Source organism: Salvelinus fontinalis, chromosome 15 (genome assembly GCF_029448725.1).
Source record: "Salvelinus fontinalis isolate EN_2023a chromosome 15, ASM2944872v1, whole genome shotgun sequence".
Classification (NCBI taxonomy): domain Eukaryota; kingdom Metazoa; phylum Chordata; class Actinopteri; order Salmoniformes; family Salmonidae; genus Salvelinus; species Salvelinus fontinalis.
In genome coordinates this window covers 39,355,096-39,498,265 of record NC_074679.1, presented here as the reverse complement: position 1 = coordinate 39,498,265, position 143,170 = coordinate 39,355,096, and the positions used below count along the sequence as shown (strand labels likewise).

General features: G+C 42.9%; 8 protein-coding genes and 1 pseudogene across 18 annotated transcripts in view; 2 read left to right on the top strand and 7 right to left on the bottom strand.

Annotated features, from left to right (window-relative positions):
• Positions 1-1,426, bottom strand: part of LOC129811973 (afadin-like) — a 34,417-nt gene extending 32,991 nt beyond the window's left edge. Inside the window, exon 1 of the mRNA XM_055863795.1 lies at positions 1,331-1,426. Within this exon, the coding sequence (XP_055719770.1) occupies positions 1,331-1,426 (96 nt within the window). The remainder of the gene's footprint in view (positions 1-1,330) is intronic.
• Positions 1,427-24,893: 23,467 nt separating this feature from the next.
• On the bottom strand, positions 24,894-27,773 carry LOC129811972 (uncharacterized). Its single transcript, XM_055863794.1, has 9 exons — positions 27,673-27,773; positions 27,407-27,488; positions 27,131-27,184; positions 26,903-26,948; positions 26,632-26,759; positions 26,387-26,501; positions 26,051-26,173; positions 25,725-25,862; positions 24,894-25,623 (listed from the first exon to the last, which is right to left on the bottom strand). The coding sequence occupies exons 3-9, from the start codon at positions 27,181-27,183 to the stop codon at positions 25,516-25,518; spliced, it is 711 nt and encodes a 236-aa protein (XP_055719769.1). The 5' UTR covers position 27,184; positions 27,407-27,488; positions 27,673-27,773; the 3' UTR covers positions 24,894-25,515.
• Positions 27,774-27,938: 165 nt separating this feature from the next.
• Positions 27,939-34,948, bottom strand: LOC129811971 (beta-taxilin-like). The gene is made up of 10 exons (XM_055863793.1): positions 33,943-34,948; positions 32,642-32,885; positions 32,416-32,507; positions 31,979-32,149; positions 30,769-30,963; positions 29,880-29,999; positions 29,575-29,649; positions 29,266-29,358; positions 29,009-29,104; positions 27,939-28,698 (listed from the first exon to the last, which is right to left on the bottom strand). The coding sequence occupies exons 2-10, from the start codon at positions 32,868-32,870 to the stop codon at positions 28,039-28,041; spliced, it is 1,731 nt and encodes a 576-aa protein (XP_055719768.1). The 5' UTR covers positions 32,871-32,885; positions 33,943-34,948; the 3' UTR covers positions 27,939-28,038.
• Positions 34,949-40,657: 5,709 nt separating this feature from the next.
• Positions 40,658-53,684, bottom strand: LOC129811970 (human immunodeficiency virus type I enhancer-binding protein 2 homolog). 4 transcript variants are annotated; one of them, XM_055863788.1, is made up of 7 exons: positions 53,416-53,684; positions 46,528-50,549; positions 45,764-45,939; positions 45,324-45,499; positions 45,020-45,118; positions 44,032-44,879; positions 40,658-43,832 (listed from the first exon to the last, which is right to left on the bottom strand). In XM_055863788.1, the coding sequence occupies exons 2-7, from the start codon at positions 50,464-50,466 to the stop codon at positions 43,365-43,367; spliced, it is 5,706 nt and encodes a 1,901-aa protein (XP_055719763.1). In that variant the 5' UTR covers positions 50,467-50,549; positions 53,416-53,684; the 3' UTR covers positions 40,658-43,364. The 4 variants fall into 4 exon arrangements, with proteins under 4 accessions (XP_055719763.1, XP_055719764.1, XP_055719765.1 ...); XM_055863789.1 differs by having other exon boundaries at positions 53,470-53,684; XM_055863790.1 differs by having other exon boundaries at positions 53,569-53,680.
• Positions 53,685-66,063: 12,379 nt separating this feature from the next.
• On the bottom strand, positions 66,064-78,519 carry fuca2 (alpha-L-fucosidase 2). Its single transcript, XM_055863785.1, has 7 exons — positions 78,204-78,519; positions 77,794-77,981; positions 77,242-77,581; positions 72,173-72,383; positions 71,426-71,616; positions 67,394-67,502; positions 66,064-67,116 (listed from the first exon to the last, which is right to left on the bottom strand). The coding sequence occupies exons 1-7, from the start codon at positions 78,395-78,397 to the stop codon at positions 66,979-66,981; spliced, it is 1,371 nt and encodes a 456-aa protein (XP_055719760.1). The 5' UTR covers positions 78,398-78,519; the 3' UTR covers positions 66,064-66,978.
• A 45-nt stretch (positions 78,520-78,564) lies between these two features.
• LOC129811969 (putative deoxyribonuclease TATDN3) lies at positions 78,565-88,650 on the top strand. 2 transcript variants are annotated; one of them, XM_055863787.1, is made up of 9 exons: positions 78,565-78,762; positions 78,883-78,915; positions 79,390-79,548; positions 79,657-79,719; positions 81,583-81,692; positions 81,837-81,892; positions 84,775-84,887; positions 85,161-85,238; positions 87,869-88,650. In XM_055863787.1, the coding sequence occupies exons 1-9, from the start codon at positions 78,709-78,711 to the stop codon at positions 88,010-88,012; spliced, it is 810 nt and encodes a 269-aa protein (XP_055719762.1). In that variant the 5' UTR covers positions 78,565-78,708; the 3' UTR covers positions 88,013-88,650. The 2 variants fall into 2 exon arrangements, with proteins under 2 accessions (XP_055719762.1, XP_055719761.1); XM_055863786.1 differs by having other exon boundaries at positions 85,158-85,238.
• Positions 88,651-92,853: 4,203 nt separating this feature from the next.
• On the bottom strand, positions 92,854-102,583 carry LOC129811967 (dnaJ homolog subfamily C member 5B-like). The gene is made up of 5 exons (XM_055863784.1): positions 102,400-102,583; positions 98,477-98,601; positions 97,306-97,519; positions 96,850-97,000; positions 92,854-94,984 (listed from the first exon to the last, which is right to left on the bottom strand). Exons 2-5 carry the CDS (start codon positions 98,590-98,592, stop codon positions 94,893-94,895), a joined length of 573 nt encoding a protein of 190 aa, XP_055719759.1. The 5' UTR covers positions 98,593-98,601; positions 102,400-102,583; the 3' UTR covers positions 92,854-94,892.
• A 10,126-nt stretch (positions 102,584-112,709) lies between these two features.
• Positions 112,710-125,429, bottom strand: LOC129812119 (centromere protein O-like; annotated as a pseudogene).
• On the top strand, positions 123,362-139,845 carry LOC129811965 (sodium-dependent multivitamin transporter-like). Of its 7 annotated transcripts, none has more exons than XM_055863780.1 (17): positions 123,362-123,603; positions 129,142-129,225; positions 129,410-129,915; positions 130,138-130,203; positions 130,321-130,372; positions 130,768-130,835; positions 131,095-131,249; positions 131,410-131,550; positions 131,676-131,805; positions 132,063-132,151; positions 132,295-132,407; positions 132,709-132,779; positions 132,881-132,967; positions 133,147-133,340; positions 134,997-135,103; positions 135,341-135,462; positions 136,363-139,845. In XM_055863780.1, the coding sequence occupies exons 3-17, from the start codon at positions 129,568-129,570 to the stop codon at positions 136,498-136,500; spliced, it is 1,881 nt and encodes a 626-aa protein (XP_055719755.1). In that variant the 5' UTR covers positions 123,362-123,603; positions 129,142-129,225; positions 129,410-129,567; the 3' UTR covers positions 136,501-139,845. The 7 variants fall into 7 exon arrangements, 5 of the variants coding, with proteins under 5 accessions (XP_055719755.1, XP_055719756.1, XP_055719754.1 ...); XM_055863781.1 differs by lacking the exon at positions 123,362-123,603 and adding an exon at positions 123,666-124,220; XR_008752961.1 differs by lacking the exon at positions 123,362-123,603 and having other exon boundaries at positions 127,549-129,225; positions 137,578-137,688; positions 139,440-139,845.
• Positions 139,846-143,170: the final 3,325 nt, after the last annotated feature.

The following is a 143,170-nucleotide window of genomic DNA, read 5'->3' as shown; positions in this document are numbered from 1 at the left end:
TAACCCTTTTTTGGTTACTACATGATTCCATATGTGTTATTTCATAGTTTTGATGTCTTCACTATTATTCTACAATGTAGAAAATTGCTAAAATAACAAAAACTCCTTGAATGAGTAGGTGTGTCCAAACTTTTGACTGGTACTGTACATTATCACCATTTTAATGTGTGTCACAGTTCTCAAAATAAATATTAATTATTGAAGTAATTGGTACTCACATGCAACACATAAGCAATAGGCTGGCAGTAGGAAGTATATGAAATGTAAATGGTTTAAGTTGTGTGATTTTATTAAAACCAGTTGACTTTTATTGCTTATACACCACACTCAGTTTATCTTCTCAAAAAGCTAAGGTGGCATGCCAGAGACAGGTTAGTTTATACATGTGAACCAATCCATACAGTTTTAAATGCAGTACTGTTTTGAAAAGTTGAGACTTACAATAAACAGAGGGGGGCTGTTACAATGGTGAGGTGTGAGTCTCAGGCTAGACATATTGTCAGTCAGGCTCTTTAGACCCTTTGCACTTGGATTGAAACCAGGTGCTATGATCGTATGAGATGGAAATAGAGATATTTGCCCACGCACACCAGAAGTGGGGTTTGCGTCGAAATAAGGATGCATGTGAGGAAAGAACCTCATACCTACTGAAAAATATGGTTCTGGATATTTGATGTTTGCTTCCACTGGTCCTGGTGCCCTTGTTAAAATCAACAGCATCATGAACTCTACCAAGTACTTGATTTGAGCTAAAAACCTGGTTGCCTCTGCCTGAAATGTGGCATCTTGTGGATCTTCCAGAAACACACTGACACCAAGCACATCACAAAGGAATGGTTAATTGAACACAAAATCAACATTTTGCAATGGCCATCTCAGTCTCCGGACGCCATTAAAAACCTGTGGTTTGAATTGAAGAGGGCAGTCCATAAGGGCAGATGAAGGATATAAAGGATCTGTAAAGATTCTATATGGAGGACTGGTCTAAAATGCCTCCCAATGTGTTCTCCAATCTCACAAAACATTCTAGAAAAAGGCTCAGTGCCGTTAACCTCTCAGGGTGAGGTTTTTGAAACGTATTGAAAACATCAGTGTCAATAATTTTGATCGCTACCTTTTTGAGAGAAAAAAATATTACTTATTAAGCTAAATCTCTTTACCTGATCAATGGTATTAGTATAAAATAATATAATTTCCCAATTTTTTTGAGCGTGTAATATAGCTCCATATTTGAATTATTTTGTCATTTTTTTCTCATCTTTATCAAGGGAGTCAATCATTTCCCACTCCACTGTAGATTTGATTGATTACATTTCTGAAGTCCACTCACCTTGCATGGCAGACTGATCTCAAACAGGTCCAGTCGGGTGTTGTTCCAATGTTGGATGATGTCAGCTAATCTCTGCCACTCTTTCTTCCCCGCCATGTCCAGTCAACCGAGTAAATACTAAAGTAACAGTCTTATATCTTCACAGTGATCCTTGTTTTTGGCCACAATCTTCAGCCAGTGCACTATTCTGCATAACCTATAGCGACGACAGGAGTGCTCTGAGTGCCTATACATAGTCATGTTAATGTCTTCAGCGGTCCCTGGGATCCCACCCCTGTTAGTGACAGGTCATCACACCCTTATGTGTGGCAGTGACCGCAATAGACTGGCCTCTTAATCAAATGATCCTACTGTATCTGCAACCCAGATGACTTGATTCCATAATAATACATATTGCATTTCCTGTGTAAAGTCTTATACCATAACAACATCAACAATAACAGCAACATCATCAAGTCTATGGGCCCATAACTGTTGTTTTTACTGTAAAGGTTGGGCGGTGTCCTAGTTCATTTCCTAGTCAACTAGTTTGGGTAATCTGGTATGGGGTGTAGGCCTATAAAAAGTGGGAACACCCCTACACCCCTGTGGTTTTTGGTATGCCCCTGTACAAGGCTGATCATCAAGGTGTGTGTGGTGCAGATACTGTACTCAAACGGCTGACATCTGGTGGAGTGTACAGAGTTAAGTCATTGAGATTGATCATGAAGATAGTTGCATGATTTATAGGCTATGGGTGTTCCCTGAACCCGAGAACTCTACCCCAGCTTGCTACAATATGTACGAGTGCATTCCACCCTCCTTTAGTGGGGTCCAGGAAGTGATCACGCTTGAGTGGATTCCACTTCTCATGCATATCTGTGATTTCCACTAGAATGTGTGTTTACAGGTCATCAATCCAGCCCATTCAACCAGATCATTAATGTAGGGCAGCTTTTGTTACTGCTCTTAACGCTTACAGGACAACTCACAATGGAACAAAGACCCTAATATACATGAACAACCAATTAAATGTTCTTTAAAAAAAAAATGCTATTGTCGTCTGGATGTTGAAAATGCTATTGTATTCCATGATTCCATCAGTAGTATTTTTCAGAAAGTTTTACAGTACAAAATTACTTTCAATATGTTTATTGTCATCATAAAATAGTGTGCATTAAACAAACAATTCTTATGGTTTGAAACATATTTCACGATGTTATAAACAGTGTTTGAAAGACAAAGTGTTTATTTTTTGCTCTTCTCTTCCTCCTACTGTTACATGTTGCTTCTCTTCCTCCCAAGCCTCACTGAGTAACAGATAGCAATATGTAAGTCTATAAATAAGTGTAATACTGTGTGAAATGTACACAAATATATTAAATAGATTACATGATGTAGTCTTTTCTGTTGGAGTCTTTTTCCTTTCAAGTCTTTTCCTTTTGTGTTATGTTTGTATCTCCTCCTGGTAACACAAAATGGGCATATTAAGCGACTAAGGCATAAACATAAACTAACACAACCATTTAAGTTCTCCACGTTTTCTATGGTCTCAGGCAAATTGATGTCTCTCATCTCTGGTAATATCATGACCAGTCCATTGTACAGCACAGACATGACACCTACAGATACACATGGTGCAGTATTATCAAGCAGTGTAGCCGACAGTTCTGAGATGCAGAAATATGAGCTGAATATACACTGAGTATACAAAACATTAAAAAATGTAAAATGATACACTAATGGATTTTGAATTAATTGTTTTCTCTTTTATTCCCCTGCTCTCTCTCTAAGGTTCAAGAGCACTGTTGATTTTCAAGGGCTGGTTCTACGCCTGGGGATCACAGGATACAATATCTTCCTGAATGTATTTATCTCTGCAGCAGTGGATCTGCCCACTGGTCTCATCTTCAACTGCTGGTGGACAGGGTGGGACGGAGACCCCTCATGGCTGTCTCTAACTTCATATGAGGAGTCGCCTGCCTCATAGTCTTTGTTTCAGTAGGTGAGTAGGTGTAAGTCTTTTTATTTGTTTAATTGGAGAATTATTTTTCCGTATTTTTCAATTTTATTTAGAGAACGTCGTGGAAATGACCACCAGGGAAACGATCCGGTTGAATCGTGGAAATGACCACCAGGGACGTGTCACGCCCTGGCCTTATTATTCTTTGTTTTCTTTATTATTTTAGTTAGGTCAGGGTGTGACATGGGGAATGTTTATGTTTTGTTAGTTTTGGGTGTTTATTTGGTAAAGGGGTTATGGTGTATAGTATATGGGTTTGTGTGGAGTACATGTTTCTAGTATTGTCTATGTATGTTTAGTTGTCTAGGAGAGTCTATGGTTACCTGAATGAGTTCCCAATTAGAGACAGCTGATTTCGGTTGTCTCTGATTGGGAGCCTTATTTAGGGTAGCCATAGGCTCTCATTGGTTGTGGGTAATTGTCTATGTAAGAACGTTAGTAGCCTGTAAGTTTGTGCACAACGTTTGTAGCTTCACGGTCGTTTTGTTGTTTTGTTAAAGTGTTTTTGTGTCGTGTTCATCTTCGTGTTGTTTAATAAAAGAAGATGGCTTATTTTCCAAGAGCTGCATTTTGGTCCGTTAATCCGCCACACGATCGTGACAGAATTACCCACCGTAGGACCAAGCGGCATGGAAGGCGGCAACAGGACCTACCTACACAGGATCTCTGGAGTTGGGAGGACGAATTGGAAAGAGATGGACCTTGGGATCAACCTGGAGAATATCGCCTCCCTCGTGAAGAGCTGGAGGCAGCGAAAGCCGAGAGGAGGCGATATGAGGAGGCAGCACGGAGACAAGGCTGGAAACCCGTGAGTACACCCCAAAAATTTCTTGGGGGGGGCCTTAAAGGGAGGGTGGCGAAGTCAGGTAGGAAACCTGCGCCTACTCCCTGTACTTACCGTGGAGAGCGGGAGTACGGGCAGACACCGTGTTACGCAGTAGAGCGCACGGTGTCTCCTGTACGCGTGCATAGCCCGGTTCGGTACATTTCAGCTCCACGTATCGGCCGGGCTAGACTGAGCGTTGAGCCGTATGTCATGAAGCCGGCCCAACGCATCTGGTCACCAGTGCGTCTCCTCGGGCCGGCGTACATGGCACCAGCCTTACGCATGGTGTCCCCGGTTCGCCTACATAGGCCGGTGCGGGTTATTCCACCTCCCCGCACTGGTCAGGCGACGGGGAGCATAGAACCAGGTAAGGTTGGGCAGGCTCGGCGTTCAAGGGAGCCAGTACGCCTGCACGGTCCGGTATTTCCGGCGCCACCTCCCCGCCCCAACCCAGTACCACCAGTGCCTCCTCCACGCACTAGCTATATGGTGCGTGTCTCCAGCCCTTTACCACCAGTGTCTAAACCACGCACCAAGCCTCCTGTGTGTCCCCAGAGTCCTGTGCGTCCTGTTGCTGCTCCCCGCACTAGCCCTGAGATGCGTGTCCCCAGCCCGGTGCCACCAGTCCCGGCACCACGCACCAGGCCTACAGTGCGCCTCAGCCGGCAGGAGTCTGCCGTCTGCCCAGCGCCATCTGAGCCATCCGTCTCCCCAGCGCCATCTGAGCCATCCGTCTGCAATGAGCCTGCAAAGCCGCCCGTCTGCCATGAGCCTGCAAAGCCGCCCGTCTGCCATGAGCCCACTGAGCCGTCCGCCAGACAGGAGCCGCTAGAGCCGCCAGCCAGACAGGAGCCGCTAGAGCCGTACGTCAGACAGGATCTGCCAGAGCCGCCAACCAGACAGGATCTGCCAGAGCCGCCAACCAGACAGGAGCAGCCAGATCCGTCAGCTAGCCATGAGCAGCCAGATCCGTCAGCTAGCCATGAGCAGCCAGATCCGTCAGCTAGCCATGAGCAGCCAGATCCGTCAGCTAGCCATGAGCAGCCAGATCCGTCAGCTAGCCATGAGCAGCCAGATCCGTCAGCTAGCCATGAGCAGCCAGATCCGTCAGCTAGCCATGAGCAGCCAGATCCGTCAGCTAGCCATGAGCAGCCAGATACGTCAGCCAGCCATGAGCAGCCAGATCCGTCAGCCAGCCATGAGCAGCCAGATCCGTCAGCCAGCCATGAGCAGCCAGATCAGTTAGCCAGCCATGAGCAGCCAGATCCGTTAGCCAGCCATGAGCAGCCAGATCTGTCAGCCAGCCATGGGCCGTCCCTCAGTCCGGAACTCCCCCTTAATGCAATGGGGTTAATGTGGAGGGGGGTCGTTTGGAGGAAGCCTAGGACGTGGTTAGGTACTGTGGTGACGTGGGGACTACGACCAGAGCCGGAGCCGCCACCGTGGAGGGGAGCCCACCCAGACCCTCCCCTAGACTGTGTATGGTGCGCCCGGAGTTCGCGCCTCAAGGGGGGGGTTATGTCACGCCCTGGCCTTATTATTCTTTGTTTTCTTTATTATTTTAGTTAGGTCAGGGTGTGACATGGGGAATGTTTATGTTTTGTTAGTTTTGGGTGTTTATTTGGTAAAGGGGTTATGGTGTATAGTATATGGGTTTGTGTGGAGTACATGTTTCTAGTATTGTCTATGTATGTTTAGTTGTCTAGGAGAGTCTATGGTTACCTGAATGAGTTCCCAATTAGAGACAGCTGATTTCGGTTGTCTCTGATTGGGAGCCTTATTTAGGGTAGCCATAGGCTCTCATTGGTTGTGGGTAATTGTCTATGTAAGAACGTTAGTAGCCTGTAAGTTTGTGCACAACGTTTGTAGCTTCACGGTCGTTTTGTTGTTTTGTTGTTTTGTTAAAGTGTTTTTGTGTCGTGTTCATCTTCGTGTTGTTTAATAAAAGAAGATGGCTTATTTTCCAAGAGCTGCATTTTGGTCCGTTAATCCGCCACACGATCGTGACAGGACGCCTGAAGTCAATATTAAATGAATAAGCTGGAGAGGTTCCAACAAACTTAAATATTTACACTAGTGTTCTATTCATACAGCACATTCATTAATAGGACTCTCTCCTTTCATATCTGCACATACACAGATTCCCTATGTAACATTATAAATCAAAGTCCACATCTCTCGTGAGATGTGTTATCCTCTGTTGAGACATGTTATCCTCTAGTGAGATATGTTATCCTCTGTTGAGACATGTTATCCTCTAGTGAGACATGTTATCCTCTAGTGAGACATGTTATCTTCTAGTGAGACATGTTATCCTCTGTTGAGACATGTTATCCTCTAGTGAGACATGTTATCCTCTAGTGAGACATGTTATCTTCTAGTGAGACATGTTATCTTCTAGTGAGACATGTTATCTATCCTCTGAGACATGTTATCTTCTAGTGAGACATGTTATCTTCTAGTGAGACATGTTATCTTCTAGTGAGACATGTTATCCGATAGTGAGACATGTTATCCGATAGTGAGACATGTTATCCTCTCTTGAGATGTGTAATCCTCTCGTGAGATGTGTTATCCTCTGTTGAGACATGTTATCCTCTAGTGAGATATGTTATCCTCTGTTGAGACATGTTATCCTCTAGTGAGACATGTTATCCTCTGTTGAGACATGTTATCCTCTAGTGAGACATGTTATCTTCTAGTGAGACATGTTATCTTCTAGTGAGACATGTTATCTTCTAGTGAGACATGTTATCTTCTAGTGAGACATGTTATCCTCTAGTGAGACGTGTTATCCTCTAGTGATACATGTTATCCTCTCTTGAGATGTGTAATCCTCTAGTGAGATGTGTTATCCTCTCGTGAGATGTGTTATCCTCTGTTGAGACATGTTATCCTCTAGTGAGACATGTTATCCTCTAGTGAGATATGTTATCCTCTGTTGAGACATGTTATCCTCTAGTGAGATGTGTTATCCTCTGTTGAGACATGTTATCCTCTAGTGAGATATGTTATTCTCTGTTGAGACATGTTATCCTCTAGTGAGACAAGTTATCCTCTAGTGAGACATGTTATCCTCTAGTGAGACATGTTATCCTCTAGTGAGACATGTTATCCTCTAGTGAGACATGTTATCCTCTAGTGAGACAAGTTATCCTCTCTTGAGATGCGTTATCCTCTAGTGAGACATGTTATCCTCTAGTGAGATATGTTATCCTCTGTTGAGACATGTTATCCTCTAGTGAGACAAGTTATCCTCTAGTGAGACATGTTATCCTCTAGTGAGACAAGTTATCCTCTCTTGAGATGTGTTATCCTCTAGTGAGATGTGTTATCCTCTGTTGAGACATGTTATCCTCTGTTGAGATATGTTATCCTCTGTTGAGATATGTTGTCCTCTAGTGAGACATGTTATCCTCTAGTGAGACATGTTATCCTCTAGTGAGACATGTTATCCTCTAGTGAGACATAAAGCTGCTACATTTATCAAATTAAATCAAATCCAATTTTATTTGTCACATGAGCCGAATACAACAGGTGTAGACCTTACAGTGAAATGCTTACCTAAAAGCCCTTAACCAACAATGCAGTTTTAAGAAAACTACTTACAAAAAATAAGAAATAAAGTAACAAATAATTAAAGAGCAACAGTAAAATAACAATAGCGAGGCTATATACAGGGGGTACCGGTACAGAGTCAATGTGCGGGGGCACCGGTGTTGAGGTATTTGAGGTAATCAGTAACATTAAAGCTGATAGTATTTCAACCACATCAAATATCCATCCAAGTCAACTAAAATCTTATCAAAAGCATGTTGGGTCGTTTTAACAGCTGTTAATTTCAGTTTTTTTTAAAAATGTTATTGCATTTTCTCCTCAGTCCCTAAATGTCTTTGCTGCATGAGAGAAGCAGAGATGAAAGAGGAAAGAGAAAACGAACATGACCAATGTCAACTAGGTTGAAGCGTTCATACTATCGATTATTCTGGTAAGCAAGTTTTTTTGTTTGTCTTCTAGGACAACAAGTAATGACAGAAGAGAAGCTGCATCTAATTATAGACAAGTTGACTAACAAATAGCCTACCAAAATGTCAGAAATGATCATCAGAAACATAGGCCTATCTAAAAAGGCCTGTCAGGAAATTGTTCCTCCATCTCTGACTGTACAGCACATTTTCTATATTAGAGGGTTAGGGTCAGGTGCGGGCATCAGATTTTCACTTTATCACATATAGTCTGGCAGTTGTGTATAGGTTATTAGCAATGGCGGGCAGGTGAACAAACAGCTGACCCATGCACCAGTAACGTCCACATCACTAAGGACTTAACATAGTCCACACACACCCCCGCACAGTCGTGAAGAGGGCATGACAGCGTCTCTTCCCCCTCAGGAGGCTGAGAAGATTTGGTGTAACGGATGTGAAATGGCTAGCTAGTTAGCGGGTACGCGCTACTAGCGTTTCAATCAGTTACGTCACTTGCTCTGAGACCTGAAGTAGGGTTGCACCTTGCTCTGCAAGGGCCGTGGCCTTTGTGGAGCGATGGGTAACGATGCTTCGTGGGTGTCAGTTGTTGATGTGTGCAGAGGGTCCCTGGTTCGCGCCCGGGTCGGGGCGAGGGGACGTACTAAAGTTATACTGTTACATTGGCACGGGCCCTGGAATCCTCAAAAAGTTCTACAGCTGCACCATCAAGAGCACCTTGACTGGCTGCGTCACCGTTTAGTATGGCAAATGCAACGCCCTCGACCGCAAAGCACCAAAGACTCCAGCCACTCAAGCCATAGACTGTTCACTCTGCTACCGTCCAGCAACCGCTGCCGGAGCATTGGCTCTCGGACCAACAGGCTCCGAGACAGCTTCTACCCCAAGTCAAAATACTGCTAAATAGCCATAAGACTACTAAATAGTTAATTAAATGGTTACCCGGATTATCTGCATGGACCCTATCTTGCACTGACTATATGTAAACTCACAGGACTAAATGCAGTACTTTAAGAAAGTATTCACATACTTCCACATTTTGTTGTTACAACCTGAATTTAAAATGGGTTAAATTTAGATTTTGTGTCACTGGCCGACACATAAACACCCCATAATGTCAAAGTGGAATTATGTTTAGAAATTCTTACAAATTAAATAAAAAATGAAAATATGAAATGTCATGAGTCAATAAGTATTCAACCCCTTTTTCATGGCAAGCCTGAATAAGTTCAGGAGTAAGAATTTGCTTAACAAGTCACATAATACACTACATGACCAAAAGTATGTGGACATGTGCTTGTCGAACGTCTCATTCCAAAATCGTGGTCATTAATATGGAGTTGGTCCCCTCATTGCTGCTATAACAGCCTCCACTCTTCTGGGAAGACTTTCCACTAGATCTTGGAACATTGCTGCGGGGACAAGAGTATTAGTGAGGTCGGGCACTGATTTTTAGCAATTAGGCCTGGCTCGCAGTCGGCGTTCCAATTCATCCCAAAGGTGCAGGCAAGTCAAGTTCTTCCACATAATCTCGACAAACCATTTCTTTATGGACCTCACTTTGTGCACGGGGGCATTGTCATGCTGAAACAGTAAAGGGCCTTCCCCAAACTGTTGCCACAAAGTTGGAAGCACAGAACCATATAGAATGTCATTGTATGCTGTAGCATTAAGATTTCCCTTCATTGCAACTAAGGTGCCTAGCCCGAACCATGAAAAACAGCCCCAGATCCTTATTCCTCCTCTACCAAACTTTACAGTTGACATTATGCATTGGGGCAGGTAGCGTTCTCCTTGCATCCACCAAACCCAGAATAGTCCATCAGACTGCCAGATGGTGAAGCGTGATTCATCACTCCAGAGAACGCATTTCCACTGCTCCAGAGTCCAATTGCGTTGAGCTTTACACCACTCCAGCCGGCGCTTGGCATTGCGCATGTTGATCTTAAGCTTGTGTGCGGCTGCTCGGCCATAGAAACCCATTTCATGAAGCTCCCGACGAACACTTATTGTACTGACGTTGCTTCCGGAGGCAGTTCGGAACTCAGTAGTGAGTGTTGCCACCGAGGACAGGCGATTTTTACTCACTATGCACTTCTGTGGTCAGTCACATTCTGTGAGCTTGTGTGGCCTACCACTTCGCGGCTGAGCCGTTGTTGCTCCTAGACATTTCCACTGCACAATAATAGCACTTACAGTTGACCGCGGAAGCTCTAGCAGGGCAGACATTTGACAAACGGAGTTGTTGGAAAGGTGGCATCCTGTGACGGTGCCACGTTGAAAGTCACTGAGCTCTTCAGTAAGGCCATTATACTGCCAATGTTTGTCTATGGAGATTGCATTTATGTGTGTTCAATTTTATACACCTGTCAGCAACGAGTGTGGCTGAAATAGCCGAATCCACTAATTTGAAGGGGTGTCCACATACTTTTGTATTGCTTTCCAGTATATTGTGGCTCTAACAGAGAAGGCCGATTGACCGAATTCACTGTGTTGAAAAGGGACAATGCAATCCCCTCTAGTTACTGCCCTTGTTGTCCTGGAGGTGCTTTCCTTGAGCATGATATGGGGTGGAGGGGCAAGACCATGCAGGATCTTAAAGACAAGGCTTTCATCTACATACTGCTTAAAACAATCCAGACTGAACAAAGTATGTTTGTGAATGAAGTGACAATGGTGGTAATTGTTTGGTTTGTTAACAAAAATCGTAAGTGTTTGTTCGTAGAGTGATTCAATTGGTTTCAGAATAGTAGCTCCTGCTTGTGACCAGCAAGTGAGGCAATATCTCAGATGTGAGCAGATTATAGCATGCATAGTAATTGTCTCTGGCCCCCTCCCAGTTAGGGGGAGTGATGAGCTCTACAACGGAGTCTGACAACTCAATCGCTGGTTGAAAACTGTTTTCTGCCCCTCCCAAAAGATAGAGTTTGTAGATAATTGGCCCTCTTTATGGGACTCACCCACAAACAGGACCAAGCCTGGCCTGTTGAGGAGTGACGGACTCCATCCTAGCTGGAGGGGTGCTCCCATCTTATCTACGAACATAGACAGGGCTCTAACTCCCCTAGCTCCACAATGATATAAGGTGCAGGCCAGACAGCAGGCTGTTAGCCAGCCTGCCACTAGCACAATCAGTGTAGTCAGCTCAGCTATCCCCATTGAGACCGTGTCTGTGCCTCGATCTAGGTTGGGCAAAACTAAACATGGCGGTGTTCGCCTTAGCAATCTCACTGGAATAAAGACCTCCTCCATTCCAGTCATTATTGAAAGAGATTGTGATATCTTACATCTCAAAATAGGGCTACTTAATGTCAGATCCCTCACTTCCAAAGCAGTTATAGTCAATGAACTAATCACTGATCATAATCTTGATGTGATTGGCCTGACTGAAACATGGCTTAAGCTTGATGAATTTATTGTGTTAAATGAGGCCTGGTTACACTAGTGACCATATCCCCCGCGCATCCCGCAAAGGCGGAGGTGTTGCTAACATTCACGATAGCAAATTTCAATTTGCGTTTTCGTCTTTTGAGCTTCGTCATGAAATCTATGCAGCCTACTCAATAATTTTTTATAGCTACTGTTTACAGGCCTCCCGGGCCATATACAGTGTTCCTCACTGAGTTCCCTGAATTCCTATCAGACATTGTAGTCATAGCAGATAATATTCAAATTTTTGGTGACTTTAATATTCACATGGAAGAGTTCACAGACCCACTCCAAAGGCTTTCGGAGCCATCATCGACTCAGTGGGTTTTGTCCAACATGTCTCCGGACCTACTCACTGCCACAGTCATACTCTGGACCTAGTTTTGTACCATGGAATACATGTTGTGGATCTTAATGTTTTTCCTCATAATCCTGGACTATCGGACCACCATTTTATTACATTTGCAATCGCAACAAATAATCTGCTCAGACCCCAACCAAGGATCATCAAAAGCCGTCCTATAAATTCTCGGACAACCCAAAGATTCCTAGATATCCTTCCAGACTCCCTCCACCTACCCAAGGACGTCAGAGTACAAAAATCAGTTGACCACCAAACTGAGGAACTCAGTTTAACCTTGCGCAATACCCTAGATGCAGTCGCACCCCTAAAAACAAAAAACCTTTGTCATAAGAAAATAGTTCCCTGGTATACAGAAAATACCCGAGCTCTGAAGCGAGCTTCCAGAAAATTGGAACAGAAATGGCGCTACACCAAACTGGAAGTCTTCCGACTAGCTTGGAAAGACAGTACCGTGCAGTATCGAAGAGCCCTCACTGCTGCTCGATCATCCTATTTTTCCAACTTAATTGAGGAAAATAAGAAAAATCCAACATTGTCGCAAAGTTAACTGAAAAACAGCATTCCCCAAGAGAGGATGGCTTTCACTTCAGCAGTGATAAATTCATGAACTTCTTTGACGAAAAGATCATGATCATTAGAAAGCAAATTACGGACTCCTCTTTAAATCTGCGTATTCCTCCAAAGCTGCACAACACCTGCAGAACACTGCCAGGACATATGATCAAGGGAGACACTCAAGTTTTTTAATATTATATCTCTTGACACATTGATGAAAATAATCATGGCCTCTAAACCTTCAAGCTGCATACTGGACCCTATTCCAACTAATCTACTTAAAGAGCTGCTTCCTGTGCTTGGCCCTCCTATGTTGAACATAATAAACGGCTCTCTATTCATCGGATGTGTACCAAACTCACTGAAAGTGGCATTAATAAAGCCTCTTGAAAAAGCCAAAACTTGACCCAGAAAACATAAAAAACTATTGGCCGATATCAAATCTCCCATTCTTCTCAAACATTTCTGAAAAAGCTGTTGCGCAGCAACTCACTGCCTTCCTGAAGACAAACAATGTATATGAAACGCTTCAGTCTGGTTTTATACCCCATCATAGCACACAGATTGCACTTGTGAAGGTGGTAGATGACCTTTTAATAGCATCAGACCGAGGCTCTGCATCTGTCCTCGTGCTCCTAGACCTTAGAGCTGCTTTTGATACCATCAATCACCACATTCTTTTGGAGAGATTGGAAACCCAAATTGGCCTACACGGACAAGTTCTTGCCTGGTTTAGATCTTATCTGTCAGAAATATATCAGTTTGTCTCTGTAGATGGTTTGTCCTCTGACAAATCAACTGTACATTTCGGTGTTCCTCAAGGCTCCGTTTTAGGACCACTATTGTTTTCACTATATATTTTACCTCTTGGTGATGTCATTCGGAAACATATGTTAAGTTTCACTGCTATGCGGATGACACACAGCTGTACATTTCTATGAAACATAGTGAAGCCCCAAAATTGCCCTCCCTGGAAGCCTGTGTTTCAGACATAAGGAAGCAAATGTTCTACTTTTAAACTCGGACAAAACAGAGATGCTAGTTCTAGCTCCCAAGAAACAAAGAGATCTTCTGTTGAATCTAACACTTAATCTTGATGGTTGTACAGTCGTCTCAAATAAAACTGTGAAGGACCTCGGCGTTACTCTGGACCCTGATCTCTCTTTTGACGAACATATCAAGACTGTTTCAAGGACAGCTTTTTTCTATCTATGTAACATTGTAAAAATCTGAAACTTTCTGTCCAAAAATGATGCAGAAAAATGTATCCACGCTTTTGTCACTTCTAGGTTAGACTACTGCAATGCTCTAATTTCCGGCTACCCGGATAAAGCACTAAATAAACTTCAGTTAGTGCTAAACACGGCTGCTAGAATCTTGAAGAGAACCAACAAATTTGATCATATTACTCCAGTGCTAGCCTCTGGCTTCCTGTTAAGGCAAGGGCTGATTTCAAGGTTTTACTGCTAACCTACAAAGCCTTACATGTTCTTGCTCCTACCTATCTTTCCGATTTGGTCCTGCCGTACATACCTACACGTACGCTACGGTCACAAGACGCAGGCCTCCTTACTGTCCCTAGAATTTCTAAGCAAACAGCTGGAGGCAGGGCTTTCTTCTATAGAGATCCATTTTTTATGGAATGGTCTGCCTATCCATGTGAGAGACGCAGACTCGGTCTCGACCTTTAAGTCTTTATTGAAGACTCATCTCTTCAGTAGGTCCTATGATTGAGTGTAGTCTGGCCCAGGAGTGTGAAGGTGAACGGAAAGTCCCTGGAGCAACGAACCGCCCTTGCTGTCTCTGCCTGGCCGGTTCCCCTCTCTCCACTGGGATTCTCTGCCTCAAACCCTATTACAGGGGCTGAGTCAGTGGCTTACTGGTGCTCTTACATGCCGTCCCTAGGAGGGGTGCGCCGCTTGAATTGGTTGAGTCACTGACGTGATCTTCCTGTCTGGGTTGGCGCCCCCCCTTGGGTTCGTGCCGTGGGGGAGATCTTCATGGGCAATACTTGGCCTTGTCTCGGGATAGTAAGTTGGTGGTTGAAGATATCCCTCTAGTGGTGTGGGGGCTGTGCTTTGGCAAAGTGGGTGGGGTTAAATCCTGCCTGTTTGGCCCTGTCCGGGGGTATCGTCGGATGGGGCCACAGTGTCTCCCGACCCCCCCTGTCTCTGCCTCCAGTATTTATGCGTCGGGGGGCTAGGGTCAGTCTGTTATATCTGGAGTATTTATCCTGTCTTATCCGGTGTCCTGTGTGAATTTAAGTACACTCTCTCTCTCTCTCTTTCTCTCTCTCGCAGGGCATGCTGGGTGTTTTTGGAGGTTGAGTGTTTGGTGTGGAAAGCTCTATCCTAACTAACTTTCTTGATTCTTTTCTTTACATGTTATTTTCTATGGTGGAGGTTTAATGCAATATTTGTTTTTAGCGGTATCCAATTTTTTTTTCAAAGTTAGGGTGGAAGAGGACAGAGTACCTTTCCTGGGGTTTGGAAGGTGTGGTGTGCGCAATGGCTTCTCAGCCTAGCGCGGAGGAGACGCTGTCGATACAGCATGGATTCAGGTGTGTTCCTGAGAACGGAGTTAAGGTGGAGGAGGTTCTGCTCGCGGTCGGTGAACAGGTAGGAGCTGAATTCATACATTCTGCTTCTAGAATGAACAAAGCTGTGGTTGTGTTCATGAAAGGGCTAATTTGGTTGGTAGGCTAATTGCTAGCGGAATATTTGTAAGGGATGTGTTGGTGTCAATTTCACCTCTCTCTACCCCTTCAACGAGTTGTAGTGGCAAATTTGCCTCCGTTTATTACAGATGATCAAATCAGGAAAGAGCTGAGTCGTTTTGGTAAGTTTGCTAGCGGTTTTCGTGTACTGTCAGCAGGCTTTCAGGCAGATGCCGTTAAGCACGTTGTTTCGTTCCGGAGGCAAGAGTTTATGTTTCTGAACAACAATGAGCAACAGCTAAATGTGCATTTTAAAGTGAGGCATGGGGAGGGGCTCTATGCAGGTTTTGCCAGCACAGATAGTCTACGGTGTTTTGAATGTGGGGATTTGGGGCACAAGAGCTTTGCGTGCCCACATAAAGGCCGTAGACAAGGTGAGGGTACAAGCGCCCTCACCTTGTCGGAAATCGAGGTCAAAGTGCAGGGGGTAAGGAGATGCAGACAGCATAGGCTGGGCCTAGTCAGTCTAGAGATGGTGGTGTAGATGAGGCTGGGCCTAGTCAGGCTAGAGATGGTGGGGTAGTGGAGGCTGGGTCTAGTCAGGCTAGAGATGGTGGGGAAGCAGAGGCTGGTTCTAGTCAGGCTAGAGATGGTGGGGTAGCTGAGGCTGGGCCTAGTCATGCTATGGAGGGCGGTGTAGATGATACTGGGTCTAGTCAGGTTATTCTAGTGGATGAGGAGAGTATAGTGGGGAAGTGTAAGAGATTAGGGGGGGAGGAGGAGGGTGTCAAGCGGAAAAGGAAAAAGGGTGTGGACAAAGGCACCATGGAAATGTTGCCTGTTGCTGTGGGTGAGGCCCTAACCAGAGAGAAAGGGCAGGTGGTCAGGGTGGGAGATAGAGATGAGGAGGAAAGTGAGTCTGAGGAAGAGGATGAGGAGTTATTCTTTTCAGACTCCTCTTCAATTGGCCCGGAGCTGACAGCCAGTCAACCAGAGGGGTCTAAGTACACGTTGAGAGAACTGACAAGGTTCCTGAATGAGACTAAGGGGGAAAAAGTTAATCTTGAGGCTTTTTTTCCTGATCCTAGACAGTTTGTAAGATCAGTACAACATGCTATGAGAAATGAGGGGCATGGTGTCCTCTCACCCAAGAAACGGTTTAGGTTGAGGAAGTGGGTCACAACAGTGCGTAAAGGTTTACCTTCAGACACTGTTTAAATGTTTAATTTCTTTTTGACACTGGGGCTTTTTGAGCTTTGCTATTGGTCTATTTCTCTGCTGGCTTTTCTCCCACTTCTTATGGAGACTCTTCGGGTAGGCTCGCTCAATATAAATGGCGCCAGAGATGCGGGAAAGATGAGTGTGTTGGGTGAATATGTAAAACAAAAAAAGTACATGTGTTGTTTCTGCAGGAGACACATAGTGATGTGGTGAATGAAGTTGATTGGGGGCTCTGGTGGAAAGAGGCAAGTGTGTTGAGCCATGGGACAAATCTTAGTGCAGGGGTGGCAGTCCTTTTTGCACCGGGTATGTCTGTAAAAATTTGCTCCTCAAAGGAGATGTGTAGGGGTAGGTTGCTTGTTGTTAAAGCAGAAATTAACAACATGGGTTTTGTCTTTATAAATGTGTATGCGCCTAACACAGGGAGAGAAAGAGGGGTTCTATTTTGGAGTCTTAGACAGGAACTCTCACAAGTAGCGTCTGAGGAGACGCTGGTGATCGGAGGTGACTGGAACTGTACAATGGATTTTACAAAAGACAGAAATGGGGAAGAGCCTCATTCAGTGTCAGTGGGAGTGTTAAGGGACATCATTAATCAGTTTGACCTAGTGGATGTTTGGAGAACTAAACATCCAAACACAAGACAGTATACATGGGTGAAGGTTTTTGGGGCTAGGGTGACTGCAGCTCGACTTGATCGGTTTTACATGTCCAGGAATCAGAGCAATAGGCTGCTGGCCGCTACCATTCTCCCAGTGGGGTTTTCGGATCACCACATAACCATGGCTCGGCTGTCTATTTCACCAGGGCCCCGGCAGGCATCTTATTGGAAGTTCAATGTAAAGCTCTTACAAGATGCCACTTTTTGCTCACGTTTCCAGACTTTTTGGGAAAGGTGGGGGCAGCGAAGAGAGGAGTATGAGTCTCTGAGTCAATGGTGGGATGTGGGGAAAGTGCAAATTCGGCTTTTCTGTCAACAGTACACAGCTCTCTCATCCTCAGAGGCTAGGGGAGTATTGGGGGAACTAGAGCGGTGTATTAGTGAGATGGAGGTAGAGATGGTGGGGCAAGGCAATGTAGGCCTCCAGGCTAATTTAGCCGAATTACGTAGGGACCTGGGCAGTTTTTTCTAGGTTAAAGCAAAGGGGGCACTTGTAAGAGCTAGGTTCTCCATGCTCAATGAGATGGATGCTCCCAGCTCCTTCTTATTTGGTTTGGAAAGACAGAGCAGTGAAGCCAAGGGTATGCATTGTCTACGGCTGTCTGATGGGCGGGTGACCTCTGTGGTGGGGGAGATGCGGGAGCGAACTGTGGAGTTTTATACTGAATTGTATAGGGCAGAAATGTGTGATCCTATGTGTGCTCAGGTCTTGTTCGCAGGACTCCCTAAGCTCTCTCGGGCACAGAGGGATGAAATGGACATTCCTCTGTTGTCACATGAACTGGCAGAGGCCGTAACCCAGATGTCCCCCGGTCGTGCACCGGGGGTCGATGGACTTCCAGTGGAGTTTTACAAAAAATTCTGGGGAACAATTGGACAGGATTTCTGTTGCGTGAAAGCGTCGGGGTAGGAGAGTTGCCGATGAGCTGCCGTCGGGCGGCTCTGACTCTCCTGCCCAAAAAAGGGGACTTGTGTGAACTTAAGAACTGGAGGCCTGTGGCATTACTCTGTGCGGACTACAAGATTTTTGCCAAGGTCCTCTCTAACAGACTGAAGTCCCATCTGGACTCTATAATACACAAGGACCAGACATATTGTGTACCGGGACGCTCAATCACGGACAACTTGTTCTTGATTAGGGACATGTTGGACTTGTCGAGAGGTTCTAATGTGAACTTTGGACTAGTCTCTTTAGATCAAGAGAAGGCTTTTGATAGAGTGGATCATGAGTATCTGTTTAATGTGATGTCTGTGTTTGGGTTTGGGAAGAGTTTTGTGACCTGTGTGAAGCTGTTGTATGCTGGGGCGTCATGTATGGTTAAGGTGGGAGGGGGGCTCAGTAGGCCAGTCTGGGTGAGACGGGGCATTAGACAAGGATGCCCTCTATCTGGGCAGCTATACACACTAGCCATTTAGCCTTTTTTAGGACTGCTACGTAGGAGACTGCAGGGAGTGTGCTGGACAGGCATGGATGTGGTGACAGGAATAGCAGTGTCAGCATATGCAGATGATGTTTCTGTGATGGTCAGGGATGGGCAAGATATGCAGGAACTAGAGAGCAGTCTGAAGGTGTATGAGGGAGCTTCATCAGCTAAGGTAAACTGGGGAAAGAGCAAAGCTCTGTTATGTGGGGCATGGGGGGATAGGGCTCCTCCTCTGCTTCCAGGGGGTTTGCAGTGGGGTTGTGAAGGGCTTAAAGTGTTGGGGGTGTACCTGGGCTCGGAGAGGTGGGTCAGGAAGAACTGGGAGGGGCTGTCACAGGCAGTGGTGTCAAGACTGGCCAGGTGGAGGTGGCTCCTGTCCCAAGTGTCATATAGAGGGAGGGTGCTGATAATTAACAACCTGGTGGCATCTTCTTTGTGGCATAAACTGGCTGTCCTCAACCCCCCCGCCGGTCTGCTTGCAGACCTGCAACGCAAGCTGGTGGACTTCTTCTGGTCGGGCCATCACTGGCTGAGGGCGGCAGTGTTGTACATGACCGTCCACGAAGGAGGACAGGGCCTGGTGGAACTGGAGAGCAGGATGGCTGCTTTCCGGCTAAAGGCGGTGCAGAGACTGCTGTACCATACTGATGTTGGCTGGAGGGAACCAGCATGCGCGCTGCTGAGGAGGGCTGGAGGATTAGGGTTGGACCGGCAGCTGTTCCTCATGAAGCTGGAGAGGCTGAGTACAGCAGGTCTCTCAGAGTTTTACTCTGCGGTGCTGAGGACCTGGCAGCTATTAAGGCCCACACGAGAAGGGGGTGTGGAGCCTGGGCAGTGGGTGTGGGAGGAGCCTATTTTCCACAACCCAGCCATCCCTTTGAGATCGGTTCAGTCGGCCACCCTGCAGAGGCAACTGATGGCAGGAGGTTTACAAAGGCTAGGTGACCTGAGACTGCTGGGAGAGGAGGGGTGGAAAACCCTGGAGGTCTTGGCGCAACAAACAGGAATAACGTCTCTTAGGCTGCTGGAGAGATTCCTGGAGGAGGTCCAGGAGGCACTGTTGGAGCCGGTAAGGGGTGTGTTTGAGAGGCCAAAGGGAGAGGGGCCACCAATGTTTCCGCCACTGCAGGTGACGGCAGAGACTGGAGACTGGCAAGGGGGTCTGGAGGACTTGTTAGATTTGAACACTCCGAGCCTGGGGGAGTTTGAGGGGGTGGGAGGTAAAGCCCTCTACAACCTCTGCGTTAAGGTTAGGAACATTAGAAGCCTAACAGGAGTGAAGGCACATCAGTGGCAGGGGGTATGTGGGGTGGAGAGTATGGTGGGTTTTAGATGGAGGGCGCTCTACAAACCCCCAGTACCAAAGAGGTCAGGGGACCTCCAGTGGAGGGTTCTTCATGGAGCCCTGGCCACTAATAGCTGGTTGGCACGGGTTGATCCGGGAATTGGGCAGCGGTGTCCTTTCTGTCAAATGAAAGAAACTGTGATTCATGTGTTTTCTGTGTGCACCAGGTTAATGCCATTAATGTCTCTTTCGGAATGTCTGTGTGAGAGGTTGGGGGTGGTTTTTGCTGTTGGGATGTTTATAATGGGATACAGGTATTCGAGTAAGGAGAAAGCAAAATGTGTTTTGTTGAATTTTCTGTTTGCTCAGGCAAAGTTAGCTATTTGGCTAACAAGGAGAAACAGGGTCAAAGGTGGGGGGATAACAGACCCTTTACTATTGTTTAATGGGATGGTCTCTGCGCGCCTTAGGGTTGAGTTTGAGTTCTATAAAATGATAAAATGTGTGGAGATGTTTGAGGAGATATGGTGTGTTGGGGGGGCTGTCTGTATTGCTGGGGAAGATGTTTTGGATATACGGTTGTAGGAGAGGGTATTGTTTTTGTGTATTGTGATGGTGGTTTGTATCATGTGGTAGATGGAAAGGTGAGTATGGTACATGTATGCAGTACAGGATATATTTTGTTTTTTTTAAGGGGGGGTGAGTTTTAAATGAAATGAGAATGTTTCAGTAAAGAAAGACCAAAAGTCTCTTGCTCTCTCGCTCTCGCTCTCTCTGGTGCATTCTGTTTCCATTGATCATCCTTGAGATGTTTGTACAACTTGATTGGAGTCCACCTGTGGTAAATTCAATTGATTGGACATGATTTGACCCTGCTGGCCACTTCATTTTTCCTCTTCTTCTCTTTCTTGGAATGAGAGGTCATTGTTGTAGATTCTGGCTCACCAGGTACCAACTCCAATGATTCATTCACTCTGCCTTTTGCTCTTCAACCTCTGTCTCACTTTCTGTCATTTCAGCTGGGATATGTGATACGTCTGCCCTACTCATGGGGACAGGATTGTTGTCCTGCACATACTGTAGTGTGAAAAAGTTTCCTCTATGCACCTTATGTTGTCCAGTGTAGTAGGACTGTACTCTACCATCTCCTGACACCCTCTAGAGTGGGATTGTGTCTGCCAGTCCTGACTACGCGCAAGGCCTTGTCCATCCTAAAATACTTTGATCCAGTGAGGGCCCGTCTTTACAGACTGTGTTATGGGAGTGATGGGTGCTGTTTCAACATGTACAAAATGATCTTCATTGGAGCTGTTTGTGAATTGACGCTTGTATCTTATCATGCGCCTCAACAATCTCCCCACCACCTTACATCTAGCTTTTGCCAGAAACTCAGTCACAACACTATCATCTGCTGATTCAGGTCATTCTTTATTTGTAACTTGAATTGAGTTCTGGTCAGCCATACGTGACTTCAAACTGAAAGGATTATTCTCTTTGAACACAACATGTTTTCCTCTGATCAGAAGCTTTGCCCTTGCTTCCTTACTGAGAAGATATATACGCCAGAGTGCACTTACTCTCTGTACTGACCACAAGGGGTTTGGAGGAATTTCATGTATGAGACTGTGGTAGTGCTCCTCCTCCTTAATGGGGTTGGCTATGGCCTCCTCCTTTGGACTGGAAAACCCACCACCGGCCCAGGTGACAGGCCCGATAGTGGTCAAGTTCCTGAGGTTCAAGGACAAGGTAGCTGTTCTGGAAAGAGCCAAGAACTTGAGAGGAACGTATATCTTCCTCAATGAGGACTATCCTGAAGCTGTGCGCCAGAAGAGGAACTAACTTATCCCAGCCATGAAAGCTGCCAGAGCGAGTGGGGTCATTGCTTACATCCGCTACGACAGGCTCATGTAGTGTTAATGTTTAAAGTAATTTGTTTAACATTGAAATGTATCACCAAGACTATTCACCATTATACAGTGAAGATACTTCTTACTCAAGTATTGATGGACGGTTAATCCTCAAATAGACATTTGCTGGATTCAGTGTTATCCAGCGATTGAAGCTTCTGAGTTGGGCTGAATACTTAGACAAAAGGAGATTTCAAAACATAACAAAACAAAATATGGATATATCTTTCCGGACCTTACAGAGGTCGATAAATCCCCCCCACCCTAAAAAAAATGTCCTTGCTCCAGCATAAATTAAAGAAGAATGACAAATGTCAACGAGGTTGTTGATGATGCATTGATCATTCTATCAATTTAAGGCATTTCTGGTGAATAAGGCTTTATTTAGTATTCTAGACGAGCATCAAGTAATGACAGAAGAGAAGCTGCATGTATCTAATTAAAGACAAGTTTACTAACAAGTAGCCTACCAAATGTTTGAAATTATAAGCAGAAAATATCTAAATGAGGCTTTTTCTGCACCCCCTGTCGTTCAGCAGTCCCTGAGTAACGTGTGCCGGTAGCCTACATAAGCCTTTTGAAGTAATTGTTTGACAATTTGGTTTTAGCAGTGTATTCTTTTTATCCAGTCGGATAAACACTATAAACAGCCTACCCAACTGCTCGGAGGCGTCTGCGTGGTCCTAAAGCACACTGTTGCCTCGTTTTGTATCACATTCATATGATAAAACTGGGGGGGAGGCAAGAATGCAATTTCAGAATGTGGGGGGGATGTCCCCCTGTCCCCAGTGAAAGTTGCACCCCTGGAAAACATGACTGGTTGTGTTTATGCCACATTAAAAGGTAGGCTAATACGTTTTAAAAGTTAAAGAACACATCTTTACTATTAGGGCCATAGAGATCCTATATGTAATTCTATGATTAGGCCCATAAAAAAAGTGTGTGCAGACATAAGAGGTCCCATACCGGCAAGAAATGAAATCTACTTTCACCCCTGATTAGAAGTGTGATGGCTATATGGTGTGATAAAAGTGTCTGCTAAGTGACCAAAATGTTATGTGAAAATGAATACTTGCAAAGCAAACTCTAATGATCACCGTCCCCAAACAAGGCCAAGTTTAATTACATTGCGAATTATTTGGGACACAGCTCATTATAGAAATACCCAGTGTGCTTTGCAAATGTTTAGTTTTACCCTCACATTTTGGCCATTTAGCATACGCTCTTATTCAGGGCGACTTAAGGCGTCCCCATGCTTCCGGAAGAGTTCATGCATATGTTATGATGACATTTTGTGAAGTTATTTCGGCTGTTCAGGCACACACATTTTTTTCTTGAGGCAATCCGAAGTCCGCAGTCGAAGTCTACGCCCCTTCATTGGTGATTGGTCAAGAGTAGGGATTCTTCAATAAAGTCTTTGTCATTCAATTTTCATGCACATGTTTTCATTGAGAAACACTGCACCAAACATCTTAGTTAGATGTCAAATTGTGTGACTAAGATCTCCTCAGCAAAAACTTTACAATGAATGAAAGATTTCTTGAGCTATCTTGGATTAATTCGGACTATTTTGGCTATGGCGTCTCAAAATGGACAAACATTACTATTGGTGCTTCTCTCTCGTTTTTCAAGCAAAGGTTTTTTTAAGTGAGTATGCACACTTCAGGTATCACCGGCACCAAATGAGGGGTGACAACATTCAGAGGAGGTGCTAGCGAAAGAACTGCAGAGCAAGAGTGACTACATGTTCGATGCTGAAATCCAAATACTTGAGTACTCGAGTTTCATGACCATGTGCAACCACCAGAGGCGGGAATGGTGAGCAGAAAGCGATTTTGACAAAGTGTTACAGCAGCGATGAGGCAGAAACCGACTGTACCAATAAAATAGGTTTACAATGCGTAATGTTTACAATGCGGCCGGCAGGCGCAGGGAGGAGGCGACCCACCACCAAAGCCTCAGTTTAAGGTCAATCATGCAAAGAGCCATAGGGTCGAGGGAACATAGGTTGACGGAACATAGGGCCCTGAGAACAGATGCATAATGGGAAGTAAAATGACATAGCGTTCTGAGGTAAATAATGTTAAGGTTATGAAAATAAATAGGAAAGGATATTCAGCGTCTCGTTACAACATTATTTTGTAATGGGATGTAATTGTGAATCGAAATGACTCATTTGGACAATGTCCCAGTATGCCAATTGCCTACTGTTATACTGGGACTCATATAGATCATTTTAATGGAGAAATTGTTTTTTGGGGGGGGAGGGGTGTTATGAAATAAATATTTTCTTAACAGAAATACATTTTCTAAATATGATCAAATGTTAAATTTAATTTTACTCAAATCTGATATCAGCTAGCTTGCTAGTGAAAGCTAGCATTACTGCATTTTCAAATCAAAGTTTATTGGTCGCATATATAGATTTGCATATGTTTTTGCAGGTGCACAACAATATTCACATAATCCCAAAAATAAAAAAATTAAGGCAGTGTATTAATAGAAAAATGTGTGTACAGCAGTAGTTATACAGGATGGGCCATGACTAGAACACAGCATATACATATAAAGTGGGAAAGACAGTATGTACAATTATTTTACTTAGAAAGATATTACCTCACCAAAATTAAAAACGTTTATTTTGCTGTATTTGACTCTGTTGACAATAAAACAGTCATTGAAATTGAGGGTTGAGGGGTCTTTCTGGTTGCATTTGACAAAATGTCCATTCGACTGTAGTGTTGAGAATGTTGAGCTGATGGACCTAGGTCATTTTATTGTATGTATATACAATTACATATACATATAATCATAATTAAGCCACCCCCTTAAGTAGACAAAGGTAAATGGCCTGAGTGAACATTTATCCACCATCTTTGCTGCAGTCTGCCCTTCTAAAAGTAAAGTTATGGTCCTTAATAGTACACTATTTCTCTTAGTGTCTACTGCAATGACATGGGGTGCTTTCCAAGAATGTCCATAAGGTGAACTCCTCTTCTGCAGTGCCTTTTAATAATATATTAGTAACTGGTGCTGTAGGTTATGTGTAATCATGAATTTCAACACCAAAACTGTGCTGCACGCTCGCACCTTATGTACCACATTTTGTAACCACAGTTCGTAGAAGAACTAAGCTCAAAGTTAGAGCATATGGTTACATCACCGACATCTACGCCGACCAACACACTTTCAAAAAGGTCTACAACAGCGAGCAAATAATAAGAAATCTCATTGGAAACCAATACAAATCATAATTGACAAGAAATTAGGTAATGTCATATAAGGTTTCTCTCGGTTGATCAGCTACTACCTGTTAGTGTTTAGCTAGTGTCTTGTAATAGACTGTTAGAGCATGTAAGATTTGCTTCAAATTCAAATCTGGAACTTGAAGCCAGTTTTTTATTCTTCCCATTCTAATCAGGGACATATTCTGACCTTGGACAGCAGGTGGGTGCAATTAGTAGAACAGAAAACCAGCAGTAACCTCATGGGGTAAGATTGAATACCCCTGGACTATAGTCTCCAGTGCTAGAGTTGTACAGCAGCTATTGAAAGAGACTGGCTAATATAATCTCAGTCCAGGGGTATTCAAATCTTACCCTATGGTTAACTGGAGTACTGCTGGTTTTCTGTTCTACAACCTGATAATTAATTTCACCCACCTGGTGTCCCAGGTCTAAATCAGTCTCTGATTAGGGGGGGGGGGGGGATTTGAGGGCAATAGTCTATAGCTGATATCTCCCTGTGATAAAGCCATTTCTGTATCAGATGAGATGGGGTCTGCTTGTTTTTTTTTTAACATAATGTTTAACCTGACAGGTTTGGGTATCTCTTCTGAATGGCACCCAGCATGTCCTCTACTGCAGGTCATTCTATAGGGCGTTCAGTATGTCCTCTACAGCAGGTCTGTCTATAGGGCTGTCACAGCAGTGAGAGAACAGCACCCTCCCCTGGTCATCCAGGACAAAGTCTCCTCCAAGCTGAGAATACATGGAAAACAGAATGAACGAAAAATAGAACCCTAAAAGTACACTCCTTAATGAATGCATTCTTTATGTATCTGATCATCTCACAACCACACCTGAAACATATCATCTTCAATAGACGGCAGACCTCTTGGGAACTCCAGGTTTGCCACAACGTATTCTGCGTAGAGTAGCATGTTGTTGAAGTTCAACACTTTCTTTAGAGAGGCTCTCAACCCAAAAGTGCTGTACACCTGCAATCCCCCAACATAACACGACTGTTTATAGTGCATTGTAAATTAATAGTAGTAGTAAATACACTATATAGTATGTATAACATACATCATTTCAGTCAGATAAGTATCAGGAAGTGAGGGAATCAAATACAGTTGACACTGCGATGCCTCGTTCTAAATCAATCAATTTGCCTGGTAACTCTAACCTTCCTGTGTGGGTCTAACACCATGTCATACTGGCAACCTGTCTCCGCTAGCCAATGCAACGCCCCCTCTCTGCAGCCAAATGACACCACCACCACTTGCACTGAACATGCATCCAGGGCAATCTGCAACACAAGGCACAGTGCTCTGTGTAATGGCCTCAACTTGAATATGTTTTTTTCTGTCCAGCACCTGAATATGGACGTGCATATTCTTTCTTTATCACAGTTCTGTGTATCCATAAAGGTTATAGGCTATGCACAGGGAACTAATGTTGATGAGAAGAGTCAGCTAGCTGTATCATAAACCTTAGGTACAACTGTCAACACATGGCTCACCTTATGGGCCTCCAGATCTTTCAGATGGATTCGACAGAGGAGGCAGGAGAACTGACGGATCAACACAAGTAGAACTTTCTCACCTCTCCCAAGGTACTTCCCTAACGTCAGAGTTCTGAACAAATACAGAAAGGCAGAGAGACAGACGAAATACGTCACTTCTGACAGACAGAAGCTGATACCCTGGTTTGAGCTATTATCTATCACAAAGAAGAGGCCGTGTAAGACAAAGTCATCAAACTCACGCTCCAGTCTGGGCATCAATGAGGGGTATGTCAGGCGACAGGCATTTTACTTGTGCCTCTTGACCAAAGATTCTATCGCCCAGATGTAGCTCCTTGTCCAAGTACTCCAGAAAACTATCCCACTGCACCTATTACCAAGCACATCCAGTGGATGTCGGAGGAAGGAAGTGATAAGTTAATACAAGGTAGCTGCCTCCAGAACAAGATAAAACACTAACCTGCTAAGCAAGTAATATCAAACACAGGCCTAGCAACAGCCATATCAGCGTACTCCCAGCTGCAAGAAGTCCTCAACAGCGTCCTGCATTTCAGCACATCTAGAGAGAGAAAGAACAATAACTCTGTAACTTCTGTATGAGCTCTTCAAAGGTTAATCTAATGAGGTAAACAGTTAATTATTACTAAAGGCATTGGCTCTAATAAAGTTGATATCACAAAGGTGTTGACATTCAAAGTCAATGGTTTTGATTAGGAAACATGGCTTTGCTAAATGTCTTACTGGTAGCTTCTCTTCCATAGTTCCTCAGCTTCCTTTTTCTTCTTCACTGACATGCTGGGGGTGTATAATAATCAATGTCTTTCATTATTTGCAAACATATTTGGTAGTCATTTCCAATAATAATCATTGAATCTATATAGGGTAGATTTTGCATTATTTCCAGAGTATATTTTCAGTGCCTTAGAGACTGAGTCAGTTGGACAGCAAATACGTGCTTATAAACAGATTGTAAAGGGTTAATAACTTGTTAATGTAAAACAGAACCTTGTGAATAACCTTGCCCCTGCTGGAATAAGTCCCAGTAGCGATTGGTCCAGTTCAATACGGATCTTCTTCCTGATGTAGTCTTGCAGAAGTCCTATAAATGATATACGTTTATTTAATTAACTGTCATAGCCTCTTTTGAGGACATTGCTGACTTTAACTTACTGTTGCCATTTGCCAACAGCTCATTAGCCTTCTACATATTGTCCATGTTGAGCAGGATTGAATCATGAATCTTTAATAGATAGCGCTAGCTGTAGGCCTAGTACACAACCTACCCTCTTTGCTCTCCTGTTTAGCGAGTTCCAACAGTGCTTTTCCATTTTCAACAAAACTTGTCAAAGCTTTCGCATAAGTCTGCGCATCTGTCTCCTTCTCAGCCATGTTGTATGGTTAATGATTAATGATTAACTACCAGCAAAGATGTGTAATAAATACAAGATATGCAACTCCTAATCAATCCAGTGTTAGGCTTCCCATTTATACAACTCCCCCTTCTCAGCTTCTCTTCTAACATGGAGTTATAGAAAGAAGACAACAAGAGCACGTTTTTATTGTTTATTCTTAAAAAATCCAGTCAAATAAGTTATGATCACTTCATGTTCTTCATCTCTGATTGTAACTTACTGTAACTACACCATAGTCTAGTCAACTGTCTCCAGTTCCCTATCTCTCTGCTCCTGGGCCTCGTCTCCTTCAACTGCTGCAGGAGAAGAAGAAGAATAAGAGGAAAAAGGGCCAGTGGTCTCCTCTGTCATCTTGTCTCCATTACACCCCTCTATGTGATGTTCCTCTGGGGTCTTGCTGGCCTCGCTACTGGCCTCTGGGGCCTCAGTGTGTCCATGTGGCTCTGTGGTGGTCTCCTCCTCTTCCTCGTTGTCAAAGAACTCAGGTGGCACAACGTTGGAAAGGGTGAACGACATTTGAATCTCCTGCAGACGGGACTTCTGGGCCTTCAGGTTCTCCAGCTCGCTGGTCAGGTGTGTTGGAGGAGCAGGTTTTTCCGGAGCAGGAGTTATAACTGCGAGGGTTTCTGTAGCAACAGGTACTTTGAGAGTAGGGCTTTCATTAGATGGGTTTTCAGAGGGTGTCTCAATGGGCTTCTCAGCAGCAGGTACCTCTGAGTTCTCGTTCTCCTTTGTCTCATTTTCTTTCATCTCCGCTACACTGGTGGCAGCCGCTGGATTTGCTTCCTGGAGCTTATGAGAGAGACTGTTCCTCTCCTCCTGCAGCGCCCGGCACAGTTTTTCCAGCTTCTGGGTCTTCAGGGTGAACAGCTCAAACTCCTTTTCCTTCAAGGTTTTCTGAATGGAGTAGAAATATACAGGTTGAAAATCAGTACAGATATTCATAAAGATCACTCATAGGTATCATTCCAAATGGTATCCTATTCACTATATAGTGCATAAAGTCAATAGGGCTATGGTCAAGCGTAGGGCACTAGGGAATAGGGTGCATTTGGTATGCAGCCACTATCTCCACCATGAGTCAAAGAGTCATATTTAACTCTTTGTTGCTTGTTTGTCTTTCATCATGTCTTTGACAGAGGGTGACCGTAAAAGTAACATTCAAAAAAATGGGTGAAAAGTGTACGCCATGTTTATGGTATCTTACGTCTGTGAGCATATCAATAAGAGCCTTGTTGCAGCCCTCAAAACGGCTTTTCCATTGAATAGACTCCTTCTCCAGCTTCCTCATTCTCTTGGTCATCTACAAGACAAAACCCATCACATTTTAAAGTGTGTCAGTTCAATCGAAGAGTAAACAAAGGGAATGTATTTGTGCCATGGCAACAAAATTGACCTATAAGATTATAGATAAGGTCATCATAATAGGAGACAGTAATATACGGAGAACAAGACTTAGGCTACCTTATCCATGTCCTGTTTAAAGCTGGCGTACACTCCATTGCTCTTCGACACAGTCCCCTGGAACTGATCGAACTTCTCAGAGTACATGGACAACTGGAGGGAGATATGGGAAAGTTAAGTTTGTAAAATATAGAGACAGACACAGAGAAAGAGAGACAGAGATTTTGATTGCATTTTATTAGGATCCCTATTAGCCGACGGCAATGGTGACAGCTAGTCTTACACGGTCCGACACATAACGAAAAATACATTACAGACAAAAATACGGGGGGACAGAGACAGAGACAGACGGAGCCAGTCTCCATTTACCTGGGCTTGCATCCCTTCCTCTTGCTCCTTCAGAATCTGCACCTTCACCTGTGACTGTGCCGCCTTATTTATCAACTTTGGAGAAATACAATTTATAAAAAAGAAATCAGTTAATAATGATTTGCTTTGTCACTGAATGGAATTTCTCAAAAATATTTTGTCAGTGTCTAACTTATTCCATGCACTGATCTATATTTCATACAGTATAAAAAATGAACTGAACATGTGATTAAACTCACATAACAAATACATATGAATAAAATATCTTAAATTGTGTCAAGACTTGCTGAAAGATGCTAACTTACATGATCCCTCTCTCGCTTGTGCTTCTCCTCTCCCTCTTTAATGAACATGTTTGCCTGTTCAAGTTTGGTTTCCAACAACTGCTGCTGCAGGTCTCGATGTTTGAATACCTTTTCCAGGTTCTGCAAGGTAAGACGAGGGAGACTGGGTCACTTTTCACCGAGACGAACATCACACGTTTGGACGCAACATAGCCACAGGAGGCAAGGGCTAGTATTTATCATTGGTATATTGCTAGTGGTAACATTTTTGACTTGAAAGGAGAACTATGACATTTATGCAGAGGAGATGAACAGAGCCAAGCTTATCAGACACTAACAACACTGTGGGGAAAAAAACAACTAAAAAAACAACTTCTTTGCACAAACACTCACACTTGTCTTTTCTTACTAGCACCGACTCTGCTGATAGCTATTTGATTGAGGAACATTTACCTTACTATGACTGTGATGTGTGGTTGTCTCTCCTAGCTAGCTTAAGATTCATGCACTGCTAAATGACTAAAAAGGAAACGTAAAATGAGACAAATGAACCACTGAGCATGCTCCTGAGTCTTGACTCATGGAGGAGCACGTTTTTTTTGTCACACCGTGACTCCTGGTGTTGCATGGGCCTGTTGTGGTCAATAATGAGGGGGTCTCTATCTCAGTTGAGTACTGAATGCCGTCGCTAAGGAATTTGCAATGTGTTTGTGACATACCGTATGTTAGAGAGACGCACATAGTAACATTTGTTTTATTGTTTTAAAGCATCTTTGAGATTCTCATTGTATTGAAAAAAAACGCTACATAAAATAAATATATTATTATAGCATGTTGATAGAAGTAAACACATTCAGTTTAAACTGCACTACAAACTCCAGTCCAGAGCATGTGTAACAAGGCCCCATACCGCTTCTCTTGCGTCGTACTGGGAGATGAGGCTCTTGAGTTTCTCTGCCAGGTCGCTGTTCTCCTGACACAGCTTGGTGTTGCGGTTACTGTGCTCCTCGATCTGGACTTGGATGTCCGTTAGCGTGCTCTGGAAGTGAGTGGTGATGTCCTTCCTCTTCAGGTCGTCCTCCCTGCACCTCTGGAGGGTCTCCTCCTGCATGATCACATTATACAGGATGATGCACAGTTAGTTGGGTGGCAGGTAGCCTAGCAATGGGTTGCCAGTTAGAATCCCGGGAAGTGAGCTAGCAACCGGAGCGTTCCTGGTATCAAATCCTAGATACCATTGCCTGTCGTTGTGCCCTTGAGCAAGGCACTTAACCCCCACAACAACAGCTCCCCGAGCGCCCAGTGTGGCAGCCCCCGCACCTCTCCAAAACCTCTATATGTATGTGTGTCTTTCGGAGGGGGTTGGGTTAAAAGCGGAAGTCAAATTTAGGTTGGACCGTGTGTGCAATTGACCAATATCTTTAATCTTTATATATCTTAATCATTATCTTATCATTATCTTATCTTCATTATCTTAATCTTCATCTCACACTCCCAGACACCTGATGCACAGTAAGTTACACTCACAGATATACTCATAATGCAAGGAAATATGTACTGTAATGTCGCTGCACATACAAGCAGACACACAGACCGTGTACGCACATACTAAGGGCTCTATTCAACCCGCATCCCGGAAGTTCCGCTTTACAGCATCATTTAAATTTAAAGGCAATGTTCCCGCTTGAGTGGAGACTGCATTCAGAGGAAATGTTGCATATGTCAGCTCAATCGGAAATGACCTTTACATTTCTAACAGCGGAATCTGTAACGCTTCAGATTTACAAATTGAATAGAGCCCTAACTGTAGCCTAACCATACACATGCCACACAATTTTAACTTAGTGAGCGCCGCTGGTTGTTGCATCAGACCTGGGTCAGTATTTGAGCTTGGAGTTTGCGCTTGATTTAGCTTGGGAGTTTGAACTTTCGGGACTATTCCATTGGTTCCACTGTATAGGGAATATGAAATCAAGCACAGTTTAGGTATTGAAAAGTACTATTTGATGTATGCATTTGATTAGGTCTGGCTGGCTGTAAACAGTGAGACGAGAGCCTCACCTAGGACGTTAGACAGAGCAGTCTGTGTACTACAGTATATGCTACAACGAGAGGCTCACCTTCAGTGTCTTGTTGTGTCTCTGCAGCTCCCTACACAGAGACTCCAGTTTGCTGCGGGCCAGGACCGCTCTGCTGTGTTCACTCTGAAGCTGGTCCTTCTCCTTCATCACCTGAAGAAGCTTCTTCTGCAGAACCTTCAGCTGCTTCTGGTCACCCCGGTGCTCCTCCAGCTACCAACACACACAATCATTTTTGTTCTTCACAAATCAAATATATGTAGAATAAGCAAATACTGTGGCATAGGTGTAGACTAATTATATGGTACTGGTTAGCAGCCAGTTAGATAAATATAACTATATGCTTCACTATGAATAATATAAAACATATTTAGCATGAACAGAAAATACAAATGTACATGGGCAAAGACCACATCTAGTTCCCTACTAGACACCACGGCATACTACCTCCGGTGTATAATTCGGCATGGTCCACTCACCAGCTCAGCATGCTTCTTGATGATGGCCTCCAGTTTTTGCTCTGGAGTGCCGAGCTTGTTCAAGCTCTGCATCAATAGCATGGCCTCTTTGCCTGAATTCAGATCATGTCGCAGGACAGTTAATACCACTAAAACTATTGATACACTGTAACACGAACAACTATTGATGCTGAATAGATGCTAAATAGAACAGAAGAGGAAAGATGAGGAAGAACACATAACCCACCGAGGCTTTTCAGCATCTTCTTCTCTAGTTTCTGGTCCTTGGCGGAGCTTTTGGTGACCTGCTCCGTCAGAACCTCCTCCTCCACCTCTTCCTGCTCAGCAGGCTCCTCACTGGCCTCCTGGTAGGTACTGATGATGTCCTCTAGCTGCTTGCTCAGGTCCTCTGTCAGGTCCACCTGACCCTGATACTGGGCTGGGTCCCCCTGGTCACTCACCTGACATGTCTCCATTCTGATAGGCGTGCACTAAGATACAATGATATAGAATTAGAATTACTTGAACTTATATGTACATTTTCTTGTTCCAAGTTCAATGTTTCTGTGAAGGATGACAGTTAATGAGACAAATCTTATAACCCTATTTCACACACTCACAAAGAAAACGCCCTGATTAGTTTCTCAAGCTTGGAAATTAAAAGCAGTGCTATATACTAATAGTATTTGATAAACTACTGTATAAGAAAAGCCAAGGTCAAACCAATCTTTATCAGAATAGCTGAAATAATATTTTCCAATTTTATTTCAACTGTTTTCTCTTGTTTATGTATTTTATTACCCTTAATGACATAGTCGATCAGATTAGCAATTTATAATCTGTCAACCTCCACTGTCTGTTTGACTATTGAAGTCTGGTAATGCTTGACTGTGGCCTGTTTACGTGCATATAATTAGCCTGCTGCCTGGGTGCATACCCTCTACTCAGTCTCAACTCACAGGCAGAGCAGAGTAGTCAGAGCACATGGCACCTGTGCTGGGCCCATATGCTATTTTAGGAACTTCTTAATATGGGCATGTTATTTTTTTTTTTTACAATCTTACGCTTGTTGTTGTAAATTGTAGATAGATTAATGACACTTAAAAAGATCACTTTAAATATCCAGTAAAGTACTTAAGTGACTACCCAACTGAGTTTTAATTTCTTCTGTGTAAATGTAAATTCTGACATACTGTATCTATTTCTATTGCCTAATACATTCCAAGAAAAACTTTGAACAGAATATTAATTTGATACAACGGGACATGTAAAAATGCATTTGGCCTATACTGTAGCTGACAACTTCTCATAAAACACCAAAGAACAAGAGGTTCCATCACGATAGAAACATTACACTGCTTCAACGAGTGTGACAAGTCACCCACTCCCCCCCAAAAGTAAGCTTATCCTAAATACATTCAAACGTAAAATGCAAACTTACAATGCACAAGACAGAAAACACATACCCATGAAAATATTTCATTCTACACCATCCAAAACTCAAATATCTGCAAACAAACGCATAGAAGATATTGAACTGCTTCTTACCAAAAGGTCCAGGATCTAGGAGAGGGGAAAGAGAGAGAGGGGGAGCTCTAACTCTGGCCCCACAAATGTAACAGCTGTGAAGAAGACCTCAAAATAAACCACCGGGACATAACAGAGAGACAAGGGGAACAAATTGACAGCAACACAGAAAGAGAGAGGCCATAGAGAAATAATAACATATAAATCGCATCCCCTGTTCAGAACGTCCCACAATGAAACCACACAAACCTTATGCCTCTAAGCTTGTAATGACCTACCGACAAGAGTTATGTTGATGTTTACCAAGAAACGTTAAGGACTTTGTAACAGTATTATCAGGGGTCGCGTTGACGCAGGATTCGCATTTGTCACGCAGAAAAGGAAAGACAGAACGCAGAAAATAGGCTACATCTTGTTGCGTTTTATAAAATGCTTCTTATTGTAAATTCTGCTCGGTTTTCAGTCAGGGTTCGCTCCAAATCGTTCATGTAAAAGGACTACTTTTTTGCTTTTTTTTTAGTTGCACTTCTACACTCCGATGAAATGTTCTTGCTCTGACTGATGTGCAGACTATTGTAGACTACGTTTGTCCGGTACTTTCCTCCTGTTTAGTATTTCTCTGGTAGCTAGTAAAAATGCTAGATTCTTCAAGCAAAACATTAGGAAATGTATCTGGCTACATTCTTTCTACGATAAACATTGAGAAATATGATGGCCATGCATCGTTTAGTTCTTGCACGCCCCTTCATTGATGCAAAACACCACTGTTGACTTTCGATATAAAACGCAGGTGAAATGGTTTAAAACGCATGTGTTTTATGGTCTGCGTTTTAAAAATGCTGATTTCTGAAAGCTAATGCGACCCATGGTACTATGTAGATTCATAAACTATACAACCAGCAATCATATTTTGCTCACCCTCCAGCATATTAGAACTGAATTAATAGACAGCGAATACATTTTATGACTAAACGACACACGAAATCCATTGTATAATTGATCATGGTATTCTTAGTAACAGTGCCTGGAATGTGAAGGATTGTGTTTATGTGTAATTGACGTTCTCCCCTTTCTCAAAGTAACAGTTGCCTGTACTGATCATTCATCACCAGAAGGTGTCAGTAGAATATAAATCTCTATTCACTTCATTCTGGAGAGTTCTCCCGCCCAGGACAAATATGATATAATCTGAAACATCACTGTGTTTTCTCTATCCTGACTGTCCTGTAACGATGTCAATAACTAATCAAGGGAATTAGCGACTTCTTTAATAAGAGGTGAATAGTCTGTAACTTGGTGAGTTAACACTAACACTGCCTTTTAGTTAAATAGTTCTTCAAAGTTCTTGAAATGTTCCGGATTGACTGACCTTCATGTCTTAAAGTATTGATGGACTATTGTTTTTCTTTGCTTATGTGAGGTGTTCTTGCCATAATATGGACTTGGTCTTTTACCAAATAGGGCTATCTTCTGTATACCACCCGTACCTTGTCACAACACAACTGATTGGCTCAAACACATTAAGAAGAAAATAAATTCCATAAATTAACTTTTAACAAGGCACACCTGTTAATTGAAATGCATTCCAGGTAACTACCTCATGAAGCTGGTTGAGAGAATGCCAAGAGTGTGTAAAGTTGTCATCAAGATAGAGGGTGGCTGCTTTAAACAATCTAAAATCTATTTTGATTTGTTTAACACTTCCTTAGTTACTACATGATTCAATGTGTTATTTCATAGTTTTGATGTCTTCACTATTATCCTACAATGTAGAAAATAGTAAAAATAAAGAAAAACCCTTGAATGAGTAGGTGTGTCCAAACTTTTGACTGGTACTGTATGTATATATATATATATATATATATCATTTGTAAGTCCAAAGATGGATGTAGCATCTACAGATTGCCCCTTTAAATCTATCAAAAGTGTGTGAGTTTGAGCATGTGTCTATTAGGTCTATGGATATTTTTTTATCAGCATGAATTAGATTGAGCAATAAAAGACCCACTTTTATTCCATAGGCTGGGATCCATGCTATGCAGCTGTTGCAAAAGCACAATTTCACTGGCTGTTCACTGGTTTCAAAAACAATGATTGATCGGCAGTTTAAACTTCTTCAATTCAACAATTATTGGGTTCAAATACACATTTAGATTTGTGAACAGCCATCCACTTCAATCCGTAAGGCGCAAATAGTTAAATGAGAGAGCAGCAGTGATTCACATCAATACGCTATCTAGTTATCAATTATAAATTATATCCGTATCGCCGTAGGCTACACCACTGCAGTCATCCTTACCTCCAGGCGTTTATTCGAGTTGGATAATCTTTGGATGCCGACAGCAGTCGTACCATTGGAAGACATAGCTTGGACTGTAGCCTGCAAAAGCCTATTCCTGCTCTTTTCCAGCAATCCATCAAACACATTTGATGTGTCATCATAGTGGTCTCTGACTTGTGGTCAGACTCGCTCAGGTGGACCAAATTTATAATTGTGCCTTTTTTCAATGCTGATTAGAATGTCATTGAGTAAACAGAGAAGTTTTTTTCCCAAGCATCCTTTCTGAATTTGAAAGTAATCCTCAAAGTAATTATCTATTTTTTCAAAAGTATCTGTCATCTGATTAGAATATTTTTGCTGGTAACGTCATGGATTACAGTTCGTTTTTTTGTAATCCCTTACATGTAACGGATTACATGTAATCCGATACTCCCCAACCCTGCTCATGGGGACACTACGTCACTGCAAAATCTACTGGTAGAGCTCGAAACTTCAAGCCCCTTGGGTGCTGCCATAGAGTTACATTAGAACTGCCCATCCAAGAAGGCTCAAGATCATTGGCCATAGATAAAATGACATCAAATCATATTATATCTACCGTAGCTTTGATTGGAGTGATCATGTCAACATCATACTTTCAAAATCTTAGCTAGCAAGCTAGCAGTCATCATCATGAATCAAGTTAGCACGGTGGCAGGTAGCCTAGTGGTTAGAGTGTTGGACTTGTAACCGAAAGTTTGCAAGATCGAATCCATGAGCTGACGAGGTAAAAATCTGTCGTTTTGCCCCTGAACAAGGCACTTAACCCACTGTTCCTAGGCCATCATTGAAATAAGAATTTGTTCTTAACTGACCTGCCTAGTTAAATAAAGGTAAAATAAAATAAAAAAGTCAACAATCTACTGGCAAATCCTTTTCAGATGAAGAGAAATTCTAGATAAAACATATCGGTGCTCATCAGCCATTGGACATAAACATTACACAACAAGTTGGAAATCGCAAATTCAACAATGAGTGGTTTGGAAGGAATCAGTGGCTAACTGCAAGCGTTGCAAAGCAGTCACTAGCCTGCTATTCAGTGGAGTGGGTGTGTGGTCCAAGTCTGGGTTTAATGGTCTCTTTTCCAAGCTTAAAAGGATAAACATTCAACACGATGGGCCAGAAAAGGTTGAATACATTGGCCATGCAGTCAATCCAGTATGACTTCTGCTGTGTTCAAAACAACTGGGAAGTGGGAAATCTCAGACTTCAGTGAGTTCAAGACAACTGGCAACTCTGAAAAAAACTTGCACCGACTGGAAAAATACGTTTTGAATGGTCATCCAATTCAGAATTTAAAGTCGGGGACTTGGGTCTTGTATGCTGCTACATAAATTATGTAATATGTCAGGGAGATATGTATACTGTAGCTAGGAACGTAATACTAAGTGTATGTTGTGTAGAAAGCTGTTAGTAGCCCATGTGCCTCACCCTAATAATTTGGTGCCTTTCCCCCTCCTAACTTAGCCTACTGTTCTGGCTTGGTGGTGCACATGTAGCCAATAGCCTGTTTTAGAGAAATTGTACCATTGAATATTATAAGAACTTTGTCTGCTTATATGCACCCCTTTATTTATTCTACGGTTCTGACTTGGTATACAGGGAGAATACTGTAAGAATGGCCCATGTCCTAAATTCTGTCGCTGTACATTTAAAAAGTGCTGACCAAATAGTTATGTCCATCATAGCTCGCTCATTAATGTCTTAATCGAAATGACAGATTACCTCTTATCCGCTCGCCGTCACCTTATGCCATAGTTTGTTCATCTCAATTGTCAGTAGAAACAACATTTGTTTAAGCAAGTCAGCCATATCAGCTGTTTTTTTTTAAAGACAGTAAATCATTTCATGTTGTTTTGCTACCATGCTGTGTTGTCATGTGTTGCTGCCTTGCTATGTTGTCTTAGGTCTCTGATAATTGTAGTGTTGTGTTGTCTCTCTTGTCGTGATGTGTTTTGTCCTATATTTATTTATTTTAATCCCAGCCCCTATCCCCGCAGGAGACCTTTTGCCTTTTGGTAGGCCGCCATTGTAAATAAGAATTTGTTCTTAACTGACTTGCCTAGTTAATTAAAGGTTAATTAAATTTAAAAAAAGAAATGAGGCTGTTTCGCTGCCAGGCAAGGCTCTGCTGATAGCCAGGTGTAGCAGTGGTAAGGCTTCACTCTATGATGCTGAAAAGAAAGCTCAGCTTTACGTAGGCCCTAACAGTTTGTGGGCACCGCAAGTCACCATTATAGTGCAATTCATGTATTGTTTAGTGTTGTGTTGTGCAGTGGCTTTGCTGGCATGCATCTAAAAAAAAAATTGGGGGGAGTTTGCCCAACCAAGATTTACATGCTAAAATCGCCCCTGCCATACAGTATGACCTGTGATAGCATGTAAATGGAGTCGGTAAAGTGATAGCTACCCCAGACATCATGGTGAGAGTTAAAGCTGAGTATAACGTATTTTAAATCAATCTACACTCATGTCTCAGCTGTGAAACTGTAAATGTCAAGTCAATTTGCTAACGTCATGTTAACTTCAATATTTAAAATGCAGCCATTATTTTTTACCTCTTAAAAGATATCTACAATCCACATAAAAAGTTGTGAATTCAACACTGAAAATTCAACCCAGAAAAAAAACTGCACATTAAGGAAATATGAATTTCAGTGTACAAGTATTTACATTTGTAGCGGAAACAAATGAATTAATCCACCCATCTTCTTCACCTAAAACCTAAAAGAACATTCACACTTAAAATTAAAGGGAAGAAAATTGTAAAACTTAAATGCACTGTACATGCATACTTACAGTGACTTCAGGAAGTATTCATACCCCTTTATTTATTTCACATTTTGGTGTGTTACAGCCTGAATTCAAAATGGATTAGATAGATTTTTTTTCACCCATCTACACACAATACCCTATAATGACAAATTGAAAACATTTTTTTCTTTTTTCTCTCTAAATGTATTGAAAATTAAATACAGAAACATCTCATTTACATATCTATTCACACCCCTGAGTCAATACATGTTTGAATCACATTTGGCAGTGACTACAGCTTTGAATCTTTCTTGGTAAGTCTCTAAGAGCTTTGCACACCTGGATTGTACAATATTTGCACATGATTATTTTTTTTAATTCTTCAAGCTCTGTCAAGTTGGTTGTTGATCATTGCTAGACAGCCATTTTAATGTTTTACCATAGATTTTCCAGCCAATTTAATTTAAAACTGTAACTAAGCCACTCAGGAACATTCAATATTGTCTTGCTAAGCAACTCCAGGTTATATTTCCCCTCGTGTTTTAGGACATTGTCCTGATGAAAGGGGAATTTGTCTCCCAGTGTCTGTTGGAAAGGAGACTGAACCAGGTTTTCCTCTAGGATCTTGCCTGTGCTTAGCTCAATTCCATTTATTTTATCCCAAAAAAACTCCCTTGCCAATAACAAGCATACCCATAACATGATGCAGCCACCACCATGCTTGAAAATATGAAGTGGTACTCAGTGATGTGTTGTGTTGGATTTGCCCCAAACATAACGTATTCAGGATATAAAGTACATCTCTTTACCACATTTTTTGCAGTTTAACTTTATTTCCATATTGCAAACATGATGCATGTTTTGAAATATTTATATTCTGTACTCTGTCATTTAGGTTAGTACTGTGGAGTAAATACAATATTGTTGATCCATCCACAGTTTTCTCCTATCACAGCCATTAAACTCTGTAACTGTTTTAAAGTCACCATTGGCCTCACGGTGAAACCCTTGAGCGGTCTCCTACCACTCCGGCAACTGAGTTAGGAAGGACACGTGTATCTTTGTAGTGACTGGGTGTATTGACACACCATTCAAAGTGTAATTAATAACTTCACCATGCTCAAATGGATATTCATTGTCTGCTTTTTTTTATTTTAACCCATCTACCAATAGGTGCCCTTCTTTGCGAGGCACCGGAAAAACTCCCTGGTCTTAGTGGTTGAATCTGTGTTTGAAATTCACTGCTCGACTGAGGGACCTTACAAATAATTAAGTGTGGGGTACAGAGATGAGGTAGTCATTCAAAAATCATGTTAAACACTATTATTGTTCACAGAGTCCATGCAACTTATTATATGGCTTGTTAAGCACATTTTTCCTCCTGAACATACTTAGGCTTGCCATAACAAAGGGGTTGAATACTTATTGACTCAAGACTCATTTCAGCTTTTCATTTTAAATTAATTTGTAAACATTTCTAAAAACAGAATTCCTTTTTGACATTAATGGGGTATTGCGTGTAGGCCAGTGACACAACATCCAAATGTAATACATTTTGGCTGTAACACAACAAAATGTGGAAAAAGTCAAAGGGTGTGACTACTTTCTGAAGGCACTGTAGAGAAGGATCACTTAAAAGAAGTGGAATGTTTGAACTCAAAATAGCTCACACGATTGTTTTTATTTCTCCTCACTAACCATCTCAGTCAGTTATCAAAGTTAGGATGAAAGTGCTTATTTCCATTCATAAAGGTTCAAAGGCCAGAATAACAAAAACACGTTTTTGATTAAGCCATAAGTTATAAAGCAATGACATGACATCATAAGGATCTCATAATTATCGGTCAGTGGGTCACACTGTTGCATAAGTGGAGATAATATACAGCGTATAAATAGTAGTCAAATATTTTCCATCATCAATAAGAGAGTACTTTTCTAATATATAAAGACATCTCGCAAGTATACATAATATTCACGTCTCTATTTGTGCAATAGCATAAAGATAAAAACACAACGTTGAGAATCTGCAACATAAAACATGTCAAATAGATACATTTACATTAAACGTAGCTGCACAAATCAGCAATTTAATTATTCCACAAAGTAAAAACTATGTTTTAGTGCAATATTCATTGATGGTAAATAACACTGTCACATCAGACAATTCTGATTAAAAGTTCCTTTAAAAATGATATTCACTTTTCCCTTGCTTAATATGCTCGTTCAAAACATAGGTGGAAAGCAAAGAAAAGGCACGGACAGACCTTTGCTGTTCAATCAAAAGCACCAAACTGGACAAGAAGCAAGTCTACGCTAAATTTGGTCAGACTCCATTTTCAAATACTTTCATATTTCAGATACTTTTGTTGTTATTTCCCCTCCAATTTTTTCAATAATCAAACCCTTAACTATCATCACTCGATATGAATACAATAACAGCCTATATTCAAAGTAGTCAAATCAAATCAAATGTTATTGGTCACACACATATTTAGCAGATGTTATTGCGGTGGTAGCGAAATGCTTGTCCACGTATACATGTCCACATATACATGTGTATGCACATACTGTATGTGTTAAGAGTGGGTTATGGAGTATAATCAACATCAATAAGTATGTTTGTGTGCAAGTGTATGCAAGCTTAATTAATATATAAGCATTTACTTTAATACCATGTTTTGCACCTGTGGCCACCACTTCAACTGACTTCTTGCTTGTCCTTCGCTATGACTATTCATGCTGACCTACATGTACCAAAAACTCTTAATTCATAGAGAAATACATAGAGAGCATGAAGTCTGTGTCGTTTCTGTATTTCAAGGTTTGTTCTTGGCTCAGATATAGATATAGTCTGTGGGAGGGAGACGGGAGGGAAGGGGCTTGTTAGATGATTGGCCTTTACACTACTTGCATGCAGAAACCTGAACCGACTGAGAGGAGAGCCTCCAACACCCAACCAAAAGGGCCTGGATGAAGTCATTTTGTATGTCTGACTGCCTGTCTGTCTGTCTAGAGGAATGAGATTGAGAGGGACTGTGGGTGTATTCTGGTCCCAGATCTCCTTGTGCTGTCTTGCCAACTCCTATGTGACCATAGAAGTTGGCAAGACAGCATAAACAGATCTAGGACCAGGCAAGCTGGGGACTGGACGATGGATGAGAGGCTCAGCTGCTCCTGGAGGAAGCGCCAAGGTACACCTTATGTACAAAAGTATGTGGACACCCCTTCAAATTAGTGGATTCGGCTATTTCAACCACACCCGTTGCTGACAGGTGTATAAAATCGAGCACACAGCCATGCGATCTCCCTAGACAAACATTGGCAGTGGAATGGCCTTACTGAAGAGCTCAGTGACTTTCAACATGGCTCCATAATGGGAAGCCACCTTTCCAACAAGTCAGTTCATCACATTTATGCCCTGCTAGAGCTGCCCCGGTCAACTGAAAGTGCTGTTATTGTGAAGTGGAAACATCTAGGAGCAACAACGGCTCAGCCGCAAAGTGGTAGGCCACACAAGCTCACAGAACGGGACCGCCGAGTGCTGAAGTGCGTAAGAATCGTCTGTCCTCGGTTGCAACACTCACTATCGAGTTCCAAACTGCCTCTGGAAGCAACGTCAGCACAAGAACTGTTCGTCGGGGGCTTCATGAACTGGGTTTCCATGGCCGAGCAGCCGCACACAAGCCTAAGATCACGATGTGCAATGCCAAGCGTCAGTTGGAGTGGTGTAAATGTCAGGACAAATCTGGGGTTGGTGGATGCCAGGAGAACGCTACCTGCCCCAATGCATAGTGCCAACTGTAAAGTTTGGTGGAAGAGGATTAATGGTCTGGAGCTGTTTTTCATGGTTCAGGCTAGGCCCCTTAGTTCCACTGAAGGGGAATCTTAATGCCACAGCATACAATGACATTCTAGACGATTCTGTGCTTCCAACTTTGTGGCAACAGTTTGGGGTAGACCCTTTCCTGTTTCAGTATGACAATGCCCCCCGTGCACAAAGCGAGGTCCATACAGAAATGGTTTGTCGAGATCGGTGTTGAAGAACTTGACTGGCCTGCACAGAGGCCTGACCTCAACCCCATCAAACACCTTTGGGATGAATTGGAACGCCGACTGCGAACCAGGCCTAATCACCCAATATCAGTGGCCAACCTCACTAATGATCTTGTGGCTGAATGGAAGCAAGTCCAGTGGAGGCTGTTATAGCAGCAATGGGGGGACCAACTCCATATTAATGCTCATGATTTTGGAATGAGATGTTAGACGAGCAGGTGTCCACATACTTTTGGTCATGTAGTGTATGTCCCAAATGGTACCCTATTCCCTATAGAGTGCATTACTTTTGACCAGAGCCCTATGCAACCCCAGTCTATAGATGCTCCTCAGAAGTGATCCTGAGGGAGGCGATGGCCTTGGTGCAGGTCTGAAGACCCTCTTCCTGCTTAGGGTCCCTGACCGTGAGGACAGAGACAGGATCTTTCTCCTCCTCAGAGTCCCAGGGTGTCTGGTGGGGGGACGGCCTCTCCCTTTCCCGCTCCTTCTCCTGCTGCTGGGCTACTGTGCCCTCTGCACCTGGGCCCGCCACACAGGCAGATCCCTCCTTATTGCTGTCCTGGTGGAGTTCAGTCTTCTGATGGGACAGGGCTGACAGATGGGTCCGGTCATAGCTGCAGGAGGGCAAAGAGCGCAGTACCTGGATCCCCCCGATAGGGACCATGGGGAGAAGAGTTCGAGCCTGCTGCTGGGAGTGTAGGGGAAGGTGGCTGAGGACGTTATGATGGGTACAACTGGAGCTTGGGGGACCAGGCAGGTTGGGGAGCGTGCTTCTCCTCTGATCCTAAAAACAACAAGTTATAGTGACTACCAGAAGAAACTTTTCTACAGTTTAATGCAGGGACTCCAGCGGTGGGAGAAAAAAAATGAATAAAGGTTTTATATCAAGAAATTAAGTCAGTGTAACTAGTTTTGCATGGACAAGCATACTAGTCAATCTAAACATGTGTGTATAATATAGTGTATACAACTACATTACATACCAAATCCATTTCAATGGATCCTCCCTTGTGGACAAGTTCAGCCTTGGCTTGTTGCATGGTTTTATCGCCAGACGCTCTGTGTTGTGAGCCCCCTCTACGTGGAGACACAGCCCTCAGCACCACCCTCTGTCTGCCCCGGGCCGATGGCTCCCTCCTCCCAGGCAGGTCCACTCCACCTGGGGACATGGGCCTCTCCATGCAGGCCGGGGAGAGGTGCTGGATGGGGGTGAGGTTGGGGGAGCTGGGCCTCAGCTGGGAGGTGTCCCATCGAGGTGAGGAGCGACCCCGGGGGGAGAGGTCTCTACGGGGTGATGGGTAGCGGAGCTGGGAGGGGGACGGTTCCCTCAGAGGGGACTCCCAGCCAGTGGACAGCAGATCGGTGAACAGACATCCCTGGTCAGGAGACAGCATGGCCAGGCTACAGTCCTCCTCCACAAGCCTCTCTCTCTCACTCTGCTCCTTGTCCAGGCTGGAGGCCAAGACAGTCCTCCGGTCTGGCCCTGTCCTCTTGCCTGAGATGGAGGTATGGGGATGGCACGATGGAGGCACGATGGAGTTGGTGAGGCAGCTGGGGAGAGAACGGAAGGTACTGAGGGTACAGTCATGGAGAGCTGACAACACAACATGGGTGACGGTGGTACCGGTGACCGACGGAGAGGCTATGTTCCAGGGCTGAGGGCTGGTGCTCCGGGAGCGGATCTTTGGAGTGGAGCCACCGTCGTAATCATCATCCTCATCTTCGTCGATGTCATCTATCTCTTCATCCATGCCATCGGAGTCGTCTGCGTCTGAGAACTGGTGTTTGGCTGTGCTCAAGATCCCGGTCTTCGAGTCTTGCTGGATGTCATCTGTATTGTTTGAAAGAACAGAAAAAATGATGACAAATATAATATCAAATTCCTTTCTGTCATTAATTCAGTGTTACATATCTGAATAATTCATATTAGGGAGTAAAGTATAGTATACTGGTCATTGGTCAATATTTTACCAGATTCCTGTGTCTCTGTATCATCCACTGTGACTGACACACCAAGCTCAAGACACTTCTTCATGTGAGCCTTTGACTTCATATGCTTGGTCAGGTTTCCTGTAGGACAACAAACATTTAAAGATGCATCTTGTTGAGCTTACTATATTCATTACCATTCAATTGTACATTTTGGAAATAAATGTTCCTATTGTCATCAATCAATCAAATGTATAAATCCCTTTTCAAATCATCAGTTGTCACAAAGTGCGTTCATACCTCTTGTTTCATTCATTTCAATGGAATAAAAAGACGGGACACCCACCTTTCGTTTTGAAAGCGAAGTTGCAGACCCTGCAAACGTAGGGTCTGACGTCAGTGTGGGTGCGTATGTGTTTCTTCAGCATACTAGGTTTCTTACAGCGGATGCCACACTCCTCACAGATATACTTCCCTCGGCCTCTGCCCCTCACGTACACATAGTCCTCATTGGACTTGAACCTGAGGGAAGTGAAACAATCCTTTGTGTGATGTTCTATAAAAAGCTTTAGACATGCAAGGTAAGTGAAAAAACATATATTTCATCTAATTCCAGGTCACCCTTAGGAAAGGGGTCTTCTGACCTCAATAGGACTACCGGGTTAAATAAATAAAGTTACAAATCGTTTGTACCACCAGGCATTACCCCTATATAAAACATTACAAACTAACATTATAATGAACACTCTATTGCTTACTGATTAATGTGATAGTATCATAACTGACCCTCCTTCAAAGATTTTGATCTGGGTTGGCGTTGGTGTTAGCGCTGCTGTTTGTTTTGAGGAGACCTCCAGGTCTTTCCAGTCCTCCTTTGCTGCTTTTACCCTGCAGCTGGCATCCTTCACTTTCCTTCCATGGCAGATCACATCCAGCTCTTTGATCTCCGGTTTGCTCTGTAGCTAAATGAGATAGATACATAAACATTCATACGAAGAAAGAATTAAAAATAAAAATGTAACCCTGTTTTCTCTCCCCACGATCTTGTCTCATCTCTGCAATTCCCCAATGGGCTCGGGAGGGGCGAAGGTCGAGTAATGCATTCCCCAGAAACCGCCAAACCGTTTGCTTAACCCGGAAGCCAGCCGCACCAATGTTTCGGAGGAAACACCATTCAACTGACGACCAAAGTCAGAGTGATGAGCCAAGTAAAGCCCCCCCGGCCAAACCCTCCCCTAACCCGGACGACGCTGGGCCAGCTGCGCTATGGGACTCCCGGTGGGATCGAACCACAGGCTGTAGTGACGCTGCCTTAGACCGCTGCGCCACTTGGGAGTTCAAGAATAAACATTCTGTTAACATGCAGTTTAGATATGTTTAGGTAATGGAGTTAGGTAATACAGGATATTAACAATGTAATATGGTTACAATATTATACAATATTAGATCGTTTATGATGTAACTTGAGTCAAGGATTGTATACATACATTCAATATGGAAATGTAAGGGGGATTTGGACTAAATCAAAAACTAACAATAAAGGTTCTCACCAGCTCAAGCCTCTGCCTCCATAAGAGTGACGAGGAGACCAGTTTCCCAGTCCCAGGTTGGTACATGGCAGCCATGGTGTACACCCATGTGTTAGTCTTCCGTTTGGAGCGGAGCAGAGCCAGGGTTGCACTGGTGTTGAGGTTAGGAGGGTTGGGGTTATGGGAACTGACGCGCCACGTAGTGTACACAGAGGACATAGGAGAAGTGTTGGGAGTGCTGTTCGGCTTGGTGTAGTTCAGATAGCACCAACTCACAACTGTCGTTGTGCGAAGACTTGGAAACTGAGATATCAGTTTGGTGTTTTCACCGTCAGAGATGAGGATGCCCTGACCTTTGACTAACTGCACCATCATTTCCATCTGTGCCTTGCTGTCCATGCCAGCCTCTTTGAAATCATTTAGAGACATCAGAGAGGGTGGATGTAGGCTTGTTTCGGTTGGGGAGTTGTCCATAAGGGAATCAGGACATTCTGACCCTTGTTGCGGAGGTGAGATGAAGCTTCCACTTGCTCGGTCGTCTTGAGAATGATGTGAGGATGACACAGACAAAGAGGATATAGAAGAAAGGCCTGACAGTGATGCTCCCTGGTTGGTGTCACGTTTAAACTCTGTCTTTAAACTGTACTTGCTCTCTTCGGTCACATTACAGTTCCCTAACTCCACGGCGCCCAACTCCTCCACTATCTCACCGTACATTTTCTCCTCTTTGACACGTTTCTGCTGTTTGACCTCCATTAACAGGTCCAAGCTGCTGGCCGGAGATAGCATGCGCTTGTTGGATCCCCCACTGGATCCACAGTTGGTGGTGGAGATAGTCCTGGAGGTCAGGGTTAGAGGGATGCCTGTCTTAAACTTAGCTGGTGACAGATCTAGAACTTGAATCTGGGCTGGGTTGGTCAACAGTCCTCGGGGTTGTCCTAATAATGCATCTAAATTTGTGGATAAATGTGCAAAGTGAGAAGTGAGAGAGTTTTCGTATGGATCATCTACAACCTGTGACACAGTGGTGTATGTAATGCTGCCGTAAGACGGCACGTGAGCCTGTATTCTAACAGGAACTAAGAGACCGGAGTGTGGTGGCTGAGGGGCAAACATTGGCAGAGACTGCGAGAGCAGAGAAGTGGTTGAGAACGACAGGGCATTGCTGAGGTACGGAGGAAGAATATTTAGCGGAAGGACTGGATGTGTAAATTCAGGGTCAACATTCAAGGACGCCTGTCTTACCAAGTTACTCCGTCTGGGTTCTGAGTAACTGGCGCCGAGTTCCGCATGTCTAACTTTGGCCATTGGAGAGAGACTGCCGTAGTCAAATGATACGCTTCGGACCTCTGGGAGCTCTCTGCGCTGAAAGTTGCATGGTGCCTGTTCTGAAGAGGAGCGTCTCATTTCATGTTGTTGACGCTGGTTCAGGACAGAGAGGGAGTGGGCGCTTCCTGGCACCGCTAAGAACTCCAACGCTTTTCCAAACTCATCCTGTCTAGCTGCCAGGGAAGCTGGCTTGGGGATAAACTCTCGCTCTTTCTCTTCTCGGTCAAACGAGAAGCTGGAGCAGTAGGATAGGTTGCTATCCTGACTAGGGCTTCGGGAGAGGCTCGTACAGGCCGACTCGAAGCTAGACTCACCAGAAGAGTGCTCCAAGTCAGCTAAGCGCAGTCTCTTCTTCTTTGGAGGGAGTTTTTCTGGGGGGAACTGAGACAGGGTTTCACTCCTCTGAGGCCATTGGAACTCCTCTACATATCTATCGGGCTCCTTCGCCTTCACCTGTTTCACCTCAGCTGCTTTCTCTTTCTCTGGACTGTCAGGTTCTACAGTCACCCTGATCTCTGGGACCTGTATGTTGGACTGGCGGACTAGCTTAGGTGTCATTTGATATGATTGATCTAACAATCTACTGTCACTCAATTGGTGTGCAAAGATCTCAGTCCTTTTATCTCGAGTTTCGGTTTGCTCCACCACTTCCATTGAGGAAGGCTTTTCCCGTCTCTGGTAGTTGTAAGACTCGTCAGAGTGAGACCTGCTTAGGGAGTTTGTGTGTTGAATCACAGAGATGACATTACCTAAAGTTCTCTTCTCTGTGGTGTCTTCCAACATTTCCATGTGCAGTCTATCACACTGTGCTCTATCCTGTGTATTCACGCTTTGGGCATGTACTTTCACTGAAGGAGTAGTGGTTAGAGCACCTTGAGAGGCTTGCTTTGAATCATAGTCCCTCATCTCTTCAGAGTGGTCGTAGTCTGTGTGATACTGGCTTGCTGCATCCTCCTCCTCCCTAATACATTTTTCCTTCCGCCGTTTCCTCGTCGCAAATTCCATCTCTACTCCAAGGTTGGAAATTTCAGAGATGTTTCCATAGTGGTCAGGAAGTTCTGTGTGTCCATCGTGTGCAGAGTGTTCAAAGGCAGCCTGTCGCCTAAGTCTCCTAATACCTCCAGGGGACGCCCTCTCATCAAAGGAGTGGCTGCCTCGCAGGCCTTGTGGCATGTCCAGACACGAACCTGAGGACGTGGGCATCGAGTTGCTCCGCACCAGCTGCCCAGAATCAGAGAGCTCTAGTTGAGCCTCTTTCATTTCTCCCCTTGTAAATGAATGTGTGTTTATTCTGATCGATTCTATCATTGATTCCTTTTCTTGTGTGAATACGCGGGAAACACCTCGCTCTGAAGACTTACGATCACTTATTAAGTCTGTAGTGCAAGTCACAGCAGTTATGGCCTGTTTCGGGTTCGGTTTGTAACACTTCCCAAACATAATCTCTTGATAGGACTTGGCGTTTGTGTTGGGAGGACCACCCGTTTGGTGTTCTGCGCTCTCGGAGCGTGAGAAGTAGCCTGAGTCTGTGCTGCCTTTGCTTCCCTGGCTAGGCAGGGAGAGAGATGTGTCAGTGTCACTGCTCCTTTTCTCTGAGAGCCGGAGTGCCAGTCGCTGCTTGATGGCGCTGGATTGAATTGCACGACTGACCTGAGAAACGGCTGGAGCTTGAGCATCATTGATCTCCGGGAGCCTGGCTGAACGCTCCTCAGATAATGTCGATGTAACTCCCTGTTTCTGGGCAACGAGATTCAGTACTCTTACAGCAGTGGTGCTATCTGGTTCCTCGACTGAGTCCAAGAACGATGAATAGTCATCATCCGTGTCAGAGCTCTGCTCAGCGTCAGAGTACAACTCTCCTTCTCCTTCTAAAGATCCCCGGTCCTCTGTGTTGGCATTGTAAGAACCCAGTTCGGAAATTGGCACTGTCCCAGCTTTGACAGAGTGAGCATGAGATTTTCTGTGTTTGTATAAATTGCTCTTGGTTTTGAAAGAGAAGCCGCAGGGAACGCAGGGGTAGGGTCGCTCCCCAGTATGTGAGCGAATATGCTTTTTAAGTACGCTGGGTTTGGCACATGCCCTCCCACAATAATCACACACATACTTCCCAGGCTTCTGCTGCTGCTTCTGCTCCATCTTACTACACACGTCCTTGGATAGCTCCTCTATCCCTGACTGGGAACAGTGTTGAAGAGACGCAGGTAAACTGGGGGAGCTCCTCTGAGGAGAGGGCCCTTCACAGTTGCCATGGGATAGCGGAAGTGCAGAAACCAAGCCATCTGCCGTTTTCTGTCTTGCAAAGGGAACTGTCTGTCTCTCCTGTGGTGGATATGATGTTAATACATTGTAATGAGGATGACTGCAGGCTTGATCCTGTAATTGGCGTAGTGATTTCCCTAATTGTCTTAGGTTCCCTGAGTCAGACTTTTCTGTTGAACCACATGTGGTTCTACTCTGGTCCTCCTCAGGTTGTGGGCATAGGTGCCACCCCTCCCCCTCCGAATCAGCCGAAGGGGGCATTTTAGTTTGGGCAGTTGTAGGCTCTGGTGCTGCCCACTTTTTCTGTGTAACTGTCTTTTTTAGACCCTCTTTAGAGCATTTCACCTCCACAGTAGTTTCTAGTGACTCCATGACGATTCCTCTTCAGGGTTGATATCCAACAGACAATAATGTCTGTTATGTGAATGTAGTAATATATGGAGATAAAGGGTCATCTGAAAGATATCAGAAAACTGAAATTATTATTCGTGAAATTGCATACCTCAAAATATTACCTCAAGGACACCCAAGCATTATCCCTACCAAAGACAGAATACACGATTCATCAGTAGATGCAAAGATAGCTTACTTACAAAAATACCGTACTTCATGTTCCTTCCTCAAATAAAAGTGGTACATAATGACCAGTGTTCACAGCAGGAAAGAAAAATCTGTCTCTTTACTAGACTCTCTCAAATACCGTTACCTCATAGTACCTCATATTACACACACACATTGTGCACCACAATCACAATGTGTGTGTGTGTGCGTACTGTATTTGTGTGCACTTGGACTCTAAACTCAAAGACATTGGATGTGCGTACTGTATATTATCCTGTCCTATATCTCAGCTCCATACCATAGGGCTATCTGGATCATGGCACTATTACTATGCCTTCATCACAAATGGCACCCTATCCCTTACATAGTGCACTACTTTTGACCAGGGCCTGTAGAATGGGATGTAATCTTGTCCTATACCTCAGCTCTATACCATGGGGCTCCACAATATGCTGCGTCTCAGAGGGAACATCATTCTCATCTTCTCAGTATCAAAGGCTGTGTGCTCTTTAACGAGGTTATGTAAGATTATCTGGTTCAAACCCACTGAGCTACTCTTAATTAGGACATTCTACGAGTGACGCTCTCTCTTTTTGTTACTTCCTACCGCTCTCTTTCTTACAACCATCCTAGTATTCTCTCTCCCTCTCCCTCTCTGTCTCTCTCGGGGATGATACAAATCCAAGGTGACTCAAGATGCAGAGATAAAACATGCATTAAATCAAAGAGAATGTGCTTGTACTGCAAGTATGTCCAACTAATATTCAAATGAGAAGTGTTTTATCCTCCCACTTGACATATGGCTAAAGACTACAGTAATCAGATAGAGTTTTGCATCCCTCACTTAGACAGACAGACCAAAAAGGAGAATCCAGTATATACTGTGTACTGTAAAAGGTGGCTTTTTGGAACATTCTATGAGAGAAGGTTTCCAGAGGTATCGGGGCAGAGGTGACAACGTTGTAAGCCTTGAGAGGGAGGGGACAGGGGATCTATCTCTCCTCAAGGTCGTTCTGACCTCATAGCTGGGTATTTTTCCATCCTTCCCAACTAAAGCAATGAGAGGAGGAACTACAAGTGCAGGGTGTCAGGGAGATAAGCCTGCCTCATTGAAACAATGCATACCTCGCCTCTGAACTGCACCACAGAGAGAGAGAGCGGGAAGGGAACAGACCCTTTAGTATGTACACTTCACAACCTCTTTTAAGTTCATTCCTCATGTAGGTAAAGCTAATGGTCGTGTCGCACGTTACAGTAATATATCTCATTCATGGTATATCAAAACTGTTCACAGAAAGATGCTACTGTACCACTGGTGTGCATAGCCAAAGAGCTCTATTTTGATTTAATCTGACCACATTTTTTTTTGTTACCTTTATTTAACTAGGCAAGTCAGTTAAGAACAAATTCTCATTTACAATGACGGCCTACCCGGCCAAACCCTAACGACACTGGGCCAATTGTGCGCCGCCCTGTGGGACTCCCAATCACAGCCGGTTGTGATACAGCCTGGAATCAAACCAGGGTCTGTAGTGACGCCTCTAGCACTGAGACGCAGTGCCTTAGACCGCTCCGCCACTTGGGAGCCCCTGGTAAATAGCATTGTCACTTGGATTGGAACCGGTGCTATGGTTAGATGACCTGAAGATAGAGCTCTTTGGCCACACACACACACCAGTGGTGGGTTTGAAGTTGAAAAAGCAAATGCAGAAAAGTACTTCATACCTACGGTAAAATATGGTGGTGGATCTTTGCTGTTTTGGGGCTATTTTGCTTCAACTGGTCTTGGCGCCCTTGTTAAGGTCAACAGCATTATGAACGTTAACAAGTACCAGGACATGTTAGACAAAAACCTGGTTGTCTCTACCAGGAGGCTGACACTTGGCCACAAGTGGATCCAGCAAGACATTAACCCCAAGCACTAATCAAAATCCACAAAGAAATTGTTCATTGACCACAAAATCCACATTTTGCAATGACCATCTCAGTCTCTGGACTTGAACCCCATTAAAAACCTGTGGTTTGAATTGAATTGGGCAATCCATGCAGACGAAGGATATCAAGGATCTGTAAATATTCTGTTTGGAGGACTGGTCTAAGATCCCTCCCAATGTGTTCTCCAATCTCGTAACACATTTAGAAAAAGGCTCAGTGTGGTTATCCTTGCAAGTGGTGGGTGCTAGAGTATTTTTTTTTTAATGTATTACTCATTAAACAAAATCTCTTTCTCTGAGCAATTGTATTAACATAATATAATTTACAATTTTTTTGCATACAATATAGCTCAGTATTTGTATTATTTGTTTTATACAGCATTTTTGTGCAAATCTTTATCAAGGATGCCAATCATTATGGATCTGACCGTACATGCTGATAAGACATGGATGATACAGCAGCTGAAGCATGTTGAATGGAGACATTGGGAAGTATACTGTATGTAGGTTATGGAACACGACTTTATAATACCACTGCATCATATCACGTTCAAGCTATACAGAACATATCCCATAACAGGGATGACAGTCATGTAGGCCAACACTTGCCCCTCATCCATACATCTTATAAGGACAATACATAGCGCCAGGGACACTGAGGCAGAAAGCCCATTGCATGACAGCCCACAGCATGCAGAATGAACACCAATGCAAATGAGACTGTTTTCTACTCAGAATGCATGCAGTTAAAGCACATGATCTGTGGTAAGAAAATAGTATCTCCTTAAGCAACAGACAGACATGCAAATATAAGCCTCATACAAACCTGACACTCGTATACTCCCTTCTTGTCCCATATCGCCAGTCACATGTGACATACCTCATTTTGCAAATTCCAGCGGTCCATTCTCCATCCCTGGGTTATAGCAATAACAACAATGATCAGATTTAGCGAGGAGTAAAATCTCATCAATCTTACGTTTCTGCCGCTGCTGTTGGCTGACTGAGTATTCATTCGAATATCTATTGACTTGAGCTAGTCAACAGAGAAAATACCCAAGCATGACGCGGATAGATCCAGGCACAAAAATAGCAAAGGGGCCCTGTGAGGGATTATACAACAGCCCACGTTTAAAGACATTTTCTCAAACACAGCATTTACACTTTTTTAGTGTGGGTCCAAAACACAGCAGACAGATACACTTTCTCAGTGTGGGGGCAAAACAATGTTTAAACCCTTCATATACCAAAACGCTGCTTTTACCAGCGACCTGAACACAACAGCAACATTTTCTTAGCTAGAGGTTAATTTCTCAGCGGGTCCAGGAGGGAATAGAATAGAATATTCAGCTACACTTTCCCGGGGTGGGTCCTTTATTCACCAAAAGGGATTCTACAAGGGTCTGGGATCCCTGATTACACTAGTCTGACAACCTGGGATGACCCAAATACACAGAAGACAGACCTAAGTAAAATCAGGGTTCATAGTGAAGTATAGTTTGGGATTTACCCTCCTCATTGGGCCAAAACACAGCACACACTTACTTCCCCTCTGGGTGATGGGAAACAATTCACTGTGATCAGTGACAACTACAAACACATACAGTACCAGTCAAAAGTTTGAACACACCTACTCATTCAAGGGTTTTTCTTTATTTTGACAATTCTCTACATTGTAGAAGAATAGTGAAGACATCAAAATTATGAAATAACACATATGGAATCATGTAGTAACCCAAAAAAGTGTTAAATCAAAATAGATTTTAGATTCTTCAAAGTAGCCACCTTTTGCCTTGATGACAGCTTTGCACACTCTTGACATTCTCTCATCCAGCATCACCTGGAATGTTTTTCCAACATTCTTGAAGGAGTTCCCACATATGCTGAGCATTTGTTGACTGCTTTTCCTTCACTCTGCAGTCCAACTCATCCCAAACCATCTCAATTGGGTTGAGGTCGGGTGATTGTGACCAAGGCGCAGCGTGATTGAAGTTCCACATCTTTATTACAGTGAAACTTTAAACAAAAACAATAAACCAATAACGAAATGTGAAAGTAGTGGTGCGGGTCGTAGCGGAGGCCTGGTGTGTGGAGCCGGCACAGGTGGTACCGGACTGGTGACACGCATTTCAGGGAAAGTGTGGGGAGCTGGCTCAAGGAGGTACAGGACAGGGGAGACGCACTGGAGGCCTGATGCATGGAGCCAGCACAGGTGGCACCGGACTGGTGACACGCACTTCAGGGAGAGTGCGGGCAGCTGGCACAGGACGTACCGGACTGGGGAGACGCACTGGAGTCCAGATGTGGAGCCGGCACAGGTTTCACCAGACTGATAACTGTATCCTCTGGTCGAATGTTGAGCAGAACACTCTTGCACAACATCTCTCTCCTCTCTCTCTACCAACTTCTCCATTGCCTCCCTGACGGTCTCTGGCTCTTTAGGGCGATTGCAGGGAACCGGCACATGACGTACCGGGCTGGGGAGGCGCACTGGAGATCTGATGTGTGGAGCCAGCACAGGTTTCACCAGACTGCTAACCGGATCTTCTGGTCGAATGTTGAGCAGAACACACTTGCACAACACCTCTTTCATCTCTCTCTCTCTCCCAACTTCTCCATTGCCTCCCTAACGGTCTCTGGCTCTTGCCTTGGCTCGACCGGCCACCCCTTGTGCTCCCCCCCAAAAATATCTTGGGGTTGTCCTTGGGCTTTCTGTGGCCGCAAACCCTGGCGTCGTCGCTGTCCTCAATTATTACCGTCCGTCTGCCGCCAAGGAAGGGTTTTGCATCCACCCATCACTTCTTCCCATGTCCAAAACTCCTTTATCTTGTGAACATGCTGCTTGGTCCTCTTGTGGTGGGATATTCTGTCACGATCGTCGTAATGAGCAGACCAAGGCGCAGCGGGATTGAAGTTCCACATCTTTATTACGGTGAAACTTTAAACAAAAACAATAAACCAATAACGAAATGTGAAAGCAGTGGTGCACATGCACAAACACAAAACAATATCCCACAAACACAGGTGGGAAAAATAGCTACTTAAATATGATCCCCAATTAGAGGCAACGATTACCAGCTGCCTCTAATTGGGAACCACACCAAAACACCAACATAGAAATGTTAAACTAGAACACCCCCTAGTCACGCCTTGACCTACTACACCATAGAGAAACAAGGGCTCTCTATGGTCAGGGCGTGACAGGTTGGGTGATTGTGGAGGCCAGGTCATCTGATGCAGCACTCCATCCCTCTCCTTCTTGGTCAAATAGCCCTTACACAGCCTGGAGGTGTGTTGGGTCATTGTCCTGTTGAAAAACAAATGATAGTCCCACTAAGCACAAACTAGATGGGATGGTGTATCGCTGCAGAATGCTGTGGTAGGCATGCTGGTCAAGTGTGCCTTGAATTATAAATAAATCACAGACAGTGTCACTAGCAAAGCACCCCCACACCATCACACCTCCTCATCCATGCTTTACGGTGGGAACCACACATGCAGAGGTCATCCGTTTACCTACTCTGCGTCTCAAAAAGATACGGCGGTTGGAACCAAAAACACAAATCTGGACTCATCAGACCAAAGGACAGATTTCCACCGGTCTAATGTCCATTGCTCATGTTTCTTGGCCCAAGCAAGTCTCTTCTTCTTATTGGTGTCCTTTAGTAGTGGTTTCTTTGCAGCAATTCGACCATAAAGGCCTGATTCACGCAGTTTTCTCTGAACAGTTGATGTTGAGATGTGTCTGTTACTTGAACTCCGTGAAGCATTTATTTGGGCTGCAATCTGAATTGCAGTTAACTCTAATGAACTTATCCTCTGCAGGAGAGAACTCTGGATCTTCCATTTCTGTGGCGGTCCTCATGAGAGATAGTTTCATCACAGCGCTTGATGGTTTTTGCGACTGCACTTGAAGAAACTTAAAGTTCTTGAAATGTTCCAGATTGACTGACCTTCATGTCTTAAAGTATTGATGGACTGTCATTTCTCTTTGCTTATTTGAGCTGTTCTTGCCATAATATGGATTTGGTCTTTGACCAAATTTGACCAATCTTCTGTATACCACCCCTACCTTGTCACAACAACTGATTGGCTCAAACACATTAAGAAAGAAAGAAATTCCACAAATGAACTTTTAACAAGGCGCACTTGTTAATTGGTGAATACATCATGAAGCTGGTTGAGAGAATTCCAAGAGTGTGGAAAGGGTGGCTACTTTGAAGAATCTCAAATATAAAATATATTTAGATTTGTTTAACACTTTTTTGGTTACTACATGATTCCATGTGTGTTATTTCATAGTTTTGATGTTTTCACTGTATTCTACAATGTAGAAAATAGTAAAAATAAAGAAAAACCCTTGAATGAGTAGGTCTCCAAACATTTGACTGGTACTGTATATCCTCATCATATATAGGTATGCACTTGTACAGTATAAAGAGGGGGTTGCAATTTGAATGAGATTGAATCACTATAGCCTAACACCACTCTTCCACGGTCTGGTTAGCTCCTATGCCATGCTCTCTCTATCTTCCGAACCTGGTGGTTAAACTGTTTGAATTCAGAAGTGGACCAACGACGGTGAAAATGTCCCAAAGCATAATTTGTTGGCTAAAATTAGGACACCAACCGCAGGAGAGCAAACTGTCTTATTATATAGAAGTGCAGCATACAGCTTGTAAAGTGATGTCAAAGGAACTTTTCCATCCTTGGTTGGGCAATAAAGCTCTGTTCCGTTCTGTTCCCTTATCAATGCTTTGTTCAGTCTGAGCTGGCTGTATGCTGTGCAGCCTTTATACTACTGCAGTCACATCTACACCCACAGTCATTTTTAAGCATTAATTGTTTATCAACATAATTACAATTATTTCTTTCATCTTTTAAAAAAGTTCTAATTTAAACTGAATTTGATCTACACTAGATGACCAAAAGTATGTGGACGCCTTCTCATTGAACATCTTATTCCAAAATCATGGACATTAATATGGAGTTGGTCCCCCCTTTGCTGCTATAACAGCCTCCACTCTTCCAGGAAGGCTTTCCACTAGATGTTGGAACATTGCTGTGGGGACTTGCTTCCATTCAGCCACAAGAGTATTAGTGAAGTCGGGCAATGATGTTGGGCATTTAGGCCTGGCTCGCAGTCGGCGTTCCAATTCATCCCAAAAACGAGTTTGATGGGGTTAAGGTCAAGGCTCTGTGCAGGCCAGTCAAGTTCTTCCACACCAATCTCGACAAACCATTTCTGTATGGACCTAGCTTTGTGCACGGGGCATTGTCATGCTGAAACAGGAAAGGGCCTTTCCCAAACTGTTGGCACAAAGTTGGAAGCACAGAATAATCTAGAATGCTGTAGCATTAAGATTTCCCTTCACTGGAACTAAGGGGCTTAACCCGAACCATGATAAACAGCCCCAGACCATTAATCCTCCTCCACCAAACTTTACAGTTGGCACTATGCATTGGGGCAGGTATCGTTCTCCTGGAATCTGCCAAACCCAGATTTGTCCGTTGGACTGCCAGATGGTGTTGTGTGATTCATCACTCCAGAGAGCGCGTTTCCACTGCTCCAGAGGCCAATGGCGGCGAGCTTTACACCACTCCAGCTGACGCTTGGCATTGCGCACAGTGATCTTAGGCTTGTGTGGAAACCCATTTCACGCAGCTCCCGATGAACAGTTCTTGTGCTGGCAGTTTGGAAGTCAGTAGTGAGTGTTGCAACTGAGGACAGACGATTTTTACACGCTTTAGCACTCGGCGGTCTCGTTCTGTGAGCTTGTGTGGCCTACCACTTCACGGCTGAGCCGTTGTTGCTCCTAGACGTTTCCACTTCACACTACCAGCTCTTACAGTTGACTCGTTGGAAAGGTGGCATCCTATAATGGTGCCACATTGAAAGTCACTGAGCTCTTCAATACGGCCACTCAACTGCCAGTGTTTGTCTATGGAGATTGCATGGTTGTGCGATCGATTTTGTACACTTGTCAGTAACAGGTGTGGCTGAAATAGCCCGAATCCACTTATTTGAATGGGTGTCCACATACTTTTGTATATATAGTATATTTGAACACTGTGCACAAATCATTACATGTACCATAACTATGGATACAATATGTGCATCTCTGTTATTTGTGTGAATCTTTGCCCTTTTAATACAATACAACTAACACAACTATGAATAACTGCCATGACTCCCCCTCTTCAGTTTCAGTAGGTGTTATTGGGTGAGAACAACTGGATGCTGCTATGAGAAGGAGTCCTTGGCAGGGTTTGCACCAGTTATGTACCGTAGTTAAAAACATTTTAGGAGATGCTTAATTGTTAACACAAAACCTACACAGCGTAGCAAAGGGTTGCTTACTAAACGTATGTAACAGTTTTATGAAAATAATATAAATGCCCTTATCGTTACACATAAACGTCACAGTTCTGTCCAGATATTAGGCATTAAATTCCTCTTTTAAAACATACCCATAAAACAACTTACACTCACTCTAAATGATATTAATCCAAATGCAACATATCAAGAAGAAAAAACGTCGATATATATGGGACTGCTTTACTAAGTGTAGTACGAGTACAGCTAGGGATAATAATTTAGGCTTGAAGCTAGACCTGAGTGCACTGCATTGCAGCTAAATCCATGATGCTACCTGTCGGTATTCAGTATCTGGAGGAGCGACGCTAAAATGGCTGATACTGTGCAGTGAAGGTCAAGTTGCCAATCTATAAATATAATGCTCTGTCACAAATGGCACCCTACGCCCTATATTGTGCACTACTTTTGACCAGGACCCATATAGGGAATAGGGTACCAGTTGGGACGCACACATGGTCTGTCCCCTAGACCTTCCACACACACTGCTTGGCATTCCCAATATCTGTGCTCTGTGCACACAAACACACGTTTGTTTTACTATCCTTGTTGATTGATTCCCATTCAATTGATTCCCATTCAAAATCCTATTTTCCCTAAACCTTAACCTAACCCTAACCTTAACACCAAACGCCTAACCCTAATTTTAACCCAAACCCTAAGCCGAAAATAGCCTTTTTCCTTGTGGAGACCGGTAAAATGTCCCAATTTTCCTTGTTTTACAATCCTTGTGAGGATTTCTGGTCACCACAAGGATAGTAAAACCAAACACACACACAAATCCTCTAGTAGTGAGCCAATAATGATATAAGTAATACAGTGCATTTGTATTCAGACCCCTTCACTTTTTCCACATTTTGTTACGTTACGGCCTTATTCTAAAATTGATTCCAAAAAAATGTCCCCCTCATTAATCAACACACAATACCCCATAATGACATAGCAAAAACAAGTTTCTAGAAAATGTTACAAATGTATACTTTTTTTTTTTTTAAAGATATGACATTTACATAAGTATTCAGACCCCTTTACTCAGACTTTGCTGAAGCACCTTTGGCAGTGACTACAGCCACGAGGCTTCTTGGGTATGAAGCTACAATCTTGGCACACCTGTATTTGGGGAGTTTCTCCCATTCTTTGCAGATCCTCTCAAGCTCATTCAGGTTGGATGGGGAGAGTCGCTGCACAGCTACTTTCAGGACTCTCCAGACATGTTAGATCGGGTTCAAGTCCGAGCACTGGCTAGGCCACTCAAGGACATTCAGAGACTTATCCCGAAGCCACACCTGTGTTGTTTTGGCTGTGTGCTTAGGGTCGTTGTCCTGTTGAAGGGTGAACCGTTGCCCCAGTCTCATGTCCTGAGCATTCTGGAGCTGATTTTCATTAAGGATCTCTCTGTACTTTGCTCCGTTACACTTTCCCTCAATCCTGACTAGTCTCCCAGTCCCTGCAGCTGAAAAACATCCCCACAGCATGATGCTGTCACCACAATGCTTCACCGTAGGGATGGTCCCAGGTTTCCTCCAGACATGACGCTTTGCATTCAGGGTAAAGAGTTCAATCTTGGTTTCATCAGACCAGAGAATCTTGTTTCTCATGGTCTCAGAGTCCTTTAGGTGCCTTTTGGAAAACTCCAAGCAGGCTGTCATGTGCCTTTTACTGAGGAGTGGCTTCTGTCTGGCCACTCTACCATAAAGGCCTGATTGGTAGAGTGCTGCAGAGATGGTTGTCCTTCTGGAAGGTTCTCCCATCTCCACAGAGGAACTCTGGAGCTCTGTCAGAGTGACCATTGAGTTCTTGGTCACCTCCCTGACCAAGGCCCTTCTCCCCGATTGCTCAGTTTGGCTGGGCGGCCAGCTCTAGGAAGAGTCTTGGTGGTTCCAAACTTCTTCCATTTAAGAATGATGGAGGCCACTGTATTCTTGGGGACCTTCAATGCTGTAAAAAAAAATGTATACCCTTCCCAGATCTGTGCCTCGATACAATCCTGTCTGTCTCTGAGCTCTACAGACAATTCCTTCGACCTCATGGCTTGGTTTTTGCTCTGACATGCACTGTCAACCTTGGGACCTTATCAAATCAAATTTTATTAGTCACATGGGCCGAATACAACAGGTTACACCTTACAGTGAAATGCTTACTTACGAGACCCTAACCAACAATGCAGTTAAAAGAAATACGGATAAGAATAAGAGATAAAGTAACAAGTAAAGAGCAGCAGTGAAATAACAATAGCAAGACTATATACCAGGGGGGGGGGGTACCGATACAGAGTCAATGTGCGGGGGCACCGGTTATTTGAGGTAGTATGTACATGTAGGTAGAGTTATTAAAGTGGCTATGCATAGATGACAACAAAGAGTAGCAGTCGTGTAAAGAGGGGTGTGGGAGGATGGGGCACTACAAATAGTCTGGGTATCCATTTGACTAGATGTTCATGAGTCTTATGGTTTGGGGGTAGAAGCTGTTTAGAACCCTCTTGGACCTAGACTTGGCGCTCCGGTGCCGCTTGCCGTGCGGTATTTGGCAATTTTTAGGGCTTCCTCTGACACCGCCTCTGATACCTCTGTAGTGCCTTGCGGTTGCAGGCCGAGCAGTTGCCATACCAGGCAGTGATGAAACCAGTCAGGATCCTCTCAACGGTGCAGCTGTAGAACCTTTTGAGGATCTGAGGACCCATGCCAAATCTTTTCAGTCTCCTGAGGGGAATAGGTTTTGTTGTGCCCTCTTCACGACTGTCTTGATGTGCTTGGACCATGTTAGTTTGTTGGTGATGTGGACACCAAGGAACATGAAGCTCTCAGCCTGCTCCACTGTAACCCTGTCGATGCTCTGTCCTCTTTTTCCTGTAGTTCATAATCATCTCCTTTGTCTTGATCACGTTGAGGGAGAGGTTGTTGTCCTGGCACCACACGGTCAGGTCTCTGACCTCCTCCCTATAGGCTGTCTCATCGTTGTCGGTGATCAGGCCACAACCACCATTGGCAAATGTAATGATGGTGTTGGAGTCGTGCCTGGCCGTGCAGTCATGAGTGAACAAGGAGTACAGGAGGGGACTGAGCACACACCCCTGAGGGGTCCCTGTGTTTAGGATCAGCGTGCGGATGTGTTGTTACCTACCCTTACCACCTAGGGGCGTCCCGTCAGGAAGTCCAGGAAGTAAGTGCAGAGGGAGGTGTTTAGTTCCAGGGTCCTTAGCTTATTGATGAGCTTTGAGGGCACTATGGTGTTGAACGCTGAGCTGTAGTCAATGAATAGCATTCTCACATAGGTGTTCCTTTTGTCCAGGTGTGAAAGGGCAGTGTGGAGTGCAATGGAGATTGCATCATCTGTGGATATGTTGGGGCGGTGTGAAAATTTGAGTGGGTCTAGGGTTTCTGGGATGGTGGTGTTGATGTGAGCCATGACCAGCCATGACCAGAACTTCATGGCTACAGACATGAGTGCTACGGGTCGGTAGTCGTTTAGGCAGGTTACCTTAGTGTTCTTGGGCCCAGGGACTATGATGGTCTGCTTAAAACATGTTAGTATTACAGACTCAGACAGGGAGTTTGAAAATGTAATTGAAGACACTTGCCAGTTGGTCAGCGCATGCTCGCAGTACACATCCTGGTAATCCATCTGGCCCTGCGGCCTTGTGAATGTTGACCTGTTTAAAGGTCTTACTCACATCGGCTGCGGAGAGCGTGACCACAGTCTTTCGGAACAGCTGGAGCGCTCATGCATATTTCAGTGTTATTTGCCTCGAAGCGAGCATAGAAGTAGTTTAGCTCGTCTGGTATGCTCGTGTCACTGGGCAGCTCTCGGCTGTGCTTCCCCTTGTAGTCTGTAATAGTTTGCAAGCCCTGCCACATCCGACGAGCGTCAGAGCCGGTGTAGTACGATTCAATCTTAGTCCTGTATTCACGCTTTGCCTGTTTGATTGTTCTTTGGAGGGCATAGCAGGATTTCCTATAAGCTTCCGGGTTAGAGTCCCTTATATAGACAGGTGTGTACCTTTCCAAATCATGTCCATCCATTGAATTTACCACAAGATGCACCTGAACTCAATTCCGAGTCTCATAGCAAAAGGGTCTGAATAGTTGTGAAAAGTGTTTATTTTTATTTTTAATACATTTGCTAAAAAGAAATCTAAACCTCTTTTCACTTTGTCATTATGGGTTATTGTGTGTAGATTGAGGAGGAACACTTATTTAATCCATACGTCTGCAATGGGAGAAATAGAATGAAAAAGGAAGGGGTCTGAAAGAGAGAAACGATGTGGGATTCCCATGGCAACAAAATGCTCATTTCTGCTAAGGTTCCTCATCTTGTTAACAATTTCTCCTAGCCTGGGAGCCAAGGTGTTTGTGCTCTGTTGCCGGTGTCACACCTGTAGGAGCAGGAAACAAAGCAGTGACAGCCAGGCTCTCAGGCTACTATTCTCCAAGTAAAGGTACAATGGGTTCTACATGTACAGTTGAAGTCAGAAGTTCACATACACCTTAGCCAAATAAACTGAGTGTAAATGTTTCTCAAGTCCTGACATTTAATCCTCGTAAAAATTCCCTGTCTTAGGTCAGTTAGGATCACCACTTTATTTTTAGAATGTGAAATGTCAGAATAATAGTAAAGAAAATGATTTATTTCAGCTTTTATTTCTTTCATCACATTACCAGTGGGTCAGAAGTTTACATACACTCAATTAGTATTTGGTAGCATTGCCTTTCAATTGTTTAACTTGGGTCAAACGTTTTGGGTAGCCTTCCACAAGCTTCCCACAATAAGTTGGGTGAATTTTGGCCCATTCCTCCTGACAGAGCTGGTGTAACTGAGTCAGGTTTGTAGGCCTCTTGTGTACGCACTCGGTTTTTCAGTTCTGCCCACAAATGTTCTATAGGCTTGAGGTCAGGGCTTTGTGATGGGCACTCCAATACCTTGACTTTGTTGTCCTTAAGCAATTTTAGAAGTATGCTTGGGGTCATTGTCCATTTGGAAGACCCATTTGCGACCAAGCTTTAACTTCCTGACTGATGGCTTGAGATGTTGCGTCAATATATCCACATAATTTTCCTCCTCATGATGCCATCTATTTTGTGAAGTGCACCAGTCCCTCCTGCAGCAAAGCACCCCCACAACATGATGCTGCCACCCCCTTGCTTCACGGTTGGGATGGTGTTCTTCGGCTTGCAAACCTCCCCCTTCTTCCTCCAAACATAATGATGGTCATTATGGCCAAACAGTTCTATATTTGTTTCATCAGACCAAAGGATATTTTTCCAAAAAGTACAATCTTTGTCCCCATGTGCAGTGGCAAACCATAGTCTGGGTTTTTTTAATGGCGGTTTTGGAGCAGTGACTTCTTCCTTGCTGAGCGGCCTTTCAGGTTATGTCGATATAGGACACATTTTACTGTTGATATAGATACTTCTGCTCCGGTTTCCTCCAGCATCTTCACAAGGTCCTTTGCTGTTGTTCTGGGATTGATTTGCACTTTTCGCACCAAAGTACATTCGTCTCTAGGAGATAGAACGAGTCTCCTTCCTGAGCGGTATAACAGCTGTGTGGTCCCATGGTGTTTATACTTGCGTACTATTGTTTGTACAGATGAACGTGGTACCTTCAGGCATTTGGAAATTGCTCCCAAGGATGACCCAGACTTGTGGAGGTCTACAATTCTTTTTCTGAGGTCGTGGCTGATTTCTTTTGATTTTCCCATGATGTCAAGCAAAGAGGCACTGCGTTTGAAGGTAGGCCTTGAAATACATCCACAGGTACACCTCCAATTGACTCAAAGGAGGTCAATTAGCCTATCAGAAGCTTCTAAAGCCATGACTTTCTGGATTTTTCCAATTTGTTTAAAGACACAGTCAACTTAGTGTATGTAAACTTCTGTCCCACTGGAATTGTGATGCAGTGAATTATAAGTGAAATAATCTGTCTGTAAACAATTTTTGTAAAAATGACTTGTGTCATGCACAAAGTAGCTGTCCTAACCGACTTGCCAAAACTATAGTTTGTTAACAAGAAATTTGTGGAGTGGTTGAAAAACGAGTTTTAATGACTCCAACCTAAGTGTATGTAAACTTCCGACTTCAACTGAAACATTCTCTGGTATAAAAAAAAAAGTTCGAAAAAAGGATTCTACATAGATCCATAAGGGTTCTTCAATAGAAACAAGCCTTTTAAAAATATGAATGAATAAATATCTTCATGTCCACCTTCAAGATATGGCTTGATCAGAGAAAACCTTTCCTGTCTTGGCATCCTGGCTGGAATCAAATGTCCTCCTCCTCTCGGGGATAAGAGAAAGAACAGATATGACCAGTCTACCATTCATCAGCAGTGTGCTTTCTCTTGCGGAACTGGTGTCTCCTATGGTCTAAGTATCCTATCCTGAGAATTAGACCGATGGAACATGAGAACCCCTTGCTCACCCCCTATTTAACGTCATGGAACTTTTTCGTAACAATTCCGGAGCACCTCCCATCTCCTAAAGGCACAGGCCAAGCGCGTGCATTACAGATAGGAGTAGACAGACAACATTGAGACACGTTGCAATGCTCACAGACTGGACATATAGATATCGTTCACAATTGAAGGCTTAGAATTAAGAAATGTGCCTTTTTACTTCTGGACATTGGATTAAAATTAGGCTACAACGACTGACGGTTGAATTTAAGCGCATGCTGACCAACAAAAAAAGACCGCATAGCCTATACCGTAAATCGGGAATACAGGACCTGTGTTGGAATCGTGTGCTTGACTCGTTCTACACTAGTTCTAATCGTATCCTATTCAAGGTTGCGTTTACAGTCGGAGAGAAATGCAGTGGATATTTGCCTCCATTCTCTATAGCTGAACGCGCTGGTCTGTCGAATTGTGACATGCATCGGTGCGTTAGACATGTTACCACATGTTGCTTGATAGTGGCTGACGTTAGGCTGTAGAGGGGGCTCGCGTACCGCTGATCGGCCAAGCATTTGACAGACGAAAAACTTTGTTCTCTCCCGAAACTGGAAGAGGCTATGCTATGTATCATTACTGTTTTACAATAACCTGTGGCATTTATGGATACAATTCTGTTGGCCAAAATATATGATAACAGTTAGAGGTTAATTCAATTCAAATGAATTTTATTTATATCATTTGTAAAGCCATACAACACAATTAAAACGTATCAAATGCATTCAATTCCTAATAAAATGACATATGGATTGGCATTAGTTGATGGTCAGTCACAATCCTGAAAACAAATCTGACAAAAGCCTTTGAAATTCACATGTTCAATTTCAGTGCATACAGTATCAATCCCTTATAGAAAAAGTGCAAAAATCATTATGAAACACCCATCACAAGAATTATTCAAGTAATTTAAAATCAATTTCATTAGCCTTAACTAAAATAAAAAAACAGATGAAACAATGTTGTTTACATTCAGGATCTATACTGGCCTCAGTTTCAGAATTACCATCGTTCTCCACAAAGAAAGGTCCTCCCCACACACACTTTTAAAAAAACTTGTGAACTTTTGGTTTAAACAATTGGTCTAAAATGACCAATTGGCTAGGTTGGGTTGATAAAAGCTAGCAGCTAGCCATTTTAGACCAATGGTTTAAACCATGGTCTAAGCAAAAGTATATCCCTTCTGTAAAGGAGTGGCACATGACCTGCAAGCTCTTTGACTTCCTCGCAATTATATAAACTGAGTGTGCTCATTTTGAATTGACAGGTGCCCCAGGTGGGTGGAGGTTTCACTTCAGGACCATTGGAATGGTTTAAAATGTGCAAACTCACCAGGCAATGCAAAACAAATGCACCCATAGTTGAGAAGCAAGAAAAAACAGCTAGTCCAACAGGTCTGCAGTGGCCTTGCACTGCACCCCTCTGCTTAAAACTGGGTCATATTCAGTAGGCACAGAACAGAAGAAAAAGGACAAACAAACTATCTGAACTTGTTCAATAAGAAGCACTTGTTATTGTTTTCTGTTTGTAATTTTTTTTGTGCTAATAAACACGACCCTGCATTCTTTCCTATGCGGCACCTGTCAGGCGTAGGGTCCAGGCCCAGCGACATGGCATTTGACTGTAAGACAGTTCAGGCAGAAACACCTTCAGACCACGAGGCTTCACCGGCTCCCAGTACAGTGGCTTGTGACCAAGCAGCACCACCTGTGCAAATAACAGGTGATCAGAGTGGAAATGCAGATTTGGTAGCTGTTCTACCAGTCTGTCCTGTTTTCCAGATGTAAAAAAAAAAAAACTGGTGTATTGTTCCCTTTCATCAACTGTAAACCAACACTACCTGGTTGTATATATTTAAATGGACATTCAGTCAGTATATCATACATTTTCTTTTCACTAATAATAATACAATATTTTCAATCTAATTACACATTCTACATGTGAAAAGGTATACAAAAAGTAGCGGTGTGATGCTGTATCTTACCTGAGTCTTTCCTGTAGAAACAATAGGTTCATTCAGAACAACATATCCACTTGGAGGCCAGTCCAGGAGAACTGCATAGATGGCCTTGTCCTGTGGTTTAGCAGTGTACCTATTGGGACGCAGTCAAAAGCAATAATGAGCCGTTTATTAGTGAAAAGCTGTGCCTTTTTTTAATAAGAAATGTTCACTTTGATTTAAACTAGAGGACAAACAAGTTTTGGAACATATGGTTCCTTTTGTGGGCTTATATCGAAAGCCTGTCATGAGAGTGTCTGGTAGGCATACTGTGACCATAGAACATATAGGCCTATCCTTTCTGCCACACGAATCGGGGAACTAAATGACTAGCTAAGAACTAGACGCCAGGGGTGATGCTGTCATTCTGGTCTCCTGCTGTGGTGTTAATAATAATACATTATTATTATTAGCTTTAGGAATCACACTTTAAATCTTGTATTTATTACTGACTTGAAATGCCATTCAAACTTTAAAAAACAGGCAGACTGGTCCGGACTAGGTTGCTTGTTTACAACTTTTTGGTAACATGTATACTTTTTGCAGGAGTGAGTGATGGGATTTCCTCAACATTCTAAAGCTCCCATTGTTAAAAACTCCCCTTCTTAAGATGTGACTTCCATCATTCCGCTGGCTACGTCCCTTCCGTCCCTTCCGTCTTCAAGAGAGCGAGAGTTGCACCCCTTCTGAAAAAACCTACACTCGATCCCTCCGATGTCAACAACTACAGACCAGTATCCCTTCTTTCTTTTCTCTCCAAAACTCTTGAACGTGCCGTCCTTGGCCAGCTCTCCCGCTATCTCTCTCAGAATGACCTTCTTGATCCAAATCAGTCAGGTTTCAAGACTAGTCATTCAACTGAGACTGCTCTTCTCTGTATCACGGAGGCGCTCCGCACTCCTAAAGCTAACTCTCTCTCCTCTGCTCTCATCCTTCTAGACCTATCGGCTGCCTTCGATACTGTGAACCATCAGATCCTCCTCTCCACCCTCTCCGAGTTGGGCATCTCCGGCGCGGCCCACGCTTGGATTGCGTCCTACCTGACAGGACGCTCCTACCAGGTGGCGTGGCGAGAATCTGTCTCCTCACCACGCGCTCTCACCACTGGTGTCCCCCAGGGCTCTGTTCTAGGCCCTCTCCTATTCTCGCTATACACCAAGTCACTTGGCTCTGTCATAACCTCACATGGTCTCTCCTATCATTGCTATGCAGACGACACACAATTAATCTTCTCCTTTCCCCCTTCTGATGACCAGGTGGCGAATCGCATCTCTGCATGTCTGGCAGACATATCAGTGTGGATGACGGATCACCACCTCAAGCTGAACCTCGGCAAGACGGAGCTGCTCTTCCTCCCGGGGAAGGACTGCCCGTTCCATGATCTCGCCATCACGGTTGACAACTCCATTGTGTCCTCCTCCCAGAGCGCTAAGAACCTTGGCGTGATCCTGGACAACACCCTGTCGTTCTCAACTAACATCAAGGCGGTGGCCCGTTCCTGTAGGTTCATGCTCTACAACATCCGCAGAGTACGACCCTGCCTCACACAGGAAGCGGCGCAGGTCCTAATCCAGGCACTTGTCATCTCCCGTCTGGATTACTGCAACTCGCTGTTGGCTGGGCTCCCTGCCTGTGCCATTAAACCCCTACAACTCATCCAGAACGCCGCAGCCCGTCTGGTGTTCAACCTTCCCAAGTTCTCTCACGTCACCCCGCTCCTCCGCTCTCTCCACTGGCTTCCAGTTGAAGCTCGCATCCGCTACAAGACCATGGTGCTTGCCTACGGAGCTGTGAGGGGAACGGCACCTCAGTACCTTCAGGCTCTGATCAGGCCCTACACCCAAACAAGGGCACTGCGCTCATCCACCTCTGGCCTGCTCGCCTCCCTACCACTGAGGAAGTACAGTTCCCGCTCAGCCCAGTCAAAACTGTTCGCTGCTCTGGCACCCCAATGGTGGAACAAACTCCCTCACGACGCCAGGACAGCGGAGTCAATCACCACCTTCCGGAGACACCTGAAACCCCACCTCTTTAAGGAATACCTAGGATAGGATAAAGCAATCCTTCTGACCCCCCCCCCCCCTTAAAAGATTTAGATGCACTATTGTAAAGTGGCTGTTCCACTGGATGTCATAAGGTGAATGCACCAATTTGTAAGTCGCTCTGGATAAGAGCGTCTGCTAAATGACTTAAATGTAATGTAAATGTAAAATGTAAACTGATTTCACACAAATCAGCTACTTTGACCACTCCCAACAAGCTAGAAAAAAAACTTAAAATGTAAGGGAAAACTTGGTATAGTTATATTCTCTGCTGTTCAAATCTTAAAATTAGAACAGAAATATATTCCACCAATCAAACGATACAGCTGTTTTAGTAAAGGCGTCAAACTACTTTTTATCTCAACTTTTAAACACAACTGAAAATGTGACCACTTTTCCAACAACTTAGACAGTATGACTTAGTCTACTTCTCTGCTTTACAAAATCAGCAATCATAATATAAATATATTCTACCAAATCAGGAGATACAGCTCTGTTAGTATTATTTCAGTAATCTATTCCTCTATTTTTATTAAACCTTTGTTTCCTCATATATCTCTCAGAACATGAATGTTTTTAACCCTTTCCACCTTGCATCGATTTTGGGGGGTTACATTTATCTGCGCACAGTGTGCTTCTGTTGGAAGTAAGCATCATGTGTTGAATTTGCCATCACGTTGAAAGAGCCTGCGTGCTGGCTGCTCTGATGAACTCTCCTTTTACTACGGAGTAATTACTTAACTACAGATGTGTCGAGTAAATCAAGTGCTATTTGCATGAGAAAAGGTCATAGAATGCATTTGCTCCATTGTTAACATTTTTGTTGGTGGCCCAGTCTGAGGGTATTGACAAATTAAGGAGTGTGGCTTTAAGCATCCTCATCACAAGCTCCACAAACCCTGCTTGTTTGCCAACTTAACTCTAGAATCTACCCCTCTTGTTAATAAACATGTTTCCTCATATCTCTCTGAACATTAAAAAGTATTTTAAGACTAAACATGACAACGTGAGGCTTTGGCCTTGTTCTTGGATCCTGAAATGCTGATAAAGCTTTGATTAAGGGTCCTAGCACATTTTACTAAACAGTATATTCCAAATAGTATGTGGTACGATTAGTACACAGTATGTAGTTTTAGTAAGTAGTAGGCATGACAGATTTCAGACACAGTCTCTTTACTAGTCTGACAGTTTGTGAAGGAATAGTCATTGCGATCAAATTGCCACTCCATTTAGGGCAACAACGGCCATTTCCAATATGTCAAATTTGATCAAACTTGTCAGGATTGTAGAACCCACCAACAGTAACTGTCAGTAATATTACACTCAATCTACATAGAGTAGACTGAGAAACCAAGATGGCAGCATGTCAGGCTTTGTCTGTGGTAGTGTTTGTAGTCCAATGTTCGTAAGTCAAATTGACCATTTTATCGTGCCGTGACCTAACCCAAAATGTAATTTTTTAAATGTATTGTTGTGCAGCAACACTGAAAAAGGCCTTTGCTGAACTGCAATGTGCCTTTACTATTGTCCAGGCTCAGCTCTATCAGCTGAAGTCGCTTTGAAATGGTGACAAAAAAAGTTGATGGTTTTCAGGAAATTTAAGATGAAACTTCCATGTATAGTCACCATGCAGGGCAAGCACATAGAAAGGGTATCAACTTACAAATACCTGTGTTTCTTGTTACCTGTCTTACTTTTAGGTCTTGTGAAAAAGCTCAACCTCAAGTTGAGTTTTTATTTTCAAAATAAGTCATGTGTCATTATGTATGCTGGACACTGTACCATGGGGCGCTGAGGCTTGTTACAAACGCCAAAGCTCTCACCCATTTAAAAAATTACTAAAATAGCCTCTAACTTCTAAACTTCTTCTACTAACATAAAACTACTTCTGGACAGCTGAAGAAAGTCAAAAAATTTCTTCATGATAAAAAAAAAGAGAATCTAGTTACTATTACTATTATCATTATGAACTTACCAGATGCCAGGTATGATGCTGTCGTTCTGGGCCCTCCATGCGGTGGTGTTGTAGATGGCCTCTCCATTGACCCCCAGCCACTGACCCATCTGCCTCAGACGCTCCTCAAAGATGGGGGCGATGCGTCCGTCGTGCGTAGGTCCGACGTTCAGCAGCAGATTCCCGCCACAGGACACAGTCTCCACCAACGTCTGAATCACGCAAGACACAAGTATGCACTCATAAAGCCTTTATGACAGCTATATGAAATATTATAACATCTTCCATAGGCAGGAATGCAGCCGACCCTGCACTGCTCCCAGCAACATTTTGTCGCGGAGTTTAGTTGTGTGGGGCTGGAAAAGTAACCACATTTCAGTCTGTAACAAAATACATTTCTACTAGTTTCGTACATATTCTACTGTAGTGTACAATTATTAGTCTAGCAGAGAAGAATGAAGCCAAGCAAGTCATGCTGTAGAGTAGAGCATTTAGGTTACCCAAAAAAAACAGTTGTAAAGTGTTATACAAGAAACATACAGGACCAGCAGCATTTCAAAAACAAGTCAAAAGACTTTAGACTGAGTGCACTTTACAGTTAAATTATGCTGTTTATGAGGTCATACTAAAACAGGATTATGACCGAGTCAGCTACAAAACGTTTGTTATGGTATTGGAAGAAGTTTTATTGGGTAGTAAGAGATCTTAAGGATCTGAATCTCCTGTTTACCATAAAATAAAGTGCTTTCAGAACCATTTAAAACTGACCGCCACAAGCTGCTCGATAGTGAAGTAGTCTTTAAGCTGGGCGTTTCTCCTGTAACCCCAGGAACCTTTGTCTATCGAAAAGCAGTTCTCCCATTTGTGTTTGAGCAGGTGTCCGGGCTGGTAGCGATCGTCGCAGGTGTAGTAGCCTCCATGGGTACAGATGCTTCCATAGCCCCAACGATCATTGGTCACCACGGTCTCTCGCACTGGGCTTTGGGGGGGGGGGGCACATTCAATGAAATCACATCATGACGCATGTGATGTTTATACCGTTGGTGCATACATCATACTCCATAGCATTAACTGACACATTAAATAGACCTATAAACTTCTAAAAGACATTGGTGTAGATTTGTATACATTTACGGCCAGTTTCCCTGGACACTACTGTAATAATTTGTAGTTACAGTGTAATACCATGTAACTGGTGTTAAATGCAGTCTGTAATTACAGGTGTGTAACAACGAATGCTTGTTACAAATGTTAAAGTTTCCGATCCCAACGCACCATATTTCAGCCTGCGTAAAACACGTGATAAGTGTAAGCCAATTGAAAACCGACCACCTCATTGACAACTCTGCAATTAAGATCTGGAGTCTGATGCCCAGGCCCAATGGCAAAAAACGGGTTCACATCAAACAAATAAAAAGTTATAATTTAGTGGTGCAATTGACAATGGGTCAATTACTTTAACCATCAATTAACCATTTTTAGACACATTAATAAAGAGCTATGGTTCAAATTGTGAGATAGGCTTACAATTTGGCAAGCACGAATAGCTATTAAGCGTGGTTGAATAATGGTTTATAAATGCATTTAAAAATGGTCATAAGACAAACTTTTATTCCATCATGTAACCTTGCAAGGGTTTCACTGATGAGGAGCACTCCCTTTGATGGGATGCATTGGTGCAATTATTTATTTATACCAGGAATTATTGCATCATGTCAAGATCTGCCCATTTGCGCAACACGCTCAACATAACGACGACCTCGAACGTGCCTACATGTGTTGACACTGACATGTAACAGTGCGAAAAGAGCGGCGGTCGAGTAGATGGTCAGTGTGCAAAATCCAGACATGAAAGATTGCCGTGAAAGAAACATATGCGTTGTAGGTCAAAAACGTAAACACAGGACAGAAAGTTTCCCATGCAATTTGTTTTGCTTTTTTGGATACAATAATTGTGCTAAACGATTTAACATTGGTAGTTAGCTACCGAGGTAAAGAAAGATTCAGGTTGGATATTCGCCTGTAGTTTTCCTTACGTCAACCAACAGCAGTTAGGGACCGTCAACATAATGACAAATCAAATTTTCAATAGCTCTTTAACCTTTACTCATAAAAAGAAACGTTCAAACTGGTTCTAGCAAACCCGATGGCATAAACAAACATTGCACACTTTTTTATTGTCGATATACATCTCGCACTATTTTAAATTATTTATTTACATTTCAATAGCTCCTTGGTCATGTGACCTACTGGACCCAAAGAAGGTTCAAAATGTCCACTGACTACCCTTCTATATTGCACACCCTTTAGTTTGTCCATTTTCATCTCACACGATTTTACATACATTTTTCAAACTTTGTAATTTTAAAAGCTCCTTGGTAATGAGACCTACTGACCTCAAACTACTTTCAGAATGTCCACGGACTGGCGTTGACGGACGCCACGAGGCATCCAGTGAGGTAACGCAACTGATCCCGGATAAGCTGGCGGGAGCCCCAGGGAGAGTTCTTTTCTTTGTGAAGGACAGGGCACCCTGGAATGGGTTCGCCCCGAGAGAGGGGTCCAAGACCTGGAAAGCGTTGCGGTTTCGGTGGCGTCCGGTGAGCTTTCCCTGGCCCTTAATTCCGGGGGAGATGGTGGAAATCTCACGGGGGTTCGTCGGGGGTTCGTCGGGGTGGTGTCTGTCGGCGGGCCGAAGGCGGACCGGTGGGGGGGGTTGGGTCTGGCAACTCTGGACACGTGCCCGGCCCTTCTTGCGGATCTCCCCAGCTACGGCGCTCGCCGGGGAGGTCTCCTCTACGCTCACTAGACTTGAGGCGGAGACTAAACCCATTGGCTCCGCAGTGATAGGGCATTGCATGGATCTGTCTCATGCCCTACGAAGTGGGGAGAGGTATCTCCAGCTTGTCTGGGGAGGGAGGCCTACCTCTGATGTGGGTAGTACCATCCACGCCCATTGATTTGCTGCGGAACCATAAAACGGACGGAAGAAGCCTAGGTTCCCACTGGGCACGGATCACTGAATGTCAACTTGATGAAATTTAACGGTGCGTACCCACCTGCTGCGGTTGCACTCAAATCACCCGTGGGGTGACTGTGACCCCCCCATGTCAAGGTGAGGAAAGGGGATGGTTCTTTTCTGTTGCTTCTTCCGGCACCCGGTCGATGGTGCCGCTAGATACTGCATTGGGTATTTGGTTCTCAAGCCTATAAGTATTGCGCTGGCACTTGATATTGATTGGGTGTAAAAACACCCAACTGATGCCCAGTTTGTAAGACAGAAAAGCCTCTGATGATACCACCGGGCGTGACTCAAATGGATGTCAATTTGATAATATCTGACCGTAGCATGCTACCCTTCGCGGTCGCACTCAAACCACCTTCGGCGTGGCTGTGACCCCCCCCCCCCCCCCCCCCCCCCATATCAAAGCGAGGAAATTCGATGAAGCTGGGGTAAACGGCGGGAGATAATTAAGAGTCTCTTGAGGCATCCAAATTCATCGTAATCTAGTGACGAGCATGAATGGATGAATGAGACTCCCACTGTCCCTACCTACCATCTGGTGAAACCACAGCCAAGGGAACGGGCTTGACGGAATCAGTGGGGAAAGCAGACCCTGTTGAGCTTGCTGCCCCTCTCCTGATGCACACCGCATGTTTGTGGGTAACCTGGTGCTAAATCACTCATAGACAACCGGATTCTGGGTCAAGGTTTCGTACGTAACAGCTCACTCGCTGCGATCTATTGAAAGTCAGCCCTTGATCCAAGCTTTTGTCGGGGACGGAAGGCATCTTCCTACAACATCCTCCTTCTTTACTTACGGTTACCAGGTGCACGGAGAAGGGCCAAGGGCCAGACACAGAGTGTGAGAGAGCCTAGGCAGGCGGGTAGAAGGCATTAGACATTGGACTCTGGATAGTTAGGGGGCTAGGTGGTGGTCGTCCATCCGCCCGGGCCCGTCCTCTGGTGGGACTGAGTCAGGTTGGGACTCTGTGGAAGTCAAAAGGTCACCAGGTGCACAAGGAGGCCTCCCCCAAGGCGGGTGGCACTCAGAGTCCGAGCTGGGGCGGCCGGACTCAGGGGCTGGGGGCAGCACTCAGGCTGTGGAGGTTTGGGACTTAGTTTCTGAGTGGATAAAAGCGGACGGGTCACCAGGTGCACAGAGCTTGTTTCAGGTTACCAGGTGTACAAGGAGGCCTCCATCAAGGTGGGGGGGCACTCAGAGTCCAAGCAGGGGCCGCCAGATTTGGGGGCTGGGGGCAGCAGAGGTTGGAGTGGGGACTTAGTCTGTGAGCAGTAAAAAGGTGGGCGGGTCACCAGGTTTACAGAGCCTGTTTCGGGTTACCGGGTGCGCGTGGTTCCTGACAGCGGGACTATAGAAGTCTTAGTATTTCCAGGGAGTAAGCTATACTCTAAGGCCAATGGAGAGGGGTGTTGACCAGGTAGGGAGAGTAGGTGTGGAAGCCTGGAGGTCTGTAGTTCCAGGGAGTAAGCTATACACGCTCAGGCCCAGGGAGAGGGCAGGTAAGCGGGCAGGGAGTTTAGGCCTAGAGTTCAGGAGTCAGAGGTCACCAGGTCAATGGGGGCCTACCTGGAGGTCAGGAAGGCCCCAGGGAGAAGGCCCAAGTGAAAAGGTGTGTGAGTGACACTGTCTTTCAGGGGGGCATGGCAGGCAAATTAATATAAAATCGTGTGAGATTAAAATGGACAAACTAAAGGGTGTGCAATATAGAAGGGTAGTCAGTGGACATTCTGAACCTTGTTTGAGGTCAGTAGGTCACATCACCAAGGAGATATTGAAATTCAAGTTGGAGGATAGACACACTAGTACACCACAAAGTGCATGTAATATCTACAAAAGTACAATGTAATTACTAGGTGTTACACAGGATTTAGCTAGTTAAAATGAAGTGTAACACCTAGTAATTACATTGTACTTTTGTAGATATTACATGCACTTTGTGGTGTACTAGTGTGTCTATCCTCCAACTTGGATGGCACTTCCGGAAGCCTTAAAATAAAGGCCAGGTTGTCAGGATGGGTAATGTACTATATAAGTACACATTAATGACAAGTAAGTATCCCTCAAGATACACTTCATTCTAAGAAGCTAAATCCTGTGTAACACCTAGTAATTACATTGTACTTATGCAGATATGACATGTACTCTGTGGTGTACTTGTGGATCACTTGGATGGCAAGGAGGTACATGTTGATATAATGGGTAACGTACACATTAAATATACGTTTTTTATTAATAGAATCTGGGATGACACCCATACGGTAGGCCCCAGTTAGTAATGTTGACCTATTTCTGATCTGTTATTGTAAACTCAACCAAGTTAACCCAGATGGTACACTTTTGGGGGGCAAGTCCTAGCAACAACATCTTGAAGAGTGCCCATTCACGGGCAGGTAATTAGAGCCTATTGAGCCTCCAACCGTTGTAATCTCGGACACCCAGTGCATCGGTCCACAAGAGATTTCAACCTTGTGACAGTTATTACTGAATCTGATGCAACAATGAAGAAACTCAACACTAAATTGAAGAATTTAGTGGAAACTTGTCCATTTGTAACAAGCATTACAGACTGCAATTACCACCAATTACATGTTAATACAGTGTAACTATGAGTTATTACAATTAACTACAATACTTGTTACAGTGTAATTACACTAATAAGGATCCCTTAAAATGAAGAGTTACCGAAATTTGCATCAACTGGAAGTGTGCAGATTTTTTCTGCTTTCTCCAGTTTTGCATTTTGCCTCTAGCACCTTCACTAATATGTTTTGGGAGTGTGGTAGATTCTGTCTATTATCTCTATGACTGTACCTCTCGTTGTATAGCCAAGCCAGGAATCCGGTGCTGTTCCAGTATTTATCAGGAGCATCCCCATCTCCATCGGACCACAGCAGCTCCGGCTTGTACTTGTTGATGATCTCATACAGCTCGGGCAGCGTCTTAGTGGTGGGGAAGAGGTTGGTAGTGTATAGGTTGGCAGCATCCTGCTTGTAAAGCGGGTTAAACCACTCAAACAGAGAGTGGTACAGTCCCAGACGCAGGTCGCTGTTGGCTCTGAGTGCTCCAGCCATTTCTCCGACAAGGTCACGTTTTGGACCCACGTCCACTGCGTTCCAGTTCCAGGAGTTCTCCGAACCCCACAGAGTGAAGCCTGCAGATAGAACAATAACAATAAACCACAAATACATTTTTATAGGCCTAATCTAGTGGAATCATATGTATTACTTTATTAAAATGGCTACAGCTTATCAGTGGATAATGCATCACACACACACACACACACACACACACACACACACACACACACACACACACACACACACACACACACACACACACACACACACACACACACACACACACCTTCATGGTGTTTCGTGGTGAGGACAATATATTTTGCCCCGGATGAGGCAAAGATGTCAGTCCATTGTTTGGCATCAAAGAACTCAGCTGTAAACTGTGGTGCAAAGTCTTGATACTTGAAGTCTGGAGGATAATTCTTCTGCATGAAGTCAACATAGGACTTTATCTTCTGCCCCTGCCAAAACCACCTGTAATAAACATCCACACAAATGATAAAACATAATTTTTTAAATATGGGCTTGGGGAGTGAGGTACAGTTGATCAAAACATTTAAATTCTTCAGTAATTTATATCATTTATTGAATTGACCACAGCAGGAAATGTAGATTGTGCATTTAAAGTAGGACTAATGATGAAGAAACAGCGTATTACTTTCTGTACTGCACAAAAGTATAGGCTAACCAGCTTACCAGAACCACTCGCTCCCAAAGCTTGGAACAGAAAACACTCCCCAGTGAATGAATATTCCGAACTTGGCCTGGTCATACCACTCTGGCAAAGGTCGGGAGTCGATGGATTCCCAGGTAGGCTCATATTTACAACTGCATACAGTAATCATCAGGAGCAGTGCGACAGAAATGAGGGCTAACTTTGAAGAAGCCATAACTCCTACGAAGTCAGGTAACCGAAATCGGCGTTCAGTTGAGTTTTGCAACTAAAATAGCTTGCTGATATCACATGATGCTTCCGCAAATGAATCACATGAGAAAAACAGGAACACCTTTGCTAAAAAAACAATAGACTCCGCTCATTGGACGCTGATTGGATAATGAAAACGGTGACGAACCAGGAAGTGGAATCCACAATATTTTCTTTACGTGACAATTTGGGGAGAGCTTTTGCAGAGCATGTTTCTATGAAAATTATAGCCTATTTAGTCTCAATTTCTCCACCTTTAAATAAATAAAATTATCCATGAAGGGCTTTATTGACTGCCACTGTCACATCTCTGCAGGAGATTTCGACAATGTAGGACTTTTACGTCACGCATATTGTATTAAAGCTTTACCAATTGTTGGTTCTGTATTAGATATGACAGTCTGTTTGTTTTGTCTAATGCTTTAATCAATTTATTGTATTTTCTTTCAGGACATAGAAGATGTGATTGAGAATTCTAAAAAGGTAACTGTAACTTGTTCAGTTGTTGTTGCGAATGTCGTAGTCCAGGGGAGGGCCCCTAGTCATTTGCGTGTCCTAATGGTATACATTTTACCACTAGCCGGCCTCTGCCAAGTACCCTACCCTGAACTTTAGTACTTTTACTAGCCGGCTACCACAAGGTCCTCAACTCTGCACCTTAGAGACTGCTGCACTATGTACATAGTCATTGAACACTGGTCACTTTAATAATGTTTACGTTACTGTTTTACCCACTTCATATGTATATACAGTATTCTAGACAAGGCTAATTCTATATAACTACTGCTGTACACACCTTTTCTATTCATATACTGTCCATAATGTCTATACACACTATGAACATTTTTAATGTGTGTATTGTTAGGTATTACTGCACTGTTGGAGCTAGGAACATAAGCATTTTGCTACACCTGCAAAATATTTTTTCGTGACCAATACAACTTTATTTTATTTCAGGCTGGGCTTTTAGCACTACTAGCAGTAGCAGAAAATGTTGGAGAGTTTGAAAAGATTATACAGCTGTCACAGAGGTTCCCAGGCTTTATTTTCCCTTGTTTAGGAGTCCATCCTATACAGGGTACAGCTCCTGAGCCACAGAGAGGAGCCTTACTCCAGGTATGTTCCCCAAACAAAGATCATAATCTTCATCGCCACCACCATCATCAACATAATGCATGTCTACTACGGCACTGTTTGTTAAATGGTCATATTTTCTCTATGCAGGATTTAGATGCTGCTTTGCCCCTGATAGAGAAATATAAAGACCATCTTGTTGCTATTGGGGAGGTAAGTAGTCTTTGTATTGATTTTGTGTGTAAATTGATACAGATCCACACTATTCTCGTCCAGCAGGCAAAACTCTCTATACACTGCCTTTCAAAAGTATTCTTACCCCTTGGATTTCTTCACATTTTATCATGTTACAAAGTGGGATTAAAATACATTTAATTTGCATTTGTTTGTCAACAATCTACTAAAAATACTCTAATGTCAAAGTGGAAGAAAATGTATATTTGTTTAAAAGATTAATCAAATTTACATAACTAAAATATAGTTGTTACATAAATATTCAGCCCTTTTGTTTAGGCAACCCTAAATTAGTTCAGGAGTTGAATTTGACTTAATAAATCACATAAGTTGCATGGACTCACTCTTTGTGAAATAATTGGCTTTGACATGTTTTTTTTTCATGACTAACCCTTCCTCTGTCCCCCATACATACAACATCTGTAAGGTCCCTCAGTCAAGTATTGAATTTCAAGCACAGATTCAACTACAAAGACCAGGGAGCATTTCAAATTAGTTGATGGGTAACAATAATAAATCAGACATTGAATATCTCTTTAAGCATGGTCAAGTTAATAATTATGTTGTGGATTATGTATTAAAACACCCAGACACGGCCTCCCGGGTGGCGCAGTGGTCTAGGGCATTGCATCGCAGCACTAGCTGCGCCACCAGAGACTCTGGGTTCGCGCCCAGGCTCTGTCGCAGCCGGCCGCGACCGGGAGGTCCGTGGGGCGACGCACAATTGGCCTAGCGTCGTCCGGGTTAGGGAGGGTTTGGCCGGTAGGGATATCCTTGTCTTATCGCGCACCAGCGACTCCTGTGGCGGGCCGGGCCAGTGCGTGCTAACCAAGGGAGCCAGGTGCACGGTGTTTCCTCCGACACATTGGTGCGGCTGGCTTCCGGGTTGGAGGCGCGCTGTGTTAAGAAGCAGTGCGGCTTGGTTGGGTTGTGTTTCGGAGGACGCATGGCTTTCGACCTTCATCTCTCCCGAGCCCGTACGGGAGTTGTAGCGATGAGACAAGATAGTAATTACTAGCAATTGGATACCACAAAAATTGGGGAGAAAAGGTGGTAAAATTTAAGAATAAAATAAAATAAAAAACACCCAGACACATCGAAGATACAGTCGTCCTTCTGAACTAAGCTGCAGGACAGAAATGAAGGGATCAGGGGTGTTACCATGAGGCCATTGGTGATTTTAAAACAGTTCAATGGCTGTGATAGGAAAAAACTGAGGATGGATCAACAACATTGTAGTGACTACACAATAATGACTTCAATGACAGAGTGAAAGAATACAAATATACAGAATACAAATATTTAAAAACATGCATTTTGAATGCAACAAGGCGCTAAAGTAATACTGCAAAAAGACACGGCAAAGGAATACACTTTTCGGCCTGAATGCAAAGCTTTATGTTTCTGGCAAATCCAACACAACACGTCACTGAGTAACTGCCTTCTTATTTTCAAGCATGGTGGTGGCTGCATCATGGTATGGGTATGCTTGACATCGGCAAAGACTGGGGAGTTTTCAGGATAAAAAGAGACCGGATGGAGCTAGACACAGGCAAAATCCTAGAGGAGAACCTGCTTCAGTCTGCTTTACACCAGACACTGGAAGAGTAGTTCACCATTCAGCAGGACAATAACCTACAACACAAGGTTAAATCTACACTGGAGTGACTCACAGCTGTAGTCGCTGTATTGAAGAAATCCAAGGGGTATGAATACTTTTGCAATGCACTGTATGTGGTAATAAGTCTGGGGCTGGGGTTAGATCCACACTAGACAGTAACTAAGTGGTTGGTTGAGGATCTTACATCACTGATAATCAGTCATCATTGCCTTCACTTATAGGTAGGCTTGGATTTCACCCCCAGATTTGTCAATGGTGACGCAGACAAAGACAGTCAAAGACAGGTGCTTATTCGGCAGGCAGAGATTGCAAAACAACTGGACCTTCCGCTGTGAGTCCTACACTAATATAAACCAAATCAAAATTATTGATCATGCGTTGTTGTTGGCATTGATACATTTTCCTCGCAGTCCATTTGTTTTAATCAATATATCTTGTCAGATGTTTTTTGTAACATGGTGTATCAATTGTTTAGAAATGTCCATTCAAGATCTGCAGGCAGACCTACTATACACCTGCTAAAGGAACAAGGTAATTTCATATACACTGCTCAAAAAAATAAAGGGAACACTTAAACAACACAATGTAACTCCAAGTCAATCACACTTCTATGAAATCAAACTGTCTGCTTAGGAAGCAACACTGATTGACAATAAATTTCACATGCTGTTGTGCAAATGGAATAGACAAAAGGTGGAAATTATAGGCAATTAGCAAGACACCCCCAAAAAAGGAGTGATTCTGCAGGTGGTGACCACAGACCACTTCTCAGTTCCTATGCTTCCTGGCTGATGTTTTGGTCACTTTTGAATGCTGGCGGTGCTCTCACTCTAGTGGTAGCATGAGACGGAGTCTACAACCCACACAAGTGGCTCAGATAGTGCAGTTCATCCAGGATGGCACATCAATGCGAGCTGTGGCAAAAAGGTTTGCTGTGTCTGTCAGCGTAGTGTCCAGAGCATGGAGGCGCTACCAGGAGACAGGCCAGTAAATCAGGAGACGTGGAGGAGGCCGTAGGAGGGCAACAACCCAGCAGCAGGACCGCTACCTCCGCCTTTGTGCAAGGAGGTGCACTGCCAGAGCCCTGCAAAATGACCTCCAGCAGGCCACAAATGTGCATGTGTCAGCATATGGTCTCACAAGGGGTCTGAAGATCTCATCTCGGTACCTATTGGCAGTCAGGCTACCTCTGGCGAGCACATGGAGGGCTGTGCGGCCCCACAAAGAAATGCCACCCCACACCATGACTGACCCATCGCCAAACCGGTCATGCTGGAGGATGTTGCAGGCAGCAGAACGTTCTCCACGGCATCTCCAGACTCTGTCACGTCTGTCACATGTGCTCATGTGCTCAGTGTGAACCTGCTTTCATCTGTGGAGAGCACAGGGCGCCAGTGGCGAATTTGCCAATCTTGGTGTTCTCTGGCAAATGCCAAACGTCCTGCACGGTGTTGGGCTGTAAGCACAACCCCCACCTGTGGACGTCGGGCCCTCATACCACCCTCATGGAGTCTGTTTCTGACCGTTTGAGCAGACACATGCACATTTGTGGCCTGCTGGAGGTCATTTTGCAGGGCTCTGGCAGTGCACCTCCTTGCACAAAGGCGGAGGCAGTGGTCCTGCTGCTGGATTGTTGCCCTCCTACGGCCTCCTCCACGTCTCCTGATGTACTGGCCTGTCTCCTGGTAGCGCCTCCATGCTCTGGACACTACGCTGACAGACACAGCAAACCTTTTTGCCACAGCTCGCATTGATGTGCCATCCTGGATGAACTGCACTACCTGAGCCACTTGTGTGGATTGGAGACTCCGTCTCATGCTACCACTAGAGTGAGAGCACCGCCAGCATTCAAAAGTGACCAAAACATCAGCCAGGAAGCATAGGAACTGAGAAGTGGTCTGTGGTTACCACCTGCAGAATCACTCCTTTTTTGGGGGTGTCTTGCTAATTGCCTATAATTTCCACCTTTTGTCTATTCCATTTGCACAACAGCATGTGACATTTAGTGTCAATCAGTGTTGCTTCCTAAGTGGACAGTTTGATTTCACAGAAGTGTGATTGACTTGGAGTTACATTGTGTTGTTTAAGTGTTCCCTTTATTTTTTTGAGCAGTGTATAATATAGTAGTGTTTTATTTTTAGTATTTTTAAAATATTGTTTTTATTTTTACAAAGGTTCACATTTTTCTTACACTTTGACAGAGTATTTTGTGTAGATCGTTGACAAAAAAATGACAAATCCATTTTTTATTTTATTTTTATTTTTTATCCCATTTTCTCCCCAATTTTCGTGGTATCCAATCGCTAGTAATTACTACCTTGTCTCATCGCTACAGCTCCCGTACGGGCACGGGAGAGACGAAGGTCGAAAGCCATGCGTCCTCCGAAGCACAACCCAACCAGCCGTACTGCTTCTTAACACAGCGCGCCTCCAACCCGGAAGCCAGCCGCACCAATGTGTCGGAGGAAACACCGTGTACCTGGCCCCCCTTGGCTGGCGCGCACTGCGCCCGGCCCGCCACAGGAGTCGCTGGAGCGCGATGAGACAAGGATATCCCTACCGGCCAAACCCTCCCTACCCCGGACGACGCTATGCCAATTGTGCGTCGCCCCACGGACCTCCCGGTCGCGGCCGGCTGCGACAGAGCCTGGGCGCGAACCCAGAGACTCTGGTGGCGCAGTTAGCACTGCGATGCAGTGCCCTAGACCACTGCGCCACCCGGGAGGCGACAAATCCATTTTAATCCCACCTTGTAACACAACAAAATGTGGAAAAAGTCAAGGGGTGTGAACTTTCTGAAGGCACGGAATCTGCCAAGTTAATTCATATAGTAAACAATGCATGTCTCAGGACTACCTGGCCTGATGACTCCTTGCTGTCCCCACTCCACCTAACCGTGCTGCTGCTCCAGTTTCAAATGTTCTGCCGGCACCTTACAAGAACCCTGACCTGTTCACCGGACGTGCTACCTGTCCCAGACCTGCTGTTTTCAACTCTCTAGAGACAGCAGGAGCGGTAGAGATACTCTGAATGATCGGCTTTGAAAAGCCAACTGACATTTACTCCTGAGGTGCTGACCTGTTGCACCCTCGACAACCACTGTGATTATTATTATTTGACCCTGCTGGTCACATATGAACATTTGAACATCTTGGCCATGTTCTGTTATAATCTCCAACCGGCACAGCCAGAAGAGGACTGGCCACCCCTCGTAGCCTGGTTCCTCTCTAGGTTTCTTCCTAGATTCCGGCCTTTCTAGGGAGTTTTTCCTAGCCGTCGTGCTTCTACACCTGCATTGCTTGCATTGCATTGCTTGGGGTTTTTAGGCTGGGTTTCTGTACTGCACTTTGTGACATCAGCTGATATAAGAAGGGCTTTATAAATAGATTTGATTGATTTTGACTTTCCACTAGGTGTTGAGAAAGCTCTTCTTCATGCTTTTGATGGGAAACCCTCAGTTGCCATGGAGGGAGTGAAGGCTGGGTATTACTTCTCCATTCCTCCATCTATAGTAAGAAGTGAACAGGTAAAGAGTTTTTTAATTCAAACTTTATTTTTCTGTAGGTGTATTAAGGCTTTTGTTAAATTCACTTTAAATGAATTGTGATTTGATTTGTTTTCTCACACTAAGTAGTACTAACACTACAGCACTTGTTCGCTCGTTGTTAGAAAAAAAAATTGTTGATGCATTTTATCTGAACAGATGTGAGTCTTGTACTGTCTGAACTATGTCACTATGTCATGTGCTAATTTGAATTTATGTCACTTCCTTAAAAATAAAAATAAATCCCACAAGAAGCAGAAGCTAGTGAAACAGCTGCCGTTGGAGAGCATGTGTCTAGAAACCGATTCACCTGCCTTGGGTCCAGAGAAACAGGTAGGATTGTTAACTTATTTATTTACACTCAAAAACAAAATGCAATATACACTAGTGTTCAAAAGTTTGGGGTCACTTAGAAATGTCCTTGTTTTTGAAAGAAAAGCACATTTTTTGTCCATTAAATAACATCAAATTGATCAGAAATACAGTGTAGACATTGTTAATTACTGTTGTAAATGACTATTGTAGCTGGAAACGGCAGATAAAAAAAAAAAATTGAATATCGACACAGGCGTAGAGACCCATTATCAGCAACCATCTCTCCTGTGTTCCAATGGCACGTTGTGTTAGCTAATCCAAGTTCATCATTTTAAAAGGCTAATTGATCATTAGAAACCCCTTTTTCAATTATGTTAGCACAGCTGAAAACTGTTGTCCTGATATAAAAAACAATAAAACTGGCCTTTAGACAAGTTGAGTATCTGGAGCATCAGCATTTGTGGGCTCGATTACAGGCTCCAAATGTTCCGAAACAAAGACCTTTCTTCTGAAACTAGTCAGGATATTCTTGTTCTGAGAAATTAAGGCTATTCCATGCGATAAATTGCCAAGAAACGGAAGATCTCGTACAACGCTGTGTACTACTCCCTTCACAGAACAGCGCGAACTGTCTCTAACCAGAATAGAAAGAGGAGTGGGGGGCCCCGGTCCACACCTGAGCAAGAGGACAAGTACATTAGAGTGTCTAGTTTGAGAAACAGACACTTCACAAATCCTCAACTGGCAGCTTCATTAAATAGTAGTAAATAGACTCCAGGATGCTATTTTAATGGACAAAATTTTTGCTTTTCTTTCAAAAACAAGGACATTTCTAAGTGACCCCAAACTTTTGAACGTTAGTGTACATAAAACAACACAGTATATATACTGAACAAAAATATAAATGCAACATATAAAACAAGGACATTTCTAAGTGACCCCATATTTCATGAGCTGAACTTAAAGATCCCAGAAATTTTCCAAACACACTAAAATTAGATTTCTCTCAGTTGTTGTGCACAAATGTTTTTACATCCCTGTTGGTGAGCATTTCTCCTATGCCAAGATAATCCATCCACCGGACAGGTGTGGCAGATCAAGAAGCGGATTAAACGGCATGGTCATTACACAGTTGCACCTTGTGCTGGGTACAATAAAAGACATCTCTAAAATGTGCAGTTTTGTCACACAAAACAATGAACACAATGCCACAGATGTCTCAAGTTTTGAGGGAGCGTGCAATTGACATGCTGACTGCAGAGCTGTTGCCAGGTAATTTAATGTTAATTTCTCTACCATTTGGCAGTAGGTCCAACTTGCCTCACATCCGCAGACCACGTGTATGGCGTTGTGTGGGTTTGCTGATGTCAAAGTTGTGAACAGAGTGCCCCATGGTGGGGTTATGGTATGGGCAGGTATACAGTGCCTCCAGAAAGTATTCAGACCCCTTGACTTTTTCCACATTTTGTTACGTTAGTCTTATTCTAAAATATATATATTTTTTAATCCTCTTCAATTTACACACAATATCCCATAATGACAAAGTGAAAACAGGTACTTAGAAATGTTTGCAAATGTATTTTTTTTAAATGAAGGTGTGCTAAGCTTGTAGCATCATACCCAAGAAGACTTGAGGCTGTAAATGCTGCCAAAGGTGCTTCAACAAAGTCCTGAGTAAAGGGTCTGAATACTTATGTAAATGTGATATTTCAGGGTTTTATATTTTATACATTTGCAAACATTTATAAAACCTGTTATTTGCTTTGTCATTATGGGGTATTGTGTGTAGATTGATGAGAAAGAAAAAAATAATTAATCGATTTTAGATTAAGGCAGTAATGTAACAAAATGTGGAAAAATTCAAGGGGTCTGAATAGTTTCCAAATGCACCTTAAGCTACGGACAAGAAACACAATTGCATTTTGTCAAAGGCTATTTGAATGCACAGAGATACCGTGACGAGATCCTGAGGCCCAGTGTTGTGCCATTCATCAGCCGCCATCACCTCATGTTTCAGCATGATAATGCATGCCCCATGTCGCAAGGATCTGTTACACAATTCCTGGAAGCTGAAAATGTCCCAGTTCTTCCATGGCTTGCATACTCACCAGACATGTCACCCATTGAGCATGTTTGGGATGCTCTGGATCGACGTGTACGACAGCGTGTTCCAGTTCCCGCCAATATCCAGCAACTTCACACAGCCATTGAAGAGGATTGGGACAACATTCCACAGGCCACAGTCAACAGTCAACAGCCTGATCAACTCTGCGTGAGGCAAATGGTGGTCACACCAGATACTGACTGATTTTCTGATCCACACCCCTACCTTTTTTTAAGGTATCTGTGACCAAAGGATGCATATCTGTATTCACAGTCATGTGAAATCTGTATATTAGGCCCTAATGAATTTATTTCAATTGACTGATTTACTTATATGAACTATAACTCAGTAAAATATTTGAAATTGTTGTCTGTTGCATTTATATTTTTGTTCAGTGTAGATTGAAATCCATATGCCATTGACTTTATCCTGGTTTGAAAGTGGTTGTACATCAAATAATGTTTGAAAGTGATTGATGCATCTAAGAATATATTTTAGAGATGGTGTTACTAACACTAGTCATGCTTTTGCATCTTTAACATAGGTGAGAAATGAGCCAAAGAATATCTCTGTCTGCGCTGAGTACATCAGTAAGATCAAAGGGGTTCCCTTGGAAACGGTGATGGAGGTGACGACACAGAATGCCCTGCGCCTGTTCCCTCGGCTCAAGACATTACTCAGAGCCTGAACAACCAAGTCCGGGTTTCAATCCAAGGCATGTTATATAGCAGTGCATGGCTCTTGACCTTTTTAAAGGTAATTTACGCTTGAGGGAAAGGGAAACGGGGACACTTAGTCAGTTGTACAACTGAATGCATTCAACTGAAATGTGTCTTCCGCATTTAACACAACCCCTCTGAATCAGAGAGGTGTGGGGGGTCTGCCATAATCGACATCCACGTCTTCGGCGCCCGGGGAGCTGACATGCACAGTGTTTACCATGAATGTGATCTCCGCGAACGTCAGGGAAATTTTCTTTCAGTGGAGCATGGTCAGCTGTCCAGTGCTCTGCTCTATAAGAGGCCTTGGATTGAATCTCACCCTCTTGGGTGAAGTTCCTGAAAGTCACCACTGTCTCACTTTGGTGTTATATCAGCAAGAATTTAGAGGGAAATAAGGCAACAAAAAGGCCTACAAACTGAACAGCATTTATAAAGACTTTCAAGTTAGAGCTGCTTTTGGACTCTGTATGCCTTGGAGTTGATGTGTAGAGTTTAAAAAACAAACTTTGAGATTGAAATGTTTCAGTATTTCTGTTCATATCCAACATCTGTTATATAACAAACTAAATAAATATGACAAATGTATTTCTTTAAGTAAATATGATCAGATTTCTTGTGCTACATTCCTTGTGCTACATGTAAATGATGTGTTACAACGACACCAGACAATATATTTAGTTTTGGTAGACCTTGTCTGTTATCTTAATAGGAAAAACAATATTGAAAGAAACAGGAGCTTTCCCACAGAAGTGCTACACCAGGAACACAAAAGCACATCACTACACAGGAGAGTCATTTGAACATATTTCTAAAAAATCTAAATGCCTTTTTTTGGGCAGAAATGCCTTCTGGAACATGTGAACTTTCATGTGCCTTAATAACAAACTTGTATTCCATCCGTAAATTGTTAAATTACGAGCCTAGTTAGTTTAGTGATGGAAATTACAGGAACCTTCCCGCTAGCCATGATTGGCTGAGATAATGGATGGTCTGGACATGCCGGGAGATGAGTTTGGATTGGTCTGCCATGTAGCATGCTTCTGTTTATGACGTGAGCTGCTCTGTATGTGTTGATAATACTTTCTACCGCACAGTTTTTGAAATATATAACGTTAGCCATTGAGAACTACAAAAGTTTTGCTACTTTTCTAAATATTGATGCCCTGAATTTAGCAGGCGCTATCGACAGATCGGTTGGAAAAAAGTGATTTGGTACTTTCTGGATACGCCACGGTCAGTGTGATCTGGAGTAACTTGACACAATGCTGGCAAAACAAGGTGTAGCTGCAAGAGTTAAATGTGTCCAGTCTGTCGTGAAGCGTTCATCCATGTATACGGGTAAGAGTCTAGCTATATTTTCAGATATTATATGTTTCTAGTTTTGTCAGAAAGTCATTTTCATGACAAGTTAAATTGTACTGTTAGCTAGCGAACGTTAGCTTGCTGGCTCGCAAGTGAACATTATGTGTATGGTCTGTGTAGTAATATTATTCGAATCAGAAACCGTTTGCATTCTTAGTTATAGCCTTATGTTAGCGAGCTAACATTGAACCTGGTTGGTTAGCTTTAGCTACCTGCAGATTCATACTACATCTATGACAATGTTTGTATTGGTTGGTAGTAGTATGAGTTGGGATTATGCCGGTTCATTGTTTAGCGAGCTACATCTGAACAAAAGATAAGACTATATGTCTAAACAAAACACTTTTCCAGATGATTACATGACCCATCAAGTTAGCTAAGTGTGTCTGGGGTGATTCATATTTGGATGTTTACTAAACTAAACTAATCACTCTGTTTAGCAAATGGTCTCACATGTGAATCCTTAAAGAGATGGGTGGAGCTAACGCTTAAGGGGGTGTGAACGATGCTCAATGGGTGTAGACAAAGAAGAGCGCTCCAGTAGGTGTACCAAAATATTCGAGGGCCATTTTCTCAAGTGGGATTCGAAGTTTATCAACTTTCAAAGCAGAATTACTTTCCTATTGTTCTTCAACTGCAGTGTATGATATACAATTTTGTAGCTCTGAGTCTCTACTTTTATCCAATGTTTAAAAAATATATATATATATTTTTTTGCTGCATAAGACCGAATCATGGCGGTCGTTCAGAAATGTTCCTGTTTTTAAACAGCAATTTTACAGAGATTGAATTCTATATTTTACATTCAGGAGGTATACAACAAAGTATTAGAGAATAACTTGTCACTCACTGTTAACATAAATGTTATTCAAGCAGCTAGCCAGTACATGCTAGATTTTGTTCTGGGTTCGTGCTCAGTACAGCAGTAAGATCTCCCTATGACAGAACCCATAATGCGTTAAGTCATTCCCCCATAGTGGTCCCTTTAGTTCAGTCTCAACCCTCATAGTGATAGTAGTGTCAGTCCATGGGGTCCTGGTACTACATGCAGTAGACTAGCAATTCTCAACGGGTGGGTCGCGACCCTAATTTGGGTCGCAGGAGGTTTTTAGTGGGTTGCGGGTGTTATGAAAAAAATACTACAGTCTAAACTTAACCCAGGTAGAAAGTGTTGTTGTAATGAGAGCCCACGAATGGACAGAGTACCACATTCCAGGCCAAGATTTACAGTTCTGTAATTGACGCCGCCCCCTTTCAACGAGACCAATAAACTGCTATCCCTTTATCTCTTTACGACTCTGAATGGCCCTGAGTAGGTCAGGAAACATAAACCAGACCCTTCTGCAAGTCAGCAGACCACCTGGTGATCTGCATGTGTATCCCAAGAGGGCAGTCGGGAATTGTTACTCTTTGTAACGAAGAGAAAATGGCACCAAGAGTACAAAAGGACATTTAAACATGTTTTCTTCACTGTATTAAAACTGAAGGACTCATGACACGTTGATGTAACCTGAAACAATGTGATATCTTTCTTCTGATTTTCCTATGTCATATAATAAGTATAATTGGTATTTTAGTGTAACATAAAATATATGGATTTTACACAAGAAGTGTTTGTACAGGCTACATATTCTATGTTAAAGATTATGAAACAGTCTTCTGTACAAGAAAAACATGAGGCTCAGGTTTATCTCATAAGAACATTAATTTGCGGGGTTTTCCTGAACAACAGGGCGTTCGCGTTTCACACTGTCCGGCCGTTAGAGCCTGCCGGCCTTTTGAGTCTCCCTATAAATAAGAGGACTTATGAAACAAAAGTCAGATCCAGTTTTGCAAGGCGAGGCCACGCCCGTGGGACAAATGATCCCATCTCCTTGGAAATTCAAAATACAGATCGAGGAAGCCTTATTCCACTCAAACAGAAGAATCACCTGAGAGGAACTTTGCCGAACAACACACTCTGCTCACTCACGACGAAACGCTGAGTTGCATCCGTGGCCTCCAGCTGCTCTTAAATACAAGTAAAACTAAATGCATGCTATTCAACCGATCGCTGCCTGCACCTGCCCGCCCGTCCAGCATCACTACTCTGGACGGTTCTGACATAGAATATGTGGACAACTACAAATACCTAGGTGTCTGGTTAGATTGTAAACTCTCCTTCCAGACTCACATCAAACATCTCCAATCCAAAGTTAAATCTAGAATTGGCTTCCTATTTCGCAACAAAGCATCCTTCACTCATGTTGCCAAACATACCCTCGTAAAACTGACCATCCTACCGATCCTCGACTTCGGCGATGTCATTTACAAAATAGCCTCCAATACCCTACTCAATAAATTGGATGCAGTCTATCACAGTGCCATCTGTTTTATCACCAAAGCCCCATATACTACCCACCACTGCGACCTGTACGCTCTTGTTGGCTGGCCCTTGCTTCATACTAGTCGCCAAACCCACTGGCTCCAGGTCATCTACAAGACCCTGCTAGGTAAAGTCCCCGCTTATCTCAGCTCGCTGGTCACCATAGCAGAACCCACCTGTAGCACGCGCTCCAGCAGGTATATCTCTCTGGTCACCCCCAAAACCAATTCCTCCTTTGGCCGCCTCTCCTTCCAGCCCAAACAACTACCTCTTCCCCTACTGTATTTATTTATTTGTTTATTTTGCTCCTTTGCACCCCATTATTTCTATTTCTACATTGTACATTCTTCCACTGCAAATCTACCATTCCAGTGTTTTACTTGCCATGTTGTATTTACTTCGCCACCATGGCCTTTTTTTGCCTTTACCTCCCTTATCTCACCTCATTTGCTCACATTGTCTAGAGACTTATTTTTCTACTGTGTTAATGACTATGTTTGTTTTACTCCATGTGTAACTCTGTGTTGTATGTATGTGTTGAGCTGCTTTGCTTTATCTTGGCCAGGTCGCAATTGTAAATGAGAACTTGTTCTCAACTTGCCTACCTGGTTAAATAAAGGTGAAATAAAAAAATCTCCCTAAGGGGACTGAAACATTCTGTCCGGTCCGGTACGCCAGTGGTACATACACCAGTAATGTAATTGAGTATGTAGTATCATCCTCAATGAGATGGTGTTTCTCAAATCCATCATCGGAACATTTCATTCTCCTCCTAAAACAGCTACTGGAAAGTTTAGAAAGAATCAAACAGGCTAAAAAGTACCTGCTTAAACTAAAAGGAACCACCACTGTCCTTATGGCATTGCTACCTCTAAGTTTACGACACAAATCTCCAAATGAACTCTGCCAGTCTCTTAACATTGGTCTGGTTCATGCCTGCGTCTGTTGAAAACCTGCCACCTGTTCATCAGGTGTGGTTTTCAACAAGGATCATTACATGCGTTCATATGCTGTAGAAGTATGGTATTTTCCTGAAAAATAGGTTTGTAGAACTTCTGTGAGAAATGAATAGGCAGAAAATTCTTTACATAACCCCCAATTTATTCAATATACATTTATATAAATATTTTACAGTATCAACAGTATATAAAGTAGATTTTATTAAAGGTGAATGTTAGTAACACATTAATTCAAAAATAAAGCCTTTGAGGAATCCTGCATATTAGGTTGGGGAAATTAAAGAGCTATGGATTAAATATCATATCAACAGCATTTGACACAAGGCCACCACAGTTAAATCCTCAGGGAGAAATTAAAGTCAATGGACAAATAATCACAGCAATGTTTAAACTGCATTATATATTTTTTTTCTTCAGTTTTCACTGAATGTGATACTGAACTACAAAAGAAACCCACTTTAAATCTGAGAATAGCTGGTATGTGAGACAATGGCTTTCAACAAATGGCATTATTTGGTGTCCCAAGTGTTTAAAAATTTGAGCAGGTGTGATCAGGAAGTGCTCCATATAAAATATATACTGCACAGAAACAGAATTTGACACTGACTCCAGATCACACAAGAGGACAGACATCAGAAGAAATGGGAAGTTATATGGGTCAGGAAGACATTTTTAAATGACAAGAACTCCAATATTATTCCATTGTTTTGAGAGGGAGGTATAAGAGAGGCATATGAGAAAATGAAAAAAGTGAGCACATGTATGGAATCATAAGCTTCGGGAAAATTGAAAATAAAGCTCGACAGCACAAAAATATTGCCTAAAACAAACATATAAACACATTTAAACTTTTGCCGTCTCTTCACATTGGTTCATAGTTTGAATCTGCAGCGATTGGCTCCCACACAAGGGGTCGTGACAGTCCACAGCGGCCCTTATTATAACTGGATCATTATGCTTAGAAGGGTCGTTCCACAAAATGAGTCCCTTTTGCATTCCTTAAATATTTAAAGTAGAAATTGTGCACCAATATTTACAAAAAAAGTGCCATTTAATGTAGACCACAACTTTCAATACAGCTGATTATTCATATTAATAAAGACTTTAATATTAATAAAGTGCAAAGATTCAGCATTTTGGTATGTCCCTTTGTGCACCCTCTGTGACTTCTAAGAAGATTTTAACCCATTTAACCTCAATGGTAAAATGTGTTTTTTATTAAAGTTGAACATGTGCTCTTTATGACAGAATTACGTGAACGTTTTTACCAAGTTCCCCTACCCAAAATTGACACATTTTGTTGAACGACCCACAAGACGTTTAAAGTGCACATTAATTTACAACTTCAGACTCAGGCTGCGCTTTCCCTTCTTTCACAAATAGCTTCCTGTTCCCTATATAGTGCACTACTTTGGACCAGAGACCTATGGGTCCTGGTCAAAAGTAGTGCACTACATAGCTCTGGTCAAAAGTAGTGCATTACACATAGGGAATATGGTGTCATTTGGGAGGCACTTCAGTTTCTATTCAAACACCCTCCCTACACTCGCCATTGAGCATACATAGAAGCCATTACTCTGCACATATTGTTCTGTACTATTAAAAAATGCTACATTTTTCAATCTACAAAGAAAGATCCCATCAGCATTAAGGTCAACTTGGTAGTTGGCACAATCATAAGAATGTATGATTCTTGTAAACACAGACCCCAATTTCTAATTAAAATGAGCCATATACAGACCCTTATATTGAGACATAAAAAGATATATCCAAATATAAGGCTTTGGCCACATATAGTACGGTGGGTCGACTGCATGATTTAAGCACCAGCCACTGATTAAAAAACGAACCACAGAAACTGATCACAGTAATGTTCGCTGTTTTTCCAGAAATCCTGGATGGAGGATTCCAGATTTCCTGCTTATTCCCTCCTTATTTCGGGAAAACCTGTGAATTTTGGTAAAGTTACCAGAATTTTGCAACCCTAGTTGGGAGTAACCAGAGTGGGCAGACTAGCCTGGTCCCATATCAGTTTGTGCAGTCTTGCCAAGTCCTAATGACCATACAAGTTGGCAAGACAGCACAAACAGATCTGGGACCAAGCTATGGGAAGACATCTTGCTGACAGGTTTTTACTGGTCCGCTGTGGTGAGTATAGGGTCAGAGTGGTTTGGCTTCAGATTGCTCGTGGTCGAACTCGGTCTTCTCATTAGCAGCAGCGTGAGGCTGGATCACAATGGGTTCGTGTTCCCCTGCAGGGAGAACAGAGATGTACTGTTAATTCACTGAGCGCTTATCTTTAAGTCCAAGCCAGGACACAAGCAGGCAGAAATCACCTATTAGAAAAATATACTTTTATTAGTCTATATGAAATACAAATTTGTATTCTGCTTTTTTGAACCAACCCTTCCTATTAGTAATGATAATAAATGTTTTGTAAACATAGGCTGCGTTCTTTTCCCACTAATTGGTCTTTTGTCCAATCAGATCAGCTTTTTGCCAATAATTGGGTTGCCTGTGTAAACAGCCATTGATTAACAGAACAAAATTAAAGCATGGCCTTAATCATGTCAACATCACAAAGAACGCATGGTTGGCAATGGGGGAAAGAATTGGAATGAGTTCAGCTAGTGGTGTGAAGGGACACGACAAGCTTTTTCGATAGAGCTGTAGCATGAAAGACTAAAGAAAGCTCCCACCAACAAAAGTAATCACAGTGATAAGCACACTAGCATAGTTCGAGTTAGTGAGCACATCCGGAGCTCAATTTCCAATTGCCAAAAGAATATGGGTTAATAAGCTGCTAGCCCACAATAGCATTAATCAACGGGCGTAAGCAGTAAGCACGATATACAGTATACAAAATGCACAAAGAGTGTTAAAGCCGACCCAGTTTGGAGTTTCAACTGAGTTGCCAGAGGTTGCCCTAGGGCCTAGCTGAGCCGTTATTAATTATAGTCTCACCACTGGCTGTGAAATGAAAAAACATTTTCAGACTCCTTCTACTTCATCCCTTTAAGCATGTGCACTGGACCATCTTTAAAGTGATGTCCTGGTTGCTCTAAACAAAGAGGCGGATTCTAAAACTAGCTTCTGAAGATGTATTGTTTAACACATCGACCCACACAGACATCGTACGTATGGAGTGGCTGCAGATCTGACTTTTCTGAACCCCTCTTGCCAATTTGTATTTCTTTATTTTACTTAACTAGGCAAGTCAGTTAGGAACAAATTCTTATTTACAATGACGGCCTAGGAACAGTGGGTTAACTGCCTTGTTCAGGGGCAGAACGACAGATTTTGGCAGCTCGAGGATTCGATCCACCAACCTTTCGGTTACTGGCCCAATGCTCTAACCACTAGGCTACATGCCGCGCCAAAATGGCTAAAGGCCCCAAAGGTTTTGCGCATATGCAGGATTCTCTACTTTACGCACTACAGGCTCATGGTGGCAAATAGTGCTCGTTTAATACAATTGTAAAAAAGACATGTCTGCAAAATCACATTACGATAGTATTCTACATAACAGAACCAAATATAATAGCGTAGTGTAACATTACTGTAAGACAAAAAACACCACCTAATTTCTTATGAGATTTTAGGATGGTTGTGCGATTGGTCACATTTTTCTCATGTGGCCAAAACTCAACAGCATGCCCCAGTAGCAAAATATGTGCTTTAATCACAGGTAGGTTATGCTACAGTTTGCTCTCAAATTAATTCCCTGTACATCATTCAAAACAACACTGTATAACTCAAGATATAAATGGATATCCCCATAAAACTGACTGAGATCAAATGGTTGGTATGTAGATGCTGCATGGACGTTTCACCGGTAAAACTTCGAGAATTATAATTCACGATTGACAGTGAGAATTGTGAAGGGAGGGTAACCCCAAAAAATGTGTGTGTAAAGTAGAGGTAATGAAACACATGCGCAGAACATGAATCGGATCTTCAGTTCGGAGAAAATGGATCCAAGGGGCGGGGCGAGGCGGTTGCCTATATGGATCCGCAGCCTCTGCCTAATACTTAAAGGATTATCTAGTACTCTCTCATGCGCCTCCCCTCATGCGCCTCCCCTCATGCGCCTCCCCCAGGCCTTGCCCCCACTCACCCCTGTCCTGCTCAGCTCTGATCTGAGCCTCCAGGTCGTCTGGGTCTACGTATCCGTGCTCCCCCTCCAGTGGCTTGCACCTGCCACAGCAGAAAAAGCAGCAGCAACAGCAGCAGCAGAGGGTGAAGATCCCACAGCACACCATCAGGGTCTGGGAAATAAAGAAGGAATTTGTTTCACACAGGGCATAATTGACATAAGTTGTCATGCATACACTTGTAAGTGTTAGAAAACTATAATAACCCGATTTTTGATTTCTGTGAACCCTAATGACCTTAATGATTAACATGCAGTACAATTTAGCAACGCCTAGGTCGTGAGTTAATTTCTAACGGGATCACATGCACTTAGTAAAAATGTACAGTATGCACTCACTGTACATTAAGTAACTTTTGGGTATAAGCGTCTGCAAAGTGTATGCATATGAAAATGTGTAAGCCCTAAAAGACTTCTCACCTTAAACCAGCACTTGTGAATGAGGAAGTAATATTTAACGCTCTCGTCTCCAAACTGCTCAGCCACATAGAGGCCCATGGAGCCGTACTCATCGTAGACCTTCCTCTTGGTCTCGTCGTTGAGGATGGAGTTGGCATTGTTGATCTCCTTAAACTTCTCAGCTGCCTCGGGGTTGTCTGGGTTCTTGTCAGGGTGATGCCTCAGTGCTAGTTTCCTGGGAGGAGGAGGACTATTATTTATATTGTCACGGGGAAAAGTCGTGCGCTGCTTTTATTCACATGAGTAAGTCACGGGAAAGTTTGAGTTTAGAAATATAATACACGAGAATCATTTGACCTCATTTGCAAAAACCACAGAGCAGGTAATCAGGTTACCAGTATGCAAATATGTATTTTGTTTTATATCCACTAGAAATCTTCCAAAAAGAGTAAGGACCGCCTATGCTATCGTTTCAGTTAATGGTGCTTTCATTAAGAAAACAGATGTGTTTTTAACTGTTCGGTAGTCTTTCTCAAAGCATTTGTCTGTGGTTGAGAGTTTTATAACCAGGGGTGAAAGTAAGGCGGTATGGTCCGGCAAAATAAATAGTGGGCGTATGCCGTACCAGTAAAACATCACAATAATTAAACCGAAGTGTCAAGACGACTGTAGGCTATTACACCACTATTTATCATTCCCGTATGTCAGAGGCATGACAAATGAGCTAATGACAACAGGTGGTATAGCCTACACTCTAAAATGTGACAAGAACGCTGACATTTTGCCATGGCAGAGATGAGTGGGCGACACAGAGACGCGCGTGCGGACAGCAGTGGACACATGCATTTTGGCCTAATGATAATCGCCTCTTTCCATTCACCACTGTTTGGAGGCTGGAAATATGTTGCGAGTGGATGAACATACCTAGTAAAGGCCTAGTAAAGGAGCCCTTTGAAGTGATCGTTTGACAATCAGATAAAAAGCATCGTGACCGGTTGTGTTTATGCCACAATAAAAGGTAATACATTTTAAAAGTTAAATGACAAATCTTTACGACTAGGCCCACAGAGATCCTATTGAATTAACAGGGATTCTATATGTAGTTCTATGATTAGACCCAGAAAATGTTTTGGTGCACATATAGGAGGTCCAGTACCAAGAAGAAATGTGATCTACTTTCACCCGTTTATACCTGTATGCCTTCTTTATTTCTTCTGCGGATGCCCCCTTCTCCAGTCCTAGTATATTGTATAGACTGTCACCTGCGGTGGACATCTTACGTTGAGGCCTTTGGTTTGGTTCCGCCATGTTTTAGATCTGCAACAATGACAAAGACAACAGCTATGACTGGTATGCCATGAGGATATAGTGAAAAATCATAGGCTTTGCTTGTGTTTTAGCTCATGACACAAGGATGCAAAAAATGTGCCACATTATGTTTCTGTCTGCCACCAGCCTGCATTCGACCCCATCAACTACGCATTAACCCCACCCGGCACCAGTGTGTGTTAGAGATGTTGACGATAAGCATGGCCTGACTCTTCTCTCTTAACTTCCTTCATACTGGACACAGAGACATAAAAATGGTCTCCACTAGGTCATCTGACTCTGGGGCAGTAGATAAAGGGCCTCGTTGCCAAAATCCCGAAGAATCCTTTTAAATAAACACCATCACAAAGATCATTAATTATTACTTTGTTAAGGGCAGGTCTTTTGGAATTAATTTATGAATTTAAGAAAATGCATTTCAAAGGAACAGAATGGCATATTTTGAGTTTAAATACACAACTGTGCTTTGAGTGTTTGTTGCAAGTAATGGCAGTAATTCAGCACCCCAAAATATATATTTTGAAATAGAGCTCAAGGGTTAATATTTAAGAGTTGTTTGGCAAGGATAGGCTATGTCATGGAAAGAACAGGTGTTCTTAATGTTTTGTAATCTCAGTGTACGTGTGAAATTAGTTTCGATATAGTTTTGGTGTAGTCCGAGGCGTGCCACGAGGGATTTTGGGCCCCATGAAAAGATATCACATTGGGCCCCACTACCAAAGGCCACACCAACCCTGCGCAATTGCTGTAACCACACACCCCCAGAACCCAATCGACCAATTCAAAGCTTTAAATAGCTCTACCTTTGCAGGCTTGCAACTCTCTTGTAGTCCAATATTTATTGTACGATATTTACTGACAGTGAGCTGTGAAAATATAACACTGTGCAGACATACATGCAACATTCTGCATAAAGTGGAATTCACTATTTGATGCAAGACAGATACCCTCTATAAGAAATGTGCTGAAGGCCATCTTTTACAGTCTAAATGGTAAAATTCTTGAATGGAAAATTCTCTTAAAATGAATAAATAACTTAAAATAAATATAACTTAAATATACATTAACCTCTTCAATTAAAATAAATTAACATGATCATCTATAGAATGACATAACAAACAAAATAATAAAATCAGAAGCAGATTTTTGAACTAAGTATACATACCAACTAGACAATAAGCAGCTGTAAAAGTGGAAATGGAAAACAAAATGGAAATGAAAAGGCCTGATGGTGGCGCTAGAGGAAAGGTCAAGAGGTCATCAAATCAATAGGTTTCTTCCACTTGGGATCTTGATTGTGCATAACTAATTTTATGGCAATCCAGCCATTACTTTGAGATATATCTTGTTCTCAGTCTGTTCTCAGTCTTGTTCTCAGCCTGTGGGCATCATTTGTGTAGTGATCCAATATCCATAGCCATGCAATTTAACAGTTAATCACTGGCCTTTGCTCAGCCTTACTCACCAAGAGTCCAGCGTCAAGCCTTCTTGCTAGCAAAGTCACTGATCAAGTCTTTGAAGTCCAGCTTGCTAGCTAACTGACTTTCAATGGACAGCATGGCAAAACTGTAAAGCCTGTCCTGGGACATAGTGGACCTCAAATAGTTCATCAGTTTTAGCTTACTGAAAGCTCTACAGCAAGTCACAGGCAGTGTGCAAAATATACGTACAGCAATGCACACTTCTCCAAAAATGCTTTACAGCTGCATTTTACAAATTGTATTCAGGTAACCAAGAGTGGACAAGTTAGGGGGGAAAGTGGCAGCATATACAGTGTCCAGGTGTCTTACTTCATGTTGAAACTCAGGTGTAAGATCTCTGGGATACTTCATGATCAGTGGTTGGCACACAGAAGGGACTTTATCCTCACTAATCTGTCCAACTTTCAGAACAGCAGAAAATGATTCTACAATTTTTTGCAGTGGTGTGGAACCTAGTGTCCAAGTCATTTACGATGTTGTCCATAGCAGTAAAAACCACTGTGTTCCCAAAACATCGTTGCTGCACTGTCCTGAGCTGTCTCCTCTTCAGAGGTCTCATCATGGAATATCTTCATTTTCCTCTGGCGGCTGTGTTCCTTGCTAAATTGAGGTGCAACATCCATTTGCGTAGCAATCAGTGTTGCCTCCGACAGGACTGAATCCCATCCATTCCCCCATGTGCACGCATGTTCTAAACAATGGCGAACCAGTTACCAACACCTGCGCCAAACGTTGTGCAACAGGTCATTCATATGTTTACCGAATTACCTAAATTTAGAAGGGTCAGAGCCAGTGACACAATCAAATCATTGATTGGGTTAAGATGAACCGTCACTCCAAAACTAGCGGACTCATTGTCTACGCCTCCCTCTAAACCTCGCCCTTCACGGAAAAATAATGCCAAAACTCGCAATCGAAAAGACTGGCTGTGAAAACAACCAAAAGGTAGTACATGCGGGCAAGAGGCAAAATGTATTCAATAGGATTGGTTGCTGGGAAGGTTTAACCGAAAACGATTTTTGCGCATGTTTTATCAAATATATATTTTTTTATAATTTGACATTTAAAATTATTTGCTTACAAGTTTTGGGGTTTTGCTTTTGATGTCTTACTTTTGTTTACAATTCTATACATTTTGCTTTCAGTTGTTTGGTTTTTGATTTCAACATCCATTATTTCACCCATCCACAAAAATATATTTACATTCTCAACTTTATTTTTCATGTTAACGATTTATTTTATTTTGAATTCAATACATATGGCGTGAAATTGAAACCATAGGCCTGATGGTCAGGGGGGGGGGGGGTGACATGTCCTCTTAATTTTAAACTGCTTATAACATAAATTATGTTTGTGATATTAAGATTAACAAATTATGTTTGTGATATTAAGATTCTAACAAAGATAGTGTGTTAGGCTTATTTAGGAAAGGTCAAGGACAGGGAGGACATAACTTTAAAAATGGCAGAGTACTTTCGTTTTGAGTCAATATGATGTTCTCAGCTCTCCTAGTGTTAAATGGTTACGTCTGTGGCTGCCTAGTCTACTATCTCCTGGTCGCTGAGCCTTGCCTACTATCTCCTGGTCGCTGAACCTTGGCTAGCCTACTATCTCCTGGTTGAGCCAGTAAGAGATTGCTAAGCCTATTGTGATTATTACTGTTACATCAGGGTATTATGTTCTATTCTCATTAATTATAAGCCTATGGCGTATTATGTGTAGGTCTATGTGAGTCGCATGTTTCGTAAGAGTAACGGATTTACGTAGGCCTACAAGACTATTGGTCTGTAATGCGAAATCCCATTTTAGATGGTTTGTTGGGTGCGATCGATTACAGTAGAGTATAGCGTGGGCTATGCTTTTATGATAATTTTAGTGCCCACATTTTGGCACACCTATATTTTTGCTGGCCCTGCCATGAACAAGACCACTGCTTTTGACATTATAATGTTTGTAGAAAATAAATACATTTGATTTGATTTAGAGCAGTCTAATGGGAGTTTGAATAGGAGCTTCCTGGGCGTTAGCGAACAAACACTTGATACTCGTCGTCGACATCTCTAACGCACCCAGTACAGACCTACAGCATAACCATTCACACATGCTCGTTGAATAAACCTCCGTAGTTTATTCATTTGAGACAATGAAAACATCGATGAGAAAATAAAATAATCGATCCGCCATTAAAGACTGATCCTGAAAGAGATTGTGGGAAAGTTACGCTTTCACTTGGTTAGATAAACTATGCATGAGGAAGTCAAGTGCATAAAACAGAAATAATCACACACAGCCACATTCTACCCACTTTGTTTCGACGGGGGTCGATAGTCTCCTGGTGTCCGTGCACAATTATTATTGACGCATTTGCCAATCAAAAAAAAGAACAAGTGTAGACTCAAAGAAACAAAATCTCCCAAAACAAAACTTGCCGGTGACTTCAGGAAGTAGAACATGCATTATAGCCTGCCAATTCCGGTTTGTAGTGACCGGGTTCGCTTGTGGCGGGTTTGCGCATAAAATCACACACGCGCTCTAGTTGTACTGGAATGCAATTGCGGCCATATGCATAGAATCTTTGCCATATGTTTCTATCCGCGACACATGGAAAATGAACACATATAGTGGAACATGTAACAGCGTTACATTATTACAAACAATGTTGATTGTTCTTGTTGAAAAAAATACTTTATTCTTGATGCCTTATGAAAACACTATTTGCATTATACCAATATTATACCAATAACAACCCATTTCTGTTTCAGCCTACTAAGTAAAAATAAGAATAATTTGATTGAACACTAAATAGAATGTAATAGAAATATCAACATAATAAGAATCACATAACATTCAGGTCACATGCATTGTCAACCAAGCTGATCAACCAAATGTTACAGTTGGTGTGAAACAACTATGTTCAGTTTGGTAGTAGATGGAGAGATGTCACTGGAGGTCCCATCATTGTGGGTTCATGACATTGATGACAATCTTTCCCTTGTTTCTATTGGCTTCTATGTGTCTGTGAGCATCAGCTATCTTCTCCAGGGTAAACATGCTGTCGATCACAGGTCTCAGCAGGCAGGGGGAGGTGATAGGGTCTGAGAAGTGAGGTAGTGCCCTTTCTGAGAAGGCTCTCACCAGATCTGCACAGGAAAAAACACACTTTACATTCAGGAAGTATTAACAAATACATTGCTGTCGGGGAAAGGCATAATTATTTAATTGCATGATGTGAGAGTTAGAGGTTTGAGAGCAGCAGGTTGCTTAGCAGTTAAGAACGTTGGACCAGTAACCGAAAGGTTGCTAGTTCAAATCCCAGAGCTGACTAAGTGAAAAAAATATCAGTGTGCCCTTGAGCAAGCCACTTAACCCTAATTACATTAGGGTCGCTGTCAATAATGGCTAATCAGGGGGAGTAGGATATGCAAAAAACTGTACTGTACTCATTGCTTAGAGAGACTTGGTCATTTCTTCAAACAATCATTTTTATTTAATATTGATTAATTATTGCAATAATGAAACCGTCAACCCAACAGTCTTGACTGTTAGGCTGAGAGCCTACCCTTTACAGACAATGCACAGTTTATATAGCTGATACCCAGAATGCTTGGTTCCACCCCTCCCATATAGATTGGGGGGCACCATAAGCCACTTTGGGTTTATCCTCTGGTCGTCTGCCTCTGGTGCTGTCTCCCAGATGCTAGGATAATTAGGAATACTAAGGCCTTTGGTCTGTTCCTCCAGGCTTTCTCTATCTTGGTGACTCTCACCATATTTTATCTATGGAATGCCAGCTGTAGCTTTTTAATCACCAAGCCATCACTTAATCAGTTGCCAGGCCAAGCTCCATAAAGAACCTTCTCAGTTAACTCAGAACGGAGAGAGTCCTAAGAACCTTACTCTATTAAATAAAACAACAATTTGGTGCATAAATAACATAATCTTGTAATCCTGCTACCACATCCTCTCCCAGTTGGACCCACCAACTGGGTCCCACAACCAGAGGATGAACCCAAACCCCACCAACTGGGTCCACCAACTGGGTCCAACTGGGTCCACCAACTGGGTCCAACTGGATGACATCTGCTAAAAAAAAATCTCTTAAGTCTATGTTGATTAAATGTTTTCTCTGTATAGATTTATCTCTCTGTATGTGTAAGATTTGTATACACACACTGAATTGTTTGCATATAATAGGCATATTATCAAATACTCATTCAATGTTGCAAGCACAAACCCTTGATTCATAATTAAACCGCATGGAATGGCAAATGCTCTGCATCAGACCGCAAGGCGCTACAGAGGGAAAGTGAGTACAGCCCAGTACATCACTGGGGCCAAACTTCCTGTCATCCAGGACCTCTATACCAGGCGGTGTCAGAGTAAGGCACTAAAAATGCTCAAAGACTCCAGCCACCCATAGACTGTTCTCTCTGCTGCTGCACGGCAAGCAGTACTGCTGAACAGTTAATCAAATGGCTATCCGGACTATTTACATTGACCCCCTTGATTATTGTTGTTTATTGAATTTATGCATTGACTGTCTTGCGCTGGCTCTATGCGCACTCACTAAACTCTACCCACACACTCACACATACTACACTGACACTCCAACAAACACACACACTACATACGCTCACACACATGCATATTGGCGCCACACACAGACACACTTTTCCACACAGGCTGTTGCTACTCTATTATCTATCCTGAATGCCTAGTCACTTTTACCCCTACATATACTGAACAAAAATATAAATGCATCATGCAACAATTTCATTGGTTTTACTGAGTTACAGTTCATATGAGGAAATCAGTCAATTGGCCCTAATCTATGGATTCCACAGGCCTCGGAATACAGATATGCATCTGTTGGTCACAGAAAAAAATGGGCCTCACAATGGGCCTCAGGATCTCATCACTGTATTTTTGTGCATTCCAATTGCCATCGATAAAATGCAATTGTGTTCATTGTCTGTAGCTTATGCCTGTCCATACCATAACCCCACTGCCACCATGGGGCACTCTGTTCACAACGTTCACATCAGCAAACCACTCGCCCACACGATGCCATACACATGGTCTGCGGTTGTGAGGCCGGTTGGACGTTCTGCCAAATTCTCTAAAACGACATTGGAGGTGGCTTATGGTAAAGAAATGAACATTCACTTCCCTGGCAAAGCTCTGGTGGAAATTCTTGCAGTCTGCATGCCAATTGGACACTCCCTCAAAACTTCAGACATCTGTGGCATTGTGTTGTGTGACAAAACTGCACATTTTAGAGTGGCCTTTTATTGTCCCCAGCACAAGGTGCACCTGTGTAATGATTATGCTGTTTAATCAGCTTCTTGATTTGCCACACCTGTTAGGTGGATGGATTATCTTGGCAAAGGAGACATGCTTACTAACAGGGATGTAAACACATTTGTTCACTAAATTTGAGAGAAATAAATTTTGGTGCATATGGAACATTTCGGGGATCTTTTATTTCAGCTCATGAAACATGAGACCAACACTTTACAACACCAAGCATGGTGGTGGCAGCATCATGTTGTGGGGGGGTATTTTTCAGCGGTAGGAACTGGGAGACTAGTCAGGATCAAGGAAAAAATGAACAGAGCAAAGTACAGAGAGATCCTTGATGAAAACCTGCTCCAGAGTGCTGAGGACCTCAGACAACGACCCTAAAAACACAGTCAAGACAACACAGGAGTGGCTTCGGGACAAGTCTCTGAATGACCTTGAGTGGCCCAGCCAGAGCCTGGACTTGAACCCGATTAAACATCTCTGGAGAGACCTGAAAATAGCTGTTGAGCATCCAACCTGACAGAGCTTGAGAGGATCTGCAGAGAAGAATGGGAGAAATTCCCCAAACACAGATGTGCCAAACTTGTAGCATCATACCCAAGAAGACTCAAGGCTGTAATTGCAGCCAAAGGTGCTTCAACAAAGTCTGAGTAAAGGGTCTGAATACTTATGTAAATAGATATTTGTAGGTCAATGGGGCTCATAGTCTGGCATATGGTGGGTGTGAGGCAATGAAGCAGGCGGTGGAGGTGCAACAAGTGAGAGTGCAAAGAAAGGTGTCATATGCTGAGGCAGTGAGTGTGGTCCAGGTCCAGTGAGATACAGGATCATGGGAGAGATGGGTAGGATCTAGACCGGGGATTACGGGGAAGGTGGGCAGCGATATGTTATACATAGATAAGATAAAGCTGGTGACGTTCATAGCAGCAGCTATCAATAGCACTGCTAAAGAAGAGTCTAAAACAGAGAGGATTCAGCTAATAGTGAAAGCTGCTGGGAGACATCGGAGTATGACAGGGTTGACATGGGAAGAGGTTCGAGATGACCTCAATCAACCAGGATTGATGTAGCCACAGGGAAAGAGTCTGCCTTGGACCTCACTCTGGTATCTAGTGCGATGGCCGAAATCTGTGAGTGGGAGGTATGGGAGGAGTCGACAGTAGGGAGTGATCATTACCCCATAGTATGGACAGTAAGCCGGAGGGAGTAGGAGGTGGGTGTTTGGAAGGGCAAAAGGGGATCCGTTTCAGGAGCTGAGTGAGCAGGTGATGGCTCGGGTGGATATGAGAGGGGATGTGGGTAGTATGAATAACTGGGTGAGAACAGCGTTAGTGGGGGCAGCTACTGAGGCTATACCTAAGAGTTCAGGGAGGAGGACGGGGAAAGCAGTCCCATGGTGGACGGAGGAGTGTGGCGCAATGGTGAGGAGTAGGAACAGGGCACTCAGAGTACTGAAAAGGACGCATAACATCCAACATCTGATGCAGTATAACAAGCTATCGGCCAATAGCTTTAACATCAAATGTATGTAAGATTATGGAATGTATGATTACGGAGAGGCTAACTTACTTCCTGGAGAGGAGGGGGCTAGTATCACCACATCAGAGTGGGTTCAGGAAGGATAGGGGAACTATGGACCCAGTGCTCTGCTTAGAAGCCACCTCATTGGAAAGGCTAGATGTCATACACGGGCAAGGACTCAGAATATGTAGTGGAGCGTTTCAGACCTCCCCAGTGTCTACCCTATAGGTGGAGATGGCGGATATGAATTATTGGGTCAACCTTCAGGGACATGGGGTTTCTCATCCTGCGAAAGGGATTTTACAGGCGTGATGGGTACATGAGCGAAGACAGAACACAAACTTTGGGTGGGTGGGTAATACCCAGGCGAAGGAGATGGGACTGTATAGAAGGGAGTTTAGTCCAATGGTAGCTGTACCTGTGAATCCACCATGGCTACTCCCACCTCCAGTAGTTGTCTAGAAGTGTTGGAGAGACTTAAGATAGGGAGGGTGTTGAGCCATTTGATTTGTTTAAGAGATGTCTAGATACTGTGGGTAGTATGAATACCATCAGGATTTTGTGACCATTTACACAGATGGTTCAAAAGATCCAAGGACAGGACGTACTGGGTCAGCATTTGTAGTGCAGGAATGTGGGGTGGCAGTCAGGAAACGTATTACAGATCATCTGGCTGTATATATGGCTAACTTACTTCCTGGCCTCCCGGGTGGCGCAGTGGTCTAGGGCACTGCATCGCAGTGCTAGCTGCGCCACCAGAGTCTCTGGGTTTGCGCCCAGGCTGGGCTGGGTTCGCGCCCAGGCTCTGTGGCAGCCGGCTGCAACCGGGAGGTCCGTGGGGCGATGCACAATTGGCATAGCGTCGTGAGGGTTTGGCCGGTAGGGATATCCTTGTCTCAGTATGTAAAAATGTAATAAAAAATGTATGCACTCTACTGTAAGTCGCTCTGGATAAGAGCGTCTGCTAAAGGACTAAAATGTCAAATGTAAATATGGCGGAGCTGATGGCCATACTGTTGGCCTTGCAATGGGTGGAGGAAGTCAAGCCAGACAGAGTAGTTATTTGCTCTGATTCATGTGCGTTGTTGATGAGTCTCCAGTCCTTTAGCTCACATAGCAGACAAAACCTGCTTTATGAGGTGCTACAAACCCATTGCAGGATTAGACAGATGGGTATACAGATAAGATTTACTTGGGTCCAAGCCCATGTGGGGGTGGAGGGGAACAAGGCAGTTGATGTACTGGCTAAACAAGCACTTAGTAGTGGGGATGTTGAGGTTGTAGTTTCAATGAGCACGGCAGAGGCAAAAAGCCTGATATGGACAGTGATGGTGCAGAGATGGCAGGAGCAGTGGAATGGAGATACTAAGGGCTTATATAGTCTATATATCTATAGACTATATAGTCTCAAATATTTTGATATTTTTTTTAAGAGCAACGAGGGTGGGCAGGTAGGACTTAGTTTCTGTCACACCCTGATCAGTTTCACCTGTCCTCGTTATTGTCTCCACCCCCTCCAGGTGTCGCTTGTTTTCCCCAGTGTATTTATCCCTGTGTTTCCTGTCTCTCTGGGCCAGTTTGTCTTGTATGTTTCCAAGTCAACCAGTGGTTTTCCTGTTCTCCTGCTTTTTGCATTCTCTTTTTACCAGTCCTCCCGGTTTTGACCCTTGCCAGTTTTCTGGACTTTGTACCTGCCTGCCTGACCATTCTGCCTGCCTTGACCATGAGCCTGTCTGCCACTCTGATCTGGTTTTGACCTTCTGCCTGTCCACAACTATTCTCTTGCCTACCCCTTTGGAGTAATAAACATTTTAAGACTCCAACCATCTTCCTCCCGTGTCTTCATCTGGGTCTCGCCTTGTGCCATGATAGTTTCTCCCTGTCTCTGGCCCACACTCCAGTACAGTAGGTGGTGGTAATGCACCATAACGTTGGATGCCAACTGCCAATAAACCCCACTGAAGAGAAGGTCAATGGGCAAATAGGTTGAATCCCAACCGGGACAGATGATCAATGGTGATCGAGGGAAGATGGCGAAAGTGGATGCTGAGTTAGAATTAAGCATCGAGTCAAATAAATTTGGTGAAGATGAATGTTCTGAATGGACAACAGTAGTATTGAAAACTGGAACAAAAAGGAAATGGTCTAAAATTGGAGTAGAGAATACTTGTGTAAATGATCATTTTGATTAATTGTATTTCTGAAGAGCAGAGGTAGATTGCAGTGGGCCTATAAAGAATCCGGACAACAGAAGTTTTGTGTTTTGAACTTCGGAGTAGAACAGCCATCAAAGGAGTCATCTCAGGGGTGATGACGTATGTTCAGGTTGAATACCTGAAGAGAATTCTGGTGTGGTTGGTGCCTGGGGTCTGACCCGCTGGGTGAATGGAGAAAAAAAGAAAGTGTGTCGGTCCTGTTGTTTCTTGATAAAGAGCAAATACCTACGCATGTGAGGCTTGGTTATGTAAGATACGCTGTAAGAGTTTGTCCCCAAACCACTGCAGTGTAAGAATTGTAAAGGATTTGGTCATGTTTCAAGTGTGTGATGACGAACAGAGTATATTGAAGAAAGGTATGTAGAATGGATCAGCGTGGCAGATGTGTTGTTGCCTACCCTTACAACCTGGGGGCAGCCCGTCAAGAAGTCCAGGATCCAGTTGCAGAGGGAGGTGTTTAGTCCCAGGGTCTTTAGCTTCGTGATGAGCTTTGAGGGCACAATAGTGTTGAACGCTGAGCTGTAGTCAATTAACAGCATTCTCATGTAGGTGTTTATTTTGTCCAGGTGGGAAAGGGCAGTGTGGAGTGCTATAAAGATTGCGTCATCTGTGGCTCTTTTGGGGCAGTATTCAAATTGGAGGGGGTCTAGGGTTTCCAGGAGGATGGTGTTGTTGTGAGCCATGACCAGCCTTTCAAAGCACTTCATGGTTACAAATGTGAGTGCTACAGGTCGGTAGTTATTTAGGCAGGTTACCTTGGCGTTCTTGGGCACAGGGACTATGGTGGTCTGCTAGAAACATGTAGGTATTACAGACTCGGTCAGGGACCGGTTGAAAATGTCAGTGAAGACACTTGCCAGTTGGTCAGCGCATGCGCTGAGTACACGTCCTGGTAATCTGTCTGGTCTTGCGGCCTTGTGAATGTTAACCTTTTTAAAAGGTCTTACTCACATTGGCTACGGAGAGCGTGATCACACAGTCGTCCGCAACAGCTGGTGCTATCATGCATGCATCAGTGTTGCTTGCCTCGAAGCGCGCATAGACGTAATTTAGCTCGTCTGGTAGGCTCGTGTCACGAGGTAGCTCGCGGCTGGGCTTCCCTTTGTAGTCCGTAATAGTTTGCAAGCCCTGCCACATCTGACAAGCGTCAGAGTTGGTGTAGTAGGATTCAATCTTAGTCCTGTATTGACACTTTGCCTGTTTAATGGTTCATCGGAGGGCATAGCAGGATTTCTTGTAAGCGTCTGTGTAAAGAGTCCCACTCCTTGAAAGCGGCAGCTCTAGCCTTTAGCTCAGTGCGGATGTTGCCTGTAATCCATGGCTTCTGGTTGGAATATGTACGTACGGTAACTGTGGGGGGGACGTCATCAATGCACTTATGATGAAGCCGGTGACTGATGTGATATACTCCTCAATGCCATCGGATGAATCCCAGGGGAACATATTCCAGTCTGTGCTCGCAAAACAGTCCTGTAGTTTAGCATCTGCGTCATCTGACCACTTCCATATTGAGCAAGTCACTGGTACTTCCTGCTTTAGTTTCTGCTTGTAAACAGGAATTAGTAGGATATAATTCTGGTCAGATTTCCGAAATGGAGGGCGAGGGAAACTTTGTATGCGTCTCTGTGTGTGGAGTAAAGGTAGTCTAGTTTTTTTCCCCTCTGGTTGCACATGTGACATGCTGGTAGAAATTAGGTAAAACGGATGTAAGTTTTCCTTTATTAAAGTCCCCAGCTACGAGGAGCGCCGCCTCTGGATGAGCATTTTCTTGTTTGCTTACGGCCTTATACAGCTCATCGAGTGCGGTGTTAGTTCCAGCATCGGTTTGTGGTGGTAAATAGACAGCCACTAAAAATATATGGTAAATAGTGTGGCCTACAGCTTATTATGAGGTACTTTACCTCAGGCGAGAAAAACCTCAAGACTTCTTTCATTTTAGATTTTGCGCAACAGCTGTTGACAAATAGACACAGACCACCACTCGTCCTCTTACTGGAGGTAGCTGTTCGGTCTTGCCGATGCACGGAAAACCCAGCCAACTATATATTATCCATGTCATAATTCCGCCACAAGTCCTTTTGTGCTTGAAGTCTGTTCTTAACGCACCACAATTATTTAACCAAATTAAAAGTCCCCCCTAATTTCCTGTCCTAGAGATGAAGTGCACGTTTAGGTTACTTATATATTTATTCACAAATTGGGTGTGGGAATTTCCAACAGCATGCTAACCTTATCTAGCTAGCTAATGTTATTGGTTGTTGAGGTCTTTTTTACTACACCGTATTCCAAATATTAGCCAGCTGGCTCTATGGCTGGTTCTGGAGCTGGATTTGTCATAAGCATTAGGAAAAATGTTGCCACAGATGGTAACCACTGAAGTGTTTGACTTCACCATCTATTGCTATCGCCAAAGTTTAGCCATCTTCCATAAATTGCAGCTGCGAATCCACCATAGAAATACTTGAATAAGATGGAGCTCTGGTAATACGAATAACTATTGAAAGTCAGCTGATGTGCTTTATTCTACATTGTAATAGACAGTTCAACATTTGGTAGGCTGTTGGCAGGCTTCAGCAAGTTGGTTTCTACTATTATAATATTTAAAACTTATTTTTAAGATACATACCAACAGAGTTCAACAATTCCCAGAGAACTATAAAGTCTGTTTTGGATGTGAAGTTTATGAAATCACCAGGAGAACGTTACTCTTCAACACATACTGAACCTGCTAGACATGAGGCACAGGTACATCCTCAGGAGACACTGATGACGGAACACAAAAAAACGACTACTTCTCAAAGTCTGAACCTCGCTATCTACAAAACCATGAAAGAGATCAGAAACTAAAAAGGCAAGGGTGGGTTGTGCCGCCTCGGTCTCTGACAACAGAAGATTGACTCCAGTTAATATCTTTCCAATGACGGAGGAAAACTAGTCTCACGTTGCCAGACATCGCACAGTAATCTCATTCTAGAGAAACCTAGAACGGCTGGGGTCGAGGCTAGAGGAACACCACTGCTGAGCTCGAAGAGATCTCAGTCAGTGCAGGCCAAAACCGTACATTCTGCCAAGCAGAGACACAGGCAGGGGCAGTGCACTCTGTGAAGTACAGAGAGAGACAGCAAGGCAGGGGTGTTTTCTATTATGAAACTGAGGCAAATGTCCACTATTGACTGTATCTCTGAAAAGGAGCTGGCCAGCCAACAACAACATGCTATAGAGGAGAGAAGCAGAGACTCAAACAATGTCAAGAGGGATTAGCTAACCCAAAAAATAAACACCTTTCTGAAAACACTTGAAGTGAGCAAATGGAGAACAACCCTATGAAAGTAGTATTGCATTCAAGTCAGGTTAAAAAAGCAGTTATATTATTTTGGAGGGGGGGAACCTGATCTTCTCGTCTTGTTTCATGTACACGGTTTCCTAGTAAACTTTGTGAAGTAATTATACACTTTTGAAGGACTGTAAATGTAGACCATTAGGTTTACTCTGAGGTCTATATGGGGTCGCTCAGGGGAATAGTACCACTGCCTTAAGTTAACTGATGCAGTCAAATGAGTCAACACTATGCCAGTTTAGTTTAACAACATACTGTATTATTGTCATTATATTACAAACAGGGTTGTCAGACTAGATTAAAACAACAATATATACAGTACATGTATAGGTATCTGACAATTACTAGCCTAGATAGTGACTGACATAAATTAATATAAAAAACAAATGTAAAATAAACTTCATACATTGACATAAACAACGGTTCAGTCTGGAGTATATTTACAGCATACTGTGTCTTCAGACTAAGCGATACTGCTGGTCTTTTTAATGGTCACTAAGGCTGTGTGTACTGGGGTCTCCAGGAGTAGGGCGTGGTTCTTCTTCCATTGTGGAGAACTGGCCAGCGCGATGTCTACACACACACATCAAATCAAATTTTATTGGTCACATACACATGGTTAGCAGATGTTAATGCGAGTGTGGCGAAATGCTTCACTCGCATCTAGCAAGGTATCAATCATTTTACAGAAGCAACAGGCATGCACATGGCTAAAGATAACATCCTCCAGAAAAGCATAGTACATATTGTCCTGTGTTGTATCAACAACAACCCTTAAAAGGTAATTTAATATTAAGTATCTAGATGGTATTTATGAATTCTACCTTCAGACTATGTTGACCCGGTTGGGCAGGCATCGTGTGTGTGGTCGGCATACTCCAATGTACACAGTGCAGTCCCGGCTTTCTCTCCTGGTATAGTGAACATCAGCACCAGTATAGTATAGAGAGTATTACTCTCCATCACCTGAACAGAGCTATGAAGCTCCTGGAAGCAGACAGGGAAAAGGGGGAGAAGACTGGTCTGAGCGATGGTGTATACATTTTGTCTATAGGAGCTTTCAGAGCAAGGATCGCAAAATGCCATGAAAAACAAATAGCATGATCTAACATACTGTATACAGCCATTATCACAACAAAAGTTTCTTATACTAGATTATTCAAAGACTATTACACCTCTCTTACATTGAGCAGACAAACGCATATTTTTAGTTCTGCAAAAGACAAATAACATGAATATTCTATTTCAGATATCAATGTGGATGGCTGGTACTCTGATACCTTGAAGAGGTGCAGCTGCTGCTTGCGGCCAACGTAGGCATTGAGATATTGGCTGAGGGTATACAGGAAAGCCCTGACGTCTGTCTGCATGTTGCTCTGCTTGACCAGCCTCTCCAGGGGGATGAATGGAGGGATGTTGTGGCGACAAATTCTCAGATTAGACTCCAGGTTCATCTCCAGGTTATATGTCTCAAGGTAGACGCCTATATCATACCCACCTGAGAAAGACAACGAAGGCAAAAGACGTGTGGATAGATGGTTGGTGATAATGTCTAAACCAGTGATTCCCAATCCTTTTCAATTACCGTACCACCAACTGAATTTTGCTATGCCTGGAGTAGCCCTGAAGTACCCCCTCGTGTACATTTTACCAGTAGGCCTATGGTAATGAGTCGTTTGTTGTCACTGGCTATATCGTAAAAATTCATGAAAACAAAAATGCTTTTTTGGTCTTAATTTAAGGGTAGGCATAAGGTTAGCAGTGTGGTTAAGGTTAGGTTTAATTTTGATTTTTGAAGATAAATTGTACAAATAAGCAGGGTTTAGTGACCATAATCATGACTCTGTGGCTGTGATAACTAGTGACGACCTAAGTCTTAAGTACCCCCTGTGGATAGGCCAAGTTGGGAACCAATGGTCTAAACTAAAGAAGCGATATACAACACACACACACACAAATAGATTGTTGATCAAGTTTGGATTATAAGTACCGATAAGGTGGTGACCATGAAGCAGGTCCTGCAGTTGTGTGTGTGTCTGGCCATCAACAGCAGAAGTCGTGAGTTCTCTGAGCCATCCTCCAGGTCATCCTCATCCCTCTCACATGGAACACCTGTTTTGTCCAGTAGAGTTCTCAGCTTCTGGAGGGACTAGAAAGAAATACATAATGTTGAACTACTGTAAGAGCTCTAAGCAGCAGCCTACAACCACACATTGACTTCTCAGATACATCTGCTGCACCGTCTATGTTAACCTTGGTTTTAAGTAGCATCAAACAGGTTTGCAAAATTTTAAACATTCTTTAACACCTCCACATAATAGTATGTTTAAAGGACGTCACACTGCTTTCTTAGCGACTACCGCTTCCCCCGATTCAGTTCATACCGAGGGTCGAATTCAGGACCTCTGCCTCGCAAACACACGTGACCGCCCTCCTGAAGGGTCAAGTGGGGACACTTCAGTCTGTGGAGTGAGTTTCACAGATGCCCATCTGCTATATAAGCATCCATTGATTCAGACCACAACTGATAGGTAATGTGACATCCGTATAATTGATCTCAGAAAATTAACTAGCTAACTTATTTAGTGTATTTGCTTTTATTTAAACTTTTAACTGGTCTTTTAGTGAGGAGTTCCTGTAGTGTTGCATTCAGCTCTTCCTCGCGACTAATCTGCCGGAATTCCTGCTGCTTCACTGCCAAGTTGTTCGCTTCCATTTCCAATATATTCAAGTACCCCAAAACATCTGTGGAAATAAAAGATTTGGATAATACATTTTATACCATGGCATTGTTGAATACTCGTTTCTGATTGGTTTGAAGGGCATTCTAGCGCATGCATTATTTCCCTATAAACGCACAGTATATCTGCAAGTAGAATTCAATGGCTATAGTGCTTACATGTTCTATGTTTGAGCTGCTTTTGAAAGCAAAAGTCAAATTAAAAACATTATTGGCATTGCTAAATTCGATTTTAATAATAGCAAGTGTGTTCGTAAATTCATCAGTTATTCTGCGCTCTGCCATACTCGTATGAGTGCTCTGAAATCGTAATAGATAGCCAGAGTGAATTTACGAACACACCCCTAGTAAACTTGCCAACTAACTACTTCAGTGGATGTTGAATACATTTCTAGTGGTACATTTGTTAAATTATGGCCATGGTATAAAAGGGATAATCAACTCGGCGCTCTATGCGTTCTCTGGAAAATAATACAACTCTGTGGAAGGGTATGCTGCGTTCAAAACTGAGAACAGGTCGTAAGGCCGAAGCTCTAGAAAGAACACCGAGTTGGATGACCATATCGATTTTTCCCAGTCGGAGTTTGTTTTTTCAGAGTTTCCAGTTGTTTTAAACGCACTGAATAATTCCCAGTTGTTTTTAACGAGGCATATAATAACGTTTTTATAACAAACTAGGAAGATAAATGACGCACATTTGACACAACTGTATTCAAACATGAAAACTGTATAAACTATTGATAATGCACACGCAGTTACGTTAGCTTCCTGGTTTGGCTAGCTAACTAACGTTACCTTTTCACGGCTCGTCCATTGTGTCCGCCGTGTGAGATAACACGTTAGCTAGCTATGGTAACGTTATTTTTTTATTTTTTATTCAGCCATTGTTGGATATGCGTAAGCGAATGGCAATATAAAAAACACAAATTAAGTGCATTAGCGATATCTAACGCTAACACATTAATACGCCTTGGATAATTTCAATTTGGCGGCTAGATTTCCTGCACCCGGAAGAAAATCAAAACAAAGCTAAATTGAGTACCAACAAAAAAATGTTTATAACTAAACCAAGATAGACAACAGCCTGTCTCTTCCAATGTGGGCAGAACAAGCAAGGAGGCGGGCAGAGCCAACAACGAGCTAGCGCGATCCTATTGGCGCGTTCAAGCATCATCTGCATATTTCCGTGAGGGAACGCCTTTTCTGTTAAGTGCGCGTGTGCAATAAGACGATTCGCCTTTGCAGTCCTAAACGCGATTTTTTTTTTTTTTACATTTCAAAGGGTAAAGTATACAAACCGTAGTTCACTCTGTTCATAACATATTGTAGTTTGTGGAATAGAAAACTGTATTGAGATCAAATGTTTCATCGACGAGAAAATGTGCAGAATGTAGACCAAAATCAATTTCGTTCCATCTTCTCCCACTGCCCGCCAGTGGGGTTCCTCTCACTACCATATTTGGTATTGAGTGGAAACGCCAGGCGGATGCTTCACATTTATACATTCATTGAAATATCTGCCTCTTGTTCTATCTGTGGTACCACCGAATATTTAACACAGAATCAGTGCGTTCGACTACCAATACTAACATGGTGTATACTACATAGTTAATCAGTATATACTAAATACTATTAGTTAATTTTAGTATACTGTAAACGAACGGTATCGTTTCAGTTGAGCGTACTAGTGCTTTGCCTGTCTACTGAAAGTTGATGCTGTTTTTATGCAATCTCTTACTAGCTTGTTAGCATAACATATTACTAACTACACATTTTACGATGTCTGGTGCCTTTGTAAATTCAGTCTGGAGTGCCAGAGACAGATTGTCAGTTCATAAATTCAGAGAGCTTTGCTCTTGGATGCTCTGGCCGAGGAGTAGGGTTGCAGGTAACCTAGTGGTTAGAGCGTTGGGCCGGTAACCATAAAGGTTGCTAGATCGAGTCCCCGAGCTGACAAGGTAAAAATTTGTAATTCTGCCCCTGAGCAAGGCAGTTAACCCACTGTTCAGAGGCTGTCATTGTAAATAAGAATTTGTTCTTAACTGACTTGCCTAAAAGGTTAAATAAAGGTTAAATACAATCCAGTGGTCAAGCACCCAAGCTAACGTTGGCTAGCTACTTCCAGACACAAATGAGAGAACACCTCATTCTGACCATTTGTCTTGCCCTAGCAGAGCTGGTTAGGCTGTGTTCATGTTATCCATTGCGTTGGTGACTGTAACTGTGCTGCTGGCAACAATTTAACTATGCTTTTTTTGCCAACGTTTACAGACACTGGCCATATTCAACAGGTGTTGAGCATTCATAAATCCATCAGTTATTCTGCGCGCTGGCACTCAGAAGAGAGTGCTCTGAAATTGAAGTAGAAATAATTATTAATGTCCATATTCAGACCCTTTGCTGTGAAACTCAAAATTGAGCTCAGGTGTATCCTGTTTCCATTGATCATTCTTGAGATGTTTAAATAACTTGATTTGAGTCAAACTATGGTAAATTCAATTGATTGGACATGATTTGGAAAGGTACACACCTGTCTATATAAGGTCCCACAGTTGACAGTGTATGTCAGAGCAAAAACCAAGCCATGAGGTTAAAGGAATTGTCTGTAGAGCTCCGAGACAGGATTGTGTCGAGGCACAGATAAGGGGAAGAGTACCAAAGCATTTCTGCAGCATTGAAAGTCTTCAAGAACACAGTGGCCTCCATCATTTTTAAATGGAAGAAGTTTGTAACCCTCAAGACTCTTCCTAGAGCTAGCCGCCCAGCCAAACTGAGCAATCGGGGGAGAAGGACCCTGGACAGGGAGGAACTGGGACACTATATCAGCGGCAGGAACTGGGAGACTAGTCAGGATTGAGGCAAAGATGAATGGAGCAAAGTACAGAAAGTTTCTTGATGAAAATCTGCTCCAGAGTGCTGAGGACCTCAGACAATAACCCTAAGCACACAGCCAAGACAATGCAGGAGTGGCTTTGGGACAAGTCTCAATGTCTTTGAGTGGCCCAGCCAGAGCCTGGACTTGAACCCAATCAAACTTCTCTGGAGAAATCCATCCAACCTGACAGAGCTTGAGAGGATCTGCAGAGAAGAATGGGAGAAACTCCCCAAATACAGGTGTGCCAAGTTTGTAGCATCATATCCAAGAAGAGTTGAGGCTGTAATTGCTGCTTCAACAAAGTACTGAGTAAAGGGACTGAATACTTATGTAAATGTAATATTTCCATATTTTTTAAACTAAATTTGCAAACATTTCGCAACCTGGTTTTGCTTTGTCATTATGGGGTAGTGTGTGTGTGTGTGTGTGTGTGTGTGTGTGTGTGTGTGTGTGTGTGTGTGTGTGTGTGTGTGTGTGTGTGTAGATTGATGAGGGGAAAAGGCTGTAACACAACAAAATGTGGAAAAAGTCAAGGGGTATATACAGTTGAAGTTGGAAGTTTACATAAAGATGAATGGAGCAAAGTACAGAAAGTTTCTTGATGAAAATCTGCTCCAGAGTGCTGAGGACCTCAGACAATAACCCTAAGCACACAGCCAAGACAATGCAGGAGTGGCTTTGGGACAAGTCTCAATGTCTTTGAGTGGCCCAGCCAGAGCCTGGACTTGAACCCAATCAAACTTCTCTGGAGAAATCCATCCAACCTGACAGAGCTTGAGAGGATCTGCAGAGAAGAATGGGAGAAACTCCCCAAATACAGGTGTGCCAAGTTTGTAGCATCATATCCAAGAAGAGTTGAGGCTGTAATTGCTGCTTCAACAAAGTACTGAGTAAAGGGACTGAATACTTATGTAAATGTAATATTTCCATATTTTTTAAACTAAATTTGCAAACATTTCGCAACCTGGTTTTGCTTTGTCATTATGGGGTAGTGTGTGTGTGTGTGTGTGTGTGTGTGTGTGTGTGTGTGTGTGTGTAGATTGATGAGGGGAAAAGGCTGTAACACAACAAAATGTGGAAAAAGTCAAGGGGTATATACAGTTGAAGTTGGAAGTTTACATACAGCTTAGCCAAATACATTTAAACTCAGTTTTCCACAATTCCAAACATTTAATCCTAGTAAAAATGATCTGTCTTAGGTAGGTTAGGATCACCACTGTATTTTAAGAATGTGAAATGTCAGAATAATAGTAGAGAGAATGATTTATTTAATTTTTTATTTCTTTCATCACATTCCCAGTGGGTCAGAAGTTTACATACACTCAATTAGTATTTGGTAGCATTGCCTTTAAATTGTTTAACTTGGGTCAAACGTTTCGGGTAGCCTTTCACAAGTTTCCCACAATAAGTTGCGTAAATTTTGGGCCATTCCTCCTGACAGTGCTGGTGTAACTGAGTCAGGTTTGTAGGCTTCCTTGCTCCCACACGCCTTTTCAGTTCTTCCCACAAATGTTCTATAGGATTGAGGTCAGGGCTTTGTGATGGGCACTCCAATACCTTGACTTTGTTGTCCTTAAGCCATTTTGCCACAACTTTGGAAGAATGCTTGGGGTCATTGTCCATTTGGAAGACCCATTTGCGACCAAGCTTTTAACTTCCTGACTGTCTTGAGATGTTCCTTCAATATATCCACATAATTTTCCATCCTCATGATGCCATCTATTTTGTGAAGTGCACCAGTCCCTCCTGCAGCAAAGCACCCCCACAGCATGATGCTGCCACCACCGTTCTTCACGGTTGGGATGGTGTTCATCAGCTTGCAAGCCTACCCCTTTTTCCTCCAAACATAACGATGGTCATTATGGTCAGTTATATTTTTGTTTCATCAGACCGGAGGACATTTCTCCAATCTTTGTCCCCATGTGCAGTTGCAAACCGTAGTCTGGCTTTTTTATGGCAGTTTTGGAGCAGTGGCTTCTTCCTTGCTGAGCGGCCTTTCAGGTTATGTCGATATGGGACTCGTTTTACTATGGATATATACTTTTGTACCTGTTTCCTCCAGCATCTTCACAAGTTCCTTTGCTGTTGTTCTGGGATAGATTTGCACTTTTAACACCAAAGTACGTTCATCTCTAGGAGACAGAACGCGTCTCCTTCCTGAGCGGTATGACGGCTGCGTGGTCCCATGGTGTTTATACTTGCGTACTATTGTTCGTACAGATGAACGTGGTACCCTCAGGCGCTTGGAAATTGCTCCCAAGGATGAACTAGACTTGTGGAGATCTACAATTATTTTTCCTGAGGTCTTGGCTGATTTCTTTTGATTTTCCCATGATGTGAAGCAAAGAGGCACTGAGTTTGAAGGTAGGCCTTGAAATACATCCACAGGTACACCTCCAATTGACTCAAATGATGTCAATTAGCCTATCAGAGCTTCTAAAGCCATGACATAATTTTCGGGGGTTTTCCAATTTGTTTAAAGACACAGTCAACTTAGTGTATGTAAACTTCTGACCCACTGGAATGGTGATACAGTGAAATAATCTGTCTGTAAACAATTGTTGGAAAAATGACTTGTGTCATGCACAAAGTAGCTGTCCTAACCGACTTGCCACAACTATAGTTTGTTAACAAGACATTTGTGGAGTGGTTGAAAAACGAGTTTTAATGACTCCAACCTAAGTGTATGTAAATTTCCGACTTCAACTGTATATATTTGTGTAGTTTTAGTTATAAAAATATTTGGCGAATGGGCCTAACGTTCGCAATTAGCGCTAACTAGCTAACGTTAAATATCCCTGCCCTCGTGGACTAGTTAGCATGTCACCGTCCGTGGGCTCTGGAGAAAAGCCTTACTACACAAACTATGAGCTTAAGTAACTAGGTAGCTAAACGTTATATAAATACTCCTGCTCTGCTGGGATAACATTAGCTAGCATCTCATCACATGGAAAAGTGACTACAAGAAAGGTGAACTTACATTAACTAGCTGGCTGGCTAGCTAGCGCTCAAAGAATTTATGGGCTCAATGTTTTCCCATACAAAACATAAACATGACTAATCAAATGACCTGTGAATTCAGTTATACATGTCAGCAGGGATGGAAATTAAGCTAGCCCGAGTCTAGTACTTTTCAGTCTGGACTAGTAGACAATATGCCAAACTAGCCTGACACAGCAAACATTGCATGCCACCGATTGAAGACCTGAATGTAGAAATTGTGGTCTGCTGGCCAGAGCCTAAAATCCTTATGTTTACATCCCTGCACATCAGTCCCTTTCAGACGATCCCCCTATCACTGTTAGCCTTGAGGTCACTGAGGAGGACCGAGGATTTTACCTTTCCTCTTGAGAATTTGAGTCAGAAGTAAGTACAGTCGCGTAACTCATCGCAATGCTTCACCTATTCTGGCAAATAGTACCATAAACTGTCCTGATTATCTAGTTGAGCATTTCAGATAATTCCTCCATCCCAGCAGAAATGTACCATCCACATAGTAGGACTTTAGATCTACAGATAGACCAAAGCCCAGTCTATTTTACTGTTACTGTAGTCAAGTTGTTGGGTTATGGTATTTAAATATAGATATACCATTTCAGTAATCAACATGGCTAGCTAGTAAAAGTAACTATTTTTGGTGGGCTTTCAGACGGGCGAACCTGAAACCGAGTGACAATGCTCGGGTCTGCAGTTGCCATTTTCCGTTGGGAAAGAGAAATGGCCCTGTATTTACCAAAAAAAGGAAGCTCCACACAACAAAGAGCGTAAGAAATAATTTACACATCACATATATACATTTCTGCGATAAAATGCAATGTGAATTGTTTTACTGAATGAAACAGGGGAGATGCACTCAGACCAGCCTTTGTGATTTAACTTATGAACCTATTCTGGGAGCCTAATTTTTCTGTATGAACTATGTGTAATATTTTTGGGACCATAGCCTTCCCTGAAAACAGGTACTGACAGGAGGCGTGACTAGAACACTGATCCAGTGTACCCTCAAATAAAGGTAAGAATAGAAACTGACTTGTGCAAAAACTATTTACAAGATATTTACAGATGTTCACTGTTGCAGTTGAAAAACTCTAATCCAGCAATATAAATCTGCCAAAGGTTGTCATGCTGGATGGGGATGAAGCAAGTGTCCCTTCCAGAGATGTGGAGCTGCCCTTGGACCTGGTGCCAGTAAGGATGGTCTTCACTGAGCCTGTAAGACCCTCCCTCCTCCTGGATATAAAAATCATTCAACTTCACTGCCTCTTCAATGGTAAGGTCCCTTGCACCATATGGACACTTGGCCTTCACCACTGCTGTGGTGCCCATCAGACCATCCGGTGAGGCACCCAGGATCCCAGACCATGTGACCCAAAGTCCTGACTCCTCCACATCCATCCTTGTAGCCATATTGAATGCCTTGATGCCCTCCTCTTCGTTATCTGTGCCCCACTATGCAGACAACACACCATCTAATGACTAATCAAATCAAATTTTATTGGTCACATACACATGGTTAGCAGATGTTATTGCAAGTGTAGCGAAATGCATTTGTTGTAAGAAATGTGCTATATAAATAGTTTGATTTGATTGATGACATTAGTTTTAGAATATTAATAAACTGTCATTGTCACATGAGAACAAATGCAGTTTTTCCATAAACTTTTAATTGACACCTTGGGATTTTATCACTTGGCATCAATCATATTGTGGGAAGGATTCTATAAATCAAGACTGTGTGAATGCATTTACCACTCTGAATAAATAAATGCTGTGCCTTTTTGAAGATTTGTCTCGTCATGAAACTACAATACAGGCTGGATGTCTAAAAGTCAATTTTTTGAATGTGAATAGATTTTTAGATTAATTTTCAATGACATTCCAGAACTGAGTTATCACTCATCGAAGTCTGGTATCTGGGTAATCTATAATTGATTAAGTGGCTCTTTTATTTAACAATGTTGACAGATGTGTAGAAACATTGTATTGCTATGATGCTCAAACCTAATTTAATAGCTACACTCACCGACACAGGATAAACTTTATCCCTCATGCTGTCCCTGACAAAACTGGTTAATCGCCCTTCACTATAGCTGCACTTCTCAAAATGGCCAGACTTTTAGTGGTCTCCTCCCCTTTTAATGCTCTTATGCTCATTCATTGAACAATGCCATAAGGTTTGAACTAAATACCAAAGTCGACATACTGTACAAAGACTTATCTAGTCTAAGTAAAACATTTTTTTTTATCTACTGCTCTGCTAACTAGCTAGCTAAAGTGTAGTCAGTGGCTAGCTAAGACATACAAAGGGGACGCACATTCATGGATTGAGCACAAACGTCTCTCTGATCGCGCTGGTGAATGATAGCTGACAGTGTGATTAGAGAAGAGGAGCTCCCTGCAGGAATTCGTAGTCTTGCTGAAGTCTTCTCTGTTGCTAATTAGCATTTGAGGAGAATATATTGAGAACACTCAATTTGTCCTAGAGAATTACATGGCTATCAAAACGTCACGCCAGGGTAAGCCTACACGAAACACAGACCGTATATGAAGTATTCTAAAATTGAAAAATGATTGGAACCATTACCGGGTTTTCCCGCTAATCCCGCTAGGTTTTATGGGTATTATATAGTGTCCACTGTGCTGTCGATGACCCAGCCCACCTTCTAGGCGTGAGTAATTGCAAGAGAAAAGCGCTATAATCATCATGTACAACAAATGCTTACAAAGGATTGCATTTAATGAACTAAAACATTCTTATGATCAAAGAGGTACATTTAAATGATACAAGTGATGAGTTATGGTGTACCTTTTACATGCTAATTTATCATATTCTAGGTGTTTGTTAACAAACCAAAACGTGACATTCTTGAACAACGGAGACGTGGATGAGTCATCCCCATGTGTCGTTTTGCAGATAACCATCTCTAGATAACTTCAGAAAAAGTTTGAATTTCTGAAGTTTGTGAGAGGCTATTGATTTTCGCTTATGGGACAATTATCATCAGATTTGGAGATGATGCCTGGTCCAAAGTAAACCACGTTTCCAACGCATACAACCTTGTCGCGATGCATGATGACAGGACATAGATTTACAAAAGTGTTGGATTGGAAGTGTGACTGTCATTTTATACAGGTAAGATGTACAGTCAATGGTACGTGGCCGTAAATACGTATGAATACACCGGTCCGGATCTCGGTCATTTTTAAGAATTTGCTAAAAAATAAATGTATTTTGTACACAAAGAAAATAAATTACAGGTCAACATATAAATATTGCTCCGAGTATTGATGAAACAAACCTCAGAACGCTTATATTCTTTATCTGACCGATTTCTAATCGCGCCTGACTCTTTGCGAACGAGTGGAATCATGAACAGTGATTTTTGTTCATTATGTTCATCTGCGTCCCCGATATATGTACCTTTTTAGCCGCAAAAGTGCTTCTCCAATACAAATCCCGATCACACTTGTAGGCGATGTCATGGCGATGTAGGCTAGCTAAACTCATGCGCAGAGACACGTCATCGGGGCAAACGGCCGTTTCGCGCCGAACTGCGCATGTGTAGGCCGTCAAATCAAAGTCACACAAAGTCACATATGAAGTTGTTTTTGACGAAAAATGTAAGTGTCACTTTCACATGGTTGGAGTAATAACATGTCAAACTACGTAAAACATTGTCTCGAAGCTAGGTTGTACATTTAAGATTTAGAGAAAATTAACAACTAAGGAAGAATGCTTTACTTTCCTCATTGACTTCTCAAACCCCTGGTCTGTTTCGCAAGCTTTCCCTGATGGTTTAGAACCTCTTTGTTCAAGGGCTTTCAAAAGGCTAACTCCGCCCTCTCGGAGAAGGGTGCAATTGCGGCTTGTAATTCGGGTCGTTCCTGCATGTGGGTATTTCTGCATCTACAGGAACCACTCTTTATCCCTATATTGGTAATTTTTTTTAAAGATATATCAGGCGGGGGGGAGTGTATCTTGGGAAATGACGACTGTGCTTGAATCTGAAAGTGCGGCAAGTGAAGTGTGTGATAATGAATGAAAAATAGTGAAATCAAAGAATGGAACAAAATGAGCAAAAGTTGTAGTAGAAGAAAAGTACCGGTCCAATAATACATTTCTTATTGGACTGCGTTTTCTGGACAAGAGGGTTCATTTGGGAAATCCATTTGTAATACTGAGGACTGTGAAGAAAGCAGCGGGAAAGGTTGATTCAATAAAGGTGACTAGAAGCGGCCTTGTTTTGGTTAAGTGTGTCGATGAAGAACAGAAGAAACGTGCAATGGATCTGGCAAAATTGCACACGTCAGAAGTACCTGTATTCCTCTTCGGAGTAGGGCGCCTGCCAAAGGAGTTATAGTTGGAGTGTCGTTGTATTTTTTTTAACTTTTATTTAACAAGGCAAGTCAGTTAAGAACAAATTCTTATTTACAATGACAGCCTACCCCAGACAAACCTGGAAGGCACTGGGCCAATTGTGCACCGGCCTATGGGACTCCCGATCACAGCCGGTTGTGATACAGCCCAGGATCAAACCAGGGTCTGTAGTGACGACTCTAGCACTGAGATGCAGTGCCTTAGACCGCTGCTCCACTCGGGAGCCACCGATGAGTACCGTAGTCAGAAAATCCTAGAAGTGGTCAGTGCACTTTTTATGACCCGTATGGTAAATAGAACAAAGGAGAAAAGCCTATCAATATTATTGTGGTTTGAGGAGACTCTACCTGAACATGTGAAACTTGGAAATGTGTGGTGAGAGCATTTGTCCAAACCATTACAGTGTGGTAATTGTAAAGGATATGGTCACGTATCAAATGTTTGCAGATGGGACAAGTATATCTTTATGTACATATTCTTTATCCCTTTACACTTGCGTGTATAAGGTAGTAGTTGTGGAATTGTTAGGTTAGATTACTTGTTGTTATTACTGCATTGTCGGAACTAGAAGCACAAGCATTTCGCTACACTCGCATTAACATCTGCTAACCATGTGTATGTGACTAATAAAATTTGATTTGGTATTGAAGAATCAGGGAATGGAAAATGTGGTGGGGTTCATACTCCGGACTTCCTTGAGTGCCCTGTTAGGCTAAAGGAGGTCAAGGTGTCAAGGATCAGGACTGTGCACCGGATCTCCTATGTGGAGGCGGTGAAGAGAGTTGAAGGGGCAAGAGACAAGTGTTGAAGATATGGCGGTGGATGCATTGCAACCAGTTGCTAGTGTTTTAAGTCAATTGATTTATCTGGATACAGTCATTGTGAAGAAAGAGGATTCTGTGGCATTTATAGCCAGTGATTTAATTGTAGAGCACAAATGTCCAAGAAGATGAACATCATATCTGCAGCCAATAAGTTTTTGTGGCTCCAAGAGTTCATGGCAAGGACTATTGTAGCTAGGATATGTTCCACCTCACAGGAGTCTTCAGAGATCATGTAGGGACCTGATTTAGATTTTTTGATAGATGGTATGATATTTTATTCATTTTTACCCACATTATTTCATTTTTTTAAATCCTTATTATCATGATCGAATTGTTGCGAACGCCATTACACCATAGAATAAGAACGGCGACAGGCGCTCCAGTACAGTAGGTGGCGTTAATGTCTATAACGTTGGATGGCAGTAGGAGGGCGGGGGCGACAGCGGTAACGAGTTAGCCGTACAGTGTCCTTCGTCCCCGCATTTCTGTTAACGACAGCGAGAGCAGGTGGGAGTGAAGGACACTGTGTGCTAACTAAGCCAGCTAGTCCGGTACAATGCAGGTGGGGGCGACACTGTGCTAACTAACTAGCAACTTGTTAGCTAGCACACGGTGTCGCCCCAGCCTCTCGTCTGCTGTGCTAGCGGGAAGCAGGAGCGACATTCGCACCCGCCTGTTACAGTTTTCTCCGGTACGCAGCTGGCCGGGACACCGTGTGCTAGCTAACTAGTAAGCTAGTATGCTGTCTCCCCAGCCTCCCATCTGCTCAGGTAGCGGTAAGCGGTGGCGACACCGGTAGACCGTGTCCTTCGCCCCTGCCTGTCGCGCACTGTTTTCCGTATTTCAGGTAACGACGTTGAGAGCAGGTTTATTTCCCCTTTGACCCACATTTAAAAGTGTCACAAACGTGTAGATTTGGGGAATGCCGACATACAGGAACGCCCCAAATTGCGCACAATATTGCCCTCTAGCGCATTGTTTCCCAACCAGGGGTACTAGCAACCCTCTGAGTACTTGGCCTATCAACAGGGTACCTTAGAAGACTCATGAGACCATAGGCCAGGGGTGTCAAACTCATTCCACGGAGGGCCTAGTGTCTGCAGGTTTTTGTTTTTTCCTTTCAATAAAGCCCTAGACAACCAGGTGTGGGGAGTTCCTAACTAATTAGTGATGTTAATTCATCAATCAAGTATAAGGGAGGAACGAAAACCCGCAGACACTCGGCCCCCCGTGGAATGAGTTTGACACCTGTGCCATAGGCCTACTGGTAAAATGCACACGAAGACGGTACTCCAGGCATAGCGAAACTCAGTTGGTTTTACACTAACCGAAAAGGTTTGGGAACCACTGCTCTAGCAGCACAGACGTGAAACGAACTACCCCATCTCTCAGTCGGTGAAGTAGGCAACAAGAGACGCTGCTGAAAGTGTTTTGCTAGATGCTGGACGAGGCAATTTTAAAACCGCCCCGCGACAGCGGTCGTGTCAACAGATTTCCAAAAACAAACAATATCCGACTCTCGGAGAATGAGTGCACAACTGGTAAATAGTCGCTTATATACAGGATACGCAGGGGTGAAAGTACTCTGGTACGGCACCACAGTCAAATAAATAGTTGGGGTACGCCGTACCAATAATACACGAGCCTATCACTAAACAGAATGTAAAGAAAAATGTAGGCTATTACACTATTTTTTTATCATTACCGCATGAAAATGAGCAATTGGACTTGAAAACGGATATAGCCTACGCACCCAAATGCGATGTGGTTCGACGAGGATATTTAACATTTTTCCAAGGCAGAGATTAGGTGCCGCCACCGAGACGCGTGCGTACAGCAGTAGATTCTGGCCAAATGTCATTGCACTTTTTGGTGTTTTGTGTAACATGCCTATTTCCATTTACCACTGTTTGGAGGCTGGAAATATGTTGCGAGTGGTCGAACGTGCGCGGGTAGCCTAGTAAATGAGCCGTTTGAAGTGATTGTTTGACAATCAGATAACATCATGACTGGTTGTGTTTATGCCACGGTAAAATGTAATACGTTAAAAAAAAAGACAGATCTTTACGACTAGGCCCACAGAGATGCTATTGAATGAATCGGGATTACATATGTAATTCTTCCCATACCGGGAATAAATTAAATCTACCTTCACCCCCGTAGGTCAATCCAGTGGCTAGCTGCCAACATATATTTCTATTGCAGTAACGTTGAAGGGCTTTGGCTAGTATTACTTAATCCGTTAGAAGGATGAAGTATGTCTAACGTTAAATGGCGCATACCTCAGCGGGAGAAAAAAAGACTCTAAATTCTCATAACTTTACTTTACAGAAAGTAGGCTACAGTGATGTGGGCATGTTGTGCTCATTGGTGAGGTTGAGGCAGCAATGCATGCAGAGGAGACGGTTTAGTACAGTGATGCCCAAACTTGGTGTCGGGGCCCCATGTGTGGTCCCCTGAGAAACCGGGTTAAACAAAGAACTTAAATATCTCCACATGGCCCATCTTCCTTATAGGCATACATTAAAATGCAATCAATACAGCTCTAAAAATGTCCTACGTATTTGTTTCCGCGCTAATGCTACATGTCAGTGTGAATAATTTCTCATATTTCCGCCGTTTCAGGGCTATAACATTACAGCTGTATAGCTAATAGGCTATGTGTTTGTAGTTCAACTGAGGTGAATTAACCTATGGCAGTCTAGGTGATAATGGCTGGGATAATTTTTTCTTGTTTTTGTTCTCCAAATAGCGTTTTTAAAGTTTTTTAATTGTTTAGAAATGCAGTTAAGCTGACAACTGCAATGCAATGGCAGTAATGGAAAATCTCTTCTGACTTGCCCTTCGTAAAGATGGGGATCTGAAAGATTGTGGAGGCAATTTATCCTGCTCGTCAAATTGTTTTTTCCAGGCGGATGTCTTGGACTGAAGGAGAGGTATGTGAAAGCTTCTTGAAATGACTGTGCTTTCATATAGATTTATTGTGGCAAACAATAACGTAGACCTAATTCATCATACTCAAACCAAGTTCTATTTTCTTAAAGGAGTAGTTAGGTGGGTAGTTACCAATAAAGGCGGCATTCCGAGTTAATCAACGTTTCCCCCCATATTTTATTACAGTGTATCTGAAATCTGCAAGGCTGTTGGGATCTCCTTACGGATGGGTGTGGGCAAAGTCTCTCCCCTTACGCCGCTGAGCCGTCCTACTTGGAGTCCCCTCCACGTCCATCTCCATCCCATTTAGCCACAGTAGCCATATCCTGATCGCTGGCTCCAAGATGGATCCTTTGGGAACAATGCACTTCACCACTATCGACTATGTCATATTTGCCCTTTTGCTGGTGGCATCCATGGGCATAGGGCTGTATTACGCCCTGTCAGGGGGTCGACAGCGCACCACTCAGGAGTTCCTGCTAGCGGACCGGAGCATGAGCTGCCTTCCTGTATCCCTGTCACTTATCGCTACATTTCAGTCAGCGGTGGCTATAGTGGGCGTGCCGGCAGAGATCTATACCCATGGCACTCAGTACTGGTTCATAGGCTGTGCTTACATCTTGGGCCTATTAATTCCAGCACATGTTTTCATTCCTGTGTTCTACAGGCTGCATCTTACCAGCGCTTACCAGGTACATACTGTAGGCTCTTTGCAAACTTAGCTCAAGATGGAGAGAAATCTTTGGAATTAAAATATGTAGGCTAATACCAGTTGAAATTTATAGGCCTAGCTTTTAAACCCTGCTAAGGAGTTTACATAGTTTTGGTTTCTGGTAGGGAAATAAATAATGAGTAAATACATTCTGAATATACTGATGTGTATATCACTTAGTGATAGTATTGTTTCTTTTCAGTATCTGGAACTGCGCTTTAGCAAACCAGTGCGTATCTGTGGAACACTTACCTTCATCTTTCAGACAGTAAGGTCCATACATACCAGATGCAATAATAAAAACAAAAACAAGTAAAATAAATAATTTATAAATGTTGTAGATTATCAGTTTTCCCGCTGATATGACTACTGTTATCTCTTGCAGGTCATCTATATGGGTGTTTGTGTGTACACTCCGGCCCTAGCACTCAATGCAGGTCAGTAATTTAGGCTTTGGTTTTAGGATTTAAAGACAGTGATAAGTTTTAACACTTTAATGGCGGGTTATGGCTGTCTCCAAGAAACAGATTAAGCGTAGTCCAGGACTTAAATGCATCAAGGGACATTCTCACTTGAAAGAGCTTTTTATTCCAGGGCTTAAATGCAACACTGGACATTCTCAGTTGAAAGAGCTTTTTTGTCCAGGACTTAAATGCATCAAGGGACATTCTCAGTTGAAAGAGTTTTTTATTCCAGGACTAGGCTTAATCTGTGTCTGGGAAACCGGACATGTTACTGTGTTTTGTGCCATGAGTAGGTTATCTAGAACTGTGCAAAATGCACATTATGAATGAGTAAAGGTTGCTTAATTTGGTTCCATGCTTCCCTATAGTTACTGGCTTTGATCTATGGGGAGCAGTACTGGCCACTGGACTGGTGTGTACACTGTATACTACTCTGGTAAGTTGTTCTTTGTCATTTTCAGAGTTTGTAAATAAGCTGTTATTACACAATGGTAAATAAACTGGAAATATTACATAATCTAAAGTACAAATAAAATGTACTCATGAAAATCTTTTTGTTTAACGTTGACATTATGAAATGTCATTGCAAAGTGTCCTTTTTTCTCTATATCTTTAGATGTAACATCAGCCATTATAAGCTTGAAGCCTATACGATGATAGGCTCTGTGCCTCTGTGTTGTACCTGGTCCTGACAGGGAGGCCTGAAGGCAGTGATCTGGACAGATGTCTTCCAGACCATAGTGATGTTTGCTGGCCAGCTGGCGGTCATCGTGGTGGGGGTCCAGCAGACTGGAGGGTTAGCAGAGGTCTGGAGGAGGGTCTGGGAAGGGAACCGTATCTCTGGCATAGAGTGAGTGAACTGGTTACTATCTTCATGTATTCAAGCGATGACTGGCAATCCTGTTTAAAGTTTGATTTTAAGCACGTCTTAAATTCCATGTTCCAATTCCAAAGTTCCAGTTCTAATATTCCAATTCTATGTTCCCCCTCTTGTCATGTCTGTTCTATAGCCTGAATCCTGACCCTACGGAGAGGTACACGTTCTGGACCCTGGGGGTGGGAGGGGTCTTCCTGATGCTGTCTCTGTACGGGGTGAACCAGGCCCAGGTCCAGAGATACCTCAGCTCCAAGACCGAGAGGGAAGCCATCATGTAAGACTGCATGTACCACACTCCATACACAACACCACATTACAGTGCATACACATGGAATCATGTGGTAATACCATGGTAATGGTATGGATACTGACCTATTTTAACGCATTGTGATTCTGCAGGTCTTGCTACATGGTGTTTCCCTCTCTACAGGTAGCTCTAGCTCTGAGCTGTGTCATGGGGCTGGTCATGTTCGCACGTTACTGTGGGGAGGACCAATTTCACAAAATAGGCAACTTATCAAAAAATGAGGTCAGTAGAAGTGTGTGTGTGTTATTATTTTGGTCTTTTTTAGAGTGTGTCATTAGAGTATTATAGCTTGTGGATTAAGTAATATGCAATTTAGCAGTCAGCAGATGTTTTTATTCAAAATTACCTATAGCACAGTGGCACTCACTACATTTTTTGTGTCTGTGATCTCCAGTGAGAATTGAACCCACAAACCTGGTGTAGCTAGTGCCACACTCTTACCTACAGTACACCAACCATTATGTGTTCTCTATCCACAGATGGTGTTATACTTTGTTATGGACATGCTGCAGGATATACCTGGTCTGTCTGGACTGTTTATAGCTTGCTTATTTAGTGCAGCTCTCAGGTATGTCAATCAATCAATATTTTTAACACCCTTTGTCACAAAGGGCTTTACATTAACCCATCCTAGACATCCAGAACAAACAGAAGCATAGGATCAGAAGAGTGCTTTGGTGTTGACACTTAGTTTAATGTTTGTCTCCACAGCACCATCTCGTCAGCCTTTAACTCTCTGGCCACAGTGACCTTGGAGGACCTGATCAAACCACACTGCTCATCCATGACAGAGGCAAGGGCCACCCTGCTTTCCAAGGGACTGGGTACGTTGAGATCTCCTGGGCCCTGTCCAGAAACAACCCCATAGACCTTATCCCCTAGGACCCAGCCACTTCATGTACAGTAGATCAGATCAAGTGCCTATGGGGTAGGGACTAGAGGTTGTTTCTGAACGGGGCCCTGCTCACTGTTGACAGTGTGTCTTTTAACTTATTTGTAAGTTCTACATCATGCTTTCCTCACTTTATCTGTGAGATGTTTTCTAAGACAGCATGTTTTCTAAGACAGCACTTGTATAATATCAACATTAAAGAGGGACATTTACTTTTTCTGTTTCTGAACTAGCATGTTCATATGGACTGATTTGCCTGGCTATGGCCTATTTAACCCACTTGATGAGTGATTCCGTTTTGCAAGTAAGGACAACATTTGATATATTTTAATAACTTACTGTATTTAGTTAAAACTCAACTATTATGTCTGATTCTGACATTTTTTGTATTTATTTAAATTCAAGGCTGTTTTCAAAATCTTTGGAATGGTTGGTGGTCCTCTTCTTGGCATCTTCTGTCTCGGGATGTTCTTTCCTTGGGCTAACTCTACTGTAAGTACTCAATGTATATAGTGAGGGCATACATTTTTAGTATGTGAATGTGATCCCTGTGGGAATCAAACTTAGCGTCACGCCGGGTTACTCTAAAACCACTTTGTGACAACTGCTGATGTAAAAAGGTCAAGACTCAATCAATACATTTGATTGATTGATGTACTGTGTTTCTCCAGGGTGCCCTGGCAGGTTTGGGGTCAGGCCTGGCGATGGCCTTCTGGGTGGGCATCGGGAGCATCGTAACCCGTACCTCTGGTGGTTCTGCTGCTGTGTCTCATTTCAACTGCACTGCTGTACAACTCTCAGGAAACATCACCACAGCCATAGGGACTGCACTCAATAGTACTGCTGTGCCTACTAGTACATCCAGGTAAGAGTCTTGAGTGTATCATGAAAAACTCTGTACAAATAAAATGTACCTGTCATAAGAGGCAAACAACAACTAATAATCAGATAATCTGAAAGTATTCTATTTAGTTTGCTCATAGATTTAAATGTTTTTTTTGTTTTTTTTTGTCACTGGCCTACACAATACCCCATAATGTCAAAATGGAATTATGTTTTTAGACATTTTTACAAATGAATTAAAAATTAAAAGCTGAAATGTTTGGAGTCAAGTATTCAACCCCTTTGTTATGGAAAGCCTAAATAAGTTCAGGAGTAGAAATGTGCTCTTAACAAGTCACATAATAAGTGTGCAATAAGTGTTTAAAACCGCTACAGGATCGGTTGGTCTCCCGCGGGACGGTTGAGCTAATGCAATTAGCATGAGGTTGTAAGTAACAAGAACATTTCCCAGGACATAGACATTTCTGTTATTAGCAGAAAGCTTACATGTTTGTTCATCTAACTGCACTGTCCAATTTACAGTAGCTATTACAGTGAAAGAATACCATGCTATTGTTTGAGGAGAGTGCACAATTATGAACTAGAAAGTTATTAATAAACTAATTAGGCACATTTGGGCAGTCTTGATACAACATTTTGAACAGAAATACAATGGTTCATTGGATCAGTCTAAAACTTTGAATATACACTGCTGCCATCTAGTGGCCAAAATCAAAATTGCGCCTAGATTCCTAAGTCATATATTGGCCTTTCTCGTGCATTTCAACAATGATGATACAAAAAAACGCATGTTTTTTCTTTGTATTATCTTAAACCAGTATTATATTCTCCTATATTATTTTAACAATTCCACAAACTGCAAAGTGTTTCCTTTCAAATGGTATCAAGTGTATGCATATCCTTCCTTCAGGTCCTGAGCAACAGGCAGTTATATTTGGATATGTCATTTTAGGCGGGGGAAGAAGAAGGAGAAAAAAAAGGGTCCAATCCTTAATTAACATGATTTTTTAATGAATGAATGTAAGGTCCGTAAGTCGGGCAGTGAATTTCAAACACAGATTCAACCACAAGGACCAGGGAGGTTTTCCAATGCTTCGCAAAGAAGGGTACCTATTGGTAGATGAGTAAAAATACAAAAAAGCATTGAATATCCCTTTGAACATGGTGAAGTTATTAATTCCAACTTTGGATGGTGTGTCAATACACCCAGTCACTACAAAGATACAGGCATCCTTCCTAGCTCAGTTGCCAGAGTGAAAGAAAACATGCTCAGGGATGTCACCATGAGGACAATGGTGACTTTAAAACAGTAACAGAGTTTAATGGCTGTGATGATAGGAGAAAACAACTGAGAATGGATCAACAACATTGTAGTTACTCCACAAAACTAACCTAATTGACAATACAGAACACGCATCCTGTTTGCAATAAGGCACTAAAGTAACACTGCAAAAAATGTGGCAAAGCAATTCACTTTTTGTCCTGAAGACAAAGCGTTATGTTTAGATCCAATACAACACATTACTGAGTACCACTCTCCACATTTTCAAGCATAGAAACAAAACAAAATGTGGAATAAGTCAAGGGTTATGAATACTTTCTGAAGGCACTGTAGATGCAAATTTGTAATAGATTTTGTGATTGTATATTAACTGTATGTCTTTCAACTGTTCTTTAGCCAACCAATGGGTCTGCAGAGATTCTACTCCTTATCCTTCATGTGGTACAGTGCTCTCAGCTCTTTCACTGTGGTGATCACAGGGTTGATCGTTAGCTTTCTCACAGGTAGGGGAGAGCTCTTGATCATTACCATAGAAGATGCACTCAGGGCTGGTTTTCCAGACACATATTAAACCTACTCCTGGACTAAAAAGCATGCAATGGAGATTGAGATTTTTCATTGAGCATGCCTTTTACTCAGGGACTACACTTAATCTCTGTCTGGTAAATTAGACCAAACATTTTCACAATAGATTCGGAATCAAGTTAATCTAATTGGTTGGATGTTATCTTTAATTTAAGGACCAATGAAAGAGGAGGATGTGACCCCAGATACTCTGTATCCTCTGTTGGGCAACATGCTGTTCTTCGTACCAGAAAACCTCAAACAGAATCTGTGCTGCGCCACCCCACTGGGGCACAGGGTAAGTCAACAGAGCACATGGGCTCATCACACTCACAGTTCAGGATTGTGTTCATTAGTGGAAACCACATCAAAAAAAGCAACAAAACGTTTTGCAACAAAGACAAGTATTTATTAATTATTGGACAAGGTCTGGTCCCCAGGGCTGCATTCAGCAGGCACAACATAATAGAACGTTCGGATAGAAATATGTTATGTTTGTCTGACGTGTATAATAAGGAATCACGTCAGTTCTATTCATGACGTTTCTATCTGCAGCATTCCACAATGTTTGCTTCCTGAAGGTTCCCCTGATGCATTTATAGCAGAGGGGGCTATTTATTCAAGGTAGGCTGGAATTCAATCATTGCCGATAATAAGATTTCCACACTGCACTTTCAGCAGGTGTGTACAGCAGACACAAACGTTTAAAAGTCCATTGTGGAAAACCCACTTTCGTCAATGATTGAACTCTGGCTTCAGTTAAAATATGTTATATTGTTTTGTCATTATGGCTAGCAACACTCAAGTCCTATTGTTTTGGGTCTGTGTGAGACATTTCAACAAAGCTACAGTGCCTTCAGAAAGTATTCACACCCCTTTACTTTTTACACATTTTATTGTTACAGTATTGACTCAATGTGTGAATACATATGTAAATTGAATATTTCCGTATTTACATTTTCAATAAATTAGCAAACATTTCTAAAAACATGTTTTCACTTTGTCATTATGGGGTATTGTGTGTAGATGGGTGAGAAAAAAAAACATATTTAATCCATTTTGAATTCAGGGGGTATGAATACTTTCTGAAGGCACTATGTGCTATTGTATCAAGGGTACTTAACATTACCCATTATCTTATCTAAACGTGAATTATCTCTTGGTGAGTTGTTTATGGTGTATGTTTTTGTACGAGTAGCCAATCATCCAGGAATGTCCACCTGCACAACACAAGGAAAGTAATGTTCAGGCCGTCTACACAGAAGAAGAAGAGGAGAGGCAGAACTTTCTACCCACTTCCACCACACCTGTTATGGAACACGAGACAACTGTGTGATGCACAGAGACACTTGCATAACCTCATGTTATGTCGTGGCCCACGGGGCAGTGAAATGGTCCACACCATTTCATGTCACTGTTTTTCACAGAGGACCTGTTCTTTTGAGGAGATGATGCTCTGAGGGGAGAAGTGTTGTCGGGAGTGACTCTTATTTTAAAGCTTTGCTCCAGCTTCAGGTTTATAATTTAAGTGACTGGATAAAAAATGCACTGGTACTGTAAATGTATATTGTACATGACGCATGGCAAGACCAAATGAACGTAGAGTATTACGTATTCTGGAAATCAAAAAGATAAACCCGAGGCCATATTATCTAGTTCTGAGGAATTCAGATTTGAATGGACCGGATGTATAAATGCAAAAAATCCGGTTTATGTTTCCACTCATTACCAAATATGGTGATAAGAGGAAACCCAGTGGGCGGCAGTGGGAGAAGAAGGATTTTTGCCGATTTTTGCCAATTTTCAACGACCAAACATTTTATCTCCATACAGTTTTCTGTTTCTAAAACTACAATCTGTACCCAACTGAGAGGACTGCATTTTGTAGACTTTACCCTTTGCCAAAGTTTGAAAAAAGTTGTTTAGGAGTGCAAGGGTGAATTGAGTTATTATTGCACACCCACACTTTAGAATAGGCATTCCCTAACAGAAATATGAAAATTAATGCTAGAACGTGCCAATAGGATCTCACTAGCTTGTGCTTGGCTCTTCCCACCTCCTTGCTTGTCCTGCCCACTATGATTAATTTGCTCCCATTGGAAACTACAGGCTCTGTTCGATCTTGGGTTAGTTATATCTTTGATATCACTATGCTGCTGTCAATGAGAAAATATCTTTATTTGTGGAACTGAGTAGTTGTTCTTTCAATAATGTGTTCCAGTGAACAACTTTGTCATGTTGGCCTGTTGTGTCGAAGCAGAAAATATTTTTTGTAAAGTTTTACTGAGATGTTTGTTAGAAAAAAACATTAAATAAACATTTCAATGTATTTCAGCTTTCACAGTCCTTTACTGCTGTTGATAATTTCTTTATTAGGAACAGTATAATTATCTATTCGTTCTTTTGTGTAAAGTTGAGTTGGCAGGGAAAGGCAGTGTTCCTGAATATCCAGTGATTAGGAGACTCGGATGTGATGAAGTTGGTAGAGATGAATGAGGGGGAGAGGAAGCCTGCCCTCTTGGAGGTATGGTACATCATCACATATCTGGCCAAACAAAGACAACATGGGGACAAAAAAACAACAAGGGAAGAAATTATATTGATATCGCCAGAAATTGTTAAAAGTTTGTAATAAACATTGGAAATCTTTCTCACCACAGCTCACAATAAAAACTGCAATTCAGTCAAGACAAATGTGCGGACAATGCTACATCAACCCTATACAGTACAGCATTGGTATAATAACAACCCTCATTGTGGAGCCAAAACACAATGTTGAAGGGATAGTTAGCCCAAATTATTTCCGTTAGATGGTTTCCTACCCTTATAATAATATTAAACCATTTTTACTAATGTTGTAATTTGGATGCACTAACCATTTTATTGCTAACAACTGGTTCTAGATTGGCGTCACTATCAGAAAGATACATGAACTAAATAAGTAAAAACAATATAGAAATTGCAGTGCCTTCGGAAAGTATTCAGATCCCTTGAGTTCTAAGGTTACAACCTTAATCTAAAATTGATTAAATCGATTTTTCCCCCTCATCATTCCACACACACTACCCCATAATGACATAGCAAAAACAGGTTTTTAGAAATGTTTGCTAATTTATTATTAATAACACTGAAATATTACATTTACATAAGTATTCAGACCCTTTACTCAGTATTTTGTTCAAGCACCTTTGTCAGCGATTACAGCCTTGAGTCTTCTTGGGTATGATGCTACAAGCTTGGCACACCTGTATTTGAGGAGTTTCTCCTGTTCTCTGCAGATCCTCTCAAGCTCTGTTAGGTTGGATGGGGATCGTTGCTGCGCTGCTACTTTCAGGTCTCTCCAGAGATGTTTGATCGGGTTCAAGTCCGGGCTCTGGCTGGCCCACTCAAAAACATTCAGAGACTTGTCTTGAAGCCACTCCTGTGTTGTCTTTGCTGTGTGCTTATGGTCGTTGTCCTGTTGGAAGGTGAACCTTCACCCCAGTCTGAGTTCCTGAGAGCTCTGGAGCAGGTTTTCATCGAGGATCTCTCTGTACTTTGCTCCATTCATCTTTCCCTCAATCCTGACAAGTCTCCCAGTCCCACTACCATAAAGGCTGATTGGTTCTCCCATCTCCATAGAGTGACCATCGAGTTCTTGATCACCTTTATAAGGGATTTGCGTCAAATCTGGTATCAGGACAAAATGTGATTGAGTCACCGAATATACTTTAAGTATTTTTATTAAACTCAAGCGATAAATGGTAAATGCAATTTTCGTATATACGTGTTCTCTGTATCACCTCGCAGGATAGAACAGAGAACTGGCAGGATGTAAGTAAACAGCTGTTCTTATACGGTGATAGACGTAGTTCCAACCCGTCTGTTGGCCTAACACATTAGAGGCTGAGCGTGGTTTAAACTTGCTCAGCCTATCGCCTGCGCTCAGGCTAGTCCCAGCCTCTTGGCGCTCCTTGGTGTCCGGCGCTGTTGCTGTGTAGATTACGCTCCCACACCCCAGAGACTGAGGTCAGGCAGGTCTGCAACATTGTTTGAGCCACTTGCACCTGCATAGAAAGCACACTGTTCTCGCTCAAGGCTAAACACAGTTTCCCAGCACACTTATCTGGGGCTAACTGTTACTTCCAGCACACACACACACACAGACGCCCAGGCCAACAGTTGCTAATATTCAATCACGTGATGTAGTATTGGGTTATATTTGTAATAAATACCATTTAAAATAACACAAGCATATTGCTATTACATTGTTATAACTAACTTCTTTCTCAGCAGGGTTTCTCACACACCCAGAGACAGATGGCTGACACAGAACATTCCTAAACACTGATAAGAAAAGGGTGCAGACACACACACATACTCAAGGACGGAGGGCTGACTACGCACACACAAAATCTCCTGCTTAGCTGAACATTTGATAACAAAGAACTTTTGCTATAAGACTCAGAAGGATGACGCCCAGCTCATCAGGACCAATCTGAGAAGACAACAACCTGTCCAGAACCAACCAAAGGACCAGAACTTCCAGACTCAACCTACTTTCTGTGTTGTATAAAATGTCTATGCATTCTGTTATCTGGGCTTTTTCTGGAGGTTCTCTATGAGCCGAAGGAACGAGACCGTATACGCTTGTACCAGATATCTTTACTCATAATTAAACTGTCGCTTGTCATACAATTTATCACCTTGTCTGAATCGATCCTTGACCGGCTCGCCCTTCTCCATATCCAATTATCAACATAGTGCAATAAACACAGATGCTCACAATTTCCTCACCAAGGCTCTTCTCACCCGATTGCTCAGTTTGGCTGGGCGGCCAGCTCTAGGAAGAGTCTTGGTGGTTCCAAACTTCTTCCATTTAAGAAGGATGGAGGCCACTGTGTTCTTGGGGACCAATGCTGCAGACATTTTTGGTACCCTTCCCCAGCTCTGTGCCTCAACACAATCCTATCTCGGAGCTCTAAAGACAATTCCTTCGACCTCATCTCTTGGTTTTTGCTCTGACATGCACTGTCAAATGTGGGACCATATATAGACAGGTGTGTGCCTTTCCTTTGACTTTACCACAGGTGGACTCCAATCAAGTTGTAGAAACATCTCAACGATGATCAATGGAAACAGGATGCACCTGAGCTCAATTTTGAGTCTTAGGGCAGTCTGAATAATTATGTAAATAAGGTATTACATTTTTTTTTTTTTTACATTTGCAAAAATGTTTTCGCTTTGTTATTGTGTGTAGATTGAATATTTTTTATTTAATCTTTTTTAGAATAAGGCTGCAACGTAACAAAATGTGGAAAAATTAAAGGGGTCTGAATACTTTCCGAAGGCACTGTGTTCATACTTGAAATTGTATTTCAATATCGAACTCCAATTTGTAAGGGTGATACAATTGTAAACCAAAGACAAATGTCCATTTTCTAAAGCTTGACAATGGAAAGTTGTTAACTTTTTTATGCCTGCTAGTTTAGGTATCTTTATTGTGGCTGTTGCAAATTTTTTCTAAATACTTACTTTTATGTTCGCTAACTTTACAGGCAAACGCTGCCAAGTACTCAACGGTAAACAAATCAGAACTCATCTGCTATTCACTTTCTCCGTACTTAAGGTACATAAACACAGCTGGTGACAGTTTAGTTATAGAAATGTGATACCGTCAATGCAATCTGTAAAATATCTCCCAACTTTACTTAGAACGCAGCAACGTAGCTAGCTAACTAGATAGCTACAACAAGTAGAACTGTTGCTAGCTAGCAGTAGCAGGTAGCTTTACCACTACTAGCATGTCGTTCCAGTACAGGGAGCGTAGGCCAAGTAATAACCATGTCTCTATCCTTAACCTATTCGTTGTCATTATTTAAACGGTAAGGATGGTCATTTTCTAGCTCATAAACTACAATCCTTTGATTCATTCTTGTCCCTCACCTTTATCTCCCATGAGCAATTCAACTCTCCTCTCACGTGATCTACTCCCAAAGATCAAACAAGTGCTATTCACCAAGCATTGTCTCCGCTGATTCACTCACTTGTGAGGAGGACTATCCTACTGCAGTTTTAACTAGCACTGCAATCACTATTAGACATTGTGGCCCCATATGCATTTGCTGGTTGTCTTTCCTTTGGGTTTTGTCATGTACGGTCTACACAGTGCATTTCTTGTTATTATTATTTTTTATTTAACCTTTATTTAACTAGGCAAGTCGGTTAATTCAGAACAGATTCTTATTTACAATGACGGCCTACACCGGCCAAACCCGTACGACGCTGGGCCAATTGTGCGCCGCCCTATTGGACTCCCAATCACGGCCGGTTGTGATACAGCCTGGATTTTTAGAGTTGAAGAATACCAATTACAGATACACATGCTTGTTAGAGCATCTCGAAGACTAAATTCAATATAGAATCAGTTTGACGAGGTGAAAAAGTATTATGTTTTACTATTGTTCTATTGTCCCCTTCAGGAGCCCATGCTTTTGCCATAGATTGTAGAGTTCTTGTCTCTGGACCACACAAACTTCTCTCTCTATACATCGGTTGGCTACATTAGTGACCAGGGTAGGATCCTTTCGATATACCTACACATTTACATTTAAGTCATTTAGCAGACGCTCTTATCCAGAGCGACTTAAATGCTCCCAGGACCGTATTGAGACTTAGGAAATGAAGTAGGTATACTTTGCCTGCCCGGCAAAGGAAAGGCACCATGTGGGTTTTCCTATATTTTCAGGTTTTCACTCTCAATATCCAAACTTTTCGTCCACATCAATGCTTTAAATCACATCAACCTACCATTTATGAGGTCTGGGGGAAAATTTGATTTAAAAAAAAAACAAATTGGAGGGTGTAGTTGCCCTTTTAATTCAGAGGCGTTTCTGTACTGTACTATGTCTGCTTCCTGTTCTTGAGGCTCTGCTGCAGGTCAGTCTTGGGTAGACTGTTCAGAGTGTATTCCTCACTTATCATAGGTATCCTGAATGCATAGAGTGTATATACAGGGAATATTAGGGGTTAATAACATAAGTACTTTAATAAGTAATATTTCTTTCCATTCCCCATGAATGTATAATATATCAAATTTTATTAGTCACATGCGCCGAATACAACAGGCGTACAACCTTACAGTGAAAGCTTACTTACGAGCCCCTAACCAACAATGCAGTTTTAAAAAATACAAATAAGAATAAGAAATAAAAGTAGCAAGTAATTATAGAGCAGCAGTAAAATAACAATAGCGAGACTATATACAGGGGGGTACTGGTACAGAGTCAATGTGCGGGGGCACCGGTTAGTTGAGGTAATATGTAAATGTAAGTAGAGTTATTAAAGTGACTATGCATAGATGATAACAACAGAGAGTAGCAGCGGTGTAAAATGGGGGGTGGCAATGCAAATAGTCTAGGTAGCCATTTGATTAGATGTTCAGGAGTCTTATGGCTTGGGGGTAGAAGCTGTTTAGAAGCCTCATGGACCTAGACTTGGTGCTCCGGTACCACGCTCTGGTACCGGTAAAAGAGAGAACCGTCTTTGACTAGGGTGGCTGGAGTCTTTGACAATTTCTAGGGCCTTCCTCTGCCACCGCCTGGTATAGAGGTCCTGGATGGCAGGAAGCTTGGCCCCAGTGATGTACTAGGCCGTTCGCACTACCTCATGTAGTGCATTGCAGTCGGAGGCTGAGCAGTTGCCATACTAGGCAGTGATGCAACCAGTCAGGATGCTCTCGATGGTGCAGCTGTTGAACCTTTTGAGGATCTGAGGACCCATGCCAAATCTTTTCAGTCTCCTGAGGGGGAATAGGTTTTGTTGTGCCCTCTTCATGACTGTCTTGGTGTGCTTGGACCATGTTAGTTTGTTGGTGATGTGGACACTAAGGAACTTGAAGCTCTCAACCTGCTCCACTGCATCCCTGTCGATGAGAATGGAGGCGTGCTCGGTCCTCTTTTTTCTGTAGTCCACAATCACCTCCTTTGTCTTGATCACGTTGAAGGAGAGGTTGTTGTCCTGGCACC

Coding starts and splice junctions, on each gene's coding strand:
- LOC129811971 (XM_055863793.1), bottom strand. CDS start 32,870: ATGGAGACATGTCAGGTGAGTGACCAGGGGGACCCAGCCCAGTATCAG. Junction 32,150..32,415: donor TCAAGAAGCATGCTGAGCTG/GTGAGTGGACCA, acceptor GTGTGTTGGTAG/CTGGAGGAGCACCGGGGTGA. Junction 30,000..30,768: donor AGTACGACGCAAGAGAAGCG/GTATGGGGCCTT, acceptor CTTACCTTGCAG/AACCTGGAAAAGGTATTCAA.
- fuca2 (XM_055863785.1), bottom strand. CDS start 78,397: ATGGCTTCTTCAAAGTTAGCCCTCATTTCTGTCGCACTGCTCCTGATG. Junction 77,982..78,203: donor TTTGGGAGCGAGTGGTTCTG/GTAAGCTGGTTA, acceptor TGTTTATTACAG/GTGGTTTTGGCAGGGGCAGA. Junction 67,117..67,393: donor TTTCTACAGGAAAGACTCAG/GTAAGATACAGC, acceptor TTATTTGCACAG/GTGGTGCTGCTTGGTCACAA.
- LOC129811970 (XM_055863788.1), bottom strand. CDS start 50,466: ATGGAGTCACTAGAAACTACTGTGGAGGTGAAATGCTCTAAAGAGGGT. Junction 45,940..46,527: donor GGAGGCAGAGGCTTGAGCTG/GTGAGAACCTTT, acceptor TATCTCATTTAG/CTACAGAGCAAACCGGAGAT. Junction 45,119..45,323: donor CTTCGCTTTCAAAACGAAAG/GTGGGTGTCCCG, acceptor GTTGTCCTACAG/GAAACCTGACCAAGCATATG.
- LOC129811965 (XM_055863780.1), top strand. CDS start 129,568: ATGGATCCTTTGGGAACAATGCACTTCACCACTATCGACTATGTCATA. Junction 129,916..130,137: donor ATCTTACCAGCGCTTACCAG/GTACATACTGTA, acceptor GTTTCTTTTCAG/TATCTGGAACTGCGCTTTAG. Junction 132,408..132,708: donor CCTGCTTTCCAAGGGACTGG/GTACGTTGAGAT, acceptor TTTCTGAACTAG/CATGTTCATATGGACTGATT.
- LOC129811967 (XM_055863784.1), bottom strand. CDS start 98,592: ATGGCGGAACCAAACCAAAGGCCTCAACGTAAGATGTCCACCGCAGGT. Junction 97,520..98,476: donor GAAATAAAGAAGGCATACAG/GTATAAACGGGT, acceptor TCCTCCTCCCAG/GAAACTAGCACTGAGGCATC. Junction 97,001..97,305: donor TTCACAAGTGCTGGTTTAAG/GTGAGAAGTCTT, acceptor TTTATTTCCCAG/ACCCTGATGGTGTGCTGTGG.
- LOC129811969 (XM_055863786.1), top strand. CDS start 78,709: ATGAAGGGCTTTATTGACTGCCACTGTCACATCTCTGCAGGAGATTTC. Junction 84,888..85,157: donor CTATAGTAAGAAGTGAACAG/GTAAAGAGTTTT, acceptor AAATCCCACAAG/AAGCAGAAGCTAGTGAAACA. Junction 85,239..87,868: donor CCTTGGGTCCAGAGAAACAG/GTAGGATTGTTA, acceptor TCTTTAACATAG/GTGAGAAATGAGCCAAAGAA.
- LOC129811972 (XM_055863794.1), bottom strand. CDS start 27,183: ATGTCAGTGAAGAAGAAAAAGGAAGCTGAGGAACTATGGAAGAGAAGC. Junction 26,949..27,130: donor CTATGGAAGAGAAGCTACCA/GTAAGACATTTA, acceptor TTCTCTCTCTAG/ATGTGCTGAAATGCAGGACG. Junction 25,863..26,050: donor TGTTAGACCCACACAGGAAG/GTTAGAGTTACC, acceptor GGGGGATTGCAG/GTGTACAGCACTTTTGGGTT.